Below are 144179 nucleotides of genomic sequence, written 5' to 3' on the forward strand. Positions count from 1 at the left end.
TTTCACAAATTCTTCTCAAATAGCATCCAGCTAGAAGCGATTTTATACTATTTGATCAGAAACGTTAACTCGAAATTATTTCTTCCAGGACTTAAAAACCCTAAAAAACCTGAACCCTAAACCCTAAAAGCCAAAAAAACCTAACGTGAGAAAAACGGCAAAATTGCGTCCCCCGGAACGTGCTACGTGGCATGAAACGTGAACGCGATTTGACGAAAAATGGACCATTCCGGTAAATAATTAAATAATGTGCCCATTTCGGTAATTTTTCAAAAAAATGTCTTTTTGTGTAAATTGCCCAATAATAATAATATAATATAATAAATGAATAACCCGCCGTAAGCCTCAACTTTTCGTTGTTTAAAAGACGGAGCTGTGAAAAGCCCCTCACTCACTTAGATCTCGCGAGACTCCCCACCAACCATTTCCTCCCCGATGGCGGCTTTTTCGTTTTTGCCCTCCGCCCATATTGCGCCTAAACCCACGCTTCATTTCGTCAAAGCCTCCACTTCCGATCTCCCCAAAACCTCTCCATCACCACCGTCGACGAAGCCTCAACTCCCATCCCACAGGCCCCATCACAACATCCGCGAAGAAGCTCGTCTCCACAACGCCGCCACCGTCACCACCAACCACCCTCGCTTCTCCGCTAAATACGTCCCGTTCACGTCCATCACCGATCCTTCCTCCTCCGATGAATCCTACTCTCTCGACGAGATCGTTTACCGATCTCAATCTGGCTCCCTCCTTGACGTCCAGCACGACATGTCCGCCCTCAAACACTTCGACGGCGCTTACTGGCGAAACCTCTTCGACTCACGTGTCGGAAAGACTACTTGGCCGTTCGGTTCCGGTGTCTGGTCGAAAAAAGAATGGGTATTACCTGAAATCGACGATGATGATATCATCTCTGCTTTTGAAGGTAACTCTAACCTCTTCTGGGCTGAAAGGTATGGCAAAGACTTCTTAGGAATGAATGATTTATGGGTGAAACATTGTGGGATTAGCCATACGGGTAGCTTTAAAGATTTGGGCATGACTGTTTTAGTTAGTCAAGTTAATAGGTTGAGGAAAATGAATAAACCAGTAGTTGGAGTTGGCTGTGCTTCTACAGGGGATACATCAGCAGCATTATCTGCTTATTGTGCTGCTGCTGGGATTCCTTCTCTTGTATTTTTACCTGCTAATAGGATTTCCATGGCTCAGCTTGTTCAACCCATTGCAAATGGTGCATTTGTTTTGAGTATCGATACTGATTTCGATGGATGTATGCAGTTGATTAGGGAAGTAACGGCTGAATTGCCGATTTATTTGGCGAACTCCCTGAATAGTTTGCGGCTTGAAGGACAAAAAACGGCTGCTATTGAGATTTTACAGCAATTTGATTGGGAAGTTCCAGATTGGGTCATTGTTCCCGGTGGAAATCTTGGGAATATTTATGCTTTTTACAAAGGATTTTCAATGTGCAAAGAGTTGGGACTTGTTGATAAGATTCCAAGGTTGGTCTGCGCCCAAGCTGCGAATGCGAATCCGTTGTATTTGTATTTCAAGTCTGGTTGGAAAGACTTTCAGCCTGTGAAAGCGAAAACAACATTTGCCTCTGCCATCCAGATTGGTGATCCAGTTTCCATTGATAGAGCAGTATATGCCTTGAAGAATTCAAATGGGATTGTTGAGGAAGCGAAAGAGGAAGAGTTAATGGATGCCATGGCACAAGCTGATTCCACTGGGATGTTTACTTGCCCACATACAGGGGTGGCATTGACTGCACTGAATAAGCTTAGGAGAAGTGGGGTTATTGGTCCTACTGATAGGACAGTGGTGGTGAGTACAGCCCATGGGTTGAAATTTACACACAGTAAGATTGATTATCACTCTAAGAAAATCAAGGACATGGCTTGCAGATTGGCAAACCCTCCTGTGCAAGTCACTGCAGATTTCGGGTCGGTAATGGATGTTTTGAAGAAGTATTTATTAAGTAAATCTCATTAACTTGATTGGCAAACCCGAATTTCGGGTCGGTAATGGATGTTTTGAACAAGTATTTATCAAGTAAAGCTCATTAAGCCGATTAATATGAGCATGATTAGACTTGCTCATGTTGTGCCTTTATATTGCTGTGTTTAGGCTTTATTGTTGTTGTTATTTCAATGTATTTTTGTTTTCATTAGGATTGTAGCTTTGAGGAGAGAAAACAATAACATCTTAGCAAAGCTTACCAATTTTGAAGGGATCTCTACCATTTGAATTTAATGGCATTTTAAATCTTTATATTGCTTGGTTTAGGCATTTTGATTTGTTTTTTTCCGTGGCCTATTAACACGGTCCGTTGATTCCTCAATTATTGTTCTTCAGCAAAAGTTCAAACGACATCCAAAATCCAAACAAAGAAAAGACATTATATGATTGATTGCCTTTTATTTCACACCAAAAAGAATCCCAAATTTACAATAATATCTAATACATGAAACAACAAAAAATCACCTACAACAATTTGAATAAATACATACATTGTAATCGTACTTAATGAAAAAATGACAAAAAAGAAAAAGAATCCTGTGATTTAGCTTCTTCTGTGTATGTAAGGGTGAGAATGAATAACTCAAATCAACAAATTTTCAGGAAAAAAATACTAAATGACTCATAGGGTTCTGCTTCTTACACAGAGCTTGGGCCTGGATCAAGGCCGAGATTAGACCTCCCTTTGACAGAGTTTATCTTCTCCAGCTTCAAACCAGCCCTGAACCTTGCAATGAAATGATCAGCTTTGGTATTCACATCTGGGCTTGGACAAAACAATGGGCCTGCCATCGATTCTCCGCCGTCGACACGTCCGGTTTTATTTCCATCCGCAGGGCTCGATTCACCGCTTAATGGATCATCCAAATCCGGTGACCCACTCCTTGAACTGTTGATGCTTTTTAATCTGACGAAATCACCATGTACTTCGAACTTCCACGCCGGCATTTTAAACGGTGGAGGGGGTGGCGGCGGAGGGATTGTATTGAACGGCGATTCGTTACCACTTTCGACGTTCTCTTCGACATTGTTGACGTTTCTTATCTTGACTGGCAAAGGAGATTTCTGGATCGTCGTTACAGGTGGTTTATTGGGTTCTCTTTTCGATGCACGCGCTTCCATTGACGGTGGCAGCGTTGGAGGTGGAGAGGTTGAATGATGCTTTCTGGCTTTGTTTTTCTTGGAAGAGAAGATGTTATAGAACGACGGTAGTGGTGGAGGTGGCGGCGGCGGCGGCGGCGATGGGGGTGGATATAAAGGAAGTGTTGCAAGGTTGAAGAATTCATCAAGGTTTTCCACGCTTCTTTGCCTTTGCTTCTTCTTTTTTCTTCTTAACGAAGTTAAGAATTCTTTAGTCACTCCACCTCTCTTTTTCTCACTCTTCTTACTTCTCTTTTCCGACCCAGATATTGGCGGCGGCGGCGGAGGTGGAGGCGGTGGATGAGGTGGAGGTGGAGGTGGTGAAGCTGGTGGCTTAGTTGGCGGCGGTGATGATGGTGATGGAAGAGAATACTTGTTTGTTACCTCACTGTACGCGTCTTCCTTACGTTCACTTCTCTCCCTAAGTCGAACATCTTCATAAGCCCGCTTAGGTTTCCTTCTAACAGCCTTAGGAGGCTGCGGTGGAGGCGACTGAGGCGGCGTTGGAGGCGATGCTGCGGCTGCTGCAGGTGGTGGAACTGACACTAGCTGCGGAGACGTACGATGAACAGTATCGACAGCTATATCCTTTAAGTTATTTAAGTAAACTTGTTCTTCATCATGCTCCCGCCTCGACCTACTCCGGTAATTATACAACCCAGTATCATCATAAAACCTCCACCGATCATCGCCGTTCATTGTCCAAGTAGATTCCTGACGTAGATCTGGATATGAACTGCTGCTTCTCATCCTCCGCAGCGAGTTATACGCCGTCCGATCTGATGACAATGCGTGATCGTAACTCCATTGACCTGGAGTTGAGCTTCGAACATGATGGTCAACATGTCTCGGTGTCGAAGAAAACTTGTAATCTTGGTAAGAAGAAGTTGGGGTCTCATTGGCATCATTGTCGCCGTTGCTTTTGCTAAGAAAAGCACAGATAATGGCGAAAAGTACGAGGACTAGGTTGAGGGAATCCCATGATTTTTTAACGAGTTGTGGCTTGAATATTTTGGAAGTGAAAGACAAGAAGGAAGGGATGATGATGAAGATAAAAGCGAATGCGACGGCTAATAAGAGGATAATAATAATACCGGTATTGAACAAGAGATGGCGGCGGCGGAGGCGGCGGTTGTCGGTGGTTCGGAGCCAAAATGGGGTCATGTCTTCATCGAATTCCTCCATTTTTTTTTTTGGTGAGATAAGGGAAGTTTTGGCTAAACTTTTTTAAGCTTTTTGCTTTATCGTTGCTTGCTTTGCTCGATTTGCCTTTTGGGTTTGGTTTTGGGTAATGCCTTTTGTTTTTCGAGTATGCTTTGCTTTCTTGCTTATATAAACCAATGATTAAGTGTAGTAGAGAAGACATGTAAATTAATTATTTTTATTATTTTTATTTTATGTTGAAAAAATTGAAAGTCTTATTATTTTTATATTGGAACATGAGAGAGAGTCTTATTTTAATGTAATAATGTTGGCTATTTTGAAATTAAAAAATTACTTCAAAGGAGAAGAAGAGAAATTAATAAAATAAATATTATTACAATATCTAGTCTAGGATAGAGAGAGATGATGGCTTCACATGAAACACTGGCCTGTCCTTGTAAGAATGACACCCCAAAAGCAAAGAATAAAGTGTATTCCCCCTTGCAATAACAAAAGATACGTAACTAGGTAAATTATCTTATTTATTAAAAAAATTAATTTATACACGGAGTGAAATGTTTATTTTGTTAAAATTCTTTCATTTTATTTTTAAAATTGGTTATTATATGTTAATATAAAATGCACGTAACACATCAAATATAATTATTCGATTATTCTATCTGTTACATTCTAATTTTAATAATAAAATGAATGAAATTTTAATAAATAAGACTAATTTGATATTTTTAAACAAATGAGATAAAATGCTTTGTAACTCTTAATATATAGGTCTTCATGATACTTTTACAATCTTTTTGACACTTGTTCTTTTAGTAAAAATTTCGAGTTTACAATTTTGATTTGATTTATAATTTTTTAAAAATTATTTTATTAATTAAATGAGATTTACATATCATTTTATAAATTAATAGCGAAATTTTGTGTATATATACGTATTCTCATTGTCTTAAATATAGTTAATGCAACAAATTTATACTTGCATGTAGCAAAATGATTTTAGTTTAGAGATGCAACCCACTATCATTTAAATAAATAAAAAAGATGGTCCAAGGTTACTACTCCCATGTAATCCAATTTGTCATAAGAAAGTAGAGATGTGGATGATTATAAAAGTTTCACGTTTTAAATTTAGTGGGAAAAAAATGAAAATGTGAAATAGAGTGAAAAGTCATAAAATCCGCGTATGACAACTAAGGTTTACTAAAGGGAAATTAATTAATAAATGAAGATTTGGAGTGACGTGTTAGCATAAGCATTTTGCAAGGAAAAAGACAATGGACAAACAGCAAGGAAAGCAGCCAGCCGCTTGTATCAATCTAAACAAAAGCGCGTTCTCTATTTTTTCTCTTTTGGGCCAAGTCTTTTTACTTTCTTTTCTCTGTGTTTGTTTCTTTTATCTCGCAAGTAGAAAGGCCACAGATGAGCAACACAATCCTCCAACGCTGGGTAAGTTGCCAACCAAAATAGGTAAAACCATATGCACAGAAATTGGGGTAGAAAATATAGCTGGATACACTCCGACTACAACGCATGAGCCATCAGCCAAACATTAGAAACTAACAACATGAGCAAGGGTGGGAAGCTTACAGGAGAAGATGAAAGAAAGAGAGGATTGATTATGAGAGGCTTCAATTAAAAAAAAATAGTAATGCTATAAGAAGGTTCACCATAACCTCATTACATCAATTTAATTTCATCAAATTTTTTAACTTTCCAAGCACATTAATCTCGAAAATGTCACATTGAGATACATTTAGGCCATACATTAATCTGAATCTAAGTTAAGACTCTACTAAAAAGATCATCATTTTACGAGAGACCCACTCAAAAACTCTTTTATTTTTCTATAAATATACTCTCTTCCAAGATCAACTATTAATTATCACTCTACTAAAACATTATCCAAAATATTTAATGTCTTTTCACATCACTTATAGTGTGAACTGATACAACAAACTACATTAACATTTTGTCTAACTTATTATAACAATTAATAATACATCAAAATTTATATAAAATGAAATATTTTAGAAATAATTAAAATGTGATATAATATAGAAACACAATATAAATATATAATTTTCCAAATTTTACAAAAGTAATATTATTTTTTCCTTTGACATGTATGTAATTTAGACGGCTGTTTGTTGCTTTTTCTGCAAGAAATTACAGCTTCAAAGTTATGGCAGCATGCAAGTTTTGTTTGGGGTTGGGAATTCTTAAGGCATAAATGATGGGCGGGCATTGGATTTATGTGCAATTTTTGCTAAAAAGTTGTGAATGTTTCTGGGAAATGATATTCCGTTGTACTTGACTTGGCAAATTGGTTTGAATTTTTGCAATTTGCTGCCAAAAGTTATTGGTCTATTTCTTATACCAAAACCTAAATGAATGCTGGTTGCGACACAGCTTATTCTTATTATTATTGTTTTAGAGTGGATCGATTCAAAGAATGGATTTTCAATTAAATTACACAATTTATCTTATTTAGCTTAATTTATTATTTAATTTTAAATATTTCTATATACATACACGAAACACACTTGAATAGCGTAGTTGAAAATTTTTAGTCCACATATTAACGTAGGGACAAATCAAGTTTCTAGATTTTAGATAACGTATGTGTCAGAATTAATAGAATAGAGATAGCTAAGATTCAGAATGTTTGTGTGTACGTGTTCCTTTAACGTTAATACATTATTTTAATATTTATGTATTCAAATAAAGAAGATGAGTTCGATTGATATTGTTCTTCTCACGAAAATCACAGTAGGATAAATCAGCATAGTGTTTAAGAAAATTAGAAAGGAAAAGGAAGAATGAGTTTTTCAAAGAGTATTGTGTTTTCTTTCGGCGTGAAAAATGAGAAAATCAACTCTCTGTTCATACTAAAAATAGAAGGGCAAAACGGTAAAAAGTGTAGGAACGGTTTTATTTCCACCCAAGCCAAATTTTAGATTTTCAAAAATAATAAAACTATCTTTTGAAAAATAAATATTTTAACACTGATCAGAACGGGCGAGTGACGACAATGAATGCATGTGATAAACCTATGGCCCAATTACTTAAAAAAATAAGAAGTAAAATTATATAAAAACTCTCTTAATAGCTTGTTTTTAACCAATGTAGGATATACCTACTAACACCAACTATTTGCATTACAAACAATTAACACCTTCTCAAGTTTCACTTACAATTTCAATGGGGGAGTGATTTATAAATATCAATTTAAATCTTATATAAAACTAATGGTAGGCAAGAAGAAGCATGTAGTGACTTAGCTCCCAAAAATGATAAATTTAAACCCTTCAATTTTTATAAAATTACAAATTGATATAACAATCACTTGTTATTCATTTTTAGCCTTTGAAGTAAATTTCTAACTTCTTTCATCTAATATTTTCTTGACAAAAAAAGTATTGATTAGAAATGTGGAAAAATAAAAATGGAGGAGATCAAAAGGTGGATTCTGTAAATATTTGCCATTAAAATTAGTAAAGGGGGAAAGCACAAAGTGAAGGGTAAATTTCCTAAAAATGTGGCTTTTTAGAAAAATTATTGGATTAGGTTGGTTTTTTAAAAATTTATGGGATCAAGCTAAATAAATGAAAACACGTCCAAGTAGATTGGCAGGAAAATGCTTCTAGCTAGAAGCATTTCCCTTCTGCTAGGGTTATTTTATTTTAGGGTTAGGATTTAGATTTTTGTTAAGGTGGAGTTAGAGTTAAGGTTTTATAGGTTTTAGTGTTTAGGGTTTATCGGTTTACGATTTTTTATACTTTTAATTTTTTTATATATTCTTTAGACTTTTTTTTATAATTTTTTGAGTTATAAAGTTAAAAATTATTTTTAAAATTTTAAAATTATTTAAAGTCCAATTTGGTGTAATTTTAAAAAATGACAAGTACCATAAAGGTATTTACAATAATCATATTTACACCAATCCAATATTTGAATTGTAAAATTTATTTCGATTCAAAATCGAAATTTAAACTACTCGATTCGATTTAGTTTGTATTTTTTTCTGAATGGAACTGAGTTTGGATCACCTGTAGTTTATGGCAGGTTGAGGTTGATGATCATAAGGCGACCCCCTTAAATGGACAAGATTTCGTGATTTATCGGGCATTAGGCTCAATGATCATAAGGATGTACACTCGAGTGAGTTCTTCTCTTTCAACTTCACTCGATTCTGCATTGAGCCCACCAAAATTTCTTTTGAACCAATTAATATCTATTTGGACTCCATAAATCGTGTCTGAAACCCTCCCTAAAAGTTGCTTGCTTACATCTCTTCAATTGACTGTGACAATTGATCCAGTCACTACCGTGCCATCCACAGGTAACCCAAGCTGTAACTGCACGTCCTCGAGTGTGATAGTATACTCACCTCATAAAAGATAGAATGTGTGTGTCTCGAGTCCCCACATTTCCACCAATGCGCTTACAAGTGTGGGGTCCAATTTACACTTCTACCCATATGGGCCACGTGCAAAAATTCAACATCTATCAAGTATGGTTCGATTAAAGACAATGGAGGAGTGAGTATATTAGAAAGATACGTCTCCAAAATCCGATCTTCCAACTATATATAAAAAATATATAAAATATTAAATTTCAATATAACAAGAAAATATTTAAATTAAATTAGATTAAATATAAAAAAATCTTACTATTTCCAATTGATCGATCAAAACGTGCTTGTCATCCGAATGAATTAGAGATTTTTCCATCACTAATTTCAATAAATACAAAATAAATTGTAATACAAAAATTAATTTTAAAAAAACCTTAATACAATTTTAACAAAGAAAGTTGAGGAATAAAAATTGAGTGAGAAATTTTATAATGTGAGAGAGAGATGAGTTGAGATTGAATTGAAAATGAATAGAATTAGGGGTTTAAATAGGAAAAAAAAAGTATTCGATGGGTGTGGGGGGTTGAACTGCTATTGAAATAGTCGCCGGGGTGGGAGAGCTATTAGGGTGGAGTAGTCGTTGTGAAAAATGCTCCTAACTAGAAGCGTTTTCAGTGGATGTGGCAGAAAGTATGTTTAGTTGGAAGCATTTTCTTGTCAATCAGATAACTGAACGCATTTTCGTTTTTTGGTCTAATCCCATAAATTTTTTAAAAATCGGCCTAATCTGATTTTTTATTATAAAAACGACATGTTTAGATAATTTATCCCAAAGTGAAAGGTTAAAAGAGAAGTTAAAAGAAAAGTGGGTGGGGGAATATATGCCCGAGGGGCAACCTAAATCTATTGAGCTATGGGGTTTGGTAAGACTTTTTAGTGCTCTCATCGGTGGTTAAATTAATAGTTAAAATATTTCCATGCCCCTTTACTTTTTTAAGTTTAGAATTTAATCTTTCTAATTTAATTACTTTTTTATTCGAATTTAAAAATGTAAATTAATTTTAATATTATTAGAATTATTTTATTAAGTTTAAATTTATCAAAATAAAAAATTTAATTTCTAAAAATTAAAATAAAACGTTTAAATTCCAAATATCGGGTAAGTATAGTCTCTTCTCACTTTACTCCTCTACTATAAAATACAAGCTTTATATTTTAATTTTAGCCTTAGGTCATGCCTCTTTATTGACTCGAAATACGTTGAATTCAAACCAGAGGCGGTCCCCAAACTTTAATAAAATATTAGTAAATTGCTAAATTGACCCTCCGAAAATAATAGAATTTTAATTTAGTATTTTAAAAATTATAAAATATAAGTTAATACAAAGTTGAAATTAATTTTAGTCATCATAAAAAGCATAACTTAATTCCAAATCCCCAATCTTATTTTGCCCTAATTCCGTTTTTACTTTTAAAGTTAAATATTATTCAAATTAGATTTGGTTGCTCGGTAATTTTCAACTGATTCTCATATTAACTTCAAGTCGAATCATGTTTACTAGTGTTCAAAGTTGACTAATATTAATATTAATTTGTGAGATTTAAATAACAATTTTACTAAATTTTACTAGTGCAATTTAAATTATTATTATTTTCATTTAATAAAATATCTTAATTAAAATTTATTATTTGAATTTAAGTGATAGATAAAATGATATTATAAAAGTAAAAATAAAACATTAAAAATCAAAATTATAATGAGAGTGGTGCAATGCTAATAGAACTTTTAAACTCCATAAGAAAATCGCTAAATTAACAATTGTTCTATAAAAGTCTAGTAAATATTAGAAAATAAATATCTTGTAAAATAAAAATATATAAATATTAATCTTTACTGTACTGGAATACTATTGTAGTGTATAGAGGGTGAATTTTACAGAGAGAATCGATACTTAAATCATTTGAAAACGTGAACCGATCAAAATTGACCTAATTCGAATAAGTTAGGCTTACGGTTGTGTCATTTACATCGACACTTGTATATAAATATAAGCTCAAAATATTCCTTTCACTGATTTGGTGGGAAAATGGTAATGAATGGGAATATTTGGGGAAATGCGAATGTGCTAAAAAGAATCCCCAAAAATATCAAGCTTACCCACATTCTCAATCATCATTACAATTAATAACATCAACACTATGTCTATGGCCTTTTTCCCACTATCATAATCCACCGAACAATGGCCCCAAAAAACACCCACAATAATGGAGTATTAATGAGCTTTTCCAAAACACCATCATTTTTCTTATCCCAAACACTACTTAAACCAACTTTCTGATTGATAAATGCAGATAGAATTTCATTGTGATTGTAACTACTTCACCATTGATATTATAACACAGTTCCTTTCATGAAAGTTGCAATATAGACTTCCTGTTTCTTTACAAGCCTAAACCGAGCTACAACGCAGACAACTGAAACTTTATATGATTCTTGAGGTTCCTAATATGTTCTTTGTTTCTTACCTCCTTTTTTTGGCCCCATAACAGGTTTAGTACTCTTGTCTCACCATATGTTTGAGGAAGCACTATATGCAGTGGTAAATATACAGACTGCAGTGGCAAGAACTAGAAGATAAGAACTACTATTGTGATTATTACAGCAATTGTACATATCATTGCCTGCAAAAAATAATGATGTGGAATTAAATATCAAAGATAAATGGCCTATAAAGGGGACGCATATTCTTCGTTACCTTATATCATTGCAAGTTCAACTAAATAATATTTTGCAGTTTCTTCAATTACTTTCAGATTTGGTCCTTTCACCCAAGTTTCAGAAGTTGACAATAATAAGGGTCCTATATAGTTTTAGAAGAGTATCTTGCACACCAAACGCAATTCAACAGCGGGGAACATAAGGAAATTTGTAATTGTGATAATCACTTCTACCAGATTACATTAATGTGTTTTAGTCAAAGTAAACGCGCACTAGAAAACTGTTAAGGACCTTGTATGCAACTAAAATAACCACAAAACTAAAGAAAACACCAATCTCTAAATTAGCACTTACAGCTATTGCAGAGGCAGCAAGTCCAGCTCTCTCCCTAGGATCTCTGTGGTAGTAGCTTCTAAAGTAGAGAATGGTAGCATAATACCACATGAAAGGGAAAACAAATCCTAAGAGAAGTCTGTAAAAGAAAAGCAGACATGCTCAGGAGTCCAAAACAAGAAGATGAGTTGAAGGAGGATGGTGGGGAGCAAGGGAACTCACGAAAACCATCCTATTCCACAGCCAAAGCAAGGAAGAGGTTTATCGTACATTCCCAGGAGCGGGTCTTCTGCATCTCTTATAAGTGTATATTCATCGTTTCTGCCTTCTACTGGTTCTGTTGAGTGCTCTGTATTCACCAAAATTCTTACCACATCAATGAAAGTAATCAAAATGAACATATTACACATAAATTTTACTCAAAGAGGCTCAATTGAACACATTCATTGGTGTATTGGAGATGTTACCATGAAACATAGCAGATATCATGGTTTAAATTTCAGGTTCGAGTGAAATGTTGAACTGAAACAATTTTGAACCAGAACAGGCATCCAAAACTCCAAATTTTAACGAAACCTCCAACAATGGCTAGTCATAAGAGCTCCTACCATCCATTCATATGCATGCAATTAACAGGTTCATAATATTGCATGAGCAGGACAGTAACTTTTATGATGCATGACCAGTGATTCAATTCTTTAATCTTAAGAAATCATGACATATTTGTGCTCCTTTGACAATCGAGAACCAAAAAATACTTTAGTTGAAGTGAACTGATTATATTCATGCAGTGGGTTTCATATTGGTTGAATTTGACAATTTGCTGATACAAGAGCAGCTACTGCCGGTATATTCATCGGACAGAGAACTCCCAGCAAGTAAAATCAAATCTCATTAAAGCCCATATAGGCACTTTTAATCGCATGTTCTAGTAGTTATCATAGATTTGTCAATGTAATGACTTCATGGATTGCTCAAGGCTTTCCTTAAACTGTCGATGATAACAGTTATTAGCACAAATAAAGGAGACTATTGACATTTTTAACCTCAAGTAGCACATTAAATACGCTTCTGATTTAAAAACTCAAAGAAGATCCGCAGCACTTAACTTAAATGGTCCTAACTAGTAAATACTATAGCTGATTAATCTGTAAATGACCACGTATATAACTGAATACAGGAGACAAAATTCCATAAAGCTTTGTGAACAATATAATTTCACAGCCAATAAGCAATTTTTGAGCAAGCAGTGAACTATTATACGCAGAACTAAAAGATGTAGAAGGAAGAAGATCAGTACTCCAATCCATGTATTTGGAATATCCAAGTCTAACACTTAGTCGATGGGCTCAGCTCTTCACGCTGCCCTTTAAGGACCTGCTTAAAATATTCAGAAGTATATATAATAGAAGTAAAAAACTTGATTAGGCTCATAAATCAACTTTCTGAATAATAAATGGAGCCACAATGATTTTGAAAGCAGGAACCAATAGTTCATATTCCTCAAGGATTTAAAGTTTATTAAGTTATATATCAATATTTTCATTGTGATTGTTACTAGTTGATGTGTCCTTTGAAGGACCAGCTCTGTCGTGAACAGGGAAGAATGCCATATTAGCAGCTACAATAGCCATTAGAAAGGTTTCATTAAAAGATAAAGAAAATGCTAATATCCCGATACTGGATACTGATTTTGACCTATGAAACTGCTATCTGGTCCTATCCCCCCAAAAGAAGAACATTACAAAACCAAATTTCAAGAAAACCAACCAACCATCACCCATTTAAATAGCTGCAACATATTAGGACCATTTAAGAATCATTTTAATTATGCTTAAAAGCAAGAGGTAGCAAAAAGTTTTACTCGAAGAGGCTAAATTTAACACATTCAATGGCCTAATGGAGATGTCAGTCAGAAACATAGCAGAGTTTCATGGTTTAAACTTCTGAGTGAAATGCAGAACTGAAACTATTTGGAACCAGAACAGACATTAATGAAATGCCAGTATTGGTTACCCATTAATGTTCCTAAATTGGTTAACCCCTCATATGCATGCAAAAGAAATTAACAGATTCATCATATTGCATGAGCAAGACAGTAACTGTTTGATCTCTAGAAATCATGATATGACAATTATTTTTAGTCCTTTAACAATTGGGAACCAAAAAGGCTTGACTACAAGTAAGCTGCTTATTCATGCAGTAGATTTCATATTTAGTTCAATTTAACAAATTACAGACACCTCAAGGCTTTCCTTCAACAGTCACTAATGACAGTTATTAGTACGAATAAAGGAGACTACTGAGATTTTTATCCTTCAAGTAACAAAGTAAATATGCTTCTGATTTAATCACCCAATGAAGAGACAAAGTACTTAGGATATGATCCTAATTAGCAAATATTATAGCTGACTAATTTGTAAATGAACATGAATAACATCAAAATACAGAAAAGATAGCATTCCAGAAAGCTTTGTGAACCATACGATATCACAGCTAATAAGCGATTTGTGTGAAGCACTGAACTGTTATATGCAGAAAAAAGGAAAAGATGTTGAAGGAATGCGATCAGTACTCTAATCCATGTATTCGGAATATGAATATCCAGGTCTAAAAGTCAGTTGGTGGTCTCGGAACCTCTCTCTGCCTTTGGAGGACCTACTCTGTCAAGAACAACGGAAGAATGTACCACCATATTAGCAGCTACACAATAGCCATTAGAAAGGTTTCTTAAAAAAAAGCAAATATCTCAATGCTGAGTACAGATTTTAACCTATGGAACAGGAAATACATGGTTCTATCCCCTAAAAGAAGAGTATTACAAAAACCAATTTTCAAGAAAAACTCGACCAACCCATCACCCTTCACTTGAAGGATTGCCGGAACAACTAAGAATTAATTTAATTATGCATAAAGACAAATCAACAAAGCTCTCCTTGCTTAAAAGCAAAGAAATAAAGAGGAAGCAATTCTGTTAAAATCAATTTTATTTAATCAACACTGACCAAAGAAAAGAACCTTGAAATCCATCAAAATAACGCCCCATAATAACCAATTATCCCACTAAAACTCAGACCTTGATTTCTAGAGAAACTAATTCCAAAACCCTAAAAAAACCCAAACAAGATACAAAGCACAACAATCACTCTACAATATCAAAAATAGTAATTTAGCAATTAAAAAAAAACAGAGCAATTGATTATGAAACAGTAAAATGTAGCAGCAAAAAGAAAGGAAGGGGTGAAAGTTGCTTGCCTGTCTGTCAAAGTGAGAGAGTGAAGGAAAAGAAAAGGAATTTGACAGAAGAGAAAAGCAGAGCAAATCAAATTTTAGTTGAGAAGCGATTTTCTTTCTTTGCTTTTTCATTTAGTGGGTTTTTATTGATGTCAGCGTTACCTTATTCATCTTCCCCATTAAATAATCAAACCAAAAAGACATTGGTTTATGGGGAAAAGAGGGAAAAAAAACTTAAAAAGACACTTTTTATGTACTGGTTTTGATGTGTTTGGACTTTGGATCGATCAAATACCCATTTTGTATGGGTGTGCATCCATATATCAGATATAAACCTTAAATCAAACATGGAATATAAAAAAAAAAAAATTTTATTCAATTTTTATTTTTTCTAAACTAAACTAAAATATAATCATTTAATTAAATTAGCTAATTATTTTATATTTGCATATAAATATATATTTTGAGAGACTTAAGGTGTCATAAGGCAAAAACAAATAAAATTTAAATAACCAAGCATATATATTAGATCGATTTATCGACAAAAATATTAGACTTGAAAAATAGGTTTGGTCAAAACAAATTAACTTAGTTTTAAATATGGGTCGGGCTCGGGCTTAAACATTCAATGTCTGAACTTGGCTCGGCCCAACCCACTTTTTAAATTCGTAATGATTTATATTATGTAATTTATAATACATAAAAATTAAATTTATAGTAATATATGATACTACTATAATGTAAACACACAAAAAAAGATGATTATATAAAAAATATAAAATTATTAAATATTAAAAATAAAATAATTACAAATATAAATGTATATATTTTTAAAAATTAAAAAAATATCTAGCTTATGAACACCTTTAAGATACACCAAAGCATTTATCTCTCTCAAAAACCAATTCCACCCCAAGGAAATTTCTATAAAAATTCATAACTTGTCTGGTTGTTGTGGCTTCAACTTCGAAATTAAGTCATCTACCATATTAACTTCACAAAATACATATTTCACCATAACATACTAGTTTTGATAAGGTAATGGATAGGATTGATTTAAGTAGTAATATGAAAACAAGATAAATCCAAAGATTAATGATAATATGGAGATAGCTACACTAATTAAAACAAAAGAGATATAGATAAGAGAGAGAACTAAATAAAAAAGATGTGAAACATTGTTCCTCTTTGAAATCAGATGTTTCCCAAAAGACAATCAAGTTTAGTTGGTTAGGTTACAAATGATAAGGTATTAGTCTAGTTTAGTAAAGGTGTGAATATGTTGGAATGTGGCGTTTAACTTAATTTATGTGAATTAGATGTTTGATTTGGTAAGTTACTTAGAAATGTATGATTTGGTAAATGACTTAGAATTGTATGATTTGGTATTTGCAATGCCTGATTGAATGGTATTTTGAAGTATCTTTGAATGGCTGAAATGGTAATGTTGGAATAAGTTCTAAAAATGTGTAATTTACCAAAATAGAAATCTATTGGATTGTCCTCGGTATCGCGATACCAATCTTGATCTATTTTTTTAAAATTTTACAATTTGATCCTCAGGTTGGGAAACTTGGCTACTATCTTCGATATCTCGATACCAAACTTGAGATATTGCAATACCCACCTAATGAGAATTGAAGTATGGCTACTGCCTTTAGTATTGCGATACCCAATTGTTATATTTGGAAAAATTTTCAATTTAGTCTTAATTTGATCTCGGGTTATTATTAAGCTTTCATAAACTCGTATAACACCCAAAAATGATTGAGTATAGTGTTGAATGTGTGTTTTGTTTGAATAAATACAATAAATTGTATAAATTAACTATAACTGATCGTAATTGCTCTGACAACGAATGTGACACGCTATAACTCGGATCCGACAATCAGGTCGGATTAAGGGTGTTACACAAGTAGTCCACTTCCACTGCAACTTGTTTGTATCCTTTGTTCCAAGCATTCTCAGTCCCATCTGCAATAGCCCGTAACTCAGTATGAACTATGAAGCATATTAGACACACCAACATTTCGATAAAAACCAAGGCAACAGTTCCTCTTATTGTCTCGAAGCACACCTCCTGCTGAACTCGTGTTTCTGTTAGTGTTAACTACCCCGCCTATGTTAAGTTAACCCAACCAACATCAAGTGCTTCCCACTTGATTAGGCTCACTGTACCATTCACTTGTCTATGAAGCTCAAACTGGTTGCCGCAATGCCCAAGCCATTTGACTAATAACCATGTCCTTATTTTTATACTTAGCATAAAAAACTAAGCAGTTACGATTCCTCCAAGCATATTAACAGACCATGGAAAAAAAACACATCCTAGGTGGTTCGGTCATAACTACAACCATGCTTCTTTTGGAGATTGCTATAAATCCACTAAGTAAAATTGCAGTTGAAAAACCAATGCTTTAAGCTAGCAGGAACCAACTGCTCCCAAATGCTTCTAATAGCAGAACACTCACGTAAGACATGACTAGCCAATTCACGTGTACACCCACAAATTGAACATGAAAGGCCTGTCTTTGATTGATGACGACATCTCTCGGCATTAGTAAAGATCCTCTTCCGCAAAGCAAGCCACGAGATTACTTAATATGTTCCGGCACCACTGCTTCCCATATCATATTACAAGCATTATCCCTCGGTTCCCAAGCATTTTCCATCAAGTTTCTATAAGCATCTCAAACTGTGAAACTATGCGAGCACCCTCATCTCCAAATGCACCAATAACACCATCATCCTTGTTTGGAGGCAACACATTAGCAATATAAGCCAATATATTTTATGGAAGCCAAGCAAACAAAATGTTCCATTCCCATTGTCCATCAAAATTGACCATATCCTTCAAACGGTCCTACCCCGATATAATGATTATGAAGAGGGCCAAGATCTGCAATCCAAATATCAGTCTAGAAACGGAAACGGACTGATTCTGCACCACCCAACGAACATACAGTCAGTTCTCGAAACTTGCCCTATTCTCTTTTCATAAAGCTGATCTATTATTCGGATTGATTACCTTCGGACAAACACATACCATCCTATATTTCCGATAAATTTGTTAAATTATGATCAAATTGATAGAATGTATAACTGTTGCAGGCTAAATTTGTTAAATAAAAAATAAATTGACAGAATATGTAAAATTTGAGAGAAAAATTTATTATTATACAAATAAAAATTATATGCAATTGCAAAAAATATTAATATTATGATTAATTGTCCTTAGTTGCTTACTTTAGAGATGAATTGATTTTTCAATATCCAATTTGAGAGGAATTAGATAGAAATTTTTTTTACCAAGATTATCCTTTAAACAAAATTGTTAGGCAAGACTGGTAATTTCCGAACTTTCTTCTTAACGTTAGGCTAAATAATATTGTTAAGTGCATGTCATCACATTAAACAATGCAAAATTAAAGAGAAACAAATAGGTGTTTTAGTCATGTGATTAGCTTTTGAGTATTATTTTTATTCATACAAATTTTAAATATATTTTATTAATTAAAATTCAAATCAGACATAAATTATTTTGTGAGTCTTTCTTTTTATATTAAATTTATAATACATCGATATCGTGAAAAGAATTACATAGTAAATATATTTATTAAAATTAATTGATGTTTTGACTACATCTCTAAAATTAATTATTTATCATTTTTAGATTTAAATATCATTATGATTAATTTTGTATTGACTTATTATATAAAATACAAAACACCCTCATAAAAATATAGTTTAACGGAACATATTTTAATAATTTCAATTTCAAATCTCTTGATAAATTTTTTATTGACTTATTATATAAAAAGACAAAAACACTTAAATAATTTCACTCTTTTTTAAAAGGTCGATAGCTATTGGTCCCTATAATAATTAGGATGCAGTCTGAAGAGTGAGAGGAAACCTAAAAAGGGCAGAGCGATAGTCGATTACCAAAAGTTGGAGCAACTAGTAATCAAGAAGGTGAAGCAGATGTGATCATGGAAGTTGTTTCAGTCCCAAACAGGCCTCGGTCTTGGAAATATCGTCTCATGGGTACAGGTCTGCGAATCGACGATAAAACAGAAGCATCAACTAAAGAAGAAGACGACGATGACTTAGATTTACTTGATGAAGATATTGTGAGATCTTCGGTAAACGACATATCGGCAATCAACTTCTCTAATCGAGTTAATCAATTGCTCATAAAAGATGTGGAACATACGGTGGTAATTAAACTATTAGGAAGGAACATTGGATACAAAACTCTACAAAACAAGATTCGTTCTTTATGGCGTCCGAGTCAACCGTTCTGATTAATGGATATCAAAAACGGTTACTACCTAGCCAAGTTCCAAAACCTAGGAGATTTTGAAAGGGTGTTAAGTCAGGGGCCCTGGATAGTCTATCGTCAGTACTTAACTGTTCAACCCTGGAGCATTGAATCCAACCCTTCGCATCCCTACCCGAATATGGTCATGGCTTGGATACGGTTACCAGGATTGCCTAGACACATGTACAAAAGAAAAATAATCTGGGAAATAGGGGGAATGATAGAAAGGGTTTCAAAATTGGATTTTAATACCGATAATGGAGTTCGGGGAAGATTTGCAAGAATGGCGGTTTATGTCAATCTTGGAAAGGCCCTGTTACGGAACGAAATTAAGAGTAAAGGAAGAAGAAAAAGAATTTGAAGAAGAGAGGAGAATTTAGGAGAATTTAGAGATTAGGAAAAATTATCATGTATATTCAGCATAACCGTATAAACATGCAATGCATTCAATATAAAGAAAAACAAACAAACAGAATGACGTGGACCATTCTGTTAAAAACAAAACGCCAAAACGCCCCGTTTCACTTAATCTTCGCAAATGTCTCCTGCTAACTTTTCTGCTCATAACAATATTCCTTTCCCAGAAAACAGCCTTGTCCTTAAGGCTGAAAATGAGGAAATTTGGCTTGGAATGTATGTTTCTGCCATGGTAGCCGGCCTCGATGTAAAAAATATGAACGTTTAAGCAAGTCAAGATCATCTATTCTGCTAGCAGTTCTTCCCAAATGTGCATGGACATTTGCATATCGAACAGTTCCTCTAAACATATCAGGTCGTTGATCATAATCAACATGCAGTCCACTGCTGCTATCTTTCCATTTTGTTGCTAATCCAAGGTCAACAAGAAACAACTTCTTCTCTTTTGGTGTGGATGGTTGACCAAGTAAAAAGTTCTCAGGTTTAACATCCTCATGCACATAACCTTTGGAGTGCATCTTCTCTAGTATAGATAGGGACTCAACAGCTATACAAGCTACCATTTCTGCAGACATCGTTTGCCCTGAAGAATTCCAAACATCCCATAAACTGGGCCCTAATATGTCCATAACCATCACATAATAGTCTCCTTGCTTTCCTTTGTAGTGCACTTTTGGAACTCCGTGACTACCACCTAGAACATTGTAAACTTGTCATTCGTAAGGAGGACCATAACTACAACATTTGCTGTTTCTATGCTCAAATTTTAGAGCTACCTCCATGGCTGCAGAACCAGTTGCACGTTCATTTCCACCACTAACACGTCTTCCAACAAAGACCTGACCAAGTCCACCTTTACCAAGCTTTCTTTCTATCTTGTACATAGGAGATCCCCCAACTTAGACCCTCTCCGAAAAATGTGCAGTATTTCCCAACGGGGCACCGAATGTTGCGCCCTTCTGGTACATGAACTGCCCTGTATCTAAACACCCCGTTCCACTTGAAACTATCGCTGTTGCACCAATGCTCGTGTTCAAGGCGCGTGCGCCCTTCTGGTACATGAACTGCCCTTCCAGGTTCAGCATTACCAGTCGGATCTTGTTAGCATCTAGAGTACCATCGGCCTCAAAGAACTGTTCCAATTTGGTCCACCATCTCTTGAAATCAGTGCCATCAAACCTAGGGCATTCCAGTCTGTTACCTTTCCCCGAAGCTCCCAAAGCAATTGGTTACTCTCTCAAATGCACACTGCCTCCTGCAGTAATGGACGCATCTGTCTGCATTTGATGTGGATCAGAATCTTTTGGTAGGAACCCAGGAGGAACCCCCAAAACCCTCTTATCCTTATCAGCTGCAGCAGTTACCGGTAAACCAGTTGGCGGTGGCCCGAAATACTGAACGAACAATGACTGTAAATCACCTCGTAACTCCGTTCGAAGCTCCTTTAGTCGGGATTCCATCTTGACCTCCAGATGCACGAGTTTCTCTTAGAATTTGGAGATTTCCTGCTGCATATTGCTCACCTCTTTTTGCAACCTCGTCGATACGTCTCCGCCAGCCATCGAAAGGGATCGTCATAGCTTTGATACCTTTGTTACGGAACGAAATTAAGAGTAAATGAAGAAGAAAAAAATTTTAAAAAGTGAGGAGAATTTAGGAGAATTCAGAGATTAGGAAAAATTATCATGTATATTCAGCATAACCGTATAAACATGCAATGCATTCAATATAAAGAAAAACAAACAAATAGAATGACGTAGACCATTCTGTTAAAAACAAAACGCCAAAACGCCAAAACGCCCCGTTTCACTTAATCTTCGCAAATGTCTCCTGCTAACTTTTCTGCTCATAACAGGCCCTTACATCTCAAGTTCTAATCAATAGAGTACTGCAAAGAATCGAATATGAGTACCTTCCACCGGTATACTTTTCTCGCGGTCATTATGGACACACACAGGATATCTACCCAAAATCGATGACTGAACAACAAATGATGGAAAAAAGTAGTACTAAACGAGAAAGAATTCAGGAAACCATACCTGAACTAGGGAAAAACAAATTCACAACTAGGTCCGGCGCCTATGAACCATGGATGATTGTTGAAAAACGAAATCGGTGATGGTCAAAAGAGAAGAAGACCATCAACGGCGTAGCCAGAGAAAAGATGCAAGAAAATATTCGGTTACAGTTGCTAGAAACCTTAAATGATAAAATGGTATCGCATGAAAATAGGCTCACTAAAGAATTCAACATGACACAAAAGGAGTTAGGGTCTGCCGAGGAATCTATAGCTGCACAAACAAGAACCCCCCACTGGTAAGGAGATTATAACTACTCCAGGCTTAAACAAACAGAATTAGATCAGGAAAAAAAGGTCTAACGCACCCTCTAAAGGAGACCAGAATGGGCTCTCAACCTAGAGAAACAAAGCCAACAAGGCCTAATGCAATTTGAACTTAGAATAAGAAAAGAAAAAGAAACAGATGTTGGCGCTTGGGAAGAAACACAAACCGCGATCACCTTGCAGACTCGACCTTCAAAAGAAAAATCAGGGATGAGTGCGACGGAGGTCAAAACAAACGGTGCGATGGAAGGGAGACAGATCATAGGGGAAACCCATGGTACACAACCAGCAGCAATTTTGGACTCACACCCTCGCCATCGCTTCAATGCCGAAAGTCTATTGGAAGTTGCGGTAACCTCGTCTAATGGAGTATTAGACTCAATTAAACAATCAATGGTGATCGTAAAGCCCAATTTATGCCCGGGCCCGTACCAAAAGAACCAAATAATTTACAAAAAAAAAATTTAACCCAGGCAAACCAAAACACCAGCCCAATTTCCCACGGCCCAAATGGCCCAAAACAAAAAAAAAATCTGGAAACCCTAGCCCTAAGTGCGCCGTACCTAGGGTCTTCTGACTGCCTAGCACCGCACGTCCCATCACCCATCACCATGCCCACTTGCCACCACCAAGTACCTGCAAAGTAGACCTGTCCATGGGCCGGGCGACCCGGCCCGGCCCGACGGCCCGCCCGAAATATGGGAGGGTTCCGGTAAAAATATAGGCTCGAAATATGGGCTTGGGCAAAAAAAACGAGGCTCGGGCACCACTTTTTTGGCCCGAGCCGGCCCGAATATAATAAATATATTTTTTAATTTTTATTTTTTAATTTTTAATTTTAAAATACTTTTAAAATATTTTTTTTATTTTTAAAATAATTTTTAATGTTTATTAAAATGGGTCGGTAGTAGACTCAAGCTTATGATATTTTTCTGGTCGGGGCCTGGTAAAATTTCAGCCCATATTTCGGTCGGTGGGCCCGCCTAGGAGGCGGCCAAAAAAATTTTGCCCTACCCGCCATGGACACGCTCATCGCAAAGCAACCAAAGTAATGACAGAAATAGTAGAAAGAAATAAAAAAAATGAATACTTTTTGTATTTTAGGGGGGAATCGGTTTAAAAACCGATCTTTACATCTGTAAAATGGGGGGACGGACATTAGAAAAAAAAGAAAAAGAGATCTAAAAGTTTATTTTTTTCGATTTCATTTTGAGAACTATCTCACTTTGTTATTTATCTTTTTCATTTTTCTTTTAAATCTGTTTTAAAAACACCTAATAACAATAAGTAAAAGAGAAGGTTTTACCTGAATCTGTTTGCACCGTCAGAGACCTCTCGTCGGCGTCGGATCCGGGTTCAGATGAAGATTCGAGGCGCCCCCTTCTTGCGGCCTCTTAGCTTAAAAAGGCTCCGCCTTTATACGTACCGAAAGCCAGGGTTTAAAAAACCCATCTCGCGCAACTTTGGCCACTGGCCACAGAGGCGGCGCGACGGAGGCCTGAAAGCCCGACGGTCGGAAAAGGGGAGGGGTTTTTGAGAAGAAAAAACTCATTTTTTTCTGAAAGGCTAAGAAATGAATTTTTTTTTTAAAAAAATGATTTATATATGCCTACTAAATGGCGTTTTTTAGGGCTGGCCACGATAGCCCTAAAACGACGTCGTTTTGTCCATAACCCGCATGAGCGATCCGATCCGCCAAAGGATCCGCGTGTTTTTGTTTGTGGGGATATTTGCGCAATTGGTCCCTCCGCTTTTGCAGTAAAATGCAATCGGGTCTTCCTGTTTTTTTTATATTTTGACCCCGAAAATTTTGTACTTGTTTCAATTCGATCCCGCGAAACGCTGTGCACAAGGGGTCTAGAACATTTGCTCGTTCGCCCCCTAATGTTTCCAGCGCATTACAAATTGGTCCTTTATCCCATATTTTTATTTTTCGAATGCTTACCTTGAAATTTTATTTAGTTTCCAATTTAATACATATATCCCCTATGTTTCATAATCCATATATATATATATATATATATATATATATTATATTTTATAATTTTAAAATATAAAAATACATGCATACATTTTATAATATGTGTATATACTGAACTTTTTTTATTGTCATAAATACATATATATAAACATATTTTTATATTTTTTATATTTCATAATTTTATATACATCTATATACATATATACATATTTTAATTTACATACACATATATGTATATATACATACTTACATATATTTTTATATTGCATAATTTTAAAATATATATACATACATATATTCTCCATATTTTTATAATTTTATGTATATATACATACACATATACATATATATTATATTTTATAATTTTATTTATTGCCTTTATTGTTTCGTTGTTGCGCGTGATGTTTACTTTTTACTTATGTGCCCGTTTTATTTAAAAAAAAAACATTTTGATTCAACTCGTTTATTTGCTTATTATCATACATAGTTGATTCGCCTCTTTATTTATCTTTTATTTACTGTAGCTCGTGTTATTCATGTTTGCATCATCATATTTATCATTGTTTTGCCATGCATACCAACGATATAATCTATTTCGCATTTTTTACGACTTCGTGCTTTATTTCACTCGATATATCAAATATTTGTTTTAAATAAATAGCATTTTGTATTTTGAGATTTGCAAAAAGTCGTATCCTAACTTACGGGGTTTCGATTTTCACAATAAATCTAAATACACGAATCTTTTCAAACTCAAGTTTTAAACGATCTCGGGAATTAAGAAAATATCGTGTCCTAACTTACTGGGCATGATCCATTTTTTAAATCTGAGATAGCTAAATATCTTTTAAATAAGTAAATTTTTGGCATTCATTCGCGCATCGGGAATTCAAGACATTGTGTCCTAACTTACTGGATATAATTCTCTTTCTCGATTAAAATGAAATATGCCCTTTTTCCGAAAATTTTCAACATTTCAATAAAGGATCGTTTTTTAAATATCTTTAAAGTTTTCAATCTTCGGCACTAAGACATTAATTAATAAACTAGGTACCAATTTTGGGCGTTACGAGGGTGCTAATCCTTCCTCGTACGTAACTGATTCTCGAACCCGTTTTTCTGAATTTCGTGGATCAAAATCATTGTTTTAATAAAATCAAATCGTTTATTAAAAACAACCACTTTTCGAGGTGATTCGACATCAAAAAGGATTGGTGGCGACTCCCGTTTTCGTTTTCGTTTTCAAAATTCAAGTTGATCCCGTTTTCACAAAAAAAATGGTGTCAACAGTGATGTTTAAAGAATCTGGTACCCTCGGCGAAAAATATGATGAGCGTTTAACACATAAAAACACTATGAGGCGACGGAAGAATACCCTTACAGTGTGTACTAGTAGGGGGAAAATGAATGGAAACTCAAAGGGCCAAAAACTCAAGAGAATTATTCGAGAAAAAGGAAGCCCATTCAAAGTCACATCTCCCAAAGTCCCATTGGCAGAGTTGATCACAAACATGGTGGAACTGTTACAGGAACAAGTCAAGCAATGATTTTTCAACAAAGTAAATTAGGAAGGAATCAGATATGAAAACAGCAAAAGCGTCACACGGTAGCAAAACTAGTTTGGGTATGATCTTTCTAAATTGTTTATGATGAATTCTAATTTTAATTTATCACTTTTCGTTTGGAATTGTCAAGGATGCTCAAGTGCTAAATTTCCACGCATTTTTAGAGAGTATAATATGGATTTTAGACCATACATTGTAGGCCTTTTAGAACCAAATGTGAGTGGTAGCAAGGCGGACGACATAATTGCTAAATTAGACTTTCACCACTCTCATCGAATTGAAGCAATAGGCTTTTCCGGTGGAATTTGGGTTGGTTGGAGGGATACAATCCAACTTGAAATAATCCAAAATCACCCCCAATTTATCCTTGTAAAAATTCATAATGGGGGAATAATACAACCCATCCTAACTGCTGTTGTTTACGAAATCCCCAACCCCATTAAGAGGAATAGTTTATGGGAAGCTTTAAAAGCAACCATACCATATGATAATGCCCCTTGGATTGCTTTAGGGGATTTTAACGCGATACTCTCCGAAGAAGATAAAAAAAGTGGCAATACTATAGGGAAAAGGTGCCCACACTTCGGAGAATTCATTGAATCTAAGAACCTCTAAGACCTGGGTTTTCAAGGACCCTCATTTACTTGGCAACGAGGAGGAGTCTTCGAAAGATTGGATCAAGCGATAGGTAATGAAGCTTGGTGTTAACCGTTTCCTCAGTGCTTAATAACACATTTCACTGGAATTAAATCTGATCATAGGTTGTTGTTTGTTAACATTAACCCGAACTTTAAACTCCCTAGAGGAAGGCCTTTTAGGTTTCTCGTTGGATAGGCACAACACTAAGACTTCCCAAACATAGTTAAAAATGCATGGAACTATATTGAAGACATGTACAGTTCCTTAAATTAGCTCACTGCAAGTCTTAAAGTCTGGAACAAAAATGTATACGGGTACATTGAATTTCACAAACAGAAATTAATGAAATCTTCAAGTTCGATACAAATGAAACCTTAAAGATCATATTCGTACTCGCTAGCTCAGAAAGAAATGAACATTAGAGAATGACTCGAGAATATTATTAGTCATGAGAAATTATTGTGGAAGCAAAAGTCTAGGTGCGACTGGCTCAAGTTAGGGGATAGAAATACAAAATTCTTCCATAGCCGTACAATGCAGAAAAGGAAAATTAATCGCACTAATGCACTCCATAACATAAACGGAGACTGGCTGTATGACCCAGAGGACATAGAAGAAGAAGCAGTTAATTATTTTTAAAAATTATAAGGTGAGAAACTGAGCAGATTGAGAGAGCTACCCAGCATCACTTTTTGATATGGCTCCCCTAAAAGCTCATGGAAGTGATGGATACCATGTTTTTTTCTTTCAAAACCAATGGGATAACATAGGAGGAGCAGTATGTGCTTGGGTCAAAGAAGTATTCAATGGACGACACATAGATCCAGAACTTAACAACACATTAATCGTTCTTATCCTAAAGATTGCTGAACCCGAAGAAATATCTCAATTTAGACCAATAAGCCTTTGTAACGTCCTTTACAAACTAGTCATGAAAATAATAGCCAATAGATTCAAAATTATTTTCTCTAAAATTATCTTACAAGATCAAGCTGGATTCATCGCCGGGAGGAACATCACTGAAAATATTATCATAGCGCAAGAGATCATCGACTTGGAAAAAGCTTACGACAAAGTCCGATAAGGCTTCATTGATAAATCTATCCAAGTTGTCGGAATTCTAGACTATCTACGGAAAGTTATTATGTCAACCATCACAACGGCTACTATGCAGGTCTTATGGAATGGGGTATCCACTGAAAAATTTAAACCTGCAAGAGGAGTAAGATAAGGTTGCCCTTTATTCCCTTATTTATTCGTTGTATGCATGGAATGGCTAGGGCACAGCTTTCAATTATCCAGAACTAGACCCAACTTGTCGTATTTATTCTTCGCGGATGATTTGGTAATTTTCTCAAAAGCAGTTATAAAACATGGCATACTACTAAAGAATATTATTTATCAATTCTGTAGTTTTTCAGGAAACTGTGTCAACACAAGGAAAACTAACATATTTTTTTCAAAAGGAGTAGCAGAAGACTTAAGCGAAAGACTTAGTGGGATTTTGGGATACCAAAAAGTACAAGAATTAGGAAAATATTTAGGTATCCCTTTATTCCACAAAAGAATCACTAAATCTACAATACAATTTGTGGTCGAAAAGGTCCGGTCAAAATTATGCAATTGGGATGCAAAACAACTATCCATGGCAAGACGCTTTACCCTTGTGCAATTGGCCCTTTTAACTATTCCTAATTATTTCATGCAATCCATGAAAATTCTAAAAGGGGTGTGCAATGAAATTGAACGTCTAGCAAGACAATTCATTTGGGAAGTCAACACGGGAGGTAGGAAGCTAGCACTTGTTGATTGGGGGACAATATGCTAACCTCTTACATGTGGTGGTTTAGGCCTAAGACGTTTACAAGAGCAAAATAATTCATTTTTGTTAAAATTAGGAATTAATCTCATCTCCAATCAAAATGCCTTATGGACAAGTGTATTACGTTCAAAACATAGAATGAAATAGGTAATTCCAGAGAATATAGGAAAAATGAATAGTTTTGCACTATGGAAATCAATTGAGAAGGTTTGGCCTATATTTAAAGAAAATCTATGCTGGTTGATTGAAGCAGGAACGAAAATTCGCTATTGGAAAGATCACTGGATTCCTACAGTTGGGCCACTGATCAACCATGTTCAAAATTCAAATAGACCAATAAATGACTGTTTACTCAAAGACATGATAACAACAGAAGAGGTCTGGAACCTAGAAGTATTCAAAGAAAATTTAGCAGATGAAATAGTACAAAAAATTATAGACATACCTCCCCCACACCATTTAGCAGGGCACGATGAGATTAAATGGACGCTTGCCTCCACTGGAAAATTTTTTATCAAAAATGCATACCAAATGATAACAAAAAATTCATGGCATACTCGAGATACCAGGTGGAAGGAAATATGGAAATATCCAGATCCCCAACGTATCCGATTCTTCCTATGGTTAGCTTGCAAACAACGGTTGCTCACCAATTTACAAAAGAGCACGAATAGGGCTCAACCACAACACCTCTTGCCTGATATGTCAACTTAACACAGAAGACGTTCTACACATTCTCAGAGATTTCCCGACAACTAAAGAAGTTTGGTTAAACATTGTCCCTCTAAACTGGCAAACCCAATTATTTTCAAGTAATATTTTTGAATGGGTGGAGGAAAATTTAAGGCATCATGAGTGGCTGACATGGGCCAAAACTTCTTGGCCCACCTTTGGACTAGTTGCATGGCGTATATGGAAAAATAGGAACCTATTTGTTTTCCAAGGTTTAACATGGAGTCTAGTAGAGACCATCAAGATTTCTGTTTGTTGGGCAAGATTCAAATAAAGAAATAGAGTAGAACTTAGGAACAGTTGTCGAATGAAGACGTAGATTTAGGCTTTGTTTTTCTTGAATTTAGTTTGTTTTTACACCAAAAAAAAAAAGAAGTAGACAAAAACACTTTCATAAAAATATAAGTTAACTTGTATATGAGAAGATATTTAATAATTTCAAAATTAAATTGATGTCCGATTAATTTATAATATCAATTGAATGAAACACTTAAAATAAGTATAAATTATTTATACTTATTTTTACCTATTAGTGGAGTTGTCCATGAGTCGGGCTTAGACAAAATAGTAGGCATGATTGATAGGTCTGACCCAAAAAGTGGGTTTAAAATTTTGCCAAAACTTGGCACAAATTATATATGCTAAACTCGGGCTTAGCTCGACCCGACCCATATTAAGGTCTATAGTATCGATACAATAGGGAATGTATTGATACTTGCTATGAGGTATCAATACTTTAGGGAGGGTATCGGTACTTAAGTAAATTTTCTTTAAATTTTAAAATATTGAACTTTAAAATGATATGAATACTAGGCAGGGTATCAATACTTTGTTAAGGATATTGATACTTTCGGGTCGAATCGGGCCAAGCCGAATCCGAATTAAAAAACTCTTATCCGAAGCTCAACCCTTGCAAAAAATGAATCTAATTTTTTATCCATATCAATTTTTAAACTTATATTTTTATCCAAATACTCCATCTTTCGGACCACGGAGAACTCTACCTATAACCATGCTTGAACTGCAACACAATAAGGCTAGATCTATCCTTACGAAACCATTTTTAAAAAGGTAGCTGAACCGGGTAGCCGGTCCAACCGACCAATATAAAGAATCAAGCACATGACCTACGTAGAGAATCATCGTTCTGTTACAACCTCGAAAGTTCCTCTCCGTTCTCTCCCATAAAACCAAACCCTAGCTCGAATTCAGAGCCACCAAACTCACCTTAACAATGGCTCATCATGGCGGCTCCGACCCAGAATCCGAACCGAACACCCGACTTTACAATCCATACCAAGACCTTAACCTCCAGGTTCCCATCAACAACCTTTACAAGCTCCCTACCTCCCCGGAGTTCCTCTTCGCTGAGGAATCCCTCCACCAGCGCCGTTCCTGGGGCGAAAACCTAACGTTTTATACCGGTTCCGCTTATTTAGGCGGCTCTGTATCGGGCGCAGCCGTCGGGTTCTTCTCCGCTCTCAGGAATTTCGAGCAAGGCGATACTTTGAAACTCAAAATTAATCGGATCTTGAATAGTTCGGGTCACACGGGTCGATCATGGGGGAACAGGATCGGTGTGGTGGGCTTGATTTATGCGGGGATGGAGAGCGGGGTCGTGGCTGTAACTGACCGTGATGATGTCTGGAGTAGCGTGGCGGCGGGTCTTGCGACCGGAGCTCTTTGTCGGGCCGCGAGAGGGGTAAGGTCTGCTGCAGTTGCTGGTGCGCTTGGTGGGTTGGCAGCTGGAACCGTGGTTGCTGGGAAGCAAGTCTTGAAGAGATACGTGCCAATTTAAAGCTGGAATTTTCAGTGAGTTGATATTTCGTTGAATCGAAAATTTTGATGGTGCTAGGTCGAATCTTTGGGGGAAAAATTGATAATAGGTTTCTAAGAAATTTAATTCATGTAATATGTGAAGGTAATGTGATGAATAATCGTGTGCCTAACGATTAATGATTTTCGAAGTTTCTTTGTTCTATATTAATGATCGGTATTCGATCAACCATGCTTTTCTCTTTGTTTATTATCTACTTAATTGTGATAAATGGTAATTAGAAATTTCTTTATTGTTAGTTAATTTTATGCTTTGTTACTGCACTCTTCATTTTTTGAAGTACTATTTGGGAATCATCTCCAAACATATGAAAAAACTTAGATTTGAGACATATACTAGTATTTGACATTCATCCCCTACTCGGGGTAATTTTATATTGTTAGTAATTCGTTTGTTATGGCTGGGAAAAAAGATGCATGTTATTTGCTTCTGTTTGATGTCTTTGTATGCATGGAAACCCTGTTTAGACATATTTCAAGGTAGTAACTTTGTAGAAATTAAGTTGTCTTGTTTTGTGAAAGAAAGAGCTGAAATGTGAGTGGAACAAGTTGAAGAATACCGAGTTGTTGTTTGATATTCAGCAATCAGCTGAACTGAGTTTGAGATTCTTATTGCATATTTCTATATTGTAACTTCATAGCCAGGTATGTGATGTTGTAGTGTTTGTATTACAATTGTCCTATTATTTGCCGGTATGTAATGGTCAAAAGTGATGATCCCATGCTTGGTGTCAGGTGTCCTGTAGGCGTTGGGCTTAGGTTCAGATAATAATAAGTTTCCTAAACCTCATCTGGCCATGCGCATTTGATCATGCATACACTTTGTGCCCCTAGTATAAAAAGCTTGCTCAATTGAAATCTTTATTTTATTTTCTTATAAGTTTCTTCATTAGATGTACTGTTACCAGTGAGAAAGGGGATAACATCAAAGTCTCTACTTTGAGTATTCGACAACATACATGGACTATAAGGAAAGCATACACGGCCAATAGAATTGAAATAAGTTTGCATTTTTTGTTGAAACCCTGGACCAATCCTTAGAGTTCATTATCGTAATTATATATCTTAAGCTTATTACATGAATTTATAGATGTGCATGCAAAATATACACATATTCATCGGGTGTCTTGGATACTGCTAAGGTTAGGTACTGAGGTACCAGCATTTCCAAGTTTGTGGAACTGAGATTACCCAGGAACTGCCCAAGTTTAGCCTGTTTTAGGTTTTAAAGTCATGGTAATTAGAAATATATATGATTTGGAATGAAACTCCCTTAAGTTATTTTAATGGTTATATTTGTATGTGCTTTGATGATACATTCTCCTTAAGTGTTTCATTATTTGCAGCAAACGCAAGCAACAAATTTAGGACCTAAGGGTTATGTTACCCGGATTCATGGTGTGTTGAAAATGAGTTTACGTCAAACTTTGTTTTCTCTGCTACAAGTATGGTAAAGCAACAAATTATTGTGAATCTATGGATTCTTCTTGAGCCTTGAATTCTTAGAACGTGGGAAAAATCCGAATTACTTAAAGCAATTTTTGTTTTTTCTCATTAATGACATGATTCTCTTGTTGTTTTCCTTTTATGTTTTGGAGAAAAATAATGTTATTAATGGAATTCCATAAAAATTTCCCACCTAATGCAATTATTTTGGTAATCTTTTCATCTTTTATTCATACCCTCCTTAAAATACGAGAGTAAATATAGAAAGTAGTTATATATTTATGCTCAACATGATGGAAATTAGTTGTATTTGTTTATAAGAATATTTAATTTTTATGTTTTCTTAGTAATGTAATGCTATTGACTGTCCTCGTATACAAATTTTATTGATTGAAACTAATCATTAATGCAAAACTGAAATAACTTAGGTCATAGTAATTTTGAAAGGATTTAAATTAGAATAAATTTAAACATAATTAATAACGTAGGTAATCTTGTTATAGAAAAAATGTTAGGTGTGACATTCAAGGTAATCTCGCTATAGAGAAAATGCTTGCGTACATAAATTATATTGGACTGTACTTTGCAATGTACCCCCAAAAATTACTTTGCAATTCTTGTTATGTCTAAGTCATGGGATCTTTTTAATCAAGTTGTGGTATTTAAAGCCCACTCGAAGTGTTTATTGTCATTTGTAAACTCCACCATATTTTATTTTGATTAAAGTTGTTTATGTATAATAATATTATATCACTTGCATTAAAGAAAACACAAAGTATAACTATTATAGCTAAGCAATATAAATATAAATGTAAATATATATATATATATTATTTGATCAAGTAAAAGCTGTCAAAATTACTCATTGAATGTAGTAGACAAAAGGTGAACATCCCAAACTTAGTAAGGAGTACACTCAAAACCCAAATTAAAAGTGTTTAATTCTGCCTAACAAATACTCAACATTAGTAAGGATACTCTTCCGCAACGCAAGCCACAGGATTACTTAATATGTTCTGGCACCATTGCTTTCCATATCATATTCCCAGCATTATCCCTCGGTTCTCAAGCATTTTCCACCAAGTTTCTATAAGCATCTCAAACTCTGTACCTATGCAAGCTCTCCACATCTAAATGCACCAACACCACCATCATTGTAACACTCTTAACCCGTATCCGTCACCGGAATAAGGTTACGGAAATGTTCCAGCAAGTTAACAAAAAAATAAACAAGTAAATCATAATCAGTTCATATATAATTTTGCAAATATCACAAAGTAATTGTATTACAATAATATCTTATATCTACGAGGCTTAAATTGAACTTTAGGGACTAAACAATTAGTCTTAAAACCCTCAGGGACTATTTTGAAACAAATCAGAACATTTCAAAAAAATATGAAATTTTTCAAAAGAACAGGTGACACACGCCTGTGTGGTCAAGCCGTGTAACTTTCGAAATTAGGATATACAGTCGTGTCCCAACCCGTATAACTCATTAAGTTGGGCCACATGCCCATGTTGTAGGTCATGTGCTAGACTGTGTAACTCTCTGACTTGTGACACATGGTCGTGTCGTAGGCCGTGTAACACACTGATTTAATACACACGTTTGAGTCGCAGTGTGTCCTAGACCGTGTGCACCTAAATGAACCTTAAATGTCAAGTTTACCATTTCAAGATTTCTTGGACATTAAGTAGCCAATTTACCAACCATTAGACCTATCAAAATGACATTAAGCAAACTTAAATCATGTCATTTCAACCATCTTAAGTGCCTAACCAATGTACCCTCATTGGTACGACAAGTATACACACTTATACAATATTATAAATCATCAACCAAAACATGTCAATTCACACAACTTAAATTCTAACCAATATGCCTATCATAGGTACCTCAAATCACAACAATTCAAATAGACCTTTTAGTCACACATATACTACAAGTTTATATATAAAAAAAACATCTTCCATCATTCATAATCCATAACAAGTCATTATCTAAACATTTGCCAAATAAACTTCAAGATCATGTAGTGATGCTCAAGTTACTAACTTGCATTTAGGCTCACTCTTTACATATATACATACCAAAACAAAAGTAATGACAAAGCAAACCTATTACATGCCATATAATCTAAAGAAAACGTTCATGATCTACTAAAATTAGATGAATAATGTGACTTGAGTGCTAATCCGATCGTCCAACCTTTAAAAGTATCTACAAGAAACATAAATTTACATAAGTAAGCTCATTAAAGCTTAGTAAGTATGACGTACAAAAATAATAAATCTTACCAAAGTAAATATAACAATTCAATAAAAAACAATTCAACAAAAAGTGTTTCCTGTCATCCATAATATTAAACCAGTGAATTGCATAATTCAATTCAAAGCTCAAATAAGAATCTCCGGGAAAACATTTATGTCCACAATGGGTTAATTCATGATGTCAAATACATGTCATGTCTTTCAAAATCATTAAATAAGTTATAATACAACAATTTACGACCTGATGAACGACTTACAGATACGAGTACACAAGTAATCCAACTGAAACACGACAATTGCTCATAAGAGCTACTCCATCCGATAACATGCTAATTGCTCATAAGAGCTAATCCAACCGATAACACACCACGACACTAAGTGCCTAGCCCACAGGCTATACATCCACCCCCATAACACGCCAGATTAGGATAATATAACACGAAGGTTCATAACAAATGCTGAACCTCAGTATACTTAGCAAAATATATATCACACCGCATTAATTTCCACTCCAACCCCACGTAATACACCATCATTCAATTGTACTCTATCTCGCATTCATCTAGCCCAAGTACCGAAATCCAATAACATTTTCCCCAACAACATTATAACATCAATTAAACAATTAAAATCAACTACTTCAGATTATATCATCGTACAATTCATATAAATATCAAATTATAAATCGAACGAACTTACCTGGACTTGATTGTAATAGTTGCAGAAGTTCAGGGACTATTTATCATTTTTTCCTTTTTCACGTAAATCAATAGGGTCTTGATCTAAAATGTAAAATTTTTCCAATATTAACTTTCATTTCATAATCCAATTTATTCTACATTTTATACCCTTTTTATTTTTGAAATTATACAATTGTCCTAAACTTTTACAATTTATGCAATTTATTCTTTTAACCCGAAAATCATCAAATTGACCATTTTCTATAGATTAGATTACAACCGAATATTCTAGGCCCTTAAAAAGTTCACAAAACACCTCTTATTCACCAATAAACCATGTAATTACAACATTTTAACAATTTAATCATTTAATAAAAAACTAACTAAAATCACTTTACAAAACAACCAAAAATCACAATTAAAACTTCAAACACATAATTATCATCACAAACAACCAAGATTAATCAATCGTAATTTCCAAAATATTTAACATATTCAAAAACGAAGGTACGAGTTAGCTGAACCTACTTGCAATGATCTTAATAACATAAAAATTACAAGAAAGAGGTGAGAATTGAGCTCACATGCACAAGGAAAATGAAACCGAAACTTGGAGCCCCCTTCAATGGTGTTTCGGCATCAATTTAAAGAAATGAAGAAGAAAATACTATCCTTCCTAATTATTTTGTTTTAATTTTAACGTTAATTACTATTATGCCATTAAAATACATGTTATATTTTCATTCATATTGCCGTCCAACAATAATAATAAGGGTCTAATTGCTACATAGGTCCTTCCTCATTTAATAATTAAGCTATTTGATAATCTAAATGTAATAATTAACAAGTTTTTCACTTTTTACAATTTAGTTCTTTTATCTTAATTAGTTATCTAAACGTTAAAATTTCTTAAAATTTAGCACAACTCAAATGACTCCGTAAATATTCTATAAATAATATTTACGAGTTGACACAACGAAAATTTATGATTCCGAAACCACTATTCCATCATTATTGAAAAATAAGCTGTTATAATCATCATTGTTTGAACACAGCACATTAATAATATAAGCCAATATATTAGATGGAAGCCAAGTACACAAAATGCTCCAATTCCACTTTCCATCAAAATTTACCATATCTTTCAAATGGACCCACCCCTGTACAATGAATATGAAGAGGGCCAATATCTGCAATCCAAATATCAGTCCAGAAACGGACTGATTCTCCATCACCAAACGACCATACAATCAGTTCTCCAAACTTCCCCAAACTCTCTCCATAAAGCTCAACTATTATTCCAACCGATTTTCTTTGGACAAACAAATATTATCTTATATAAATTTGTCAAATCATGGCCAATTAATAGAATATGTAAATATTGTAAACTAAATTTATTAGATCAATAACAAAATGATAAAATGTAAAATTTGACAGCTAAATTTAGTATTATACCAATAAAATTATTTGTAATTGAAAAAATATTAATGTTGTCATTAGTTGCTCAAATTCAAAATCGACAAAAATTAAATTATTCTAATTTTAAAAGATGGACTAATTTATTCAATATCAAAATTAAGAGAGATTAGATAATTTTTTTTACCAAGATTGTCCCTTAGACAGAATGACTAGGCAAGACTAATAATTTCTGAACTTTCATCTTAATGTTAGGCTCAATAATCTTGTTAAGTACATGTCATGTCATTAAACTATGCAAAATTAAAGAGAAACAAATAGGTTTTTAGTCACGTGATTAACTTATTTTAGTATTATTTTTACTTAATACAAAATTTAAATATTTTTTATTAATTAAAAACTCAAATTACACTGAAATTATTTTGTGGGTTTTTCTTATAATCTTTTATATTAAATTTATAATCGGGAGAAAATTATGTAACAAATATATTTATTAAAAATTAATTAATTTTTAATTACAATGATAAATTTAATTATTTATCATTCATGGTGTTTTGTGTTCAAATATCAAAATGATCATTTTTATTGACTTATTATATAAAAGATAAAAACATTCTCATAAAAACATAACTTAATTTATATATGAGAATGTATTTTAATAATTTCAATTTCAAATCTCTTCAAATAAATTTTTTTATTGATTTCTTATATAAAAGGATAAAAACACCCTCATAAAAATATAATTTAATTTATATATGAAAAATATTTTAATAATTCTAAAATTGAATTAATGTTCGATTAATCTTTGATATTAACTCAATAAAATACTTAAAATAAATATAAATAAATAATACTTACTTCTACCTATAAACTAGATCTATCCAAGGACTGGTCTATTCAATCAAGCTCGAAGGCTCACCAAAAAATGAGAAAGTTTGAACAAAAACATAGACCCGCAAAATGGGCTTTAGAAAAAGGCCCCTTTTCTCTTTAATTTAAACCGGCCCGAATAACATGCCTGTAGTATAGGCCGTATGCTTCCTTTTTTTCTCTCTGTCCAATCTGTCGTTCCTTCTTGAAAACCAAAAACCAAGTTCTAAATCCCTAATTTCTAACAGCCCTCTGTTCCTCCATTTGCCTTCGCCACTCCAATCTCCACCTACACCCACCGGCCGACCACCACCATCATCGTTCACCAGTCACCACCACTGACCTCACGGTTCACACCCACTGTCGCTTCCCTCAGGCCTCAACGCACATTGCCTCCATCGAGTTATTTTTAAAGGTATGAACATTAGAGTTTTGTTTTAAAGCTGTGAGCATTTTTTTATCCTGATTTTGTTGAAAAACACAAATAAGAAATACTATCCCTAACTTCTAATTGCAGTTGTATTGGTTATGCTTTTACTTTTACTTCTTTTATTTTATTTTTTTGGGGGGGTGATAGATAATTTAGATAATTTGTTATTTCATGAATTATTATTGTTTACCATGTCCGTCTTGTGTCTGCATATGTTAGTTTTGTGTGCTTTATTTTTGTTGCGGTGAGTTCTCTGTTACTTTGGTTATCTTTGGTCCTTAACAAGACTTTTATGTTGTGGTGTTAGATATCTATGCATATGCATGTATGCATGTGTGTCTGTGTATATATAATATGCATATATTTTGTAAACTACATAACTTCTGTCTTGCGTTTGGCTTTGAAACCTTTTAACGTGCATGTATGGATACACACTCACATACACAAACCTGAGCATGTTTCTGATCTGAACATTTGGACCAACTGTTTGTCAACTGCTTTAGTTATTCAAATTTTTTGTTCAGCAATCAAAATTTTGTAAAAGTAGCCAAACTGGAAGCGAACTATGTCTGGATCAGTGTGCTTTTTTAAAACTGAATGCATATGTTTTTCTAGTGTACAACTTCTTCCAGGTTAACTAATGAATTGGACCAATCTGTGATAATCTGTTGGATGACTAATTATGCTGAGTATTGTATGGCATGCATAAGATTTTGAATTGTATTTAATGATAAGGTTGGATATTAGCTAAATTACTCTTCTTATTGGTTGGGGATATAAGGACATGAGATATCTCAACTGCAGAAATTGAGTCAGCATGTGATTGGATTGGAAGCTAAACACATTGATGTTTGTGCCATCACACAATAAGGAGTTGAACTGAAAACTGAATGGTAATAAAGGGCATAATTTGGACTGATAACTTGAATGGTCCTGCTAGTAGTCCCTGTTGAATAAACATTTGCCTGGAGGCTTGAGTTTAAATTCCCTTTGTTTTGGGAATTATTTTCTTTTGCTGTGCACCTTTGGAAGGAAACAAAAGCATGGATAATAACCTTTAGAAAAGAAAAGATAAATTACTTGGAAAGTATATTTTTTAGATGTAAGGTTTTTATTTTAATTTATTTATAATATATCATTTTCATTTTCATTTTAATTTCAATGGTTTTGCGCCAACAAGGAGTGGAAAAAATGTTGACACGTAGTTACTAAGTAGACATGTGGAAAGCTGACATGGATAAATAAAGACGTGGATGTTTCCATTAGGCCAATTTTTTTTTACCGTTAAACATTCGAGATAAAATTTACAATATAAGAATTATTTTTGAAGTAAACAATATATTATATTTTTAAAATTTGTTTTATATAATAAAATATTTTAAAAAAAAATTAATACAGACCGGGCTTGACCTACCAATTGGACCTAAATTTTATTATGGCCCGACCCAAACCTGGCCCATGGAGTGATCTACTATAAACCTTAATCCTTAAATTGGTAGAAAATAACCTTAAGCATATTTTTTAACTGTATGGGATCTGGGTTTAATCTGTTTTCTTTTTATGTTTCTGGGTTTCTGGTTTTGAGATTTATCAGTTCATTTAGTTTTTTTAATCTTTTGAGATTTGAGATGTTAATAAGTTTGTAGCTCAGCTAGACTAGCCTTGCTATACGTGTTTATCAAAAGTTAAAAAAATTTGTTGGATTTTGAATAGCGATAGAAGAAATAAAAGGGGTTGTATTTTATTAGGTTCCAAATGGTAGGAGTTTGGAAAGTTTATAGTAACCTGAGCTTCTGTTATTTAAGAAAAAAAAGTATGACTTGTTTTTCTTTTCCTTTTTAGTTGGGAATAGATCATAACTGTTATATTAGGAATTTCCAGCTTTGGGGTTGAAATCACTATAAAATTAATGCAATTTGGTAAAGGAAAAAACATTCTTGGTGGAAGTGTTTGATTATGGTTTAGTTTAGGGCTGAGACTTAGCAAGTATGATATTTTGTTGGAGCTGAAATCTGGATTTATTGCCACTGTTTTGAGTTTATTACAGTAAGTTGCCTGGGATCAAGATTATTAACATCAGAATGGATGTATAATTAACTGATGAGTACTGATTATGTGTTCCCTAGAATTTTCTTCAGTTCAGCATGTATCATGTGCTGTAATGTTTAAAGATTTGGTGATAAGAGTTTGTTAAACGGTTTTTTTTTAAGTGCCTGGCCCCGAGTGGAATATTGGAGTAGTGGGCAATGTGGTGTCTGATGGAGGATTGCGATCCAAATATCAAATAGCCATCTGCCTCTTTGTATCTTCTCCAGATATTAAATCAGAAGTTAATGCTTGCGCTCTGCTTCACATGGAGTGCAAGTTTGGCTCTTCTTTTACATTTTTGTTAATATTGAAAGGCATCGACCTTAATTGCGATTAAAAAGTTTTAACTTTTGGTGTTTATATGGTTGGCAGCATCTTGATCTATTTATCAGTATCCTGTTATATTCTTAAACTGAAAGGCTGTAATTTCCTTTTTGGTTGCGAATAGATCATAACTGTTATATTAGAATTTTCCTGCTTTGGGGTTGAAATCACTAGAAAAGTAACTAGACTTAGAGAGAAAAAATGCATTGTGTGATTTTTTTTGTGTTGTCATTTGATTCACTAAAGCATATTAAATTATAAACTTATCTACATGAAATTTTAACTCATAAAAAAAAAATTCTCTCATTTGAATTAAAATGAGTTAATACTTTTTGAGATGTTTAAAAAATGTATATTTTACGCTCGTTATAACATCAACAATCATTGAATTTAATAGGGAAGTATTGAAAAATTAAGTGTTGAATTTAACTTATATCATTTGTTCAATATATTATTTGTTTCCTTTATTTATTTTATTTGTTTTTGTGATTTTTGGCACAGTGTTCGAGCGACTTCCGTTGACTATGAGCAGCGGTACCAGAGCCAGGAACTTCCGTCGCCGTGGTGATGATGTTGACGACGATGACAACGGCAACGATAATAAAAACAACCCCACCTCTGCCACTGCCACCACAAACCCGTCATCTTCAAAACCCGCCACGAAGAAAATTCCGAAACTCCTCAGTTTCGCTGACGATGAAAATGAAGAAGAAACAACCAAATCATCCTCAAATAGAAACAGAGATAGAGAAAGAGAAAAACCCCTTTCCTCTCGGTTTCCCAAACCCTCATCTGCCCACAAGATTACCTCCATGAAAGACCGCAAAAGCTCTTCTTCTTTACCTTCCAATGTACAACCCCAAGCTGGTACTTATACAAAAGAAGCATTACTTGAGCTCCAAAAGAACACACGCACCCTCGCTGCCCCTTCTTCACGGGCTTCCTCCATGTCATCTGAGCCTAAGATTGTTCTCAAAGGCCTTCTCAAACCCCAATCCCAAAATTTGAACACCCAGCAAGAGAATGTCCCACAACATAAACTTGATAAAGACGAAGTAGAGTCTAGGTTGACAACGATGGCGATTGGTAAAGAAGTAGATATGGATTCTTCGGCCTTTCCTGACCAAGCAACTATTGAGGCTATCAAGGCAAAGAAGGACCGGGCTCGTAAGTCTTTTGCAAGGCCTGCTCCTGATTATATATCACTGGATAGTGGGAGTAATCGTGGTGGTATAGAGGAAGAGTTGAGTGATGAGGAGGAAGCAGAGTTCCGAGGGCGGTTGTTGGGTGAAAGTGGGAAAAAGGGTGTGTTTGAGGTTGTTGAGGAGAGAGCAATTGGTGTAGTTTCGAGGAAAGATGAGATTCATGATGAGGATAATGATGATGAGGAGGAGAAGTTGTGGGAAGAAGAGCAGTTCCGGAAAGGACTGGGGAAGAGGTTGGATGACACTTCTAATGGAGTTGTAATTAGTAATAATACCACTGCTGGAGTTGCTATGGTTCATAATATGCCTCAGCAACACCAGAAAATGTTTGGGTATTCGACAATGGCTTCATATGGTTCGATGATGTCAAGTGTGCCACCTGCTCCATCTTCAAGCATTGTTGGAGCAGCTGGGGCTTCTCAAGGTTTAGATGTTGCGTCGATATCTCAACAAGCTGAGATTGCTAAAAAGGCTTTACAAGAGAATTTGAGGAGGCTTAAGGTATCCCTATGTTCTCTACATGTCTTTAAAGAGTATGAAATAGAAACCAAAGTGATTTAACTTTGATTACCTGGTAGTGGGTATGAGTTGATAGGTTTTAGTTTTGTTGTTGCCAATAGTTTGTATGAGAAGTATGCTTTAAATTGAATCCAAAGGGTAACCTAACATGAAACTGGAAGAACATTATAACTGTAGTCACACTTGTAAGGAGTCAATTCTAGGCATACCATTTTACATAAATACAGTATCATTTTTTTTATAAAACAGACCAATTGTTTTGATATTTTTCAAGCTTTCTAAAGTGGAAGGATGCTAGAAACTATTACTTCTGTGGTTTTGGTTTGTTTTCCAATTTTTAGTCATTTATAGGCTTCGGTGGTGGGGCATTGCAATGAAATGGCTGCACTGTGATGTAGGCTTCCTTGATAGATTTGCATCAAAAGTTCTGCTAGATGTCTAATATTATCTCTGAAGCTCTTGCCATAGAGTTTTTTCGAGGATTTAAATGACTTTTGATAACTGATTGATTGCAGGAATTGTTTGACTAATTGATGATGTTGCGTTTCTTAGTGATGCATTGAGTAAATGTGTTTTTGATAACTTCCAATTCAAATGAGATTGCAAGATTAGATAGTAGTACTTGAGTTCCAAACAAGTTGCCTAAGTAGTGTTGTTGTGGTGTTTACGTGGAGCCTTCCATTGCTTATGACTGATAGCTTCTTTTTAGTAGATTTATTGTTTTCCATGAAACAATGTGGGATTTGGTCGATATTAAGATGTGTAGAACTTGTCAATAGCTCTTTGATACCCAAATGAGATTTGAATGGAAGGGCTCCATGGGTCAACTATTGTATCAACTTCTTGATGGATTTTCTAAAATCACATAATTACTTAACGGGTTAATCATACCTATTAAAGCTCAGGTTTTAACTTCGAATCTGCAACGCATGTAATGAGTGTGACATGACCATTGTGCTACTAAGTACAGGAGGGATGTCCAATATGCAGGAAAGTCCATTGTTGCAATCAGTCCTTTTGGTGCTTATTTGTGTCATTGTCCAAGCTTTATTAATTCGTTTCGTTAAGAGATATGCTACAAATTTTTTATAAATATGCTACAAATTTTTTGCATAGGTACTCTTCACTTCCAAATGTTCTTTACCTGAGTTTTGATGTGCATTAAGAGATGTTTGAATTATTTGGTACCTAATCAGTTTTTATGTCCTTACCAGGAATCTCATGCCAGAACCATTTCATCATTGAGTAAGGCTGATGAGAATTTGTCAGCCTCTCTTTTCAATATCACAGCTCTTGAGAAGTCTCTATCTGCTGCTGGTGAGAAGTTCATCTTTATGCAAAAGCTTCGTGATTATGTTTCTGTTATATGTGAATTTTTGCAGGTATGGCTTTATCTGATTCTATATCCTGTTTTCCTGTGTGCCCGTTTCCTCCTTAATTAGATGTCTGTTTTGATCTCTCTCTGTCTCTTTTGGAGAGTACATATCTTAAATTTTAGAACTTTTTACTTTTAAAAATTATAAGTGATTTAAGTATTGAATAATAAATCTGATCAGCAAAAAATATTTAATAATAACAAAAGTAGGAAATACATATACTGGATGAAATATAATAAATGGTAATTTCATTTTAATTGAATTCAATTCATATCAATCTCAATTACTATCTGGATATTAATTCTTTGCATCATTTTTTATTAAGGATAATTTAAATATGTAAAAGCAAAAGTTAGTGTCCTTTTACATCCAAAAATGTTTGAAGCACACTTTTACTCATGGGCATGCAAACACACTTTTACACAGGATTTGTTCATGTAGTACCAGTGATCTCAAAAATAAATACTGAATAAGTAATTTGAAATTTCATTTGTGAAAAGCGTATTTCTAACATAAAATTTGAGTCACAAATATCAAGTTCTGAATCATTGATAGCTATGAGAAACTGAATTTGCAAAAAGTACTTGTAAGCTATGAATGCACAATCCGAAAATAAGCTAAATGCTTGAAATTACATTAGCACGTACAAGCATAATATATTATTAAAAAGCCCTTTGGATGGCATTTAGATGGTATGTTTAATACCACTTGATTTTTGTATGTAAACATGGTCTTAAGAAATTTATTTGTTTGGAGTGACTTCTTGTTAGATATTCAGTTTTCTTGAGGCTTCTTTTTCATGCATGCATTTAACTAGACCTGCTTGTATACTGATGCTTATCTTTTTTACTATGACTTTCTACTCAGCATAAAGCTCCCCTTATAGAGGAACTTGAAGAGCACATGCAGAAACTTAATGAAGAACGGGCATTAGCTGTCTTGGAAAGAAGATCTGAAAACAATGATGATGAAATGCTGGAGGTTGAAGCAGCTGTGAAAGCAGCAATGTTGGTTTTCAGTGAACGTGGAAGCAGTGCCGCAATGATTGAAGTTGCTACAAATGCAGCCCAGGCTGCATCCGTTGCCATTAGAGAACAAGTAAATTTACCGGTTAAGTTAGATGAATTTGGTAGAGATGTGAACCGGCAGAAACGTTTGGATATGGAACGAAGGGCCGAGGCTCGTCAACGCAGGAAAGCTCGATTTGATTCTAAGAGATTATCATCCATGGAGACAGACCGTTCCTACCAGAAAATAGAAGGAGAATCAAGCACTGATGAGAGTGATAGTGAGAGTACAGCATATCGGTCAAACCGTGACATGTTGCTTCAAACAGCAAATGAAATTTTCAGTGATGCATCCGAGGAATATTCCCAACTTTCTGCTGTTAAACAGAAGTTTGAAAAATTGAAGAAAGATTATTCTTCAAGCTATCGGGATGCTTACATGTCATTAAGTATTCCTTCTATCTTCTCTCCATATGTAAGACTTGAGCTGCTTAGGTGGGACCCACTCCATGGTGATGAAGACTTTTCTGATATGAAATGGTAATGGTGCTTTACTAAAGAACTTCAGTTATATTGCTAATTGAACTTAAATAGCCTGTTTTGAATCTTTTGATATGGGCTTGCTGGCTTTGTTATCTTAGTTTATGGTGATTGGTGCTAACAGAGGTGCATGCTTCAATGAACAAACACATTATAAAGGTTTATAGTTGTATCTGTTTCAATTAGAATTTATGCTAAGAAGTGCCCTGTTTTGAATATTTTGATATGGGCTTGATTATCTCGGGTTGATTGGTAGAAATGAAGTTGCATGCTTGAATGAACAGACACATGTTAAAGGTTTATATTTGCATCTGTTTCAATTATTATTTGTACTAAGAATATCTTTCACCTTTGCAGGCATAATTTGCTATTCAATTATGGTTTTTGTGAAGATGGAAGTTCTGCACTTGATGATTCTGATGCTAACCTCGTTCCTGCACTAGTGGAAAAGATTGCGCTTCCAGTATTGCATCATGAAATTTCCCATTGTTGGGACATGCTTAGCACACAAGAAACAAAGAATGTCGTTTCTGCAACAAGTTTGATTATAGATTATGTTCCTCCTTCTAGTGAGGTGTTAGCAGAATTATTAGTTACTATCCGCTCTCGTCTAAGGGATGCCGTTACTGATATTGTGGTATTTACTTTCTCTCTCTTCCTCTGTATATATATATTTATATCTCAATCTATCTTTCTTTATCTCTGTGTGTGCACATCTGCAGAATGGCATCTGTGCTTCTATGTGTCTTTTCTTTGACCATGGACATGTTAACTCATAACTGTTCTTATTATTGTGATTCTTTGATATTTTTACTTCGCAGGTCCCAACATGGACCCCACTTGTGATGAAGGCTGTGCCAAATGCTGCACGAGTTGCTGCATATCGGTTTGGGATGTCTGTTCGTTTGATGAGAAATATCTGCTTGTGGAAGGATATCCTGGCATTGCCAGTTTTAGAGAGGCTTGCTCTAGATGACCTTTTGTGTGGGAAAATTTTACCTCATATTCGGTGCATTGCTTCAGATGTTCATGATGCTGTCACAAGAACAGAACGTATTGTAGCTTCTTTATCTGGGGTGTGGGCAGGCACAAGTGTCTCACGAGATTCCAGGTACTAATAGTCTGTTTATACCATATAGAAAAAGGTTAATAAGGTGCATTAAATTTCCATAATTGCTCTCCACCTGCTGTGATCAAATTGGTCATCTGTGTGCCTATTGAACCGAGTAATTTTGCGCAACCATGGTTCAATTATGCTTGAACTGTTATATAATCTACAAATTTGAATAAATATCCAACATCCTGCTCCTGTCATTTCTGGCCTCTTCCCCCGTGGATTATTGCTTGTTTCATCTGCATTTTTTCTGCTTTCCCTGTGTAATCATTGTTTTACTGTTTACTTTTCAAATTTATCTTTCCCTCTCGAAATTCCCACCAATACGTTACACTCATAATAGAAGTTATATGTACATAATTATAACATAAAAGGCTCACCTTTTAAACGACGAATGTTGCAAGGGTACTGGTTTGGTATTTTCCGACTTAATTACATGATTGCTTCTCGTTCGGAAGCTTCCTGGCTTCTGCATCTCATGATTTTTCTTTTTTACTCTTTAAATGTGCAGTAGCAAGTTGCAACCGCTGGTGGATTGTGTGTTGTCGTTAGGAAAAACATTGGAGAGAAGGCATGCGTCAGGTGTAAGTGAAAGTGAGGCTGGTGGACTAGCTCGTCGGTTGAAGAAAATGTTGGTTGAGCTAAATGAATATGACAATGCTAGGGATATAGCGAGGAGGTTTCATCTAAAGGAAGCATTGTGAACCATGCCTTGTTAAGGATAAGATTTGATTAACCTCGCTGAGTGAGAGTAGTAAAGTTGTCCAATGAACCGACAGTAGGTGTTAGATATACATGAATAATATGGGAAGAGATCACCATTGAGACTTTTGTGGAATATGATTCTTTTTTTCTTTTAGCAAATTCTCTCTGATGTTTCTTTTCCGCCCCTTAATAGCTCTTACAAATTTATTTGGTATATATGAAGCCCCAACAGTCTCAAAATAAGTTTATTTAGAGGGGCATTTGAAGGACAGAATTCTCTTCTTTTTTGATAATATTGGAAAGGAGGAATTTCATTTCAATTAAGAAATTTATTTATTATGATAAAATTAGAGAGTATTGGAATTTTTCTTAAAATTTACAATAGAACAAGGTGGGTTGCGTTTTACGAAATTCTAGGGAAAGTTCACACTACGGTTAGTTCATAAATTGGGTCAGGTCTTAATACAAATTTAAGCTCAATTGCTATTGCTAGGGTTTGGTTCGAAAAATTGGTTTAAATTTTTGCTCAAGCTCGGCTTAGATTATAAATGTTAAACTCGGGTCTAGGTCGACCCATCCCATATTAAAGCTTATAGTATCGATATTATAGGAAATGTATCGATACTCAAAAAAAAATAATTTAATTTTCAAAACATCGAACCTTAAAAGAGTATCAATACTAGGCAGGATATTAATACTTTTGTGAAATATATCGATACTTTGTTAAGGGTATCGGTACTATTGATATTTCAGACATATATTTGGGTTGGGCCTGGGCCAGAATAAAAAAATGCTTACTCAAAGCTTGACTCATCTATAAAACGAGTATTATTTTTTGACTAAACTCATATTTCAAATCTATATTTTTTGTCTAAACTCTTTCATATTATGGACGGGTTACCTTGTAATTGCAAAAGGGTTAACTAATAAATAGGTAAAATTTTTGAAAAATGTAAATGAGCTACTTGATAAACAGAAAAAAAAAATCGGAAAACGATTTCTTTCATAATATTTGATCATAATTATTGGTAGTCTTTCATGATTTTCAGTATTGTCTTATAATTTTAGTATGACGTCAAAATTTCTTATTTGTTTTCAAAATAAAGGTTTGGCTTGAGAAATCAATTTTAAAAGAAAGACATTAGTAAAAGGAAAAACATGAGGGAATATTAAACCATATGAGGGATATTAAGTTTGGTTTGTCTTACTAAATTTGTTTTATTTATTTAATTCTTCATTTTATAAAAAATTATCATAAAATATAATTTTTTCCTGACAAAATTTATCATAAAATAAAAGTTATGAAATTTTTTCCATTAAAATTTTGTAATATTTAAAATAATTATTTTTACTCCAAAATTATATTTCAGTATCAAATCATCATTTTGAAACCATACAAAAAAGTTAATAATATTAAAAATATGAGGAAGTACAAAAATTTTGAGAAAATACTAACAATTTTAAGAGAATCCAAAAAATTATAAGAAAGCACCAAAAAACCATGAAGAACCAAAACAAATTATGAGGGAATACCAAAATAAATCTAAAGACCAACAAAAATCATGAGGGAGAAAATACAAAAGTACCAAAAAATTACGAAGGAATTTCAAAAAAAAAAAAAAAAAACAAGAGGAACCACAAAGAAAACATGAGGAAGTGCCAAAAAGGATAAGGAAGTACAAATTTTTTTTGAAAAAGTACAAAAAAATACGATGGAACACCGAAAAACACGAGGAATTACCAAAAATTTTTGAGGAAATACAAAAAATAAGGAAGTATAAAAATGTATGAAGAAGTATAAAAATTATGAATTAACACCAAAAAGAATGAAGAAGTACAAAAAACTATAAGAGAAGTCCAAATAACACGAGGAGATACCACAAATAACACGAGGAGATACCAAAATTGTGAGGGATATAAATTTTGGTTTGTGTATGGAAAATTTTCATTTATTTAATTTTTCGTATTCTTTAAAATTATCATGAATTATAACTTTTCAGCATCAATTTTTCCATTACAAAATCTCATTGAAATTTCTTAAAATTTAAAAATAATATTTTTATTTACTCTAAAATTATATCTTATGCCAAACATTCTTTTCAAATAATACCAAAATTACGATAGTATACCAAGAGTTATGAGAAAGCACCAAAACTTATGATGATGTATAAAAATTATGAGGAAGTATAAAAAATATGAGGAATTACCAAAATTATGAGGAGTGCCAAAACTTAGATGTATCAAAATCACGAGGAATACCAAAAAATATGAGGAAGTACAAAAATTATGAGGGATACCAAAAATACGAGGATGCACAAAAATTATGAAGATGTATAAAACATTATGAGAGAATACAAAAACGAGGGAATACTAAAAAATTGAGAAGTAAAAAAATTATGAGAGAATACTATAAAATCTGAGAAAGTATAAAAAAATGAAGATGTACTAAAAATTAGAAGGATATATCAAAACATACGAGGAAGTATCAAAAGATTATGAGAGAATACCAAAAACAAAGAGAGTATAAAAAAATATGAGGATGTAAAATATGATGATGTATTAAAATTATGAGAAAATACCAAAATTACGAGGAATATTAAAAAATAAGAGAAAGTACAAAAATTATAAGAGAATACTATAAAATATGAGGAAGTACTAAAAAACGAGAAAGTACCAAAATTATGAAGGAATACAAAAAATATGAGGAAGTACCAAAATTGTAAGGGATACCAATTTTGGTATCGCCTCAATAATTTTTTTTCTTTTATTTAAATTTTCATACTTTTAAATTATCATAAAATATAATTTATCCATACCAATTTTAGCATTAAAATTGTAATTTAATAGTTACAATATTTTTCCTTACAAAATCAATTTCTTAATATTTAAAAATGTAACATTCTAAAACTTTAGGGTCAAATTCTTTTAGATATCATTATGAATTTAATCTTAGCACTAGTGGGTAAGAGCTTAGTACAACTCTTAGGAAACTAAGACTCAAACCCCACTGTTTTGTTTGCATATTCCTCTTTATTTTTCAGCAACTAAGGATGAAGGAATAAATGTGTTATAATTAAGAAATGGGCAATAGTTTAATGGCTAAGTATCACACCTTTTAACTTTTTGTTCTTAGGTTCTATCCACATTGTTAACTTCATTTTTCCTTCACGAAATTTGGTCATTTACCAAACAGCCCTTGAATTTTTCCTTAACTCAACCATTAAGTCCCTTTCCAAGCCACATGAGGAGTTCTAATTCAAATCTAACTCAAATTGAAATCTCATTCTCCTTATTTATTCTTAATTTTCTCTTCAAATCCTCTTTTACAAAATTCTCTCAAAGTTCTTGTTGGAAGTTTAATTCTTGAAACTCAACTTTGTAATCAAGTCCAACCAAATCATTTATCAATCGATCGTAGAATTTCGTGCCATTAATCCCTAAGTTTCTATCAAGATCAACCTGTGTAGGTAATCTAGACCATATTCGGACGGGAGGACTATTGAACGAGACCCAAGAAGACAGGTGTGTGTTCTTTTACAAAAAATTGAGTCAAAATTTGAAACTATAGAACCGCACACGACCTACCACATGGGCGTGTTGCCAGCCAGTGTGGATCACATGGCTTCTCACACGGCCATGTCCCTTGGTATTCCCTTGTATCTTCCTTCACACATGGCATGGGGCATCGCACATGGTTTGGTCACATAGCTATGTGGCCCTTGCACCTCACCTATCCACTTCGCACACGATCTGGTTACACGGTCGTGTGGCCCCTGAAACTCAAAATTTACAGTTTTATCTCAACTTTAGTTATTTTATTCAAATCAATCCCTGATTAGGTTTTTAATAGCATTTAAAGAACTAGATTATCAATTAGGTCCTGGAGTAGGAATAAAACAAAGAAATATATGGATTATTGAATTACTCTTTATTGATTGCTTGAATAGTGAATAATGTTACATGTATGTTACGGATACTCGATTGAATGATCCGAATGCCCTAATTATGCCCTAATTGTTTGCAAAATTGTATGTCTAATTTATTCATGAATTTCATTGATTAGTTATGAGATTAAAGGTATACAATATATAGGTTGAATGACTTGGAATGTATTTATATTGCTTTTGCAAGGGTTGGGTGATATGATCGGAGGAAGAGCTGACAACTTATCTGCATTTAATTGTTTGTTGTTACTCACAGTTACAGCAGATTCTAATTGCGACGGTTTCGCTATGTACCCACAGTTACAGTAGATCCTAACTGCGACATTTTCACTGTGCTCTCACGGTCCCTCTGACAGCTCTAATCTGCGAGATGGTTGTGTTTCCGTAGTTACCGATAAATTTTATCTACAATTACCCGAACCCGAATGTGGTATTAAGTCTACAAGTTGGAGTGATGGTGGAGGGAGTTCAGGACAACTCCCGATCTTGGAGCGTTAGTGGTTGGGGGTAGGACAACCGATTTTCAAATAGATTTTTGTATGACATATGTGACAATTCATGCACACATGACTGAATTTACTTAATGAAACAATTAAATTGATTTATGTTCTTATATTTTTTGTGAACAATATGAATAACTCTGAAATTGATTCGATCGATTGTCTATGGTTGAGTATATTATTACTATTGCTTACTAAGGTTGCAACACCGATTTACCATGTTTGAAATTGACAAATATTTATAATCGATTGCTATTCCTGATAATGATGTATTATGTGTATTTATTGTTTAAAAATATAGCTGTGTGATTTGGTTTATTGTAAAGGAACTCACATTGAGCTTCCAAAGCTCACTCCCCCAAGGTTCAATCTTTACAAATAATCCTTCAGACTAGGACGCAGACACGACACTCGGAGGGTCTCGGCTTGTGTTCCATTTTCCTTTCCGTTAATGTTATTGTTTTTAATTCCTTAAGAGGTTAAGTTATTTCCGTTTTCTTTATTATAAACTGTGGTTTGGGATTTGGTTTTAATTTAGTTGTTTGGTACATCTCATTCAGTATTGGTTATAAAGTTAGGTTATTATTTGTTAATATTTGATTAAATGAGATTGTTTTATTAAATCGGCTTATGTTTTATTTCTACTGCTATTCCTAATAAGTTAAACTAGAATATATAAATAACATGTATGAACTTGAGTTTTAAAAGGAAAATTGATTTGGATAAAGATCAAGCCACTTTGGTGGTTAATGTAATATTCCGATTTTCAGTTTACCGTCTAAGCCGAGTTGGGGAGGTTACAAAAAGTATGTTTTTGTTTACTCCAAAATTATATCTCGTGCCAAACCTTCTTTTCGAAATGATACCAAAAAATATGAGTAAGTACAAAAAATCTAAGGGAATACCAAAAATTATGAACATATACCAATTATTATGAGAAAATATAAAAAATTACGAAACTATACCAATTATTAACTTGTAACTTGTTCAATAGGTAAAAGCTTATTATAAGCTTTTTTAAGAAGCTCACAACAAAACCTCTCCTATTATTTGCTTGATCCTAATTAAATAAAACAAGGTGAGTGGAATTTTTTTAAATTTTTTATGTTCTCAATAAAAATAAAACAATAAATTTTTTTTATTTTAATGACATTTAATTATTTCTTAGATACAATTATGCTAAAACATATATTAATATAAATTTTATTATCATATATTTTAAACTAATATTATATATAAAGTATAATTTTGTGGGGTAGGATTTTTTTCTATAGCCGACCCCAACCCAACCTTAGAATTAGGCTCGTCATAGAACTCATTTTCAAAAAAAAAAGAAGAAAACCTAACAATATAGGATTAGGTTGGTCAGTACCCATCGGATTTGAGTTTTTTTGTCATCCTTAATTGTAATGTACATTATCGTTTGGAACGTTTAGTTAACAAAAATCTAAGATTATCAAGGTAGCCATACATTTTGGAATCACATTTTTATGTTTGGATGAAGAAAATTATCAAAAGTGTCAAGATTCAATAATACAGAGGATAGTCTCAATATAACCTCTTAGAATCTTAAGTGCCCTTGATAATGTGACATTTTCTATAATTGTATTTTCATTTTTAATGAATGTGACTCATTTCAAACTAATAATAAAAATTAATAATCAAATTCTTTAATTTTCGATATAATCTTCAAGTAATATTTCAAATATACGTAATTATCTTCTAAGCCGAGGAAAATTAAAATTTAGTCTATTATATTTCATTTTCTTAACAAATTTATTGGTAATTTCGTCAAAATTTCCCAACAATAAAAACATATAACATGTTTTAATAATAAAAGAATATTTGATACACTATCGATGAAGATTTTAAATTCCACAAGGTGGTTTAGAGCGTGACATATCTTTAGAATTTAGTAAAAGTAAAAATAAAATAATTAAAAAAGGGACATTGAAAATATTTGAACCTTGCTTGTGAAATTAAAAAAATTCATTTGTAGTGTATCAAATATTGACCCATAAAATAAGGGTTTCTCTTCTTTCTTTTTCTTGTCATTTTGATTAAAAAGAAGTTCTAGGTGCTTATCGTTTCTCCTATTTATTTGAGAAAAGAGAAATTAAATTACTAGAGAAATGCATTCATTTTTTAGTAAAATAAAATACTATTTGATTCAAACCTTGATCTACCACAATTCGTGATGGCAAATTAAAGTCTTTTCGACACTTAATAAGTTTGTTTTCATGCCATTTTATATTATTTCGTTACAAATTCTATTTTCAATAGCTTAAATTTAATTTTAGTAAAATAAACGTTTTTACTCATATTTTGGTAATATAATGATCTATTAGGCCAATACGAGCCTAGGTAAGGACTGAAGAGCCAATTTAGTGTGCAGGACACCAATTTCAGGCCAAGGAACACAAGGAATGACTTCAGTGTTGCGACACTAGCATGTAGTATCGTGACACCCAACTTCGAAGCCACAGAAGTCCCATTCGATGTCTAATGTTGCGACACCAGTTTGATGGAAGCTCAAAATACTACAAGGGTGTTTTAGTCCACACAACCTTAATTAACTTGTTATTCAACCCTTACTTGACCTAATTAGGTTATAATACATGAATTCTACATATAGTCGCTTAAGATAATGGATTCTGGGGGATCTCCATACAATCTTTCATACTTTTAATTTAGGTTTTCTGTTTAGTTTAAGTTTATTATGTTTGCTTAATCAAAAGATCCTATTTCGAAGTTAGATAACTACGAAGGATGTTCCAGATATGCGCTTTCATCGCCATATATATGAGCATTCTCTTCTTTTATTCTATTATTTATATTGTGTTCGTTAATTTTATTAATTGAATATGTGTATAAATATTGGAATTTATTTTGTGCTTTATATTTATCTTGCATGAGTTAGTTGTTTGTTGATTAATTGATTAAGTAAATAATAACCTAAAATTGAGTATTTATTTGAGAGTACTTAGTATACTACGAAGTGACACCCCTAGTAGAAGATCTAAACAGGTGAAACTGAGAGGGTATCCTGTTGAGTAGAATTCGTACCAAGCGGTGAGACCGAGAGGGTATCTTAGGTGGTAGTCCTTAATGAAGATTAGACCGAGAGGGTATTCCTATCTAAGGGTGGTAAATACTTAATTGAACGTAATTATTGACTTAATTAACGATTAGGGTTACAATTGATTCTAGGCTAAATGGGGCTCGCGTAGTCAAAACTAGGAATAGGAGAAACTGATAGTTAACTTAGGGTTAGCTTTAGTTTAAGTTAAATTAATTAATTAGTTTTATTATTGTTTTGGATTTACACTACTAATCCAGAACTTGACTAGATTAGTACTTAGTTTTTGTAATTAATTTAATAGTGATTTTCTCCGATCAACAATCCCTTGGGTACGATCTTTGGAATGCTTACCAAATGTTTCGTTGTAAACAAACTATATTACAGATTGATCCGTATACTTGCGGACACCGCTGCTTAATTTTATATGTTTTTGTTGTAGTATTTCCAATCTAAACGTTCGCGCGTCTAGTAGCGGTCAAGTTGTTGGTGCAGTTGTCAGGGATTGTGTCGGTGATAATTGTTTTTGAATTAATTACTTTGTAAAATAATATCGATCGAAAGACGAATAAGCTAGATAGCGTGTTAATTTTTATTTTATTTTATTTTATTGTTCATTATTTTTTCTTATTTTTATTTTGTTAGTTACCTTGTTGATTTTTAAAAAAATCTAATCATGGGTGAATTTTATGGCGCCCCAAACCTGGCCGGAACGGAACGGAACAGACCGACCCGAATCCGGAACGTCACATTGCCACTTATGTGACTCTCCTCACTAGTCATCCAAACACACCATAAAATCAACCATCACACCATCAAACCATGCTTAATCAAGTATTTCTAGCCCTGCAAGCCAAAATCATGCTTCAATTAACACAAATTAGCAATTTAAGAACATGGGTAAAATCGTCATTTTGCATAACGTTGGCGAAAAACATGTAAATCATAAAATTAATCCAGCAAGTGTCTTGGGCTTTTTATTTTAAACCATTTGTGAAAATTTTAGCTTAAAACGACATTTAAAGCTCATTAAAATTCAAAACCAAATTTAAGGACTAAAATGTAAATTTTACAAAATATATAAATAAACCATTTTAAGAAATTGAAGTTAAAATATTGAAATTCAATGTTTAAATCCATCTCATGTAATTTTTCAAAGAATTTCATGGTGTTTAAGGTCTCCAATTGTATTGTGTAAAAATTATGACTTATTTACAATAGTATCAAAATAATCCTAGAACACTCTGAAAACCTTGTCACGACCATGTGATTATCACATCGCGACAACGATCCCTTGTCGCGACATCCTACAGATCTTGTCATGACATCGACTGGAAAAAATTGTAGAAAAAGTTCAACACTTACATATAACACTTTGACACTCAAATGCACATACCAATTCATGGTTTCATGCCATTTTCCCTATTCTAACATGTCATATAGCATACTTAAATCATACTAATCATGTTTAAACACACAAGGTCATATATTAATAAGCTTTGGCATCCAAATCAATCACCTAAGCTAACATACTTTTCTAAAGTTTCAAACCAATTTACTCAACATAGCAAATTTGCATAAAAAACAATTTAAAGTCCAATAAAGGTACATACCTTGCCGTTTTGTTATTATGCATCTGCCAAACCCTCAACATATCATTTAAGCCATTTTAACCATAATTTAACTAAGCATTTATCTAACATACTTCATGCAATAATCCAAGCAATTAAAACATCCACAAAGCAGTTATAAAAATCCTTAAATAGTTCATGGAAAACCCATTTTCAAACCAAAACAAATCCAAACTCTAATCGCTCAATATAAACCCACATTGCCATCCCTTATTAACCAAATCCATCTCATATGTATAACCAAGATGCCTTTGCCTTTGGATCTTAAGCTTGCCTACTTCATCTCTCCAGACAAGCTATTTCTCTGCAAAAATAAACATAAAAAAGTGTGAGCTTAACTAAGCTCAATGAGTACTCAAGATGCTACAATAAATCACAAACACAAGAGTTAAAACAAGCATGCTAAATACACTTATCACATGGCATCATCAAACATCATATCATATTGATATATTGGCAACTTGTGAATATGAAAATACATAACAATGGTTCTCATTGGATACACAGATCTCCATCACACCATGACTCCAAAGAGTCTACATGTCCCAAGTAAGTGTAGCATAAAGCTAACATTCTCCAACACACAAACATGTCCTATGAATGGAGCAATGCTCTACATTCTCTTATCCCTTCACATGTTCCAACTATATCTAATGTTTTCAAAGGTTTACAAGGCCAATATATCCATTTCACACATTTATTTTTTGGTTTATGCACACTACACATATCATGCTTTACCATGGCCAAACAATTACACTTGTTCACATATTGCACTACAAGTGCACTTTGCTCATTGAGCCAAATTTACTCTCATACCAGAGATGTGTGCATAATACCAGCCATCCACAAAGCATATTCAGCCATATATCCAATATATATATGCATATCACGCACTTTAGCATATTATAACACAAGTAAGCTTGTTTATAGAATAATAAATATTAAGTAGGAAAACTTACTTCAAGGACTTAGAATAGATGATTTGATCACTTAATCCCTCTTTAATTCACTGTTTTGTGCATTATCCTTGCTTGTAGAGGCTCCCAAATGAGTTGACACTTTACATACATATAAAAAACATTCCAAAGGTATTACAAACATCAACAAAATCTTTCAAAATTAATTAAATATTTGTTAAATTAGAATTAAAACCTTTTAATAGGATCAAAATAAGTTTAAAATAGCTTTGAAACGGTACTTTAACTTAATAAAATTAGATTCACCATTTTCAAGCTTGAAATCAACTTAAAATTAAAGGATCTATTGAAATCGTGAATTAATTTATTAAAACTCAATTTTGAAACCTAACACACTTAGTTTAATAATGAAAAGTCAGATTGTTACCTCAATTTGGAAAAATCGATGAGTTACGAAGCTAATTCGAGTTTGAACATGTGAAGAACTATAGAGAAATTAAGGATGAAATCATAAGTATTCTTTGAAATTGAGAGGAGATTTTGTGTTTGGCAAAATTTTTGAAGAGATGAAGAATGGAGGGAAGAAGACTGTGGGGGTTTAAATAACGAATCAATTTTTAAAAATTGGGCAACTACCCTTTTAACCACCTCAAGTTTTCTTCCTTTTCTAAATTGGTCATTGGTTTTCAATTAAAGCCAATTTCAAAATTATTTTCAAATCAAGTCTTGTTTTTAGAATTCGTTTTAACCAAATTAATTCCTGAACACTTAATCTTAATTTCTTAACCTAAAATTTTTAATTATACTTATATTAATATTTTATTTATTTAATTTCTAATTATTTAATTATCCAACCTAATTACGGTGTTCAGTTAACTAACCCCCGATTTACTAACTCAATTCTATTAACTCGATTTTTGGGATGTGACAAATTTGATGATGATGATGATTATAGGTGGTACGATGAATGGTTCGTTAATGGAGTATTAAGTTGGGTGAACGGAGCTTCGAAAAACTAGTGGAGTTATGATGAAGATGACAAAATGTGAATATTCAGCCAAACCTCATGGTGATTCGTATGAGATGTCTTCGTGGTGCAATGAAGGGTATATGTAACAGCCCGATTTTCAGTGATGTCAAAAATAGTGGTTTGAGACCACCAAATCCAACAAGTGAGCTTGTATATTTTATTATTTAGTGTTTATGAGCCAAATGTGATTTTAGGAAGACATTTGAATTAGTGAATTGTGTTTTAGAAGACTTTATTAAGTTAAGTGGTTTCAGAAACGAGGTATCGAGACCTCGATTTCATAAACCGAGTTGTAAATATTTTTATAAATATTTTTAGAGTATCATTAAGTTAGTATTAAAGTTTCGTTAGAAAATTTTAACGTTTTGATAGTTAATTAATTAAAAAGGACTAAATTGAAAAAGGTGCAAAACTTGTTAATTAAAGAAATAATGATTAAATAGCGCAAGTTAAGGGAGGAATAAATGGGAAAAATAGCCCAAAGATGATGGCTGAGGCGGAATTAGCAGGAAAAATTAGGAAATTAGGTGAAACAAGGGTAAAATTGGAAATTTTGTAAAAAAATTAAACAGATAAACAAGTAATTAAAAGAGTTTCTAGAAATTTCTTCATAATTCTCAGCCAAAAACACCATAGGAGAGTCTCCAAAGGCTGGTTTTTCATATTTTTACATAATGTGAGTTCAATTCCTTCTCTTTTCTTGAAATTTTTATGTTTTTAAGACTTTTACAATTAGGTCCAACTATCTATGTCATTAGTTTTTGATTTTATGAATAATTTTGAAAGTTACCATTGATGAGTGCTGGATGTTTGTGATGAATTAACATGGATTTAGAGCTTTAATTTTATTATATGATGATTTTAGCAAGTGGTTTCCATAGAAATTTATTTTAGGACCAAATTGTGAAAAGATTAAATATTAGGGTTTGTCATTAAATTCTGTTTATCAAGGGCTTCATAATAGTATAGAATATTTATATGAATTTTAATTGAGAAAATTAGCTCATTTGATGGATTAATTCTTGAGGACTAAATTGTAAAAATTTTAAAGTTATGGTAATTGTGTAATTTCAAAAATTGAAGGGTATTAATTATGAAGTGATTTGGAACTGAAAGTATGCTAATGAATTAATAATTTTATATTTTAGATCGAGAGCCCGTATACCAACGAGAAAAGGATAATTAGCAGAATAGTCCCTGAACTACTACAAAATTTACAAATTTACCCCAGGTAAGTTCGTATGGTTAAATTTTAATAATTATATTAAATTGATGAATGATGTTATGTATTTAATATGTTGTTGAAAAATGGAATGTTGTTAAATTTATTATGTATTTTGTATATTATTGAATAAAAAATGAAATATTATGATTTGAAATGAGCATCCGGCTAAAGTGAGACGCAGGATTGAATACGATCGTTCTGTGGCAAAGGAAGAATTGATAGCAATTTACTCAAGTAAATCGAGGTTTAGCATTTGTTGCGAACTTTCATGTTTACTTTCTATTTAGCTTTCATGAGCTTCAGTTAACTCATATGAGTTTCCGTTTAACCCTAATGGGTTTCAGTTCAGCTCCTTTGAGCTTCAGTTTAACTCCTATGGGTTTTCGTTTAGCTCATATGAGCTTCCGTTCAACCCTTATAGGTTTCCATTTAGCATTTGTGTGCTTTTGTGTAGCCTTCGACTTCTAAATACGATGTACTCACATCCGTAAGTCGTTCTTCGATTTGGTAAGGGATGGTAAGTGAGATATGAAATTAATATAAGAAGATTTAAAGTTATTGATAGAATTGATGTGAAATAAGTGAATTCATAAATTGAAGTTGTGATTTGCAGGAAATGTAATTTGAATGATTTACTTACTTGATTTGATTATAGTATGATCAATGTTCGGTAAGATTTATGTTTAAAACCATCAAACTTACTAAGTTTCATTAAGCTTACTTGTTTTATTTAATGTCTTTGTAGATTATTGTGAGGTCGGGAAAAATTGGATCAATGCGTGAAGCCACACTATCTAACTCACTCCGGTAGCTTTTGTACACATATTATAAACTAGGTTTTGTTTATATTTCAAATAAACTTATATGAGTATAAAATAATTATATATGAGGCATGCTAGAAATATTTAGATAATGGTTAATTGATAGGTATATTGAAGTATGGTTTGAATTAGTAAATTTAGTAAAGTATGCATAAAAGTGTATGTGGTTAATTTGGTAGGTTAGGTTATTTGAATATATGTGATGATTTGTTAGATATAAAACTTGGTTTGGCTTGAATTGAAGGTGTTGTTATGGTTTGTGAATGTGCAAATGGTTGTGTCTAGGTTTATACCAAATTTTAGGTGAGAAAAGTGGCCATAAAATGGCCTATTTTCGTCCACACGGGCAGCGACACAGGCGTGTGTCTTAGCCGTGTGTGACACACGGCCAAGCGCACGGGTGTGTGGTTTAGTCGTGTGTCCTTTGCACCTAATTTTTGAAAAATAAATTGTTCACACGGCCTAGCACACGGGCGTGTGGCTGGTCGTGTGACTCAAGTCAGAGAGTTATACAGGTATGGACACGGGCTGGGACATTGTCGTGTCTCTCACATCAAATGCCCATGTAGCCTAAAACACGGGCGTGTCAATGGCTGTGTGAGCCACACGGCCTGGCCACACGGGTGCATGTCCCCTGTACCTAGGAAAATTTTTGAAAATTCGCGAAAAATTCACCGAGTTTCCAATTTAGTCCCGATTTGTTTCTAACACATAAATTGGGCCTCGAGGGTCCATTTAAGGAAAAATTTGATTGAGTATGATTGGTTTCAGATATAAATAATAAATGTCATAAATTAACTGTATTTGTTTCGTAAATTTTGGTAATGCTCCGTAAGCCTGTTCAGCGACAAATATGGGTTAGGAGTGTTACAGTATATTAACAAATAACCAAGTTGGGTAGGCTTCAATGAATTAGTGGATTCACAATTAAAAAAATATGATATGCCCGAATATTCATCCCAACAAGAATTAGACTTAATCATGGATGATGATGTATATAGGTATTTGAATGAGCAACATAGGAACAAACAAAGATCAAGTCAGTTGAATGGGGCTTCAACCAGTTGAGTTATAACCGAGAATATGAGCAACGAAATACTTTAATCATTGGTGAGGTCGATGATGATCTGATTGATGGAAAAACTGGTTCATTAAAGGCAAATCATGTTGGAGCCTCAATGAATGGAGTGATGATAGCGGGTATTCATACAAACCTCTGTATAAGTCAGAGAAATATGGAGCTTTTTGCCTCGGTCTAGAATCCCAATTTAACTAAAGCAAATCCAAAAATGGGTGGACTAGTTAAAGGAACTTTTCTAAAATCAAGCAGAAATAAAGACTCTAATAGAAGAGGTTGGGTGTGATGTTCCCAACTCTAATCATGAGGACCATCGTATCATCGTCAACCACATTGAATTAAATGATAATATTCAGCAAGGGTATGGAATTGAAAACCATGAGAATGAATTAAATATGGTCGAAGGTGTCTCTAATCCAATTAACATGGCAGTAGATGTAGACGTAGAGGTAGAGATAGCATTGCCAACTGACATAGAGTTTAATCCGATTTTGAGTGAAAGTGTAGACGTGTCAATACACTCTCTGGCCATAGTTGAGGAGATGCCAACTGAAGAAGTCGAGGAGTTCATATCGTTCTCATTTGATGATAGAGGTAAAGCTCAAACTAACAGAGCCTTATGCGAGCTTGAGGTGAGGAAGTTCGAGGTAATAATACCCCAAAACACATTTTAGGGTTGGCTCGCATTGTGAATGTCGCGCTGGTCGAAAATAAGGCAACATCAGTGGAATCGACCGAAGGTGCTAGTTTACATCTCTTGGTGGAGGAACAAATGATGAATCAAAGTGTCGAGAACCAACTGGATCTTCTTTGGTGGTGATACGGATTGTCCCATTTTTTTTAAAGGACTTCTATTTTCTATTTTAATTTTTGCTTGTTTGTCTATGTTTATTTTTAGTATTAATCATAGTTGTTTGCAGTTGTGTCCACAACAGGTGTTATATCATGAAGTGATAGAATCAAAAAATTGAAGAAGTTTGAAACTGGACTCGAACTCGCGACATTGCGCCCCGATGCCATGAAACCTAAGTCGGAAAGCCACATATATTGAAAAGCCAAGTTTTGTCTGAAATTCTTTATGTTTACAGGTTGTTATCCACTGTACACATTTATTTTTTATTTTATAGTATTCTATTTCGCATTTATAGTCATAGAGTTTTCTGTAGGCATTTTTTTGTGTAGGAACCTCGCATGAGGAGGCACTACAATATCAAACTAAACGCGCAAAAGGAGAACAACCCAACTAACCTTGTGACACTCTCGCAAAAAATCGAGTAGTCTCTTCTCTTATCTTTTGGGTGCACATTAGGGACAATGTGCCAACTAAAATGTGTGAGGGCAACATAGAACTTGTTATGTCAGGTTACCTGTCCGGGCTAAACCTTTAAAATGACATCAGGTAACCAGTCTAGGCTAAACTTGTGACATATTTATCTTTGAGTTCGCATCAAATGCTGGATCCTGGAAATCATATGAAACCAATCGGTAAAAGTGTGCACAAGACCCTATTGACATGTCAATCGTATCCTAACCTTTACTAAGTTCACCCGAGAATCTTTATCATATATACATTTCTTTACAATTTAGTTCAACTCTCACCTTTATACCAATTTATCATAATCAATTCACAATCAAGCATAAATACACAAATCAAATGCATAACAATTTTAAAAAAATTATACTATATGAACTTACTTGGTCAAAACAGTAAACAAGTTGAATTTGCGTTGACTAATTGACAATTTTTGCTTTTTCGCGATTATTTTGGTTTGATTCAATTCTCAATCTAAACAATTATTTTAGACAATTAATCAATGCCAAATATTTTCATGTTATTCCATGATATTTATGAACCTATATAATTTCATTTTATGATAGCCCTATATTTTTACATTTTATTCATTTTAGTCCGTAAAATTGAAATAACTATGTCTCTCAATTTTGAGCCTTGATTTACAATCTGATTTCAATTACATCTGTTAGAGACCCTATACTATCTATTTCTATCAAGATTTCATAACACATTTACAATTTATTCACTTTAGGCCTTATGTACAAAAACTAATAATTAAACTTTACAATCTAGTCCTTTTTCACATCCAAGCTTAAAATCTATCAATTAACTCCAATTTATTCAAGAAATCATCAATGGAAACTTTAAAAAACTTTAATATTTTTTCAAATTGGTACATGGACTAGCTAAATTAAGCTCCCACGATCTCAAAAACATAAAAATTACAAGAAAATGGCTTGAAATCTTTTACCAACCAAGGGTCGAATGTTAAAAGCCAAGCTTGGTTTTTATCTTTTCTTTTCTTTGTAGATTTGGTGTTGGAAGAATGAAGAAGATTAATCTTCTTTTTCATTCCACTCATTTTGTTGTTTTTATACATGTTTTATACATTAATTAATTTATTAATCATTTAATTAACTTAATAAACCTTAATCAATTAAATATAATCTCATTTAACTAAAATTAGTGGATGTTAACATCATCCTCCACTAATTGATGAAACAAAGTGGTTTATTTACCATTTTGAACCCTTAGCTAATTAAAATCTACAATGATAAGACTTTTACAATGTAATCCCTATACCTTAATATTAACTATCAATTCGAAAAAATTTCTAAACTAAACTTTAACACATCTTTAAAATAAACTCATAAATATTAAATATTAATATTTACAGACTCAGATTACGAAAATGGGATTCCAAAATTTCCTTTTCCAGTACCCCAAAAAATCAGGTTGTTACATTTGGGGTACTCTGCTACAAAGTTGCAACAATGCCTTTCACAACATCGTGACATTATGATTTAAAGAGTGTCGTCATGACATTTTCTTTTGCAATGTTGCAACATTTACTTACAAAGTTGTAAAATCCTAAAACCCCATTGTTTGTAAATAATGTTATTTTAGGAATATACATGTTATATTTTTAGAATAAATAAAATGTGATTTATTAGTGCTAGTAAGGAAGGTAGCTAGATACTGGTAGGAGTTGAAAAGACTTATATATTGAGAGATATTAATCCAGGGTATAGATTAAATTGTAATGTTGTGAAAAATTTTGGGGTCAAAGTGTGAAATTGAAAATATAAAAAGATTAAATTTAATTAGATGGAAAGAGTGGAAGTAATAGAAGTGCAATTTTACCAAAAGTGAGTAGTCTCAATTGAGGAATTTTTAAGATTTTCAAGGGTGAAAAATGAATTTCTTAAATATAGTTATGTAGAAAAATCTTATACATGTTGTCAACATCCCCACCCTTGGATCAAATTGAAAAGGGAGATGAAATCTCAACCATTTGACGAAAATTATGATTCCAATATTTTTATATTATAATATTTTATTAATTAAATTAATTAGATATTTTTATTACAATTACGTAGAGATTTCATCCATTCTTCATGCTTCACACGCCACCACCCTTGCTCATGAAAGAAACTTTTCATTTTATTATAATTTAGTCTCTTAACCATTAAGCTTTGGCTAGAAGCCATCAATTTTCCATTAAAATTTTAAAAATCAAGCCGGTTTGTGATATTTATAGCAATAAACTTGTTCTCAAAATCATATATGTGTTTTGGGCTAGACGGATCCTAGACATTCTCGACTTTCAACTGATCGGCCTTCTCTGCTATTCTCATACCATGAACTACTTTGAATGTGGGCTCGAATAATTTCGAATCAAACACAAAACCATAAAATTTTTCTATACTTTTAGTGGGAAAGTAAATCTCTCTCTCAATAGAAACTGATAGAAATGTTATTCCCAGAAAATATAATTTATTCTAAAAATAAATTTCCACTACTTTTTACTATAATAGCAATGTAGAAAACTTATGTGAAACTTGTGTTTCTCTTCTTGTGTTGATCTATTTTAAATCCCTACTAGTGCTATCAATTTATAGAGAGAATTGGAAAAATCCTGGTTGAACTAGTAGAACACAAATAATATTTATATAATAGAAAAATCTAGTATTATTAGGGAGAGGGGGTGGAACCCCAGCTAAATTTTACCAGGGCTTTGTCGTCCCCTTGTATTCAATATGAGGGGATTGAGGGGATTGAGGTTCTCCTATATTGGGTTTAATTATATGTACTTCTTAGAATTTTAACCCAACACATTATAATTTAATCTAACAAATACATGTTTTTCTATTTCCTTAAATAAATAATATTTATTAAATTAATTTAAATAAAATTTTCAATTAAATAAAATTTTCAACCCAATTCTATCAACTATCAATATGTACTTTTTTATGGTACATGTACTTTTATAAAATGTTCAATACAGTACTTGTACTTTGAAAATGTATAATATAGTACCGAATTATCAATGTGTTTTATTATAGTACCTTATTATAGTACCTAGTGTTAACACGTTAATGAATTGCTAAATCAACTAATGAAAAGCGACATGTAGAATTCTTTCCTCAAATCATGACGTTCACATAGATAATATAACATTATATGAAAAACTAAATGAAATTAAATTAAAAATAAATAATTAAGCATATGGTTAGTAAAAAAAGTAAATACTAAATTTACATAAACAAAATGTAATCTTTTCCATGTAAGTAAATGATGATATTTTCTGAAGAGTTTTCATTTGAAATAATAATTTTAATTAATTTTAAATAATATTTTATTATTATCCATGAAACTACATATATTTTCATGTAAGTTTAATATATAGTTTTTTATTAACATATGTTTAGTTATTTATTTTTAATTTAATTTAATTTATTTAGTTTTTCACATAATGTTATATTATTCACGTGGATATGATGATTGGAAAAAAAATTACTTGTCGAATTTTCATTGGTTGGTTTAACAATTCACTTATGTTGTGAACAACAAGTGCCATAATAAAACACATATCGATAGTTCAGGTAGTACATTGAAAATTTTTAGTACAAGTTCCACATTGGACATTTTATAAAAATACATGTACCATAATAAAACACATTTTGATAGTTCAGGTACCACATTGGATAATCTCAAAGTACAAGTATCACATATTGATATTTTTTTTTGAAATTTTTGCCTTGAACATATACTTATTTTTATATCCAATTCCAACTACTAGAGGTGAGATCAGTTTAGCTTGGTCGAGTTTTTTTTCGAACCGTCTATCATAACTTGCGGTTTAGTTTTCGATTTTTCATATCAATTTTCTTTAGATTTATTTTAACAAAATAAACTTGTTTATGACTTTTAGATATCACCTAATAAAGTTTCAAACTAGTTATTATTATTATTATTATTATTATTATTATAAATATTCCTAAAAGATAAATTTTCAAGTAAATAAAAACAATCAATAACTTTTATATGGTTTTAAAAAAATATTTTTATATAAAACTTTTACGTTTTTTCACTATTTTAAAAATAAAATATTTTTGCAAAGAAAAATCATTATATCAATAAAATTTGAAATTTGATAACCCCTAAACTCTCTCTGTTCCCAAGAGTACTTTGCTTAGAAACCCTAGAGATAGCAGTAACTGCTGCGGCTTGGGATGAAAGCAAGTGGTGGCGACGACCGAGAGGGGAGGGATGAGATGTCTCTTCTCGCTGAAGAACTAGTTCAATTATCAGTCAAAGGCTCGAAGGTGGTACCCAGATCCAAACCTACACTAATATGTACGGTTTGGACAGAAAAGATTTATAACCCTGATAGCTTTAAGGCTTATATGAAAGGTATATGGAAGACAAGGAAGAAGTTTGAGATACAGGTGGCGGGAAAAAAATTAGTTGGAAGAAGATTTGGAATCGATTTTGGAGGGGAGGCCTTGGCTTTTTCGGAAAAGTTTAATTTTGTTTGATAGACTTAGTCAAGCGATGGAAAGGGATCAGATCAAGCTTACTTCATCACCATTTTGGATAAAAATTGAATCGTGTTCTCCAGAATTCGATAAAAAGATTTATTACATGCTATTGGTGGAACGTTTGGTGGGGTTCTCAGATTTGAAGTTAGTGAAGAAATTTGTCGACTCAGAATTAATTTAGACGCTCAGAAACCACTTAGAAGAGGTATTTTTGTCTCTACTGATTATGTTAGTAAAGTTTGGATCTCTTTTAAGTATGAAAATTTGCCATTGTTCTGTTTTGGATGTGGAAGAATGGGGCATGGGTTGAGCAACTGCACTCAGATACCACCTGAAAAAAAAAGTAAAGTTAGTGATAATCCCTCTTACTCGGTAGCATTAAAAGCAGAATCAAAATTAATTGGAAAAGAAAGTATGAAATTTAATAGCTTGATGAAGCAAACAGGGCTGCAAAGTTCATACATTGGAGGGGAAAAGAAGACACCCAATAGTATAAAACATGCTGAGGACGGATACATTGAGATGAGGGCTTCACAGGAAAATTTAAGTCCAAAGGAAGAGGGGGAGATAATGAGAAGCGTATAAACTGGCAAAACAACAACAAAAGCTGAAAGTTATGTGAGGAAGAGGAAGTCCTTAGATGCAGATTTGACAAGCTTTTTTCAAGAAAATAACAAAGATGGAATTAAGAGGCTGAAACGAAAGACTCAAGTGGATTATGACACTGGTCCTTCAGTGATGATGACAGATAATGTTGAGCAAAGCGAAGTACAAGACTTAATGAGATCGGCGGCTGCCAATAGGCAAGCTGACCGGACGCAATGAAAATTGTAAGTTGGAATGTTCGTGGATTGAGGAGTCCACGAGCTGGTAGAAGGCTGCGTTTTTTCCTAAAGCAGCATAATCCCCAAGTGGTCTTCTTGATGGAGACTAAAGTTGATAAACAGAAGATGGAAAAGGTTAGACGGAGTTGCGGTTATATGCATGGAATTGATGTCGAGGCTAAAGGCTCAAAAGGAGGTTTATGTTTTGCTAGGAAAGGAGATTTGATAATTAGTCTACGGAGTTTTTCTAAAAACCATATTGATGTTTTGGTTAAAGAGGAGCAGGTTAAAGAAGAGTGGAGATTTACAGGGTTTTATGGTTCTCCATATGTTCAGAATAAGAACGTTTCATGGAATTTGTTGATAACTTTGGGGCTTGATAAGAATTATCATGGCTGGTTAGTGGTGATTTTAATGAGATCTTATACTCTTATGAGAAGTGTGGGGGCATCCAAAGAGACGAGAGCAGAATGCATGCATTCTGAGAAGCCCTTGAACAATGTCATTTAGAAGATCTGGGATATTCAGGAGTATGGTTTACATGGGAAAGGGGAAATTTACCTGAGACAAATATTAGAGAAAGACTTGATAGGGGGTGATAAACGATAAATGGAGGCTCCTCTTTCCGGTAGGTAGGGTTAACCATCTCTCTTACACAATGTCTGATCATTGCCCACTTCTAATTAGTACGGACGGTGATAGAAATCATAAGGGTAATTCAAAGTTTAAATTTGAGGCGTGGTGGCTGATGGAAGAAACGTGCGAAAGAGCTATTAGAGATTCTTGGGAATCAGGAACAGGTGCTTTTGACGAGAAAATTGGAAAACTGCAGGCTGATTTATTAATTTGGGCGAGAATAATCAAGAAAGGAAGAGAAGGATTAAAGAAGAAGTTAATAAAGCAGCTTGATAAGTTACTGGCAGAGGATAGGAATGATAACACATTGATAGAAATCATTGACACCAAGATTCACCTGAATATGAAAATTGATAAAGATGAAATTTACTGGGAACAGAGGGCAAGGGCGAACTGGTTTCAAGCAGGGGATAAGAACTCAGCCTTTTTTCATAGATTTGCTACATATCGTAGACGTATAAATACAATTTCCAGGTTGGAGAAAGCTGAAGGAGGAGAAGCTATTGAGGAGAGTGAGATTAATGAAGTAGCGTCCTCATATTTTCAAGAGCTCTTTACGACAAAAAGAGTGGAGGAATGTTCACATCTGTTATCAGGAATAAAAGAAAATATTTCCACTGATACTAATGGAGAGCTATTGGCAGCGTTTACAGCAGACGAATTATATGCAGCATTAATGGGAATGAGACCTACAAAAGCCCCAGGACATGACGGTTTTCCAGCTATTTTCTTTCAGAAATTCTGGCATATTGTGGGTAAGGAAACAACAAAGTTATGTTTGGATATCTTAAATAACGGTGCCAGTTTTGGTTCTTTTAATCGTACAGATATTGTACTGATTCCAAAAATCCCAAATCCCACAAGTATTGTTAATTTCAGGCCCATTAGCTTATGTTCGGTAATTTACAAAATGGTCGCAAAAACAATTGCTAATCGACTTCAAGGAGTTATTGGAAGATGTATTGATGAATCCCAAAGTGCATTTGTTCCGGGAAGGCTAATAACTGAAAATGTGCTACTAGCTTATGAAATCTTGCACACTTTTCGGCGGAAGCGTACAGGAAAAAAAGGATATATGGCAGTAAAAATTGATATAAGCAAAGCATATGATAGGGTTGAGTGGGGATTTTTGAAGGACGTAATGTTACGAATGGGTTTTGCAGCAGAGTGGGTTAGGCTGATTATGAATTGTGTTTCCACGACATCTTATGCAGTTAATATCAATGGAGGAAGTGGTAGAATCTTTTCACCAACTAGAGGATTACGCCAAGGGGATCCTTTGAGCCCTTTTCTTTTTTTGATATGTAGTGAAGGATTATCATCATTGATAAGGTTGGCTTCAAAGGCGAGAATGCTAAAAGGTGCAAAAGCGAGCAGAAGTGGACCAAAAATTACACATTTACTTTTTGCAGATGACTGTATTTTGTTCGGGGAAGCTTCAAATAGGGGTGCTAGTAGTCTAAAAAATATTTTGAAGGAATATGGTTAGTGTTCTGGGTAATGTGTTAACTTCAATAAGCCTTCAATTTTCTTTAGTATGAATACATCTGAGGAGAAGAAGGAAGAAGCATCGACAAAGCTGGGGGTGCGGATTTCTACAAACTTAGAACGTTACTTGGGGCTTCCGAACATGGTTGGTCGAAGGAAGAAGGAATCCTTCCAACAATTAAAAGAGAAGATTTTTACTAGGATTGAGGGGTGAAGTACTAGATGGTTATCACAAGGTGGTAAAGAAATTTTTATTAAATCAGTGTTACAGACTATCCCTACCTATGCTATGTCGTGTTTCTTATTACCAAAGACTCTCTGTGGAGATTTTGAAAACATATTTGCTAAGTTCTGGTGGCTGAAAGCGCATAAAAGAAGAGGTATTCATTGGTGTCAATGGAAGTATTTATGTCGTCCTAAAGATGATGGTGGAATGGGATTCAGGAATATGGCTCAGTTTAATATTTCCCTTCTTGCTAAACAGGGGTGGCGTATCTTGAACAACCCAAATTCTTTAGTAACAAAAGTATTAAAAGTGAAGTATTTTCCAAAAGTTGATTTTTTAAATTCAAGTTTGGGAAATAATGCTTCGTATACATGGAAGAGTATTTGGGCTACTAAGGGTGTCTTAGCTGAGGGATTATGCTGGAGGGTGGGTAAAGGCACAAATATTTCGATCAGCCGTGATAATTGGATTCCAGTTTTACCGCGTGTTATACTACCAGTTATGAATTCAAATTTGAATGACAGCAAGGTTGCGGAATTAATTGATTCAAACAGTAGAACATGGAAAAAGGAGTTGATAGAGCATACCTTCTCGGAGGATGTAGCAGAGATGATTCTCAGTATCCCGCTGGCTGAAAAACCACACGAAGACTTTCAAGTTTGGAGTGCCGAAGCATCGGGGGAGTTCACAGTACGCAGCTCCTATAAACTATTACAAAATATTGCATATAATCCTAGAGCTTATGCTTTACAAATTAACTACAAGGACTTCTATAGGAAACTATGGCTTCTCGATATACCCTCAAAAATCAAAATTATAGTTTGGAAGATCTCGTGGAACTTCCTAGCTACTCGCGCTAATATGTTACTTAGACGGCTAACGAGTACTTCAGTGTTTCCTCGGTGTGGTTTTGGGTCTGAATCCATGGAACATCTTTTTCGAGAGTGCCCTGTTACAATATCAGTGTGGAGAGAGTTATCATTCCTTAGATATGTGCAGGATAACCAGATAGGGTTTCAACAGTGGTTAACCTGGGTCTTTTCTCAGTGTTCAGCATCCCACCGTCGGATTTTCTGTGTTGCAGTATGGGCCATTTGAGGTGATAGGAACAACAGATTACATAACAAAAGAAGTAAATCTACAAAAGAAATGGGGAGTTTTGTTAATAGTTACATTCTTGAGTTAGACTCAGTTGCTAAAACTAGTCGACAATCTTCCATAACTGTGGAAAAATGGATAAGACCAACAGACAGTTTTGTCAAAATCAATTTTGATGCAGCTTATGTAAGAGGACAAAATAAAGCGGCTATTGGAGTTGTAGCCAGAGACGAAGAGGGTTAGTTCTCTTATCTTGTTCGGAGGTTCTTCAATGGGTTCCATCAGCTTTTGGAGCGGAAGCAATTGCATGCAGGAAAGCCCTCCAGATCGGCGTTCACATGCAGTGGGACAGAGTTATTATTGAAGGAGATTCGTTATCAATAATAAAGAAGTGTAAAACAAAAAATCCAGATAAATCACTAGTCAGTGCGTTTATTCATGATATCCATCAGCTTTCGCTATACTTTAAAGATTGTAAGTTCGAATATACCCCAAGATCTACAAATAACCTTGCGCATATTCTAGCATCTGAAGCGATTAAGAGTAATAGAGGAGATTACCTGGTCGGAAGAGTCCCTGGAGTCGCAGAGATTCAAGCTGAAATCGACAGGGTGAGAGAACCAGATTGAAGCAGGATAAGGGAGAAATGGAGAGATGGTTTCGGAGTAAAGCAGATTTCAGAGTTACTATACTAAGCTTTTGATTTTCAAAACGTCTTGAAAGGTGATTTGAAATTGAAGGGACAAGACGCGTTATGACTGTTGAGGCTGATTGGGCAGAGGGAACGGCTAATTAATGTGCTGCTGAGTTGTTTCCTTTTTTCATTTCCTAGGTGATTAGGTTTCCTTTTTATTAATGTTTTTGTTTTTCATTTTGTTGGGCCTAGTCTAATTACTGGGTTTCTATTTTTTCAATGTTTTTGAACTCTTATGTAAATTCCTAAGTTTTATTTAGCCCAATCTGAGATTTATTTCAAAATTTTTTTTTACATCATAAAAATATAATTAATTATAAATTAAAAAAGGAGCGAATATTTTTAACTTGTGTTTTATTAATTCTCCAACATTTTATATTAGGTTGTCTTTCAATTTTCTTACTCACCCATACTTATTATCATCCAAACTCCTTTTAAATCCTTAATTTGTAAAATAATATTTATTTAAACACATTTGAATCCACGCAATTTTAATTGTTACAATTACAACAACTTCAACCAAACTAAAATTTAATCAACCACATACGTTTTTTAGGAAACCACGTACACTTGAATATTCTAAAACAACTTAATAATTAATTTTGTTTTAGTCCATTCTATCAAATGGAATGTTAAATAAGATAATTTGTAATCCGGATTAATTTGACAATATTTAAATAATAAATTTAATATTTTTAATTACATAAAGTAAAATTTGATATATTGTTATTTATTTACGAGTAATAAGTAGAATTTCGAGTTTATTGGAGTAAATCTAAATCAAAATTTGGACATAGAGTTATAAAAACATAGAGACCAAGCCAATCCAATCAACTAAGGACATAAACAGAATAATGGAAAACAAGGAAGGGCAAAAAGGGAAAGAGGGGAAAAAAGAAAAGGGTTTTTGATGTGAAGTAGGAGTTGGCCAGGGTTATTCAAAAAAAAAGTTGAAAGGGTTATATAAAAACCTAAAAGAGGAACAATTCCAAGCACTTAAGATTTGTTGTATTGTTATTTTGCCTTTTCGCTATCGTCTTTGCCTATCAACTCCACGGCGCAGATCCGAGGAGTCTCTATTTCTCAATCCAAACAACCGCTCTAAACACTCTCTTCTTTTATTGCTCCTACTCTTCCAGGTTGCTCCTTTTTCCCTCTTTTCTTCTCTTTTTTGTTTTGTTTTGTTTGGGTGTTTGTGTTTGATTGGTTTCTTGTTGAATCTATGTTTTTCTTTTGTTGGGTTTTATTTGATGTTTATTGGATTCGTTTTACTGTATGGGATCTGGGTTTGATCTGTTTTCTTTTTATCTTTCTGGGTTTCTGGTTTTGAGATTTATCAGTTCACGTAGTTTTTCTTTAAATATTTTGAGATTTGAGATTTTAATAAGTTTGTAGCTCAGCTAGACTAGCCTTGCTATACGTGTTTATCAAAAGTTTAAAAAAAATTGTTGGATTTTGAATAGGAATAGAAGGAATAAAAAGGGGTTGTATTTTATTAGGTTCCAAATGGTAGGAATTTGGAAAGTTTATAGTAACCTGAGCTTCTGTTATTTAAGAAAAAAAAAGTATGACTTGTTTTCTTTTCCTTTTTGGTTGGGAATAGATCATAACTGTTATGTTTGATATTGCCAGCTTTGGGGTTGAAATCACTATAAAATTAATGCAATTTGTTAAAGGAAAAAAAATACTTGTGGAAGTGTTTTATAATGGTTTAGTTTACGGCTGAGATTTAGCAAGTATCATATTTTGTTGGAGCTGAAATCTGGATTTGGGTTTATTACAGTAAGTTGCCTGGGATTAGGATTATTAACATCAGAATGGATGTATAATTAACTGATGAGTAATGATTATGTGTTCCCTAGAAGTGTCTTCAGTTCAGCATGTGACTTGTGCTGTAATGTTTAAAGATTTGGTGATAAGAGTTTGTTAAACAGTTTTCTTTTTAAGTGCCTGGCTCCCAGTGAAATATTGGAGAAGTGGACAATGTGGTGTCTGATGGAGGATTGCGATCCAATTATCAGATAGCCATCTGCCTCTTTGTATCTTCTCCAGATATTAAATCAGAAGTTAATGCTTGCTCTCTGCTTCACATGGAGTGCAAGTTTGGCTCTTCTTTTACATTTTGTCAATATTGAAAGGCATTGACCTTAATTGCGAATAAATTTTTATAAATTTTGGTGTTTATATGGTTGGTGGCATCTTGATTTATTTATCAGTATCCTGTTATATTCTTAAACTGAAAGGCTGTAATTTGTGGGCTGAACTACGCTTAATAGCTTCATTTTTTTTCTTCCTTCTGCAGTCATGGCAGGTTTGGCACCAGAAGGATCCCAATTTGATGCTCGTCAATATGACCAGAAAATGACTGAGCTGTAAGTTTCTTGTTTGTAGTTGACATATGCTTTTCTCTCTTTGCCTGTTTTTCTATTTATGATTTATACATATAAAATGATATTTGTTTTACCATTTGGTGATGTTTATGTGGTCAAAACTCACAGGCTCCAGACCGATGGAGATGACTTTTTCACAAGTTATGATGAAGTTTATGACAGTTTTGATGCAATGGGACTTCAAGAGAACCTTCTGAGGGGTATCTATGCATATGGTATGTAATACACTGGAAAAAAAATCATAAAGTTTGTAATTTGCTTTCATAAATTCTTCACATATCATAGTCTGCCATTTGTTCGAACTAAAATAATATTTCTATGTTTTCATTTTTGCTAATTTATGCTAAATCCCCATTTAAGGTTTTGAGAAGCCTTCTGCTATTCAGCAAAGAGGAATTGTACCATTTTGCAAGGGTCTTGATGTGATTCAACAGGCACAATCCGGAACTGGGAAAACAGCGACTTTCTGCTCTGGAATTCTACAGCAACTTGACTATGCTGTAGTCCAATGCCAGGCTCTGGTTTTGGCACCCACGAGGGAGTTGGCACAACAGATTGAGAAGGTCATGCGAGCACTTGGTGATTACCTTGGTGTTAAGGTCCATGCTTGTGTTGGTGGGACAAGTGTTCGTGAGGATCAGCGCATTCTTCAAAGTGGTGTTCATGTTGTTGTTGGTACTCCTGGTCGTGTCTTTGACATGTTGAGAAGGCAGTCACTTCGTCCAGATTATATCAAGATGTTTGTCTTGGATGAGGCTGATGAGATGCTTTCCCGTGGTTTTAAGGATCAGGTTTGTTATTTCATCATGTTATCTTCCCATTCAAATGAACTTTGAAATCTTAGGTTTTGATATTTTTCTGCTCTAATAACGTTGTTATATCTTTCAGATCTATGATATCTTCCAGCTGCTTCCAGCCAAGATTCAGGTTGGAGTGTTTTCTGCCACAATGCCGCCGGAGGCCCTCGAGATTACTAGGAAATTTATGAATAAGCCTGTGAGAATTTTGGTAAAGCGTGATGAGCTAACCCTGGAGGGTATCAAGCAGTTTTATGTGAATGTTGAAAAGGAAGAGTGGAAGCTTGAAACTCTGTGTGATCTTTACGAGACCCTAGCCATTACCCAGAGTGTCATTTTTGTGAATACCAGGCGTAAGGTCGACTGGTTAACTGACAAGATGCGAAGCCGTGACCACACAGTGTCTGCCACCCATGGAGACATGGACCAGAACACTCGCGACGTTATCATGCGTGAATTCCGCTCTGGTTCATCTCGGGTTCTCATCACCACTGATCTCCTTGCTCGAGGTATTGACGTGCAGCAAGTCTCTCTAGTCATAAACTATGATCTGCCTACTCAACCAGAAAACTACCTCCACCGTATCGGTCGAAGTGGAAGGTTTGGGAGAAAAGGTGTGGCCATCAACTTTGTGACTACAGATGATGAGAGGATGCTTTTTGACATCCAAAAGTTCTATAATGTGGTCATTGAGGAGCTGCCATCAAACGTTGCTGATCTCCTTTGATGAGATTAGACACCCTTTTTGAAGATTGTTGAGGCAAGGTGTTTTGTTGTTTTGGCAAGTTTCTTATTTTTCTCCCTATCTAGCGTCTTAAGTTAAATGTTCTTAAACATATCTGACCATTGAATCCAGTTTTGCCCACTCCTTTGTGGTGGGTTTAATATGTTATTTCAAGTTTTTATGCAGCAGTAGGGTTTTTGAGTTGTATGTCATCATTTACTAGTTATAATATAAAATCATGGAAGGCATTTCATACATTTGGAGAAGGGGTTTTCTTAACTATTTCCAATGGGCTCAAATACAAATACAATGCAGCTATATACACAAGGGGGGAACTTGCATTTTGATAAAACCTTATTGGTGCACATGGTTGTCCATTACTTAAATAACAACGGGTCTAGTTCATGATCTTTCTGCATTTCGCTCTGCGCCTACGGTCTTAGGGCAGCTTTTCCCTTTCACAAAGAATATCAATATTCTCTGCAAATTTTTAACATGGCAGGCATGTGAGCAGCTCTTAGCAAATAATAGTGAAATATTTCCTCGAGGGATCAATCCATCTTCGAAAGCGAAAGGTTGGACACATAAAGGAAAAGTTTTGAGTTCTGAATTCTCTATCAAATAATTCATACACTGTGGCACTATTGTCTTTTGCACCTCGTTTCACTATACAATGACAACATAATTTACTGTTACCCATGCTATTTCTTGGTAGTATTCGTGAATAAAGTAAAGAATTAATGTATGCTAAAAAAGTTAGACTTGATAGGCTTAAATATTTTTAATTTATTTAATTCATTTAATTATTTATTTAAAATTTGAATGTAACTATCTAATTCTATCCAAGTGTTTTTATAATTAAAAAAATTAATTGTATCATAAAGAATCAATGTATGTAGTATTTGATATCTTGAATTAATCACAATTAATTTACCAAGAGATAAAAGGGAGAAGTTTTAAAATTATATCTTTTGTGATTATTCCTAGTTAAAATCAACGTAGAACCTTTGAGAAGAAAAGAAAAAACGAGAGTTGTCAATGAGTGATGCGAGACCACGCTTTGTACATTTACGATATAAACTCGCTTTAATTGATTGCATCTTCACATTAACTGCATTTAGAAATATCAAGTTGAGTACCTAGTGATAATAAAAGCCATTGAATTAAGCTTGATTGTGAATTGTCGAAATGAGAGACTGAATTGAATAAGTTGTAAAATATTATGAATTACTCAGAATATGATAAGTGCTATGAGATTGGAAGAAAATGTATTGAATGGCATGAAACTTATGTGATATGTTAATTGATTTGGTTGTGATTCTGAATATAATTGATAAATGGAAATCGTATTAAATTGTAAATGAATTGAATATTTGTACCCTATTACTGTTCGGGATGTGTCAGATATAGTTGACATGTCATAGGATTGAGTTGTGTACGGGATTACACGCTTATGCGCCAGGATGCACTTTGTGTGCCAGATACGCGCTCCGTGTGCCAAGATGATCTTTGTCTGCTAGTATGCACTTTGTGCGCCAAGATGCGTTTTGTACGCCAGTATGCATGTTAAGTTCTAGTTACCCTACTTTGGTTTATTTGATGATGCACTTTGGTGCTAGTTAGGTGTGTCGATTGGACGATCTGAGTATCTGTTCGAGTCCGAGTTAGGTTAATAAGGGTTGTAAATTATAAGTTTGGTAAATGATGTGAATATGGTAATATATGATGCCTTTTGGACCAATTGTGTATACATGTGAATTGGGATGCATGGAAACATGTTGACAATCATGTAAATTAGTTAAAAACGAGCCATGAGGACCGAGATGAATGCAAATGAGTCGATAAACGCCAGAAATGAGTTGAATAAGATGACAACAAAGGAAATGAATTGTGTATCATAATACATGAGTAATGTAATGTTGATGATATGTTATAAAGAATGTTTGATTCATGGTTAATATTGAACTGGTATGTAAGGAGTGGTTGGCTATTGATAGGTAGGTTGGAATTGGTCATACTCGTGGTAAATTGGATATATATGTTATTTTGGCATTGATACAATAATGGCTATGTTCTTTGTTTGATATTGGGCAGGTTGACAGTTAGTTTATGTATTGGCTAGATGTTATGTGCAAATTACAAATTTTAGCTTAAAGTTTAATGCTAATGCTTATGTTTTATATACCTTAGATTATAAATTTACCACTGAGCCTTATTGTTCAACGTATGATTTTTTTCACTGTACGTAGGTATAGGCGATCATCAGGAATTTGAGAAGTTGTTCCAACATCCAAAAATCGATTCTTCAACTTTATAACGATTCAAAAGTCAATAGTGTCAGATAATGTAATTTCAGGCCCCGTTTCTGTAAACCGAGCTTGTAAATATTATTAAATATGTACAAATTTATTATACAAGTGAATTGAATTTTGGATAGGTAATTTTTTCCGAATTAGTGATTAATTAGGGCCTAGAGACTAAATTGTAAAAGTTTTAACGCTATAGATTTTTAAATAGGAAATGAATTGATGACTTAAATTGCAATTAACCTGAGGTTTAAAATAACAAATAGACCATGTTAAAGCATAGAATAGTGGAGGGTAATGTTCATGTCTCTTCATTGATGGAAATTAAAATTAGTTAAAGTTAAATAACTTAAAATTTAAATGCTTAAAATATAAGATAATAGAGGAAGAAAAACATTTCACCATCTTCTTTCTCCTTAGGCTGAAACTAAAAAAAGAAAGAAAACCTAAGCAATAGTTGAAGTTTTGGCCTTGATTGGTATGTTCAAATTAGTTTATTTTCTTGTAATTTTTATGTTTTTGAGGTTCTAAGAGCTTGATTTAGCTAAACCTTGTACCAATTTGTAAACTAATAAAGTTTTCAAACGTTTCCATTGTTGATTTCTTGAAATTTTTTTTGTTAAATTGTTAGATTTTAAGCTTGGATGTGAAAAAAAAACTAGTTTGTAAAGTTTGATTGTTAGTTTTTACACATAATGACTAAAGTGAATAAAGTGTAAAATTGTTAGGAAGTATGAATAGAAATATGCATTAGAGGGTTTATTATGGATGAAAGTGAAGTCAGTTTGTAAATTGAATCTTAGATTTGAAAGTTATGCTCATTTCGATTTTAGGGACTAAATTGAATAAAATAAAAAGTTCGTATAAAATGACAATTGAGTGTGAATTTGGTTGAATATTAATGATATTCTGTGTTTATGTTAATCCGTAGCTAACGTTGATTCAGGTTTCTCTAGAGGGAAAGGAAAAGTTAAAGCCGACGACGAATAGCTCGAAATTCCTGGTATGTATTTCTATAATTCAAAACTTGTTCAATTACTGCAAATTTCAAGTTAATTTATATCATACACTATTGAGATATATCATTGACAATAATTTCAATTTACTTATTGAAATCAAGATTGTAATTGGGATAAAGACTAAATCGAATAGAGCATAAATTCCAAATTTAATTGGTAATAGACAGTTAATACGAATCGAATCAAATAGAATTATGTTATGATAGATGATAATTGGATGTAGTTAAAATATTATGGGATCTAACTACCGTGGTAAACCATCATTATCGTGTAATTTGAGATGGTAAGTCATCGTTGTCGGACAATTCGGGGTGGTAAACCATCGTTGTTGGGCAATTCGGGGTGGTAAACCATCATTGTTAGGCAATCTGAAGTGGTGAGTCATCATTTTCGGGCAACCCAAGATGAAAAAATTGATGGATTATAGAAACCATTGTTGTCGGACAATACGAGGTGGTAAACTATCATTTCTGGACAATCCGAGGTGTTAAGTCATCGTTGCCGAGTAACTCGGGATGACATAATTGGTAAGTTATAGAAACCATCGTTACCGGATAATTCGGGGTGGTAAGTCATCATTACTAGGTAGCCCAGGATGACAGATTGAATTGAGTTGATGATGAACTAATGAGTACTTGAATATAAATGAGCTCATAGATTGGAATCAATTGAAATGGTAATACTGAATCATGCTTAAACATATACAAACATGGTTTTATACAAGTAGCATATATGTAAAGACTAAGCCTAGTTTAATGAATAAATGTTTAGCATGAGTAATTGATAAGTGTATGGTCACATGAAATTCATGTCTATTTATGTAATGGCTTGAAAATTTATAAGAGTTAATTATATTCATGTGTATAAGATTACTTGTTGTGCCTTATATCATAGTAATACTACTAAGTACTTTTACTTAGCATACAGTCTTGTTTTCTCATGCGTAGGTACAAGTAGATTTTTAATAAGTAGAATGTTATTACAGCATCCAGCAAATGACTCCCGACTTAGCAAGTTTTTCATTGTCTTATTTTTTATTTTGAGGGTAAGTGCCTTGATTGAGTAATTTTGGTATAAATTGTAACACCTTCACCTGTCCCGATCACTAAATCCAGGTATGGAGTGTCAAAAATGGACCCGATTTGAACCGAGGACCAATTCTAAGCTTAATGAATTTAAGATGAACTTATTTAAATAATGTATGTATATCTTACAACAAAACCACTAAATTAAAGTAAAAGTTTCCTATCTCCAATTCTGAACTTTACGGTAACTACTTCATTACAATGCAATCAACCCCGAGGCAAAGCCTTTGAAGGTACCGTTTTTTTATGTGCATGACACCCTACTAATGATGATCTTGAATCTAACATGGTCTGGCTTCGTCCCTTATCAAGTTCCTAATCTTACGAATCCCACAACCACAGGTCAAAACCCCTAGTAAGTTCGAATGAACTTAGTGAGTTTCTTTACCATATTACACAAAAAATAAACCCCATCTAACAAAGTTTAAATAGAAAAGAACCCAACACACATTACTCCCTGTTTCGTGTAGATGATCCCGTTTTGTCTGGAGTGTCAGACTCCTGTTAGCCTTTCACCTTTCCTTAATGGCGGAATGATCGCTGAGCGATCGTTACTTGATTTGCTTATGACCATTCAACCAATTCTGGTGAATTCTCACTTGTCCTTATGACCGCCTCCGGACATACTAACGTCTAGAGTGTGAATACTGCAATAAAATAGAGAGTTATGAGGCAATATCCTCAAGTATACGAGTCGAGTTGTAATATAGATTTTATAATGAAGTAGGTGAGTACTCCGAGGATCGTACCCAAGGGGGCGAGTACTAAATCAATCTTACCTAAACAATTAAATATCTAATTAATACTTTATGTAACAGCCTAATTTTTAGTAGTGTCAGAACAATGATTTGAGATCACTAAATTCGATGAAAAAGTTAGAAAAATTTATTAATTAATAATTATAAGTTAAGCGTGATTTTAGAAATATTTTTGAATTAGTGAATTTTGTGATTTAAAAGAAATTATTAGGTAAATTGGGTCGAAAATGAGGTATCGAGACCTCGATATTATAAACTGAGCCGTAAATATTTTTATAAATATTTACGGAGTGTCATTAAGGTAGTATTAAAGTTTCGTTAAGAAATTTTAACGTTTCGATGGTTAATTGACTAAAAAGGATAAAATTGAAAAAAAATATTCCCGGGACTCCATTTCAGTAAATTGGACTCGTAAATATATTTACGAAGTTAGTTGTGTAGTTAATTAGGTTTTAATTAAGTGAATTTGTCTAAATTGAGGTTACTTATGAAAAGGATTAAATTGCAATAAAGATAAAAGTTTAATTATAGATTAAAGAATGTTAAAAGGACCAAATAGGCAATTATGCCATCAGCCTAAATTGAGGCGGCATAAGAAAAGAAATATCTAAGATATTTTTAATTTAAAATATATATTATATATTATGTTTACTTAAATAATAAGTATATTGTTATATTATATTATTATAATAATAATAAACCAAGAAATAAAAGAGAAAGAAACAGAATTGAAAAACGAAACAGAGAAGGAGAAAGGAGAAAGAAAAGAAAAAAAAGAGAATTGGGGTTTTGAAGTTCCAAGCTCAATTGGTAAGTTAATTGAGCTCCTTTTCTTGTAATTTTGATATTTTAGAATCCTAGAACAAAATACTACTTGATTTAAGTTGAAAATTTGAAAGTTAGTAAATTTTTATATGTTGTTCATGTTGAATTAATTGATGAATTAGGGATTAAATTGATTGAATTTCAAGTTAAAAGTTAGTAAAAGGTTAATTTGTAAAATAAAACATAAGTTTTGAATTAATAGGGATTAAATTGAATGAATTTTGAAATTACGGATTTATGGTGAAAATGAAGAGTTAAAATGAGTTTATAGTAAGAATTAAGAGAGCATACGGAGTTAGATTGGGAAAGTAAAATTAGTATTGATAAGGGATTAAATTAGAATTTAGGTAAAGTTTAGGTATAAATGGAAATATTTTAATGAAATTGTGTATTAATGATTTTCAATTGTTTAATTACGTAGCTAATGTCGTGCAAGAGTCATTGTCCGAGAAAGGAAAGGAGAAGGCGAACAAGGAGTGACTCGAGAGAAATTTCAGTTAGCATTACTATAATTCGAATTTAATTATTAATTGTTAAATTTTAAATTAATATACATGATAAGCAAATTGAGGTAAGTATCACGATTGAATTGAATGATAAATACGTATTGGTATTGAATTTATTAATAGTAATTGTTGAATTTTGAATAATATGTTTAGTAAATAAAAATAAGGTGAATACCGATATTGAATTAAATGATATTGAATTGTATATGAATTGAAAAAAGTGAATTAAATTATGAATATGTGTGAATATGTGAATTGTGTATTGATTGAAAAGTGGTTTGAATTGAACCGAAGTATGATTATATGTGAATATCTGAAATATGTATTGGTATTGAATTGTATATTGATTAGAAAGTGGGAAGTAAATCTAAATTGAATTGTGATTGAATCGAAAGTGAATTTGAAATAAAAAATGATTTGAATACCCTATTAACTAGTTTAGTTGAGTCGGATATAGTTGGCATGCCATAGGATTGGAAGTGTTCAGGGATACTTCGACCTTGAGTCGATGAGACACTGGGTGTCATACTGTTACTTCGGATAGATTCGATGAGGTACTGGGTACTAACTTTCTTCAGCTCTGCCGATGAGACACTGGGTGTCACTTTATTGCTTCGAACTATCCAATGAGGCACTGGGTGCCATTCGGGTGTGTTTGGTTGGATCTGTGTATCCGCCAATGTCCGAGTCTTGTTAATAGGGGTAAATAATTGAAATGAGAAAATTTGAATAAGTGTGATTGATTGAGCTATGGAAAGAAATGAGAAAGTGAAATTGTGAGTTGATATGTGAATTGAAAATCGAGATATGAGATTTGAAGCTATGAACCCAAAGTTTATGATGTGATTAAGAATAAATTTTTGTTATATGATATTAATGAGTACAAATTACAATAGAATTGATATTGAATATAGTGATAAATTGAATGAATTGTATATGAATTGAAATGAACTATTGGAATGAGATGTGAAAAATCCAATGGTATTGAGATAGTGAAATAAGGTATGAGTACAATTAAATACAAGATTTGAAATATTGCTTATTGTTATTAATTATCAAGTTGATTTAAAGTATGAGATAATTAATGAATAATTGTAGACATAAATTAAATGTATATAATTTATCGATTAATGTTATTAATTTGAATTATGGTAATACCACTGAGTATACCTATACTCAGCGTACGGTTGTTTCCGTGCATAGGTTAGTAGAAAGCCAGTGTCCGGTCCAGCATCCAGAGCAATCTCGACTTCAGAGAAATTTTAGTGATGTACCTTTGTTTTGATAATGTGGCATGTTCCTAGGTGATGTATAGGTTAAGTATAAGAGTTTTGTTATTACGGTTGTAGAATGATGTTTAAATTGGTTATACGTATGAAATGGAACTAAAATGACATAATTTATACAAATATGAAATGAAAATGATTAAAGTATGCTATGTCTGTTATTTATTTGTGAATTAGTTATAAGTTATCCGATATGTCTAGTAATGCTCTATAACCCTGTTTCGGTGACGATTTAGGGTTAGAGGGTGTTACACTTTAAGTTATAGTACGAGAGTAAAATAAGAAATATGTTTAGGGTTTGTAAAATAATAAAATAACATAAAAAGAAATTAAAGTTGCTAGAGATAGAGATAAATAAAGTGAATCAAATCTGATGATGGATGATCAGCTCGCTTCAGCAATCCCAATTAACTGTCGTCTCAGGTTCCTCGTCAACCAACTAGTCGCTACCCTAGTAGGATCTTCCGATCTTCCACTAACACAATGAGTCAACAAGATTTATTTATCTTCCGACCTCACAGTCCAGATTAGCTTGGGTAAAGGTGTTCACGAATGGGTAATACCAATTTTGGGTTAATTCCTACTTTGATGACTTCCCAAGGGTGTCAAGCCTAGGGTTTGTTTCACATTCTTCTTTTTTCAAACAATTGATCCAGTGAGTAACCTTACAAAATAGTTAAAAAATCATGCCCCCACTCGCTAATCCCCCTTAGAAGGATTAGTTCCTTATGGCTTTAATAAACAACATGGAAAGAATGGAAGAATTGATCATGAAGAATGAAACGGAATAGAGAGTTTAAGAAAGCCTTATTGATATTGAATAATACAAATCCACAAAAGTTGATCTTACTTTACAATCAGATCTCTTGAAGAAATAAATAAGCTAAACTATGAAAACCTAAGAGAAACAATAAAACAAATCTAAAACATAAGAAAAGAACCTGAGCTAATAGAATGGTGTCTATAATGTATGCCACAGAGGTTTATTTATAGCCTTCAGGTAGTCGTCATCCTTAACCCTAGGTTAGCTGACGTTCTCAAGCTTTAAGTTTGATTGTGCAGATCAAAACACCCTTACTTCATATTTTATTCTCGTCACAGAGTCGATGTTGTGACACACCAAGACCTGTGTCCCGACATAGCAACCAATATGCTCCTCTGCAGCCATCTTCAATGGTATGTCGCGACATTGAAGACTGTCTTTCACTTTCTCTATTTTTCTCCCTATGTTGCGACATTAGATCTCCCATGTTGCGACATGGCGTTCAGTATTGGCTTGAAATGCTTTCTAATGGTGTCCTGCACACTCGCGAAGTACATTAGTTCTCCTTTAAGCCTCATTCGACCTTTAAGGTCAATAAAAGACTTGATTTGCATATTTTATTGAATGTTCGTAAAACTAAATAAAATTAATTAAACATAACAAAAATACTTGTATGCAAGCTCCTTAAATGTGAAAACTAGTTTAATCTGCTACACCTAATTACGGTAGCTCACCATACACATATCGCCCGTTCTCCACCCTAAGTCTGGTGGATAAACTGACATTCTACTCTTCATTTGGGTTGGAATGTTGTTTGAGATTACTTCTACATAATTTGCCCTTTTTGTGATACCTTGATTTTAAAACATAATATGCTCGTCTGCATTGAACCGATTGAGTTATTTTTGGAAAAAATACGCTTTGAAAACAGTTTTCTTACACAGCAGAAAATTAAAATTTTGAAAATCGACTCGGTTTGTGATATTTATAGCAAGAAACCTTAATTGAATACATACTTGTATTTTTGGATATGCGAATCCTTGATGTTTTTCAACTTTCAACCAAACGATCTTCTTCGCTATTCTCGTACCATGAACTACTTCGAGTGTGGGGTCGAACCAATTGAACCAAAACAAAGAACTAGAAAAAGTTTTCCTTTTGGGGTGAAAACGAAAATTCTCTCTTCTTTAATAGAAACCAGTAAAATTATTATTCTAGAAAAATATAGGCATAATTGCAAAAAAAAAAAAACCCTCAACGTTTGGGCCCTTTTAGTTTTGTGCCATTGATCTTTTTTCTATTGACACGCTCAACGCTATGATTTTTTTTTGAAATCAGTCCAATTTTAACGGTAAACGTGAGTTGACCGTCAGTCAAATGACAGGTCAACGAGATAACCTATGTGGCGTGACACATAATCACAACGACATCATCGGTGACATCATCAAAATAACTTTTTTTTTATTTTTTTCATCTTCTTTCTTCTTCTCTCTTCCCCTCTAACTGGTTTCCCAGATTTTCTCTCTTTCCAAACACCCATTTTCGCTTCACTCCCCTCATTTCATTCCCAGTCTCTATTGGCAACCCACACAATATCCTTGGTTAGAACATTCTTCATCTGAAAATCTGAGAAAGAGAGAAAATCTGAGATTTCCTAAGATCAAAAGTTCATTTTCTCACTAAACCAATAATGTATGGAAACTATATGTTAAGGCATTTAAGTTTTCTTAAAGGGAAAGGAAAGTTATGATTCTAAATAAATCAAAAAATTAATTACTCAAATTTCATCATTGACTGCTAAAATTTTCCTAAACCCTTCAATCTAAAGACTACCATTTTTAATCATAGTTATTTGAGTTTCACAACTTGCTTTGTTCATTAAGAGAACAAAAGAATCAAGATTTCGATAGAAAGATCATAGCCTATTATGGAAATATAATTGACAAGTTAAATCTCTGGCAAAAAAAAAAATCTATTAACATGAACGTAGGAAAAACGAATCAAAAGGCCATAAAAGGAAGAGCTTTCGCATAACTAAAGAAAGCCCATTTTACCAACTTCATTCAAGAATCAAAATATCATTTCTTTAAAAAAACCCAAATATTCAAACTTTCCAGACATTTCAAAATAGGAAAAGAGGACTCACCCGACAACTTGGCGATAGCCAAGGTAATAGTATCGCTGCAAATTTCTTCCCGTATGAGAAACCAGGCAAACCATTGTCAAACAAAATGGAAGAAACAATTGAAAAATTGAACAGAGAACAGTTCAAAACCCAAAAATATTTTAGAGCCAAATATATTCAGTTAAAAAGCAATCAACAAATTTATTGAGTTGAAATGGGTATTTGAGAGAGTGAAATACAGGTGTAGGCATGAAAATGGTAGTGGGGTGTGTCTGTGTTTTTTTACTGTAACAGCAAAGAAGAGAGAAAGAGTGAAGAAGAAAGAATGAAACAAAATGAAAAAAAAATTGTTAAACAATTTTTTAGATGACGTCATTGTGCTTATGTGGCACGCCACATAGGCTTATTTTGTTGATCGGAGCTTGACTAACGGTCAACTCACATTTACCATTAAAATTGGGTTGATTTCTGAAAAAATCATAACATTGAGGATGTCAATAAAAAAAGATCAATGGCACAAAACCAAAAACCCCCAAACATTGGGGTTTTTTTTGCAAGTATGCCAAAAATATATTTAAAAGTTGAAAATAAATTCTCGCTATATTTTGGTAGAGTAACAATCTCTCAAAAGTTGTGTAAATAGCTCTACCAGTGCCATCTATTTATAAGAAGAGAAGGTAAAACCCTTATAGAGTTGTAGAAGTTTATTTTCACTAGAAGAACAATATCCTAGCCTATCTAGGATATAAGGGGTAGCAACCCTAGTTAATGATCCAACCCAGATCAATTTTTCTATTTCCCAAAATAAATTTTAATAGCTACATATTAAATAATTTTATCATCTCAATTTTACCTCGGTAAAATTTTGACAATTTTACTCCAGTAAAATTTAGAGAAAATTTGTTCAATATGTCACAACTCAACATGTTCACTATATCCGAATTATTTATTTTTATTTTCGGGCTTCAAAATGGTCCAAAAATATAAACTCATTCTTCCATAATTTTTTAAGTAACCCTATATAGGATTGCAAATTTTCATTTTCATTTTTAGAAACGTACATTCATTTTTAAATGATTCCATTTCAGGCAAAACCATAATCATTCCTGAAACAACTATTTCTCTTTTTCTATTCATTCAATTCATTTCTATTCAAACACGCAATTTATTTATGGTTTCAACGAGCTAGCGGATAGACCGATTGGACATATGTAGTTGAGGCTCAAATGATTTATAATTAAGTTTCGGCTTTTCACCTATTGATTATAAATTCATTTAGTCACGAAGTCATTCCACTATAGTTTCGACTTTTCACCTATTGATTATAAATTCATTACAAAAGCAATTATTTAGTGCTTATCTAATGACCTTATCATAAATGTTTTACTCTCATAGGATATCATTGATCTCTTTGGGATAATATCCGATCTTCTAATATGATCCTATTTATCTCATGGTAACCATTACATCTTCCTTAATGAAAAGTCAATTACTATAAAATACATCTTCCTTAATGAAAAGTCAATTACTATAAAATAGTAATCAAGTCATCCATCACAAAGACAAATGTCCCCTAGCCATGTTTACTTTTCATCAACCATATAATGCCAATGAGAGGATATTATTTACCCATGTTTTGGGCTATGAATTCTATTGTTGTGAATGACACTACATACTAAAGAAGTCACACACCTAACGCACCAGCTTTCGATTCCTTATCTATTTGAACTCAGGCTTTTACTTACATCAAAGTGTACATGTCACGCATGCATAGTCCACAATCCACTCAAGATTTAGGTACATTACACTATGAACTTCACAAGTGAATAAATCCATAAACATATTTAGTATCTATTCTGCTTGGGTCTTGTCCGATGCATTGTCAGTCCAGTCAGTCACATCTAGTTTTTTATCTTCTGGGAGTCATTTGCTTCGATACCCAAGACAAGACATCTCCTCATTTGAACTTGATAGACGACATATTAGTCTTTCAATCGGTTTGCTCACTTCCGATTAGACTAAGGATATGTTTAGGTTCATCTACTGATACAATCTATCTTTTCGTATTACGATCCGACTACATAATACTGCTTAGTATTAGTTAAATATTAGATAACCAATGAGCAATATTTACTTTCATTTTACTTTCCTTGCAAAAACCATTTGAAGACAATAATACAAAGTATATTAATTGTAATTAATGAATTTGTTTTATTAACCAATCTGTTCAAAAAATTACAAGTGTACATTGACGAAAGTAATACACTTAGGGTACTAGATCCAACACTTATAGTTTCCAGCAGATTGTTATCTAATTTACCATTCTAGTTATCGATCTCCTTTTATGACGGTTCCCCATGGAACTACTCATTGGCGGATATACTCGTAATAGATTTTCCTCAAAGAGAAATAGTTTTGACTGACATATTTGTCTATTGTACCGTCTTTACTAGTACCTCTTTAGTACCGTCCTTGGCAGATATACTTGCAAAAACTCTTTCTGATACTTTCGAGTGTTGCAATAGTTGTTGAGACAGATTCAAAAGAGTGCAATAATGATGATAAATAGAGTTGTCCATGGGTCGAGTTAGACCGAATAAAAAATTTAGGCCTATTTTTTAGGCTCGGGCTCTGCCCAAAAAACGGGCTTAAAATTTTGCCCAAGTCCTACCTAGATAAAAATACTAAAACCTGAGCCCGACCCGACCTACATTAATATTTTTTATATTATTTTTATATAAAAATAAATTTAAAAAACATAATACATCAAATACACTAAAAACATTAAAATAAATGTTTTTCAGCAAATGGAAAAAAAATTTAAAAAAATTATACTTAAATAACAATAAGATAAGTGTAACTTAACAAGCAAACACCTTTAAAATAGTAACAAATTAATAATAAAATAAGAGTTATACAATATTCAAACAATAACAACAAAATAGTAGCAATATAATAACGAAATGATAGCAAAACAATAAAAAAATAAGAACATTTTTTTTGCAAATTCTGGTGGGCTGGGCTAGACTGAAAAAGCTTACCCGAAACCCGACCTGTTCAAAAAATGAACATTATTTTTTTTTTCCAAACTCATTTTTCGGACCTATATTTTTGTCCAAAACCTCCCACTTTTTAGGCGGGTCTTCGAACCGGGCATGGACAAGTCTAGTGATAATGGTGGTTATAATGATGTTGTTGATATGATAAAAAAAGTTGTTGGAAAATTGTAACCTAATGTGTAAAATAATAAGATCCTCAAATTGATAGTTTCACTCTAAAGAAAGACAATTAGAGATTAAATGAAAAAATAAATAAAGATGTATTTCTTATTGATCGAGAGTTTGAACCAAAAGAGGTGCAAAAAGTGTTAGCTGCTACTCAGGAGATTCTTAAGAAGTTGAGCTTCAGAAGTGAAAATTTTGATGAAATACTAGTTGTTGGAAGAACTAAAACATGTCACAGAGGCCTAGGTTACATTGGTAATGACGAGGAAGCTTGTTCTCCGTCTATTTTTGTTTAAGCTAAAGATCATATTGTTCCTCCTCCATAAATAGGTGAAAGGAGATTAAAAAGGCCTACACGTTACTACCATGAAAATATTGGCCACATTAGACTATAATGATACAAGATGCAGGACGATCTAAGACGAATATAAAGTTTTGAAGATAAACAACATATTAACGCCCGAGTTGAATATAAAGTTAGTACTCATGTTGATCAAATTGAGGATATATTGATTGTCATGGATACTCGATCAATGATTTGTGGAAAAAGTCCTTATTACCCCACGAGTTACAATTCTTATTTTACAGGACTGTTGATGTAGCACCTCATCTCATCTCTTTTAACAAACCTAATGCAAACTTAACCGGGGAGAGTAAGAAGGAACATTAGAATAGAGAATAGAGTAAGGGAGAGTAATGGTGGTATTATAATGTCACTGATTTTTTGGTTAATTTATTGAACTGAACTAATCAAGGTATATGAAATGTCACAGTGTCATACATACACTGTCATCCTTGCAAATAATTGATGAATTCTTAGCAGATTGGACCCGCAACAGCTCTGCTGTCAACAGCGAGAACAATACAATCATTAAACAATTCCACAAAAATTCATAAAATCAAATGCTGTGATATTTTTCTTTTTGGTTCATAAAATGCTGTAAAGTTTAGACAAATGGCTTTCGATTCCTTCACCCATTCAAACATTAACCATTCCACGTGGCAAATACCCATCAATGAACATTCAAAGTTAGCTTTAGGGTAATCCATAATGTGCAACTCAACTGTCTTATAATATAGTGTGTCATTCCAAAGTAGAAAATGTCACATCTCACTCATTCATCTCTTCACTAACTCCCACCCAAAGAATCTTCCTCGAACAATCCTTGCCTAGAATTTTGTCCATTGATGGAGCAGTTTAGATCCAATTCATACAAGGATGGTGGAGAAATGCAGATGAAGAGTTACTATGGAGGAGGGCCAAGTAACATGCAAGGCATGAGGTGTTACAGTGAAAATTCCGTTCAACAAAACCAGCTTGGCAAGGAGATTAAGATGAAGAAAAGCAAAAGCTCTCGAGGGTCTGCTTCAAAGAGCTGGAGTTTTACTGATCCTGAGCTGCAGAGGAAGAAAAGGGTTGCCAGCTACAAGGTTTATGCTGTTGAAGGCAAGATGAAAGGGTCTTTCAGGAAAAGTTTCAGGTGGATCAAGGACACTGCAACCCAAGTTGTCTATGGCTGGAGGTGATCCATCATCAATGCCCATGGCTCATCTCTTTGTTTTGTTTGAGGTTTGTGCTTTTACTATGTTGGTGAATGATGGATGAAAAACTTGAGATTAGGGGCGAAGTTCCCCTTTTATTTAAGAATCTTGAATCTGAAATCTTCATAAACTATGGAATGTGAAAATTGATGTTTCTTGGATGAGTTTCTACATTAAGCTCAATAAACTTTTTTCTTAATGAAAATGCTATTGATTTCTCTGATTGTGTTAATTTAGCTTAGTTCATGGTTTATGGGGCTATGTTGCAACATTAACAGTATCTGTGTTGCAATTGATATTGCAACGGAACTTGGTAAACTAGAAATAGATTTAACTTTCCTTGACAATGTATTATCCTCTTTTTGTTACCATAATAGTAAACATTACATAAATGTGACATTTTTGTACCAACACACTGTTGAATTCCCTTGCAACCGAGTCCGAGTCATGTGTAGATCTCCTTTGAGATACAGTAATAATTTTTACACCAGGAAAAGTAAGCATTTATGGGCAATCCCTCCAATGCAATCCTTTTTTCTCACCTAAGCGGCTGGCCATTGATGTTGAGTTTGACTGACATTTGAGCCCACAGAGTAAAAGCTGCTGATTCATAGCCCAACATGACACCAACCATATTATTTACTATAAAACTTTAGTCATGGGAGATGAAACCAAGAAAATTAAATGGTGGTTTATAGCTTTTGAATTGCAACCAACTAAAATAACTCAAAAATAATAATATAGTCAATGAACAATAGAGAACAAAACATGAAAGAAGTGTTGTAATAATAGTTCTAAAGAAGCAAAGATTGGCCTTGTGTCAAATCCTACCTTTTTTTCCCTTTACATATACAGTTTCAACATTCTACATTATACAAGAGTAACATCAACAAGCCAAGATATGGCAAGTTTCTAAACAATGATGAACATATTCTTCTACTATTTTCACAGGCCACCGCTCTTACATTTGTCAACTAGTGTACATGCAATAACCCCCCCTAAAGACATCAACAAGCTAATAATAACTAATGATAAAAACAAAGGCCTCAAAAGTGACACTGCAAATGGCCAGAAAAGAAAGAACCCTAAACATCTTCAAAAATACCTAAGATTGACTGAATGTTGTTATGATGAACGGGCTGGACTATGAATCTCTGAAGACGGTTGTTTTCTTTGCAACTTCCCTTTTAACTGCCTGATCTTTGCATCTACCCGTGCTGAGAACCCGATCATGGTCCTTTCTCTGGCTCTCGATCGCTCCCTAGTCCACATGCGTTGATCCTCGACGTCTTTCTTGTAGTACTTGATCTCTTGGATGATATGATGATCCAATGGGTGGAAACATCTTTGGTAAGATATATGGGCCAAATATGGGAGATTACAAGCGATGGTTACTAAAAGGGTGGCCAACCAATAGATCGGTGCTGGAGCGAGAGCTTCTACTAGAATTTGGAAGGCATTACCTGAAATGCTGGGAGATAGCCTGCCATAAACAAAGAGAAACAAATACCAAGTGGCAATGCTTCCCCATATAAAGAGGTGCTGGATCCATGTGAAGTGGCTCATTGTGAAGGCAATCTGGCAATTGAGCGCCCAAATGATGCACGTGAACATTGTTGTTCCCAAAGCAGGCATACTAGCAGTCTGTCCTTCCTCACGGAAAGCTTGATCATAGAAGATGATGATATTGAGGAAGAAAATAATGAGAGAGGAATAAAGGCCATTGCCCATCCAACCAAGTATCTTATACCAGTCGAAAAACAAATTTTTAGGTCCTTGCTGATATACTGCAGGAAACTGCAACACAAATAGGCATACAAAATCTTATAATAAAGTCGCTCGTGGCAAGGATGAATTTTGTTAATAAGAAAATTATTTACAGAGCACAGATTAACCTGCAAGCAGACCTCAGAAGAAACATCTTGCTCGAAAACTCCTAGTGAGATTACAGGCAATGATGTAAGAAGAACATTGAACAGTAACATGTACCAGTCATCATAAATTGATTGTCCAGAAAACCCAGCAAATGCCTCAAAGTAGAAAAGGGTGAGGCCAAATGCTATATTCTTGTAGAAGAAATAGCAAACCTGAAGGTCGAAGTGGAACAGAATTAGAGGTTGACCAAGCAGAAAGAGTGCAAGAAAATGAAAAATGAAGGCAATCCCTCATTATTACCATCTGTGCAATCCTCTTATAACACCAGTGTCCATGGACAACAAGAAGTCTTTCCAAGAAACGAAACTGGGCAATGGAGAAGTCACTGGCCATTACAGCCTGAAAAAGCGAACAAGGTAGGTAATACACTAACATACAGAAAAAAACTCAATTAACAAGCATCATGTCCAAGACAGAACTGCTAAAGATAGGGAAGGAAATTTTTGTCAGCAATTGAAGAACAAATGCTTACAATTTTAGCAAGTCATGCTCCAAACATTTCTAAGAACAGCCAAAAGAAGCCTAACAATTACTTTATCTCCCAATGAGGATGGCTGTATAAGCTAAGGTTTATATCTGTGTGTGTCTCACAAATTCAAAAAAGGACCAAACTAGCAAATTCCCATCTAAAGCCCAGTTCTAATGAGATGATCTCTTCTCTTCAAATTTCATACTTATATATAAATATCCTTAACATAAAACTATATAAAGGGTTTGTTTGCTACTAGCATTACAGGCAGACATTGCAACTGTACGAAGAGGGAAATACGTTACCAACCTGCATACCTTCTACACCACTGATGCCAACTCCAATATCAGCTTCTTTAATCATTCCAACGTCATTTGCACCATCACCAATAGCTAAGGTGGTTTTCCCAGTTCCTTCTTTTACTAATCTTGTTACCTGGTACCAAAAGGATGTACTAAATAAATAGAATATGCAATAAGATCTCACCATGAGGAGTCTCACCTGATTTGATCCTTTAAAAACTTAGAACAAGCGGGGAGGAAGAGAAAGGAAAAAGATATCTTACTAGTGCCTTCTGCTTGGGAGACACACGACAGCATATGACAGGTGCACACTGAACTGCTAACACTAGGAATTGCTGTTTCACATCATCCTCCAAGGCATATGCAAGAGTCTTTCCATCAATGATCAATGCGAATGCGGCATGTGGATCTCTTTCGAGTTTGATCATTTGTGAAGCATTGGTAATTTGCAACAATATATTCTCCTTAACTACCTAATCATTAACGAAGAGAAAATAAGTCAGACGTCAATGAAATCAATTTCCTGAAGAAAAATTCCTGTCCTTTCACACACAAACGCATGCGCGTACAGACACAATAAAAACCATACCTCTTTGGCATCTGAACTAATTTCTGTAATGCAGATCTGCTTCATGCCTTGTCTTAGCAGACTGCAAGCATATCTACATCACAAAATGAAAATTTTCACTAAATTGCTTTCATGGAGCATCTTTCCATCAGAAATCCAATTTCAGGTTCTGATTAGATGAGGTAAAAGAAAGCTTAATATTGAATGGCATGAGACAGACCCTATATTTATAGCAGTTTCCACCTTGTCCCCTGTCAAAACCCAAATCTTCAGGCCAGCTTGTGCAAGTTTATCTATACATTGGGGTACCTGAAATGAAGAAAGTTAAAACAGGTTGATGTAAGCCAGAAAAAAATAAAAACGGAAAAAAGGAATTAGAAAAAGAAAACTAAGTTTCTTGGAGAAAGCAAACTGTGATATAACATACCCCCTTTTGCAATTTGTCTTCCACAGCAGTAGCACCAACGAGAATCAAATCCTTCTCCATCATCTCTGCAATGTTTTCAAGCATCAAATCTCTATCAGCCCCAATAGTAGTTTTTGCTTCTTGAAATTCATTGTTCCAAGCAGAGTACTCAAACTCGCCGAGCCTTTTATAAGCCAGTGCCAGCGTTCGCAATCCAGCTTCTCCATACTCATTCAAATGCCTAGTGGTATCTTCCTCGTACAATCTTCCATTCTTTGATAGCCTATCAAAAATAATGCTGACCAAACAAAGTAACAATAAATCAGTCACACACAATCATCAGGTCATTAAAGGCATATAGTGGTGAAGGGTATATTTTGCATCTATTAATACCTTGAAGAGGTCAAAAGGGCAATAGAGAGACTAACCTGTCAGCACCTTTACACAGAACAAGAATCTGCCCATCTTCATCCCTTACAATTACTGTCATTCGCTTTCTTTTGCTAGTAAATTCCAACATATTTAGAAGTTTGAACTCCCTACAAGATGCCCAGAGGACTTTTAAGAAGCTAAAACAAAAGGAATCCAGGAGAGATTAGCAAAGAGCACAAACATTGTGCATTGGTATCCCCACCTGTCAATTGTTTTCCCTGAAGCTGAATACCTTTCACGGACAAACACACTTGATTGAGTTCTTTTACAAAACTCAAAACCAAATTCTCTGGCTGCAACGAGAAAGGCTGCTTCATCAGGTGATTCTGATTCATATTTATAATTGCCTGTCTCTTCGTTCAGCTCAGGGACAGCAGTGTGACAAATTGCTAATATTCGAAAAAATAACATAATGACATCTGCATTAGGCTCATTCAACCAGTTCCCTTCCATGACGCGACTGTCCTCAAAGCTAAAACCTTTTATGGGAGATTTATGAACCATTTCATCTTTGGGAATAACAACAGTTTCAAGTTCAATTTCTTGTTGTTTGCCTTTTTGCCTGAAATCAGTTGATCTTTCTACATCCTGATCCTCAAGGTCACTAGCCATCTGCTGTGCAGCAGCAAGTTCTACTTCACTAGAGCTCATGCCATATGCAGTACCGGCAATGGAACATTTGAGAAAATCCATCTGATTGCAGGTCAAAGTGCCTGTTTTATCTGAAAGGATTGTATCTACCTGGCCCAACTCCTCATTTAAATTTGATGTCCGTGCTTGAGCAGGATTCCCAGTTTCTTCATCATACATTTGTATGTCTTGATTAATAAAAGTTGCTTGCAAAACCTTGACCACCTCAATTGAAACATAAAGCGAAATTGGTATTAAATACCCATAAAGCATGAGGGCAGTGATCAGATGGGTGACCCCAGATAATACAGGCTTTCTAGGATCATAATAATCATCTGTATTCTGAGGTTGCAGATACCACCAGTCTGGCATGTCGAACTTTGTTTTCACTGCAAAACCGATAGAGCTTACCAATGAGATCACCAAAAGGAGGCTAAAAAGAACATATATTATATAATCCATTTTCCTTTCTATTCTGCTTCTCTTCGAAGGGGACTTCGTGGCATTCTGCATGACTTTGCTATCATGGCCGGTGAAAATCACGACCCCATAGACAAAAGCTGTATTACGCAGCTTTGAATCTCTAAGGAGAATCTGGCTAGGGTCGAGGGCATAAACTTCATGATCGTATTCAAAGTTACCAATAAAGGTGTAAAGACTAGGGTTGGGATCTTCACATTTAATTTTTCCTGTGAAGTTCTTGAAAGACGCATCCTCATCCAAAGGCAATGTAACCTCCAAAGCTCTCTTTACCTTCAAGTTTGTCTCGCCATCTAAATTCATAGTCTCAACATAGCAAATTCCGTCTTCGTAACTTGATGACAGAAGTAGCAAATCCGCTGGGAAAAACTGATCCTTCTCCACTTTCACCACATCTCCAACCTGAAGCTTCTTCCATGACTTATAATCAAAAACACCTTCCCCCTTATGAAATTTTACCTTCCGACTATTAACTTTTATATCTTGCATAAACCTTCGCCAATCCTCTAAAGCTTCCTTTGCCATGCTAAGCCCTACAACAAAGACCAAGGGAGCAATCATGCTCACAGCAGAAAATGGCGAAAGGGGTGTAACTGAAACAATTGCAGCTGCAAGGAAATACAAATTGGCAACTCTGTGGAATTGTTCATACAAAGCTTTTGGTAAGAAAGTGAAAAAATTATACTTGGTCGTGGATATGTAATTTGATCGGTACTTAAAAGGTTTTTTCTTGTGCATAAGAGGTTGATTGCAATGCACAAGTCTTGAGTATCCAGGCCCTTCAATAGAATGAGGCCCCTCTTCAGTAGCTTCTGGCCTAGTACATGCGAATGTATAGAGATGACTCAGCCGGAGCCTTGCTCGAATCCTACCCCGTGTCATCTCTGAGAATCAACCTTTAAGAAAAATTAGTAGACAACTGCCAAACAAAGAATCCCCAAACCTAGCCTTCACTGGTGGATATTAATGCAGCCAGTCATTCATGGTCCCTCGCTTTAAGTCCTGGTTTCACAAACATAAAGGGAAATTCAACATTAGCATATAACTTACATTTACAAAATGAAGCTTGCAACAATTAAAGCTCCACACAAAATGCCAAACTTCAAAAGCATAAGCATTCAGAAAATTATGTCATTTAAATTACATCCTATATACATTCTAGCATAACCCAGATTTGAAAGTCTTATAGCTATAAAAATCTAAGAATAAAAGATAAATTAAGACAAATATGAGAACAAATCTACATCGCTGAAAGCTACAAGATTGAACACCCCCGAAAAAAAAAGATCCTAGGAATCTATTAAACAGAAAAAAAAAACCCAGAGTTTAACATTAAATGAAAAAGAATTGATAGCTGGGAAAAAAAATCCCATACCCAATTTCCCTTTTCATCTCAAATATCAAAATAAATAGCTCAATTTAAACAAAGATGAAATTGAAAAGGACAAATGAGACAATGGCGCAGCTAAAACTTCTAAATTTTCAACGAACAAAGAAACAGATCACTGATACTTGACACAAAATAAAAAGAAACCACAGACACAAAACTTTTAGAAAACTTAACCCAAAACAAGAATTTTAAAAGAAAATAGAAGAAAAAAAGTACCTTGAATCTGTAAGCTGATTCATCTTCAATAAATAAATTAACAAACCAACCCATTTGCAAAAAAATCATTAAAAAAGAGTAGACAATAAATTTTGCAGATCAAGGAACGACGGTAAAGAGTTTATTTTTTTATTAATTGATTTAATTTAATTATATTAAAATTGATTAATGGAGTAAATCTAGAGAGTGGCCAGGGTTTTAGGCTCAAAAGAGAGAGAGAGAAATTTTCGATCTTTGAGCCAATGACAGTAATTCCCGGTTTCCCATTGCTTTCTACAAATATTTTCTGTAATATATATATTTTTATCAATTTCCTTTTTCAGATTTTCACTACTTTGATTTTTCTTCTATGAGTTTCTTCATCTTCATCTTTTTTCTTTTTCACAAAATTGAACAGAGATCAATCTGTTCACATGGGTTCTCGTTTTCAAAAGAATGACGTGGCAATAATCTTTCTTTTTTTCTCTAAAAATGGAACAACGTTCAATGTTCGTGGACCCTTTTATCCTACGTGTCAGATCCGCACCTTAGTCTTTGATAAATAATTTTAATTTAGAGAGATGAAAGTTGTGATTAGTTAAGACTAAAGGGGCAAGGTCCTGTCTTTCCCTCTTACTACTCACTTCTTCATGTTATAATAATTTTATTTAGTTATTTTAATAAATTCACCGTTATATATTTTCACTTCAAATTTATTTTAGAGTTTTTGTTTGTGATTCAAGTGATATAAATTCAAAATTTTCATTCCTTCAATCAAAATAAATTAAATACAAATTACTCAAAAAAATTTAAGAAATTTAAAATTATAATTATTCATGCTTCATACTCGATTAATTATTTGTTTCTATTAAATTCTAAAATAAAAATTGAAAGTTGAAATATACTTTTAAATCACTGTACACTTTGTATATTTGAGTTTTAATCGTTTTACTTTTATTTTCGTGAATTTAATTTAATTTTTATATTTAAAAATTCAACTATAGTTGTTATCTTGTTAAAAAATTAATATTGAGAATGTTGATGTGGATTTTACCCATTTGAATTCATTATGATAAAATATATATTTTTTTTATTGAAGTAGTGCTCTCAAGAAAAAATAACATTCCTATTCTAATTGTAATATTAACTATTTAGAACTAACTAATGACATTTTAAAAATAAAGAACTAAATTATGTCAAAATTAAAGTGTATGTATTATACTCTAGTTTTAGCCGAAACTGAAATTTGAACAAGAAAATAGCCAAAATATGTGTCACTTTTTAAGACACTTTCTTATATTATGAAGGATAAATAATCGTACACCTTCAAAATTAAATGAGTACACGTGTTGCATGGCAAATGCCATGATCACTCTTCTGATATCATATATTATATAAAACAAGGTATGGCAACAGGCATCATATCTGATAATTTTGAATTTTGGGTACTTATTTGAGTTTCAGGATATTTGGTTTTTAGTTATATTTAAAGTTAGCCCTCTTTCTTAAATTAAGTTTTAAATATATTTTTTCCTTCCTAATAATAATAACTTTTAAATAATAAGTAACTTTAAACATCATGCATTAAATTAGAATTAAAATTTAAAATTAAAATCTCAACACAAATTATAAAATAATATAATTACATGCAACTGTCATATATCTCATATATTATATAAAAGAAGGTACACAAACATACATTAAAACATTGAATTCTGGGATAGTTGTTTGCATTCCAAAATATTTCTTTAATTATTATCATATAATTATAGGATTCATTACTAACTTAATTTAATTACATTATATAACACTCTAATTTAATTTAATTATGTTATATAGAGGCGATTTTAAGGAGGCTGACATGGGCCTAGCACTCCCTAAAATGAAAAATTATTATTTAGGCCCTCTAAATGTTTTAAAATTTTAAATTAGTAAAGGTAAAATTACACTTTGGTCCCCTCTAAAATTATAAAAATTCAATTTAATACTTTAAAATTATAAAGATATAGACTATAAAAATTAAAATTTCATTCAGCCCCCTAAAAAATTGTTCTAGCTTTGCCTGATGTTATATAATAATTAACTTAATTTAATTACCATATTATATACCTTACTATTAATCATATTATATAATAATTTAATTTAAATTGATTTAGGAATCAAATATAAATATAACATTTGTCTTTTATCGAAATCATCGAGCAAAAACTGAGTAAAAATAAGTAATCTTATTTTATTTTATTGTTTATTATATATAGGATAGCATACATACATACATACACATGCACATATCATATTATATATATATCACATATATATACATATAATAAAATAGAATTTTGGAATAATTTTAATAATAATTAGTTCTAAACTAGTTTTAAGACATTTGTCACTTACTATATATTGACACATTAATATGATTTAATTTTACAATATATAAAAATATATATATTAATAATGTTTATTTGTCTGTTTTGAAAGTTAACCGAATTAACCAAAATTTAAAAAAAAACTATTAACCGACCTCTGACCGAACTAAATTTGACCAACGACTGATTAACTGAATTAGATCGATTCGGTCAGTTAATTCAATTTTAACTAAAGTTTGAACACCTTGATTGTCCTTAAAACCTAAGCATTGCAAGGTAAGATTGAAATCTTTGAACCAGAAAGAAGTATTTTTTCTGGTTTACTTTCAGTGGTGAGGATGAAAGGAAACGGACCTTGGCCAATCATACAAACACCTGCGTCTGAAGAACTACCTAGAAGGTGTCGTCTTAGAAGTGCTTGACTTTGGTAAGTCGGAGTTATGGGTTCAGGTTGCGAACCTGCCCCCCCTTCATTTACTATCAAGAGAAAATGCCTTTAGGATTGTTTCCAGAATATGTTTAGGTTATAGGATTATTCATATAAGGGTTGAAGTAAAAGTTGATGAAGCAATATTGCTGGTTGCGTTTAAATTTAAATGCCATGAAAATGTTGTGGTTTAGGCTATAACATCCTCAAAATTTTGATGACGATACTGTAAGGGGTATAAACAAAAAAATTCCTATTTTCGTACCTCAAGGATGGTGTATGTTGACACCATTTTTTGGATGAAAACGGGGTCGACTTGGGTTTTGGAAAATGAAAACGAAAATGGGAGTCGCCACCGATCCTTTTTGATGAGGTGTGATCGGATCACCTCGAAAAGTGGTTGTTTTTAATAAATGATTTGATTTTATTAAAACAACAAGTTTGGTCTACAAAATTCAGAAAACGGGTTCGGGAGTCGGTTACGTACGAGGAAGGATTAGCACCCTCATAACGCCTGAAATTGGTACCTTGTTGATTACTTAATGTCTTGATGTCGAAAATTGAGAATTTAAAAATACGATCCTTATATTAAAACGAAAATTTTTGGAAAAAGAAGCATATTTCACGTTAATCGAGAAAGAGAATCATATCCAGTAAGTTAGAACACAATATCTCAAATTTCCGATACGCGAATGAATGCCGAAATTTTACTTATTTAAAAGATATTTTATTATCTCGAGTTTAAAAAAATGAATCATGCCCAGTAAGTTAGGACACGATCCTTTATAAATCCCGAGATCATTTAAAACTTGAGTTTGGAAAGATTCGTGTTTTTAGATATATCGTGGAAATCGAAAAGATTCGTGTATTTAGATATATCGTGGAAATCGAAACCCAGTAAGTTAGGGTACGATTTTCTCAAATCTAAACACGAAATATTATTTATTCAAAACAAATTTGTTATATTGAATAAAATGAAATACGAAAATCGTAGTAAAATGCGAAAGCCAATTACATTGTTGTTATACATGGTAAAATCATAATGCACGCGAAAGTAATAAAAATGATACGAGCAATAACAACAATATAAAATAAATGAAAGTCATACTTACAATCATATAAAATAACAATATATAAACAAATAAATTAAAACATTCATTCAAAATAATAAAGAAAATGAAATAAATAAGTAATAAACACAATTAAATGTAAAGAGATATACATGTGGATTATAAAATAACATAAAATAATATATAATATATATATTTTAATATATAAATATATATATATATATATATAGACACGTATATAAAATTGAGTATTTGTATATATTAAATAAGTTAGAAAATATATATACATATATGTATAAAAGAAACAATTATATAATAATAATAATATAATAAAACACATATCCAAAATTTACATAAGTAAATATAAATAAAAACTTAACAATAATAACAAAAATATTAACGAATATAAAAATAATAATAGTAAAGACAATAATAATAATAATAATAATAATAATAATAAAATTGCCCAGATGTGGACTAAATCGAAATAAAAACGAAAGTATTGGGCGAAATCAAAATAAAAAAACGAAAAGGATTAAATCGTGACGCGCGCCGAAAGAGGGGGGACCGAAACCGCAAATACCCCAAAGCCCCAAAACGCGCGCTTTGATGGGGACTAAAATGAAACAAAAGAGAAATTTATGGTTGAAATCGCAAGTATGCGGAAAACTGCCCTGAAAGCGCTACAAAATCAAAAGGACCAATGGCGCAAATAATCCAAGAGCCAAAAACACGCGGATCCTCCCCCAGGGTCGGGTCACACGGGTCAGGGCCAAAACGGCGTCGTTTTGGCCACTGACCTAAATGGTAAAACGACGCCGTTTGGTTTGGGTATTTAAACCCATTTTTTTTCAAAAATTCATTCCAGCCACCGAAAGAGAAAAAAAACAAAAAAAAGGGTCCTCCCTCTTCCTCTCAAGCGCCTGGCCTTTGGGTTCTAAGGCCCCCGTTGCGCCGCCGCTCGGCTCGCCGCACCGCCATCGCCCCGGTGAGTTTTTTCCTCTTTTTCTTTATGTATTAAATATATGTATATAAATGCACAACAAAAACGAAAATAAAAAAAGAATTACAACAACTAAATCAAAAACACTAGAAATCACCTTTGATTTTTATATTTCTTGTTTTGTGGAAACGTTACAAAAGAAAGAAAAAGAGAATCAAAACCCCCCAACCCCTTGACAGTGGGGTGTTTGGCTTTATAGCCGCTTACTTCGCTTTTTTTTCTTGATTGCTACTGTTTCTTGCGTGTTTTTGCAGGTGACGGCGCAAGTGGAGTGGCCGACGTGATCGCGGGCGGCGCGGATGGGACGTCTGGCGGCGTCGGAAGGCCAAGGGTCAAAGACCCTAGAGGCGGCGCCTAGGGTTTCAGTTTCTGAAACCCTAGGCAGATTTTTTTAGCTGGGATTGGGCCTCAGTCATTGAGGCTCGGGTTTGGGCTTCGGGTTAGGCTAGTTGGGCTGAGGTTAATTGTTTTGGGTGTATTGGGTTAAAATTTTGGTAATGGGCCCGGGCAAAATGGGCTTGTACAGTTGCCCCTCTTTGCTCGTTGTCGTGTAACGAGAACAGAGCAAAGACTAAAAAAAACCAATTTTGCCCGGTCTCGCCGAGTCTTGACTTCTTTGATGCTTCTCCTCTTCAAGTAGCTTTATTCAGTCTACTGTGTCTTGTCGCTTCAATCCATTCCACTGCACTTCAACAAGATCCGACTTGTAGCTTCAATCTTTTTTTGCAGCAACTTTTGGGGTATAGGCATTGGCACTTCGACCCACTCCGCAACGTCGGGGAGATAGAATTACTGGCTTCAATCTGCTCTGCTGTAATCTCAGAGAGATAAGATCTAAAATTCTTCGGTCTGTTCCACTGTAACCTCAGGGAAATATGACCTGACGCGATCTACTCTGCTGTAACTTCAGAGAGATAAGATCCTTCAATCCGCTCCACTGTAATCTCAGGGAAATAGGATTACTATCTTTGATCTACTCCGCTGTAATCTCAGGGAGATAAGATCTGCACTTCTTCGGTCTGCTCCACTGTAATCTCAGGGAAATAAGATCCTTTAATCCACTCCACTGTAATCTCAGGAAGATAGGATTACTATCTTTGGTCTGCTCCGCTGTAATCTCAGGGAGATAAGACTTGACACGATCTACTCTGCTGTAACTTCAGAGAGATAAGATCCTTTAATCCGCTCCACTGTAACTTCAGGGAGATAGGATAGTGTCTTCGATCTGCTCCGCTGTAATCTCAGGGAGATAAGATCTCTGGCTTCAATCTGCTCCACTGTAACCTCAGGGAGATAAGATCTGAAATTCTTCGGTCTACTCCACTGTAACCTCAAGGAGATAAGATCTGAAATTCTTCGGTCTACTCCACTGTAACCTTAGGGAGATAAGACCTGATGCGATATACTCTACTGTAACTTCAGAGAGATAAGATCCTTTATTTTAATCCGCTCCACTGTAATCTCAGGGAGATAGGATTACTATCTTTGATCTGCTCCGCTGTAATCTCAGGGAGATAAGATCTGCACTTTTTTGGTCTGCTCCACTGTAATCTCAGGGAGATAAGACCTGTATAATGAACCTAATTATGCCTAATGATTAGGATGACATGATCAAAATGACACAAATGCTCCTATCTAGACATATGTGAATGGTGTTTGCATGAATGCAGAATTTTATTTTTCGTGAATGATCTCGCTTAGGTTATCATTACTTGAAGTTTATCAAGGTTTTGTGACTGATGTGTTACAGCACCTTCTTGCTCGACTGGCGCTTTCTGAAGAAACATTTAGCCAGGCTATCCCCACCGTAAACCTCAAAGTTATATCCATTGGGACGCCAAAATTTGTACCATCATTCTCTCACAGTAATCTAAGGGTAGAAATATGTGGCTTTTCCTCCGACCTCTTTTATCATAATTCGAGGATATAGGATCTGAACCATTCTAGTCTCCTACACCATTCTCAGGGTATCATGTCAAAAACTTATACGCAAATGAAGGCTCTCTTCTCCGAGGTAACCTCTTTCTTACCACTTGGTGGTTATTGCTTGCTTGTTCATTGAAGCCTTGTCACCTAACACGACCTTTGTCGTTTTGTTTTATCCACGTTTGGACAACAAGGCTTAAAAGGATAGTCCTGATTTAGACTTTTTCCTTTTAGACACTTCAAATCTGATGTGTTCTAAACAACAGTCCTGTTTCAGGTTCCCTCATTATTTAGAAATTTCTAGAGTAATATGCAAAGCTCATTTTGCTTGAACATTCAGTCCATTAATCGTTATTCCAAATGTTTTTGAAAAAAGATTATCACAATGAACAAACAAAATGCTATTGAGAACAAATCTCGAAATGAATAAGTTAACAAATTTTTCTAAGATAAGATGAAAAATAAACAAAATGAAATTTTATTGGGGAACAAAGCTTGAAATGAATACATCAATCAAGACAACAAATTTTGCCAAGATTCAAAATATAAGATACCAACAGGTGCCCCAGATATCGCAGCATGAGCTTCCCTTTATAAGTTTTTTTTTTTACCATTTAATATGTGTTTAGGGAATCTACAGTATTTTGTCGATACCCCAAGATGTCGCCTACCCTTTCTTGTGATTCAGGTATAGTGAGACCACCACATGCCCCAGATTTTTGATAAAAATTTAAGTTATTCCGTTCACCTCATGCCTCATCAAAATTTGAGCCGCCTTTTTTAGGTTTTCAACTCAAATCCCCTTTGGTCTCAAGGCGCCTTTTTACGGGTTTTCACCTTGGCCTCTCCCCTTTTTTTTGACCCCTTTTTTCAAGTGAAATATTTCTTGACTGAGTCTGAGTTTACAGGATTTGGCAGGCTTTTACCATCCATCTCACTCAAGATTAAAGCTCCTCCTGAAAATGCCTTTTTTACCACATATGGACCTTCCCAATTTGGCATCCATTTTCCTCTAAAATCCTTTTGTAGATGAAGAATCTTTTTCAACACCAAGTCCCTCTCGTAAAATTCTCTGGGACGAACTTTTTTGTTATAGGCTCGCATCATTCGTTTCTGATCCATCTGACCATGACGAATAGCTTTTAATCTTTTTTCTTCTACCAAGTTCAGCTGGTCATATCGAGATTGAATCCACTCAGCCTCATCCAACTTTAGTTCAGCTAATACTCGGAGAGAAGGAATTTCAACTTCTAGAGGTAAGACTGCCTCCATCCCATAGACTAAAGAAAACGACGTTGCCCCCGTAGAAGTCCTAACAGAGGTACGATATGCCAGAAGGGCAAAAGGTAATTTCTCGTGCCAGTCTTTGTAGGTTTCAGTCATTTTCCCTACAATTTTCTTAATATTTTTGTTAGCTGCTTCCACGGCACTATGCATTTTTGGACGGTACGGTGACGAATTGTGGTGTCTGATCTTGAACTGACTACAAATTTTCGCTATTGAGTTGTTGTTCAAGTTTAGTGCATTATCGGATATGATCCTTTCAGGCATCCCGTATCGATATATGATCTCTTTTTTCAAAAATTTGCTAACTGCTGACTTCGTGACATTTGCATATGAAGCAGCCTCCACCCATTTAGTGAAGTAATCAATAACCACAAAGATAAAATGATGCCCATTAGAAGCCTTCGGAGATATTGGCCCGATAACATCTATTCCCCACATGGAGAAAGGCCATGGAGAAACCATAACATGAAGAGGTGACGGTGGTGCGTGCATTTTGTCACCATAGATTTGACATTTATGGCACTTTTGGCATAATTAATGCAATCCCTTTCTATGGTGGACCAATAGTACCCAAACCTCATAATTTGTCTGGCCATCGTGAAGCCATTGGCATGCGTTCCACAGATACCTTCATGCACTTCTTCCAAAATTTCCTTAGCTTCGACAGCGTCCACACATCTTAACAATACTTGATCTTTTCCTCTTTTATACAAGATATCCCCATCTAGGACATAATCAATGGCTAATCTCCTCAATGTCTTCTTATCATTTTCTGTCGCATGGTCAGGGTATTCACGACTCTTCACATATCGCAATATGTCATGGTACCAGGGGTGATCATCCTTTTCTCCTTCATTGTCAATGTTGCAACAATGGGCTGGAGCCTCATAAATGCTGATCTGGATAGGCTTCATATCCTCTAGCCTGTTCACTTTGAACATAGAAGCTAGGGTAGCCAAAGCATCTGTCATCTGATTCTCATCTCGTGGGTGACACTATCAAATTCCTCAATCAATTCCATAACCAATTTTCGATAGCGGACTAACTTGGGGTCTCTTGTTTCCCATTCCCCTTTGAGCTGGTAAATTACTAATGCAGAGTCCCCGTAAATCTCTAGCACCTTAATTTTCCGCTCTATAGCTGCTCGGATGCCCATAATGCAAGCTTCATACTCAGCCATGTTATTCGTACAATCAAAATCCAATTTGCTAGTTAAAGGGTAATGATCTCCGCTAGGGGACACGAGTACTGCCCCGATTCCGTTGCCTATAGCGTTTGAAGCTCCATCAAAATTTAGCTTCCAAGGACCGCCTTCTTGGAAATCTTTTTCTGTAGTTGCAACATACATCAAATCTTCATTTGGGAAATCAAAGTTCAAGGGTTCATAATCCTCCAGCGCTCTACTTGCCAGGAAGTCCGCTATCGCACTCCCTTTTACAGCCTTCTGGTTCACACAGACTATGTCAAATTCAGATAGGAAAATTTGCCATCGGGCTATTCTTCCATTCAACGCGGTTGATTCTATCAAGTATTTTAGAGGGTCTAATTTAGAAATTAACCAGGTTGTATGGTACAACATGTACTGTCTCAGTCTCTGAGTTGTCCAGATCAGGGCACAACATAACTTCTCGATTGGCGAATATCTTGTTTCGCATTCGGTGAACTTCTTACTGAGATAGTAGATTGCTCTTTCTTTTCGTCCTGTTTCATCATGTTGACCAAGCACGCATCCCATAGAATTTTCAAATACTGCCAAATACAGTATGAGCGGTTTGTCTGGGCGAGGTGGTATCAACACTTGGGCGTTGGACAAGTAATGTTTAACTTTTTCAAAAGTTTTTTGGCACTCATCATCCCATACACCTGGATTATGTTTCTTAAGGAGGCGGAATATGGGGTCACATTTCTCGGTTAATTGTGAAATAAACCGAGCGATGTAGTTCAGTCTTCCTAGAAAACCTCGAACCTCTTTTTGAGTACGCGGCAGAGGTAATTCTTGTATTGCTCTTACTTTGTCGGGATCAATCTCAATTCCTCTCTCACTGACTATGAATCCCAGCAATTTTCCTGATCTGACCCCAAATGTGCATTTTGCTAGATTTAGTTTTAGCTAAAACTTTCTCAACCTCACAAATAATTTTTTAAGGACCTGCACATGTTCCTTTTTCGTTTTAGATTTCGCAATCATGTCATCAACATAGACTTCTAACTCCTTATGCATCATATCATGAAACAGTGTTACCATGGCCCTCTGATACGTTGCCCCTGCATTTTTCAGCCCAAATGGCATCACTTTATAGCAAAAGGTTCCCCATAGGGTTATGAATGTAGTTTTCTTCATATCCTCAGGATGCATCTTAATTTGGTTATATCCAGAGAAACCATCCACGAAAGAAAACAGTGAATGCCCCGCTGTATTGTCTACCAATGTGTCGATGTGCGGCAAGGGAAAGTTATCTTTTGGACTAGCCTTATTTAAATCTCTATAATCTACACACATTCGTACCTTCCCATCTTTTTTAGGGACAGGAAAAATATTGGTCACCCACTCAGAATATTTGACCACTTGTAGGAATCCAGCGTCGAATTGCTTTTGCACTTCCTCTTTTATTTTTAATACAACATCTGGCCTCATTCTTCGGAGTTTTTGCTGAACTGGTTTGCAATCTTCCTTTATAGGAAGTCGGTGAACTACAATGTCAGTACTTAGCCCCGACATATCTTGATATGACCATGCGAAGACATCCTTGAATTCTCGAAGCAACTCAATGAGGTCTTGTTTTACTTCTTCAGCTATGCATATGCCAATTTTCACCATCTTTCCCTCTTCCAGGGTCACCGTCTCTACTGTCTCCTTGTGAGGTATGATTTGTTTCTCTTCCTGCTCTACCATCCTCAACAAGTCCGGAGATAGGTTGCAATCTATGTTATCTTCAAAATCTTGAGATTCCTCTAAACACACATATTGATCAAAAGGATTTCCTAAGTCCATAATAGAGTCACTCATGTCATTGATATCTTGGGTTCTGTTATAAGTACCGAAAAATGTACAGGGAATGTATGAAAATATGGTCATGAATGAATGAAGAAATGATCTGGAATGAAGGCATCCAAGATGACTATTCATGTGAAAGAATGAAAAGAATTTTAAAAGAATATATACTCAAAATGCGAAAATATATTTCATTGAAATCACAATGTTCAAATATAAGCCCCTTTCATTTCACAAAAAGTTTCACTTTCTCTAGGCTTAGAACAATTAGCATGTTTTGAATATTACTCTGAAAAAGCTCTAAAAACTTCAGGCATTCTTCTGCAGTCTAATTGTTTAAAACACTCCCAGGTTCAACGGGATAGATGCCTGATATACCTCCTTCTTCAGATTTTTCTTCAGATATGGCATTGATGTTCAAGTTTCCTAGCATTTCCTCTGTGATCTCCCTTCTTGGAGTCCTCAGTCCAGAATACATGGTTCCTCCCGATACAAAGATCTTTGATATGTGGGGGAAAGCCATCGGTTCCCAATTAACTTCTTTTCCGTTCACACGCGCCTTCCTCCTCTCTTGTCTTTTCTCCAACTCTTTTCTTCTTTGCTTAGCATTTGGTTTAAATCCTAAACCAAAACGGTCTTGCTTGTCCTTCAGCACTGGTGCCTCTATCCTTCCTTGAAGGCATCTTCCTAGTCCTCTTCCGAGCATAGCTCCTTTCCTAACTGTCATTTGTAGTCCCATCCTCGTGGCTCTAGATATGCTGGGCATCGGGATCTTCTTTCCCTCAATGACAGAGGTCGCATTTACGACCTCTAAGGATCGAAAGGAACATTCAACCGCCTCATCATCTGTTCCCAAATATGGCGCGTCACTGGTTACCGATGCAATGATGTCTTCCTCAGTGTCAATCGTAATTAACCAGCCTTCTGTTACCAATTTCAACTTCTGGTGTAATGATGAAGGCACCGCTCCTGCTGAATGAATCCAGGGTCTTCCCAACAAGCAGTTATACGAAGGCTTGATATCCATCACTAAGAAATCCACCTCGTATGTATTTGGGCCAATCAAGAGGGGTATTTCTATTCTTCCCATCACCTTCCTTTCAGTACCATCAAATGCTCTCACTATATTCTGGCACGATTTCATGTGAGAGCTATCCACCGGTAACCTTTTCAAGGTGGCCAGGGGTAAAACATTTAAGGCTGATCCATTATCAATTAGCACTCCCACTAACGTACACTCCCCGCAGCGAGCAGTGATATGTAATGCTTTGGTGGCTCCTCTTCCCCCCGGCGGTATTTCATCATCATTAAAGAAAATGAAATTGTCGGTACTGATATTGTTAACCAAGCGGTCCAACTTATTCACTGAGATATCGTGAGCGACATAAGTTTCATTTAGCACATTAATCAACGCATTACGATGTATCTCTGAACTTATAAGTAATTCAAGCACCAAAATACGAGCCGGTTGTTTATGCAATTGTTCTACCATGCTGTACTCGCTATGTTTCAAGAATTTTAGAAATTCTCTAGCCTCATTTTCATTTACCGGCTGATTGACACGCGGTTCAATTTTGTCTGTTTTCGCTTTTCCTAACTCAACTGCTAAGGCTTTTTCTTTTCCAGATTCCACTCTCGCGTTTGCTGGATCATAGCGTTTTCCACTTCGTGTATAGAATCCTTCGTCCTCTCCTGAAGCGTTTACCAAGCTCTCTTTCCCTGGAATTGTCACATTACAGTCGTAATTCCAAGGAACCTTTTTGCTATCCTCGTAAGGAAAGGATACAGGTTTTTGGATTATGACCTTTGGCGCTATTTGAATTCCAGATTCTCTGCTCATTGGTTTTGAAATAATTACCACTGGGTGACTAGCCTTTTGGGCTTTCCCCGTGGATCCTTCTTCTGCAGCATAAACTTCTCCTTCTTCTAGTCCATTAATCTCTTCATAAAATTCCAACTCTTTGTTATCCATTAAGTTTTGTACCATGGTTCTGAATTCGGTACATTTTTGGATGTCGTGGCCTTCTTCTGCATGGAACTCATAAAACTTACTTGCTCCTTCAGGCCTTTCTATTGAATCTTGCTTGATGCGACCTCCTTTTACCATTTGTTTCCAAACCCATTCAAGGGGGGTCCTTATCTTAGCTACATTGGCTTTGACTCTCCTTCCTCCATTCTCAATTATCGCGTTCACCCCTTCATCATGATTGGGCAACGGACTTTCCGTGTTGGGTGAGTCACCAAATTTGACAACGCCCAATTTGATAAGTCCTTCCACTACCTTCTTGAAAGCAGTACAATTTTCTATCGAGTGTCCAAAAATTTCGGCATGATAGTCACACTGAGCGTTTGTGTCATACCATTTTGGATATGGGGGTTGTAGAGGACTTAAATAACGAGGAGCAACAACATGCGCATTAAATAAATTCTGGTACAGCTCCTTATATGTCATTGGAATGGGAGTGAACTGGGGCTTCTCAGTATTTTGCCTCATTCTCAACTCTTGTTTCGATGAGCCCTGTGGATTAATGACCGCTTTCCTCGGTTGACTCACAGTAATTGATTTACCGTAGGCATTCACATTATTCACTTCATTTTCTCTTTTCCTCGGGGCTGTCTTTTTATTGTTCTCCCCTTCGTCTATTCTTCCACTTTTAATAGCATGCTCGATCATTTCGCCGTTCATAATTATATCCGAGAAATTCTTTGAAGCGCTTCCCAACATGTGAGTGATGAATGGGGCTTTTAATGTATTAATAAAAAGCATCGTCATTTCTTTTTCCAAAAGAGGTGGTTGCACCTGCACTGCCACTTCTCTCCACCTCTGTGCATATTGTCTAAAGCTTTCGTTCGATTTCTTCTCCAAATTCTGCAGAGTTATCCTGTCAGGCATCATTTCTGAGACATGATTGTATTGTCTCATGAATGCCTGTGCCAAATCTCTCCAAGTAGCAATTTTGGTTCGGCTTAGCTGATTGTACCATTTTAACGCCGCACCTGTAAGACTATCCTGGAAGCAGTGTATTAATAATTGATCATTATTAATATACCCTGTCATTCTCCTGCAGAACATAGTGATATGGGCTTCTGGGCAACCAGTCCCATTATATTTCTCAAATTCCGGCATCTTAAATTTGTAAGGAAGCACCAGATCCGGAACTAAGCTCAGATCTTTCGTATCTATTCCATGATAGCTGTCGATACTTTCTATTGCCCTAAACTTCTCTTCAATCCATTTCCACTTCTCCTCAAACTGCTTTGGTAACTCTTCATTTACCTTGTCTTTCTCAGCTACTTCATCGAAATCCGGGACAACAAAATTAATCAGATTATCGCCAGGACTAGAACCGGATCCGACCTGAAGGTTCTTCGGTATTAAAGCATTACCTTGAAGATGCTGAGGCCTAATCGAAACAGAAGGTTTTCGTGGATGTGGTTCAGTCTGAACTTGTGCATGCGGAGGTGTGAATCCTGGAGGAAAAAGTGGTTCATCATTGTTTTCTCCTTCATCGCAAATCACAGGACCTTTCCCTTTATCCGCTCCCTTATTTATTAGTTGCGTCAATTTAGTCATTAGGTCATCCTGAGACTCCTTCATCTTTTGTACCATGTCTTTTTGGATCTTTTCCACATGTTCTTTCATTTGCACCTGCCACTGGTTTTGCATTTCCTTTTGAAGCCGTTCTAGTTTTTCCAACCTTTGTTCCATAGTTTTTGACTTAGCCCGAGTGCCGTAATAGTGTCGATTTTCCAGGTTAGCTGAAATAATTTTATTCAATTAGGGTCCTTTAATGGTTGTTAATGCATATAATGCAATGCATGAAATGAATGCAAAAATGGGCATTGATTCTAATTCAATTTCATTCTAAAAACTTTACTAGAAAACAAACTTCTTTACATAATGTGGATTACAGATACGACTTAGCTCTAATACTCAAAACTCTAATTTTCTTAAGTAACGAGGCTAACTCTTGTCCTTGACTTGACTCTAATTCGTATTTCACGCTCAATTGTACTGCTAACGTCTGCAAATGGTCAGCCACCTCTCGGATTTGAAGTACGGCTTCTCCCATAATGTGATCCCTATCTCTTACTTGGTTCTGAAAGTAGTGCAACTGCTCGGCTTGACGATCTTCATTAGATTCCAAGTACTCAATCCGAATCTCACAATTTCGCAATGCTGCTTCTAACTCTTCAATTCTTTCTTTCATTTCTTCAATTCTATTTAAGCTTGCCCTTAATTCCATCACAGAATTCCGATTTCGATACCGACGGAGAGATTCTTCTAATTCAGACATTCTACTCTCTAATTCTCCTTTTTCTTTTTGATTCTCTGACAGATTCCTTTTTAGAGTCTCGTTCTGTGCTTGAACCTCTTGGAACCTCCTTTCCCATTCATCAGCCTTATTTTTTTCTTCTTGAATCTCCTTGCGCCACTGATCAGAAGTCTTTCCCAACTCGGCAGTCCTTATTGACAATCGCAGCTTCTTATAATCTGTTTTTAAACTATCAAGATCTTCTTCAGCCCTAGCTTTCCCTTTTCTTAGTCGTTCTGCCTCAAGCTTCTGAACATCTGCATCCAGTCTTAAATTCATTTTTTTCTTCCTCTATTCGCTCTATCTGCTTTTCCAACTCTGCATTTCTTCTTTCAAAATCCTGTTTTAAAATTTCTAGTTCAAAAGGGACGACCCTTAAATGCTCTTCCAATGACCGACTGCCTTCATGACTCGATTTGGGAATATTGTCATTGATTCTTCTGGCCCTCCATTTGTCGTACTCAGGAGTCGTCATTGGTCCTACAGCCAATCTCTTCATTCGTCGAGTTTGGTTCCACGCACTGGATATCTCTCGAATCTTCTTTTTGTAACCATCACTCCCGTATGCGAATTCACACCCGGCTAGTCCCTGGGTTGCGGGTATAAACTGTCTTGACCTGTATTGTCTGAGCACTAATAACGGGGCATATCCAATAGCTCCCCAGATTCCAAGTAGAGGGACCCAATCAAAATCACCACACCGATACAAAATTTCGTCTAGAAGTAACCACGGAGCTCTCCATTCAATGTCCTCTTCTTGAAGGCTCTGAAGAATTGTCATCCATTTTTCCATCGAAATGTCACCTCTTCTCGGTGTACCTACTATCTCCTTTAGTGGCGAATAGTTTTCAGAGAAGACCCAATATGACACCTTATCCACTTTCCAAAAATGACTGTGGAACCACGCAAGTAATAACTGAACACATCCAACGAATCTGCATTCACCCGCTCGTCGACAGGCATTCAATGATCTGAATGTTTCCGCTAAAGTTGCTGGAACCGGAGTAACTCCCTTGTCGAGACGGTCGAATAGATCAGTGACTGCCTCATCAATATGCCCCAAAGCTCTGGGAAAGATAACTAAGCCGTATAGGCACAAAGCGAAGACATCTACCCTCTTTTTACATCTGGATGCACTAGGACCACATCTTTCAAATTCCTCCAAGAAATGCACTTGTTATCCCCTTTTTGTTTGATTCAGGCTGTGACTCACTGCTCACTCATACCTGTTATGTTCATCAATCTTCTTAAAAAGGGTGCATTTGCAGCTCTTGAGTAGATTCTATCGACTTGACTCTTCGAACACCGAAGTAAAGCCGTATATTCTTCTATCGTAGGTACCAAGTCGATTTTTCTGAATGTAAAACAACTGTAGGCGGGGTTCCAAAATTGTGCGAGAGCCCGAAACAGGTGCTTGTCTACCTTTATATCTAGCAGGTACGACAAATCCCCATAATCGGAATAGAACAATTGTCTGTCCTCCTCGTTCAACTGGCTCCAAATTTCTTTCAATTCTTGCAAATTGTTCTGGGTTACGCTAATACGGGTGAAGTCCCATAACTCAGATTCATATCCTTCAGCCAAACTATCCCCTTTCTCTCGTTGTGTCGTTTCTGACCAAATTCGGACCGCCGCATTATCTTCCACCTTATCAAGAAATCCCCTTTCCATGGGAAGCTTTCTTTCTAGAAACCGAATATGAACCAACGTCTTTTATAATGAAATGCCATGCAGTTGAAATGTCATGCATCCAAAGTAAAACAGCAAAGGTTAGTATCAGGTATAAACATACAATCCAAGACAATTCAGAAAGAATAAAAGCATATATCAGGGTATCTACTAGGGTTTGGAGTAGTTCTACCTAGGGTAAGTTCCTAAGGTTCACTACATGAGGTTCGGCTCTAAAGATAAGGTACCCAAACCAGCAGATTCCTCGATCTTCACCCATTATAGGCTCATACAGACCGAGTTCGGTTCAGGGGAATACATTTCCCTATGGCTGCACGGAGATGAAAATCTCACGAAGACATAGAATACGGATGTATCCCGGCGATCCACTATCCTGCACGGAGGTGAAAACCTCACGAAGGAGTAGCTTCTCACTCCCACTTAAAAGGGTGTGACCAAAGGTCATGCAATGCAATGCAAAAGATACCAGAATTTAAACAGACTGAGCAATTATAAACCATAATGATGAAAGTTATAATGAAGAATGAAATGCCATGAAAGGATCGTAAATTTAAAACTAAATTTTTAATTTTCGACAAAAAGACAAAAAGTAATCAACTCGTGGCTCGACTCACTTATTTTGAAAAGTCCCCAATGGAGTCGCCAAGCTATTGACACCATTTTTTGGATGAAAACGGGGTCGACTTGGGTTTTGGAAAATGAAAACGAAAATGGGAGTTGCCACCGATCCTTTTTGATGAGGTGTGATCGGATCACCTCGAAAAGTGGTTGTTTTTAATAAATGATTTGATTTTATTAAAACAACAAGTTTGGTCTACAAAATTCAGAAAACGGGTTCGGGAGTCGGTTACGTACGAGGAAGGATTAGCACCCTCATAACGCCCGAAATTGGTACCTTGTTGATTACTTAATGTCTTGATGTCGAAAATTGAGAATTTAAAAATACGATCCTTATATTAAAACGAAAATTTTTGGAAAAAGAAGCATATTTCACGTTAATCGAGAAAGAGAATCATATCTAGTAGGTTAGAACACAATATCTCAAATTCCCGATAGGCGAATGAATGCCAAAATTTTACTTATTTAAAAGATATTTTATTATCTCGAGTTTAAAAAAATGAATCATGCCCAGTAAGTTAGGACACGATCCTTTATAAATCCCGAGATCATTTAAAACTTGAGTTTGGAAAGATTCGTGTTTTTAGATATATCGTGGAAATCGAAACCCAGTAAGTTAGGGTACGATTTTCTCAAATCTAAACACGAAATATTATTTATTCAAAACAAATTTGTTATATTGAATAAAATGAAATACGAAAATCGTAGTAAAATCGAAAGCCAATTACATTGTTGTTATACATGGTAAAATCATAATGCACGAAAGTAATAAAATGATACGAGCAATAACAACAATATAAAATAAATGAAAGTCATACTTACAATCATGTAAAATAACAATATATAAACAAATAAATTAAAACATTCAATCAAAATAATAAAGAAATTGAAATAAATAAGTAATAAACACAATTAAATGTAAAGAGATATACATGTGGATTATAAAATAACATAAAATAATATATAATATATATTTTAATATATAAATATATATATATATAGACACGTATATAAAATTGAGTATTTGTATATATTAAATAAGTTAGAAATATATATATACATATATGTATAAAAGAAACAATTATATAATAATAATAATATAATAAAACACATATCCAAAATTTACATAAGTAAATATAAATAAAAACTTAACAATAATAACAAAAATATTAACGAATATAAAAATAATAATAGCAAAGACAATAATAATAATAATAATAATAATAATAATAATAATAATAATAATAATAATAAAATTGCCCAGATGTGGACTAAATCGAAATAAAAACGAAAGTATTGGGCGAAATCAAAATAAAAAAACGAAAAGGATTAAATCGTGACGCGCGCCGAAAGAGGGGGACCGAAATCGCAGATACCCCAAAGCCCCAAAACGCGCGCTTTGATGGGGACTAAAATGAAACAAAAGAGAAATTTATGGTCGAAATCGCAAGTATGCGGAAAACTGCCCTGAAAGCGCTACAAAATCAAAAGGACCAATGGCGCAAATAATCCAAGAGCCAAAAACACGCGGATCCTCCCCGTGGTCGGGTCATCACATGGTCGAGAACCAAAAGCGGCGTCGTTTGGCAATCGACCTAAATGGTAAAATGGCGCCGTTTGGTTTGGGTATTTAAACCCATTTTTTTTCAAAAATTCATTCCAGCCACCGAAAGAGGAAAAAAAAACAAAAAAAGGGTCCTCCCTCTTCCTCTCAAGCGCCTTGCCTTTGGGTTCTAAGGCCCCAGATTCTTGCCGCCATTTCATTTCATGCCCATACCGCCCGCCGGCCGATGAAACTCAGATCGGTAGAGAAACTCCGTCCCGGTGAGTTTTTTCCTCTTTTTCTTTATGTATTAAATATATGTATATAAATGCACAACAAAAACGAAAATAAAAAAAGAATTACAACAACTAAATCAAAAACATTAGAAATCACCTTTGATTTTTATATTTCTTGTTTTGTGGAAACGTTACAAAAGAAAGAAAAAGAGAATCAAAACCCCCCAACCCCTTGACAATGGGGGTGTTTGGCTTTTATAGCCCGTTTACACTGTCTTTTTTTCTTGATTGCTACTGTTTCTTGCGTGTTTTTGTAGGTGACGGCGCAAGTGGAGTGGCCGACGTGACCGCGGGCGGCGCGGATGGGACGTCTGGCGGCGTCGGAAGGCCAAGGGTCAAAGACCCTAGAGGCGGCTCCTAGGGTTTCAGTTTCTGAAACCCTAGGCAGATTTTTTTAGCTGGGATTGGACCTCAGTCGTTGAGGCTCGGGTTTCGGCTTCAGGTTAGGCTAGTTGGGCTGAGGTTAATTGTTTTGGGTATATTGGGTTAAAATTTTGGTAATGGGCCCGGGCAAAATGGGCTTGTACAGTGTATATCGTATATTATTAAAGGTATTAAGTTAAGACTTAGGATAGATCATTAAACTAGACAAAAATATGAATTGAGATTGGACTAAAGTAGGAGGATTAAGCCTTTATGTTAAGAGAAGGGTTAGAGAACTTAAGAGGAAATTAAACCACAACTTATTTGAAATGACTTGTATTTTCCTTAGTTAAGTGATGAATTGAGTTAGGTAAGAGGTAAAGTGGACTTTCCATGGGTAGATAAATATTGAATTTTTGAATTATAGAAAAATGACTATTGACTAGTTTGAAATTTAGGTGAAGATTCGAGGACTTGGAAGATGGCTTTACCATATTGTTCTCTTCCTTGCATAGTGATGAGTGAATATTTGTTATATATTACATTTCTTTTTGCTTTTTTATTTAATAAATTTTTGTAGGAAAAATGGGGTTGAAGTCAGTAGAGTGAGGAAAAAGTTAGAAAATGGAAGAAGTAGAGATTATCTTTCGAAGCCATGGCTTGAACTATTGGTTCCACGACTTTGGCTTAAAATTCTGCACATGTTTTCTATTTCATTTTGAATCGGGCTAATTGGTCTTTTCACCTTAGCTCATGAATTTGCTGTAGAAAAATGTTGTATAAAACAATTCTGTAGTTCTTCTTTGAAAGAGGAGGCCATTTTAGAATACAACAACTTCAAAACTTTTAAATATTCAAATCTGGCTTAATGACTCGTTAGATATTTATTTAATATTAAAGATTAGTAGGTTAATGAATTAAAATCTGATTTAGAAAAATTTGTTATGATTTAATTTTGTGGAAAAATGAGTTGAAAGCTACCCACCCACTGCACTAGCAGTCCACTCAAACATTACCCAAGATTGGTTCCTGATTAAAAAAACTATCAACTTATAACAATTAATAACTATGTACAAAGTCGGCAACTATAGTATACCACTTAGAGGCGATGGAAAAGGTGCGACAGTGACATTTGTGCATTTTAATACTTAGTCTAGATGTGAATGTGCATCCATGTTGTTAATTCTATATTAGAATTAATTCCAAATAGGTTATTAATTGAGGTTGAATGATTAAAAAGTATTTTTATTGTTTTATTTTACTTGATGCATTTATTTTACGCATTCTTTATATTTACTTGTTTGATTATCTTTTGACTTATATTATTAAATTAGTTAGTTGGTGAGTAGAGGTGCTCATGGGACGGCCCGCCCGAAATATGGGAGGGTTTGGGTAAAAATATAGGCCCGAAATATGGGCTTGGGCAAAAAAAAGAGGCCCGATTAAAAAAGGGCCGGGCCTCGGGCACAACTTTTTTGGCCCGGGCCCGGCCCGGCCCGGACCGAATATAATAAATATTTTTATTATTTTTTATTTTTTTAATTTTAAAATGCTTTTAAAATACTTTTATTAAATTTTTTAAATTTAAAAATTTTTTTAAAATACTTTTTAAATTTTTTTTAATTTTAAAATTTTTTTAAAATACTTTTTTAAATTTTTATTTTAATTTTAAAATAATTTTTGGTATTTATTTAAAAAGGGCGGGCCGGGCCAGGCTTATAAAATTTTCGGGCGGGCTGGGCAAAATTCTAGGCCCATATTTCGGGCCGGGCCCGGGCCTAGGACCCGGGCCAAAATTTTTTCTGGGCCCGGCCCGGCCCATGAGCACCTCTATTGGTGAGTCGAGTTAATTAGTTAAAGTTATTCACATATTTTCCCATGGGTCCAATCTTCAGAATACTTACTAACAAATTATTCTATTATAATTATTACTTAGTAACGATACAACGCATTTGCAATTATTGGGTGAATAATGAACATTGTTTTTTATGCTTTAATTGTATAATTATTTTTTAACTGAATTTTTTAATGTAATTCGCCATCGATCAGGTTTTGGTGTTGTTTCTAGAGGAAGTGTTGTGGTAATCAAGCTAGTTTCTCGTTGTAACATTTTATAGTAAAAGTTAATTTATTTGTATTTAAGGTTTGTAATTATTGCTTCTTATTGTGTGACACAAGCCAAGAAATGAGACCTGGTATATCAACAAACAATGCCACTACTTACGGAGTCAAACCACTCGGGCTACGCTTTCAAAGCAGAACCTCCAAAAGTTATTTAGAGACCACATATTGTTAAACTTCAATGGCTCAAATCTTAAGCACCAGAATTGGTACTAAAAAAGGTCTCTATCAAGTGAAGGAGCCAAAGAAGCCTTGTAGACAAAGGGGTGGTTCATTTGAGAGGGAAAGGAAAGTCCGACTTATTTACTACAAGAATGTATTTATGGGGACAAAAGGAAAGATTTTTCGAAAACTTGTTTTGTACACAAAAATTTTGTGTCAAATATTAACTTGAAAATTTGGAGTCAAATTTTATTTATGAACTTTGGAAAGAAGTTACAATCTTCGGATATTTTTTAATTACAAATAAAAACTCATTTGATTCTTCTCTTTGATGGAGCTTCGATCCAAGAGTCGTCTAGAATTGATCTTAGAAGGATGCAATTTGTTTAAAGGGTTGTTGAGGCTTGATCTTAAAGTTGAGTTTGGCGAGATGTTTGCTAGAGAATTTAATTTGGATTTGGATTTGGATTCAATGGTCATTGAGACTAAATGTTGAATCAATGATGTTCGCTTCAAGGGTTATCAAAACTTGATCTTGAAAACAGGTTTAAACCTTATTTCTTCAATTGAACCAGATTGAAAGGCATCTTTCTTCAAAAATGACTTTTGACCCCCTTTCCATAGTTGAACTGGATTGGAAGACGACTTTCTTCAAAAATGATATGCCATTTTCAGAATTTCTTCAAGCTCTTTAGTTTCTTCAAAGATTTTTATGGAGAATTTCTAGAGTTCTTAAACTTGTGAATGTGACGAATGGCTTGGAGGTGACTTCCTTTTATAAGAACTCCCCCCTCAAAAAAAAAAACAATGAAAGAAAAAAAATGCAGAGAAGAAGAAGAAGAAAATAAGGTTTCTGAAGTTGCAAAGGAGTCCTATTTATTAGTACCTAGGCAGGAAACTAAAGCAACATTCCAAAAGAAACAATGGTAATAAAGTAACAACGTATGTTTGAAAAAAAAATCCAATCAAAGATAAAACACATGTTTAGGAGCAATTAACGTAGAAGCATAATGATTAGAGTAATAATCATGATGCTCTCAAATCTATTCAAGCATTGTTAGAACTTCCACGAGCCTCACTAAAGATTTTACTCTACCCTAGTCACTTATAACATACCTTTTGTCTAAGGAATAATTGTTATTGCAATTCTCAAAAGATGGGGAAGAGTTGTTTTCAACATCCATCATTAAATCACTCCTCTAAGTTTGACGTTGCTTTGACGAGTCTCTTCACATCGGCTCAAACAGTATTCACAACTAACAATTAGCCTCTCTATCGCTTGCACATATGAAGTAGAGCATTCGGTGGTTGAACCTGTGCCAAGTTAACCTCTTTTTATAAATATTATTCTTTCAATATAAAGAAGGAAAAAGAGAGATCTATCATATAATCCTCACTCTACTCAAATACCATATTTGGATTTCCATTCTTAGTGGCTCTCCATACCACTACAATATGAACCACCATCATATGAACTCCAACACGTAAGTTTATGTCTTAATCACTTAATTTCAAAAAGTTACAAAATGATCATTGAACTATTTGAAAACTTTTATTTAAGTTATTGGGCTGCTAAGTGTTTTTTTAGAGTCTGGCTAGCAAGCTCTAATTGATAATTCGACGATTGGTACAATGGGTCGGTACTCAACGACGAGTAGAAAAACATACCTAAGATATAAACCGATTTGACGGTTAGTGTTAGAGATCGAAGAAGAAAACTAATTGGATTTTAGTTCACAGATTCGTGACGCTCAAAGTTATTTCATGAAAAAAATTGAATTGTAGAAGAGAAGAAAAAAACGCTTTCGATTGGTATAGGTGATGCAAACAGAGAAGGCCATACAACAACAATTTTAATAATCTAGTGACCAAAATGAAATTTTCGAATAGTTCAATGGACATTTTGTAACTTTTTGAAGTTGAATGACCAAAATGTAAACTTATTAATAGTAGAATGAATTTTGATGTAATTTAACTAAATTGTTATAACATATATAATAACATCTTTTCCTAATACCAATGATAAAAATGACTACAACGCGCAAGATTAGAATTTTTATTCATAAATGGTGCAAAATCTTTTATATGATTTTATAGTATTTTCTTTTCATAAGAAATGTTGATTATAATAATATTTAAAAGAAGAATTTGCAAATGGGCTACAATTAAAAGTATTAATAAAGAAGTTAGTGGTTTATGGGCTCCATGAGTATCGAATATTATAGCCAATGTTGAATCCTCACACAAAAAAGTTGTTACTTTTTGGGTATATAGGCTTATTAAAAGCTCAATTATTGAAGATGAAGAATATTATTGATTTGAAGAGTTTTTGTTTGAAGATTTGCTATTATGAATGAATCCACTTCCTGTAATGTTTTTCTATTATTGGTAAAACTAATCAAATCGTTAATTTTATTTTGAAATTTCATGAAAAAATTAATAGACACATATAAATAATAATAATAATACTAATATAGATATACACATTCATTTTATAAATTATAGTTTTAACTCAATTCGATTGATATACGACAAAATTTTTATCAATTCAAAAAAATTAAACTTTTTATTCTAATTGGACCATTGGTTTTAATTTAATCAATTCAGGACATTAATTTTGATTAAAATGATTTAATCGCATCAATCTTATCTTGGTTTTGCAAGGAAGAAATTTTGAGAGTGCTATCAATTGTGATGCACAAATGATTGTTAGATTCGTCCAAATACTTAAGGTTGCATATCAAAGTATCTTTCAAAAGATTATTTCAATTTTAAAAATAATGTAAATTGTGATATAAAATATATATAAGTTTAACCTACATGATTGTTTCGAAAAGTAACTTACCTGATTGCTTGTAAAATTCGCAAAATGCTTAATTATTGAGGATTTTAATATGTTTATTATAAGTATATTTATTTTGAAAATCATATTACGTAAAAGACCAAAATAATATTTTAACTTTGAATTTTAATATTCACTTTGTTGTTGGTCCAATGGAGTGTGGCATCATCCTCATTCACTTTACTTTTACTATTTCCTAAAGTTAATGGTTTTGGATCTGCCATAGATTTCATGGAAATTGATGTCAATGGATCACACCACTATGATTATAGCTTAGACTTTTGTATAGAGTGTTTCACAATTTTAAAATAAGAAAAATTAATTCGTATGTTGCAACTTAATTCATAAAGTTGCATAATTTATCTTATTTGTTGGTATATTTGATCAGGTCAAACAAGATTTCTTTTCAAGGATCCTAATGTAATATACTTATGTTACATACTAAAATATGTTATCCAATAAGGTATGGGCTAATTTAATTAAGATTTATCTCAATCATTTGTATCTTTATATTAAGGGTATTTGATTTGATGAGATTTGGATTGATTAAGATGAACTAAAGGTTACTTTGTGAAGCTGGATTCATGCTCTCAATATAAAAGCCTTATTTAATCTTGAAAGAGGTAATTGTTGAGGCAATCATGTGAGAATTACTTCACGAAGTGCCACAAGCAGTGCATGTTGCTCTTGGCACTCGGCACTGCACAAGTCACAAAACTTGCCTTATTTCTAGTTGGCAATCTTTTCAACAAAATTAGTTGGGCAATCACCTAGATAATTTTTTGGACGTGTGTTGGCCTATACTTGAAGATCCATTTGGTGGAGCAACAAATCTTCAAAGATTGAATCAATCTGAATCAAGCCAATCAGATCCATCGTTTCGAAGAGATTGGCTTGACTGATCTAAAGACTTATCTTAGAGATCTTTAATTTATTTTTAAATTTATGAGGATATTTGTAAAGCCTTTTATGAAGCGATTTTAGTGAGATATTGATTGTAATTGCTCTGTATCTTAACAAGTCTTAAACTCTTATATTTTATAGGCTTGTGTAAGTTGGAAGGGTGGAGAGTTGAGCTTCTAATGTATTCATTAGGAAGTAAGTAAACAAGTGAATCACTTGATTTACAAACTAAGTTTTCAGGGATAAAACTTAGTGTAGAGAGATCCAGATCTTAGGTACAAAAGTAAGGTTGCTATACTGGTGTGTGATAGGACTTAACTATTTGTACAAGGTTTAAGATAGTGGATTATCTCTCTGGGTAAGGCCCCGTAGATGTAGGAAATTGAACTGTGTAAACAACTTGATTGTGTTCATCTTTGTTTTCGTCGCAGTTGGACTCTTAATGGGCACTACTTGTACTACTGCATAAAGCACTGCTCCCCTGTTTTACTAGAACTACATCGTCCCTTTTATCTTTGAGAGTGGATATATCCCTAGAGCAACTCTTGTTCCTACTCTTCACCAACTTGAAGAATAGTTTGCATCTATCTTTGGTGTCATCCTCTACCTCTAACTTGGTTGTGAATGGATTTGGGGATATCAATTTCCCTTGTCAACATTGATTATTAATCTTAAAATCCATGTTCATAATCTAGAAAAAAATAATTGGTAATCAGTTACAAAGTCTCAAGTGAGCTTTCTTTAGAGTTTTCAAAGATAATCGCATTTCTAGCTTTCCATATACCCCCAATGTGTGTAAGTAAAGTTTGTATAAAACTCTCCACTTGGATCGATGTCTTTTGAAGCTCATCCTTCGTAAGGAATTAGTTATTATAAATCTTCCACAAAAATAAAATGAGTTTAAAAGGTAACTTAAGCTTCCATGTCGATAATTATAATTATAAGGATAATCTTGAGATAAACAATTACTTTTGTATTTAACTATTTAGAAAATCCTCTTGAAGGATAAGTGTTGCTATTGATAATTTTATCATATTAGGATTTTAATTTGTATTATATTTATTATATTACGAGAAAATTTGAATAGAACTCCTCTTTGTAAAAAAAATTTGGCATCTCTCAAAGGAAGACTTTTGAATACTTTTCATCAATCTAATATTATTTTCGCTATTGATGAAATTATGAATAATTAATTTTCATACTTTCTAACTAAGGCTAGATAGAGGTTTTGGTTTCATAGTATTGTGAGATTCAAATGTTCTTTTTATATTTTTTTATTTAATTGGTCTTTACTCATTCTCTGTTTTAGGGGTTAGGTCTTTACCGTCCCTTATAATTAATCTTAGTATTGTTTCAAGTTGGGTCTTTTGTTTGGTAATCAGGATTGTAAATTTGTGGGGTGTGCCTCGCATTTATCAAACAGATTGCAGGCACTGAGAGGAATGAGGCGGAAGCGGGTCGAATTCAAGTTGTTCGACTCAAGAATAAAAGATTTAGAAGTGACTTGAAAGGAAGAAAATAAATAAATTTAGAAAATAACAAAGGAAATAAGAAAAAAATAAAAAATAAAAAATAAAAAAAAGGATAAAGGATAAATATTCAAAATAATAACTAAATAGCAAAAAGATGGATTAAAGCAAAGTGGAAGATGGCACGATAAATCGATAACTATAATGGATAGAAGGATAAATGTCTAATTGAACCCTTTAATATATAAATCCCAATAAACTCAATTAATAGCTCTAATCAACCCTTCAAGAAATAATCTTTGGCAAATTGAAAGGTGAAGAATTAATTTCCACAACTCATTGAAGAAAATCGAGAAGAAAACTACTTCTAAAAATCACAAGAAAGAAATCTTGCGCAATAAATAAACTCCCAGAGTTGAAAACTTTATTAATGAAAATAATTGTCTGATTTGTGTACAATGCAAAGACCTATATATAGGATAACTAAATAAATCTAAATAAAAATCTTAAGTATACTAGAGCTCTAATTAATCTAAACAAGATGTAGTTTTAAACTAAACTTTTCGGTTGACATAAAACACCTAAATAACTTAAACTACTTAATAATTATTAAGAATTCGGAATAATAAAATAATAAAATGATAAGAGCTGATAAAAACAATATTGGACTCGTATATAATAAAAATTAAGCCCAAAACCTGAACCCAATATGCTTTAAACTCGAGTTAAAAGCCCAAAACTCGTAATTCCCGTCATAATCCTGTCCAGAAATTCTGCTTGTGCAGTCTTCACTAAAACATTCATAACTTGAGTTCCCAAACTTGAAATTGAGTGATTAAAAGTGCATTTTGAATTTAAGATATAGATATTTGAATGCCATGAAGTCATCTCAATCAAAAAATACCTGGATCCCATCTAAAAAGTCATCTCAAGTCTGTTGATTTCCCAAACTTGAAAATTGGCAGTTTCGGTGAATGGAATTTAATAAATTTTACCCCATCCGTGCATGTATCATTCCTCCTTTCCTAGAAAATATTCGTCCTTGAATCTTGTATTTGATCAAATCTTGGTTTGATTTGCTTGGCCTTTGACATTATTGTTGGGCCTTGAGGTAGTGTGATCCCATCACATTCATGGGTTTGAAATTGGGCCTTGAGACTCGCATCAGGCACCTTAGACAAGAATCAATGAGCAATTGAAGAAGTGCCAAAACAGGCTCGATGTTAGGATGATGTGATGGTTTTTGGTAATGGACGTGGTAATAACATCATGACGAGGAAAGTCGACACGTCACGACGATTCCTGATGTTATGCAACCACATTTTGTACAGCTTAACAAGACTTCTTCTCCCAATTGGACTATAATTACTTCAAGGTTATTTTAGTCATTTTAGCCCATAGTATTGAGCTTATTTAAAGGATCTTTGTAACCCTAATTTAAACACATCAATCAGAAAGGGTTTTTCTTTAAGGGCAAAAAGACGTAGTCGTATATGGAGTTTTGGTGAGAGTTTGAAAGAATTTTGTGAAACCTTTTTTATGAGAGCTTTGGGTGTGAGCTTTGTATTCTCATTGTACTCTCGTTTTGTTTACTCCATTAATGTTAAGTCGATGCCTCCTTTTCTCGTGGTTTTCACGTAAAACTTGTATTAGTTATTCTCTACCTTTTCTATTTCGTTGTTTATAAGGTTTGATCTCTAAAAAGTTTGTATCAGAGCTTAGTTTAACTTTCGTAGATCGACTCATTCAGTGACACAACAATGAATTTGGACATCGAGAAGTTCGACGAGACCACAAATTTTAATTTTTACAATTTCAAATAATTACGGAGGTAGCTAGTATGGCTGAGAAAGAGAGTGATGATTCGATGTTCTCCATATATAATGCAATTAAGGTGGAGTTGTGTTAGATGTCAATCATGTGTCTGATTTAGAGAAGAATCTTATCCTTTTTTAGTCTTTAGGACTTGAATGGTTCGTAGAGTGTTTGATGCAAGGTTGGTCGCAGATTATTACAATCAAGTGGAGAAAGTTGATGGTTTCTCTCCTATTCGGGTATAACTGGCCCTTATTGCATTATAAAATATTGATTTAAATATTATGAGTCTTTCAATTTCCAGGTTGGAGCACGGTTTAGACTTGGTTAACATTCTGTAAAATTTAAGTTAGACTTGTGATGGGGCATGAAAAAGAAGGCGTGATAGATAGGAGTCAAGGTTGAGATTTATGGGGTGTGCCTCATATTTATCGGACACGTTGCAATTACCTTAGACGAGAATTGACGAAAAAGTGAAGAAGGGATAAATAGGCCCGATGTTGGGACGACTCGATGGTTTTTGGAAATGGACATAGCGACGAAGTTGTGACGAGGAAAGTCAGCATGTCACGACATCACACTAATTCTTGATGTTATGCAGACACATTTTGTATATCTTAAAAAGACTTTTTCTCCCAATTTAAGTTGGATTGCTTTAGGGTTATTTTAGTCGTTTTAACCCTTAGTATTAAGCCTATTTAAAGGACCTTTGCCCTAATTTGGACACGCCAATCAGTAAGGGATTTTCTTTAAGGGCGACAAAATGTAGTCGCATATAGAGTTTTTGTGAGAGTTTGAGATAATTTTGTGAAACCCTTTTTGTGTGAGTTTTGGATGTGAGCTTTGTATTCGGGGTTTGAGCTTTGTATTCTAATTGTACTCTCATTTTGGTTACTCTATTAATGTTCAGTCGATGCCTCATTCACTCTTGGTTTTTATCCTCTTTAAAGGAGTTTTCCACATAAAATTTGTGTTCGTTCTTCTTTAATTTTTCTATTTCGTTGTTTATACGGGTCAATCTCCAAAAAATTGGTATCAAAACTTGGTTCAACTTTCGCAGATTGACTCGTTCGGTGGCACAATAGTGAATTTAAATATCGAAAAGTTTGACACAAATTTAAGTTTCTAATAGTTTCAGATAATTACAGAGGTAGCTGATGTGGCCAAGAACAAGGGTGATAATTCATTGTTTTCCATATATAATTCAGTTGAAAATGGAGTCGTGTTAGATGTTAGGTATGTGCCTGATTTATCGAAGAATCTCATCCATTTTTGGTCTTTAGAACTCGAATGGTTCGTAAAGTATTTGAGGCAAGGTTGGTCGCAGAGGGTTACAGCCAGGTGGAGAGAGTTTATCGTTTCTCTCCTGTTTAGGTATTACTAGCCATTGTTGCATTATACAACTTTGATTTGAAGACTATGAGTCTTTCAGTTTCCAAGTTCTAGCACTGTTTAGATTTGATTAACAATCTACAAAATTCGAATTAGACTCTTGACAGGGCATGAAAAAATAGGCGTGATAAATATGAGTAAAGGTGGAGATTTATAGGGTGTACCTCGCATTTATAGGACACATTGCAATCACCTTACGAGAATCAACGAAAAACTAAAAAAGGGCTAAAACAGGCCTAAGGTCGGGACGACTCAATGGTTTTTGGAAATGGACATGGCAACGAAGTCGTGACGAGGAAAGTCGGCACATCACGACGTCATGCTGATTCCTGATGTTATGCAGGCACATTTTGTATATCTCAACAAGACTTCCTCTCTCAGTTTGAGTTGGATTACTTTAGGGTTATTTTAGTTATTTTAACCCTTAGTATTGGGATTATTTAAAGGACTTTCGTAACCCTGATTTGGACACACCAACCAGTAAGGGATTTTTTTTAGGGCAACAAAATGTAGTCGCATATTGAGTTTTGGTGAGAGTTTGAGAGAATTTTGTAAAACCTCTTTTGTGCGAGTTTTGGATGTGAGCTTTGTATTCAGGGTTTGAGCTTTGTACTCTCATTGTACTCTCGTTTTGTTTACTCCATTAATGTTAAGTCAATGTCTCATTTGCTCGTGGTTTTTATCCTCTTTAGAGGAGTTTTCCACATAAAATTTGTGCTCGTTCTTCTCTACCTTTTATATTTTATTGTTTATATAGGTTGATCCTCAACAAATTTGGTATCATAGCTTGGTTCAACTTTTTTAGATCAACTCATTTGGTGGCACAACAATGAATTTAAATATCGAAAAGTTCGACAAGATCACAAATTTAAGCTTATGATAGTTTCAGATAATTACGGAGGTAGCTGATGTGGCCGAGAATGAGGGTGACGATTCATTATTTTCCACATATAATTCGATTGAAGGTGGAGTCGTGTTAGATGTTAGGTATGTGTCTAATTTAGCGAAGAATCTCATCCCATTTTAGTCTTTAGAACTCGAATAGTTCGTAGAGGGTTACAGTCAGGTGGAGAAAGTTGATGGTTTTTCTCCTGTTTAGGTATTGCTGGCCCTTGTTGCATTATACAACTTTAATTTGAAGGCTAGGATTCTTTTAGTTTCCAAGTTTTAGCATGGTTTAGACTTGGTTAACATTCTGCAAAATTTGAGTTAGGCTCGTGACGGGGCATGAAAAAAGAGGCGTGATAAATACGAGTCAATATGGAGATTTGTAGGGTGTGCCTCACGTTTGTTGGACACGTTGCAAACACCTTAGACGAGAGCTGATGAGCAATAAAAAAGGCCAAAATAGGTCCGGCGTCAGGATGATGAGGTGCTTGACATTAAAACGACGTGAGGGTTTTTGATAATGGACATGGATATGATGTCGTGACGAGAAAATCTGGTACGTCACGACGTCAGGACGATTCTTGATGTTATGCAACCACATTTTGTACAACTCAGTAGGACTTCTTTTCCCAATTAGACTCTGATTACTTCAGGGTTATTTTAGTCATTTTAGCCCTTAGTATTGAGCCTATTTAAAAGGCCTTTGTAACCCTATTTTAGACACGCCAATCAGCAAAGACTTTTCTTTGAGGGCAACACAATGTATTCGTATATGGAGTTTTGGTGAGAGTTTGAGAGAATTTTGTGAAACCCTTTATGTGAGAGCTTTAGGTGTGAGCTTTGTATTCTCATTGTACTCTTGTTTTGTTTACTCATTAATGTTAAGTCGAGAATGTCTCCTTTGCCCGTGGTTTTTATCCTCTTCAGAGGAGTTTTTAATGTAAAATTTGTGTTCATTCTTCTCTACCTTTTCTATTTTTTTGTTTATACGAGTCGATCCCAACAAAATCATTAGTTAAAATCATTAGATCTGTAATTATCTTTTTATTCTAACAAATAGTAACAAGTTAACATAACTTGATTGAAATAAGGTCGTAGAGTTGTTCTATGTGAATGGGTAAAGAATTTTGAGTTCGGTTTAGTATTTTGGGTTTTATTTTATCAACTCGGTTTATTTTTTGGATAATATATATAATATAAATTTAATATATATTCAAAGTTAGTTAATTCATTTTTTAGTTTTTTTAAAATTGAAACCGATTTAACTTATCCATTTTATAATTGAATAGACTAAAACCTACTTGGACAAATTAAAACCGTTCAATTTGATTGATTTGACTCGACTTTTGTACACTCCCACATATGAAATATATGTGATTTCAAATTAATTTTAATTAGGTATTATTTATTATTAATTTTATAAAAAAAAATAGTAACACGGAAATGATATCAAAGCACAATACAATGAAAAACCAGACTTTACCTTTTTTTTTTAATAATTCACTTAAAAAATTAGAAGAAAAGACGCTATTTTTTAATTCGGTGGATGGATGCTGCAACTTCAATCCTCAATAGACAAGACAAGAAGCTACTTCAATAATATGTTAAAAAACAAAGTGTTGTTAGTTGTTTATATATGTTAATGGGACCTGCAACTTGCTAAACTTGTCCTAACTTTATGTCCAATTCTCGAGGGATAATGAGAAAAATGAAGAGACTTGGGATGGTGTGACATAGCCGCCATATCGATTGAGTTGGTAAGCTTGGCAAGCGCATAGTCCAAACCTGGTTAGGCCCAACTGATAAACCTTTATAGTCCTCCAACTTTTTTTTTATATAATTAATTTATATGTTCTAATTTTAACTATTTTTAAATATATTTAGGTTACATAGTTTTAATATTTACAAGATTTCATAATATTTATTTTATTTAATTATTTAAAATTAATATAATATAAAAATAATTTAATATTTTCTTCTTCTTTTTGGAATCGATTTTGTGCATAGCAATTAGTGGATATTTTTTTTATCGAAATCAAGTTTGGATATTACAATTTTAAATAAAAATTGAATTTAGAATAGTATAAAAAATAGGTTGAGATTGAGGTGAGCAAAAAGTTACCTCACCCTATTACCATCCATATAAATAATTTCCTTCAAAACATTTAGTCAGAAGGTTTTAGACAATTCCTCCATCATTATTCTATCTTGTCTTTTGTTTTGATGCAAATGTAAGTATTGGATGTGTAAATCCGATACATATATGTTCGAAGTCTGCTTATGTATCTCTAAAATCATTGTAGATATTCATTGGAGTGCTACGAATACTTCTCAGAAACAGAAACAAAAACATAAAAAAGCCTGAAATCAGAGAATATGGTGCACTCTGAACATTCAACAGCTTGTAATATAAAAGCTTTAAAGCAAGTCATGGGCTATAAAACGTAGGACCACACTTGCATTTCCAACTCTCAGGCTCATAATTTGCGGACTGCAGGCTCACATGGCTGTGGTTGCCTGGAGTCGTAGGCACTTGAATGGCTTCACATGGAGTGCAACCATAGCATTTGTGTTCACAGCTCGGACGGCCTGAGCCTGTGCCCAGTCTGCTGGTCTCCGCTTCAACATAAGTTTCTCCATTTATGTTACCCTTTCCTTGCTTGCTTTTGTAACTCTGTGAAGAGACTTCTTTTGAGCTTGAACTTGGCCACAAGGGAACTTGCAAAGACTCTGGATTCTGGCCTGTGATTAGTAAGGTAAAACTTAATACACATAATTATTGAAAGATAAAAGAGTGGACCCCTTTTTCTGGTATGGATGTTGACTGAGAGTAACCATGATGGTCAATATTGGAGAGATGAAGGGAGCTAGAGGCCATGCACGACTGTTGGAACATATAAAGTGGTGATAAAAAGCCTGGCAAACAAAAAATCTCATTTCCCAAAGTAAAAGAAGCCAAAGGTAAAAAATCTCTGGTATTTTTCTTGGTCATTGGCAATGGAGGTTTTGCTTCGCTTTTACTGTGTCATACATGATGGGTTTAAAACTTGGCCGCAATTCCACTACACTGTCCTTTCTGATTGACTGTTTCAATCCCCTTTGACCTTTCTAGCCTCTTGACCTCCTGTTACAGTCTTGCCCAAGCTTCCCTTCAAATCAATCCAATAATATGGTACTCTTTCAGGCCTAGGACTAGAAGATATGGTTGATATTTATGATTTGATAGCATTCATTATATTCAAAATCATGATATTGGAATCCATGTTGCATAGACTGCAGTGTCTTTTAAACTCTGATGGTTTCACTCCTGTTAAGGGTATAGGAAAACTCAGCAGCAGAGTGCTATTTATGTAAGAAAAGCATCACTGTCTGAGGCACTCAGGGCTGCACCAATTTTTGAATTAAGAGTTGGTTAAGAAATTATAACTTGGGGGCGGGGGAATCACCATCTGATTCCAAGCTTTTCTAAATTCATCTAATGGTGAACATGCAAAGCCATGATATTTCATTCAATGACATATCTGTATATTATTAGACTTTGAGGTGATAGTTATGAAACTGAGCCAGCGAATCAAAGCTAGAAACAAGGAAATCTCGATTGCACCACTCACTGCACCATTCTAGCTGATGTAGGCTCTGCTGCTGGCTAATCTTTTCTATGAGCTTCTGTATAAAATTTTCCCAAGTGATAGGCTAGGGACCAGGGACTTAACTCAAATTATCATCCATAAAAAGTGTTTTTTTCAACAATATAAAAATTGCAGATCTTTAATACTGAATAGAAGTCCTCATGTGAATGTAGATGCAACAATAAGCAAACAAAGGATTGGCCGAAAGACCAAATATCACTGGTATTTTATTTCCAATCTTCCATATGCGAGTAACATATGCATTTTATTAAAAACTCTAGCACAAGGATAGCCACACTTATGATTCATGAGTTTATCGCAGGTAAAATCAGCTCTTATGCGACTTTTACAAGTTCATATGCTGTTTAGGTTTGGGAGTTGGAGAAACTTGTTAAGGTTTCAACTAAATATGCAGTCTTTTACTTAGATAATAGACGCTTTGTATTCAATGGACTCTGTAAAAGAACAATCAAGCAACATTAAGATAAAGAATTCCAAACATAAAGCAGAGGGACAGATGTAAAGAAAATCAGACAAAGACAAGCTACTTGTCAAACACAAGAATCAAATTCTAGAATGCTTTCATAGTTGAATGAGCAAATTAAACATCATACTGAGATTATAAACCTAAATTATTCGATATGATCCTCGAATCAGAATTCTAAACCCACCTTGCATCGATGAAGGTGACTCACGGTCCTTTAGATTCTTTCTTGGGATGAATTGCTCCAACAATGGCCTCCACTTCTTCTTTCACTCTTTCAAACACGTTAGGGCCTCTAACATCATCAACAGCGGTGTCCTCGTCGATATCATCGCTCCTTCCATGTGTTTCTTTGTGATGGTGTGGTTTTTTATCATGGTGGAATAGTGCCTCAATTTCTTCCTTACCTCTCTCAATTATGTTAGGTGCTTTAACATCTTTCTCTTCCATATCAAAGTATAACATTAAAAAGAAAAAACCAGTAAAATTGTCAGTTAAATCACCCACAAAGCTAGAATGAACAAACCCAAAATCATAAAAGAAACTAATTGAGACTCCATTTACTCTATTGGGAATTGGTACCAACAAAGAGTTCATTTCTTAATAATATCAATACATCCCAGGAAAGAATTTATAGCTACACAGATTATTAGAAGAACCTAGAAAGCTACGATTTCCCAACCCCCCCCCCAAAAAAAAAAACCAATTTTTATACAAAAAGGGTGAACCTTTACAGATAAAGAAAAAGTAAAAATTTACACAAAATCTTAGCAAAGTCCAACAATCAGGCATAACAAATTCAATTAAAAGAAGAAATTAAGAGCAGATCATATAGTACCTGAGGGAGTATGTGTTGGATGATGTTTAGGTTCAGACATTTTGATATTGACAATATTTGAAACAGGAAATGTCAACTTCGAGTTTAGCAACTTTATGTTTATCAACTTATGCAAATGCGTCCTTGACTGTTGCTAATGATGACGAGGAAGGATCAGATTAACAATTGAAACACTGAACTGGGTCATTTTAACTGCGCTACATGCCCTTAATGGCCGCTTGAAATTAAGCTTCACTAATAATAAAAGCCCAATATTTCCATTCTACCCATATTAACACCTATCACACAATCTGATTCAAACAAAAAATGGCTTCACAGTTAGACCCAAAATTGAATATGTGTCCAGCATAGTGATCTCAATGGACCTTTAAGGGTCCATATGCCATTGTAGTTCCCTTTGGAAGCCACCACCTCACAACCATGTTCTTATTCACTACTTTGTATACATTTTGTAATTGCGAAAACAAATACAATAAACAAATTTCTAAATTGATTTTTTAGTAACGAATTCAATATTTGACTATAAAAGTTATTTTGGGGTTCTCTGATAAAATTTTTAAAAATTTATCAATTCTACAATAACATTCAAAGAAGACAATACTTTTAACGTTATCAATAGCAATAGAAACAAGTTTAAGTAAGTAGCATCTTATCAATAGTTTAAAGTTTGGGATTATGGGGAAACAGAAGCCATCAATGTGGGATTTGTGTCATTGCATGCGGAAACCAAACACTTTAAGTTAGCTCCCAAAAGCAATCAGCTCGGAGAAATGTTGGAAAGTTCTAACAAACCTGAAAAGCTAAAAGAGTTTGATTTCATTTCTCATGTATTATGCCTCTCCTTTTTGAAATCATTTTCCGATGAACACAAAATTGATTTAGGGTGTAATCAAATTAAACTAAAGAAAAAGCAAACCTTTATTTTTGTAATCAGAAAAAAAATAATAGTTCCCTGATAGAGAATAAGCAGAAAAGACGGTGATCATGGTGAATATAAATGTGGAAACCATGGTCCCGTTAGTCACGCTTATTTAGAAAAGGACCACGCACATCATCGCCATCTCTTCCTTTTCCCTCATTTAGTTACCATGAATTGCCTACTCCATTTTCTAAGCAATATCATTATAAACTATTTTTAGAAATTCATTCGCCGATTTAACATATTTCAGTCAACAATCGTGTTCTCTATAATGAAAGATGGCAATCTATAAATTTAAAGCTTGATTACCAATATATATATATTTCTCTATACTCAAATTATCATTTCCTACACGGGTTAACCTAGTTTGATTACCAATTGTCATGTTTTATATAATTACAACAACAACAATAATAATATCGATTTTTGTATTTTATACCTACATTATTTATTTACTTAAATGCCAAGTTGATATATAAAAATTCTCAATGTGATGGCAGTACAATCTTAGATGGGATTTGAGTTGATTCAAACTTTTGAATTGTTGTTGTTTATTCTTAAATTAGAATATCAAAATAATTTAAATTGTGACTTAATCTTCCAACAAATAAAAGGGAAAAGACTAAGAAAAGAAGTGATTTTGAAATAATTTTAAATCGCCACCAAATACATAGAAAAATCAAAAGAAAAAGCAATGGGAAATTAGCTTTCTTAATTTTGAGGAAACAAGTGAAGTTTCTTTCATGGGGGGATTGCCATGAAGAGAAGGAAAGCAGTGTGGGGACTAGTAGGGTTTTAATAGGCTTCCTACTTTCTTGCAGAATTGGGTTACATTTGCATAATTTGTTTTCACTACTTTTCTGGGTCCACAATTTTCTAATACATATCTTATTCACTCCATCTATTTTGTATAAAGTGGAATGCTATGTCATAAATTTCACTATTGGGTTATCTGTTTAAGGTTTAAATTTGGTTTGATATTGGAAAATCATTGTGTTTTAAAATATGGATTAAATTTGGACTCCAACATTCTAGGCCTAAGCTCGATTATTATTTTTAATTATATATTTTTATATAGTATGTAATTTATTCACATAAAAATTAAATTTATAATAATATATAATAATACTATAATGATAAATGTAATTATAAAATAAATTAAATTGTCTAATTTAAAACTTTAATAAAAGAGAAAACATATTAAATTAAAAAAGCAATTTTCATTAAAAATTTAAAATGGGTGAACCTAAAATAGATCCTTAAGTTAATCATTTACAAATATGGATGGGTTTGGACTAAATTTTAGATTTATATTTAGTCGATTTGATCTTAAGTAAGTATGATGTGTGTTTCCAACTCAAAAAAAATTAAATTTAATAATTCATATATTTATATAAATGTAGCACACAGTAGTAATTTGTTTTATATAAATATAATCTGTTAACGTATTCATATTAAGATTTTTTACAATGCATGAATGAAATGAAGGTTGAATAAATTAAAAAAAATTTAGTTACCCAAATAAAAAAAGAATATAGACATATATATACTACTTGGTGTGGGCCAAATTTATTGATTTGCCTAGTTTTGATGTATTAAATATCATATTCTTAGCTTTTAGATAGTGTAAAGGAGATTCCTTTTAATGATAAAGGAAAAATCTTTTGACATTTGAAAACTCTCATCTTTTCTAACTTTTATATAATACTAATCAAGTTGTTATTTATGAAGAAATTAAGAGGGAAAATCCTTTTCATTTTATTTCATTTAGAATCTTCTTCTACCTATTTATAGAGTAATCTTAGTCCATTTGAAGATCATTTAATTTTATGAGTGAATAGAACAAAGAGGAAGAGTTAAATTTAGTTGAGAAGTTTATAATTTACTGTAAAATCTACAGTCCTTTTCTCATAGCTTTGGGGCATTTTAGCATGGAAAAGGATATTACATAGTAATGCCTCTCTAAAACTCCCATTTTTTTTTTCTAAATTAAGTGTCATTAAAATATTGCTAGTAGGAGTATTAGTTAATGAAAAAAAATTTAATTATAAGAGAGAGAGAGAGAGAGGAATGAAAAAGACCCATACCAAAATCAATTCACTTGAAAGAAAGGACAAAGAATTAGAGAGTCATAGTTTGAAGTGTACTTTGGTTATTTGATGGGTTGCCTCTGATGGCTCAACAAATAAAGCAAATGAGGCTAAGGGTATTAATTGTTGCATGTGCATCAATAAAAACCAAAGAATCTTGTTTGGTCCTATTTCTTCCATCACAAGCATTCCATTCTTAATTCCTTTTTTATCTTTTTCTTTCATAAGCAAACCCTAAACTGTATTTCTTTTCTATGCTATTTGATATTCAACACTCCCATGGCTATAATACTTATACCATTTGGATATATTGGTACCAATAGAATATTGTCTCCCAATAAAGCATTTGCTTTCACCCCTTTTACCCTTTCAATCTTCTATATTTGTGATTGCAATGAGATATTGTCATTTTTTCTTACTTTTTAACTAATTTCTATGGGTTGGGATTTTTGTGTGTGTTTGAGAATGTAAATTTGTAAAGAGAAAATGATTTTAGAATAATAGGAGAAAGAGAACTGATAACAAAATTTACCCTTTTTTTTTCTATTTTATTAGTGTAAAATTAAATCTATCATGACAATGCAAAATTGCATTATTATATCCAATGGCTAAGCCATCTTGTTTGTCAAATTTTCAATATAATCCTTAAAATTTTAAGGATCAGTCCATATTATATATTCATCTTAAATAAAGGTAATGTATTATTGGGTAAAAGCAATATGATGGTTGTTGTACCAATAGTCGATTGTATTTATTTCCTCTACTAAAAAATAGATAAATTAATTCATGTATATTAGATTAAAGAACAAATTGTCCCATTCTGTTAAAATTTCATCCACTTGTATTATTAAAAACTAGTATGGTTGACGAAATAACCAGATAGCGACATGTGATGTGCCACATGTACCTCATACTATAGTACATGGAACAATTTTAAAATTTTTAACAGAATAACTAATTTACCATTTTCTTAGTAGAGGGGATAAAATGCAACCTAACTCTTAGGGATCTCTATGACACTTTTACCTGTATTGTTGGGTTTATATATATTCATATTTACAGTTCTTTGATTGGTAAGAGAGAAAATAAGAAGAAAAGAGGATGGAAGGTGAATTTATTTCTTTCAACACTTTCCCTTGTTTGGCAAAAAAGAAAATAGGAGAGAAAAGAAAATAAATAGATTTTGCACCTTCATTTCAAATTCAATCCTTCTAAACATGGGACCAAAACGCTCTCTTTGAACTCATTCTATTTTAAATTAATAATTTTATCTACAATTAGAACCTAAGTTTGGCCGACAAAGTTTTTTTTACTATTTCAATATATTTTTATAATTAAACTTAAATTTATATTAATAATAAAATAATCCAAGCCAAGAAAGATTTGCTCTTTAAACATGTCTATTTACAACTTCATTACAAACATTTTTCTTATCTTCTATACTAAACATATCAAAATAAACACAATTTTGCTTTCCTCAAAATTGACGTTATAATAGAGCAGACACATCTCCGTTATCAAAAAAGTGAAGAATTGGGTGCAACGATAAGAGATTTTATACACTCAAAGAAAAATATTAAGTTCAAATCTTGAAAATAACTACGTACGAGGTTAGTAAACTGTAATGTCCACGAGGTATGAAATTAGATGCAAATTAGGGGGTTATTTTGTATGAATCCATAGTGTTCCATGAACTGCTTTGTCTATTCCTAGTTGTGAAACATGTTTACACTCATCCTAAATGATTAATGTTAGATAAGCCGTTACTTTCAGTAATAAAATCATTAGAATTAAACTCAAATGTTGACATCTCAGCATAAAAAATACTAATAATGAACTAAAAAGAAATCTGTAACTAATTAAGATTATGGCCCTAGTATTTGTACCCAAATTCGTAATAAAGTTGGATTAGGTTAACCATTGAAAGATGGTAACAAATTTAGTATAAATACACCCTCTATCATTATATAGTGGCTGAAATGTTGGTCTAAAGGAGAGCAATTTAGCTTAAAGTTGACATTCAGCTAATTTTGGACGCCATTCATCAAATGGGGCAATAAAATATGACACTATTTTGGATTAATCTATTTTAAGCTAATTAAACAAATCCACATTTTTACCGTGGATATAAATAGACCCCCATCTTTTAGTCTTGCTAAATGTAGTTTAGATTTTATACCACTCCAAGAAATGTGATTAATTTTAAGATGTTAGGGTTTCTCACTTTTTCATAGGATGGAAAGGGCGTATCTACTTTTTCCCATATATGCATGTAATTGTATATATGTGTGTGTATGTACATCACTTGCATTGCAAGCAGGGAGATGGAGAAATATACCAGTTGATGAAAGAAAAGAAAGCTTGGGAGATGTGGTTGGGACTTTCTCCTAAGAGGAATCATAATTATGAATTAATCATTGTATACATTTAACACGTAATTTATTGTTTTCATCTAAGTACATACATATATGTATATGTATATGTCTATTATCCTCGTATGCCAATATTTAATAATATATACATCTATTTTATTTTGAGATTCGAGTGTTTATTTTAACATAAAAATAATAATATAATTTTTTATTTTTTATATTAAGGAAAATATAACAAAATATACTAAAACTCTATCACACATAAGCCACATTTGTGTTTAAAAATAACATTATTATATATATACAATTGATAGAGGTGATAAAATGTATATAATTAAAATAAAACTTTGGTTGGGTAGTAAATTTAAGGTTTTGTTAACTCAATTGGCATGGATTCGAATCCCATCATATACATATTTTATTGGTCTTTTAAAAATAATAATATTATGTGCTTTAAACATAAAGGAACAGTAAAGTAATTTTCTAACTGAACTCGACATGATTGATGAGTGAAACTAACTTAGTAATAATATTTAATACACAACAGTGAATGATTTTATTTTTCTCGTTAACCATAACTCGAGTCCTTACTAATAAAATTTTATGTATATTAGATTATGACATATAACAAATAAATTTATTAAAATTAATAATTTTTAATTAAAATGGAAAAATTAAATGTTTAATCATAGTTATAATTATATTATATATATAAGCCTCTACTTTTTCATATGTTTTTTTTTCCCAAACTTTTTGATATTGGGGGTATTCTTTTCCATGATGAACTTTACTAAGGAGGAAAGACAAGAAAGTTCATCTTTTTAATTGCCTCACCCTCGTTTAGTAGAAAGTATAAGCGTGATAATTAATCTTTAAATAAAAATATATTTTTGAAAAGAAATATATATATATATATATATAACAACTTTATTTTGGCCTGATTGATGTAGATCGGAGAAAAATAAAAGGTTTTGAGGAAAATAAAAATTAATTTTTCAAGATATTTGAGTTGGTTACATTAAAACACATGTGATCTATGTCTAATCAAATAAATAAAGAGTTATAGTGTGTATTTTTATTCCATAAACAACTTTAAAAATTTAATATGTGTCTCTTTAATTAAGTAAAATCTATGCCTAAAATTTGTTAATTTAATTAAAGTAAAATAATGTTTTATTTTTGCTTTTCTAGCTACTTAAAATAATATTTTGAAGATAAAGTAATTGAATATAGATTTTAAATTTTTTATTTATTATTATATAAATTTATTTAGAATTTTTTAACAAAACCAAAATTCTTATTTTATATACCTGAAAAAACTAAAATATTTAAATGAAAAATGTATATTGATGAATAAGAAAAATATCAAAACTTATGCTTATATATATTATAGATGTTTTATTATTATGTTTGTATGTGACTTTAATATCCAAAATATTTATATTATTCAAATTAAAATTTACAAATAATGTATATTAATTGTTTAAAAATATATTTTTCACAACATTTTCAAAAACATTTATTCTAAATGAAACTTTTAAAAATATTTTTAAGCGTAACAATAATGCTAAATTAACCCTGTAACCCGCCAATTATGGACGTAGAATTATCGTAAATCATTTGCTTCCTAAACATCACATTTTGCAATGAATCAATTAGATGAATAATTATCACAACATAAAGCAAGCTCATTTGTTCTTTTTCATTCAAATCAATTATTTACTTTTTGACTATAACAAATAAATAGTCAAGTCTTCTTAAATTATTTTAAAAATTGACACTGCTATTTTATCATTTTGTCCTTCAAACATTAATATATTAAATAGTAAGCTATTCTACTCATTTTCCACAACACAGAAAAACAAGAAAATTCATTCATTTCTCTCTTTTCTCTAAAATTCCGGTGTTTTGCAATATTCTATCTAGGAGTTTGGGTTTTAAGCGGGGCCATCTATGACCCTTCCAATCTTTCTTGAGAGTTGAACTTAGTGTGGTTTACTCGAGTTTCTTTCAGTTTATTTCTCGACTTTTACAAGAAGAGCAATCCTTTTGAGTTCCATCTTCCTCTGAATTTAGAAGTATTAATGTGTTAACCTTGGAGGCGAGGTTCATTTCCGATGACACTGATCAAGGCTAAATCGCTTCTAAAATTATGGCCCTTCCATGGCAGAATGATTGCTTTATTTATTTACACTTAATTTGATTTCCTATCAGTTCTAACAACTTTGTTTACAGTAGTATATTTCCAACATAAAATACTAGAGAGTGAAAGGGTAGGGTTGAAAGAAGACATTCCAATATAAATAAATGATTTAATTCCAACATTTTTATTGAATGTTTGTAAGAAGTTGGATTTTAGTTGGAAAGGGTTACAAGTAATCAATTTTGATGTTGTCAATTTCATTTAGCCTTTTGTTTTATTCACATTAATTACTATTCTCCATCTACATAACACTGCTAACTTCGTAAGATAATCAATAAAGTTTATTATTGATGAAATAAAAATCTAAGATACATTTTATAAGTTTGTAAAAAAAAAACATTTTCAATATATATATATAGTAATAACATAAATGATTTTTTATTTTAATACCACATTTTTAATATATTATTTTTACTTATATTATTTGTAAATCCGTTGCTTTTTTTTAAAATATGACAATTTTGCATTTTTAACGTAACTTTATTCAAATTTATAATTTTATCTATTTACTTTTATAACACAAAAACTAAAATATTCGAAAAACCTATAATATAATGAATGGGAAAGATTGATATAATGATTTCTTCATCCTAGAAAAATATTCGGCTTTTAATGTGGAAATTGGAAAGAACAGCATGCATTTGTACTAGGTGACCCACTTCTATCATATCATACGTGCCTTCTCTTTAATGATATATGATAAGTATTTTAGGTTTTGTCTTGATTTAATCCCTGTCTTAAGGACACACTCTTTCGAAGAAACAAGAAGCTATTTCCTTATAATATCATCCAATCATTCTCGAGTGATATATATATTCTAATTAACCTCTCTTTGGGTATGTATATATGACCCACCAATGAAAATTAATAATTTAGGTAAAAAACAAAAAACAAAAACAGTAAATTTGATTTAAGCATCTACTTTTGAATTTATGTTTACATTTTTCGTGGTAAGGTGGCCAATCTTGTCCGAGATCCAACAGAAGCTAGAGATTTGCATTAATTTTTGAGTTCAATAGTAATAATATAAATAAATAATTTATAAGTTTGTAAATATATTTTTATTTATTTTATTGTTCATATTCGAAACTACAATATGTCGTACAATGAAGTTGTAATCATAATTTATTAATGCATCAAAGATAAATTGATCAAGTTTTGGCTGTCTTCCATTGCTTAGATGCCAATCAACAATTTGGCTTTCATTTCGAGATTCTTTTCACCATTTTTAAACGTGATAAGTAACTGATAAATAGGAGTACTATGTGCTGTCCATGCATCATTAAATAATGACTAAAGAATCGTCTAGACATTGACTGACCAGACTTTTAATTAATTAAAAAAAAAAAAGAATGAAAAGTAGGAGTCCTTTAATGATGATAATTTAGAAAGCAGTGAGATTTTGAAGTTGAAGCAAGCTTAGGTAGGTAGCATGCAGCAACAATGAATTGTTGAATTAAAACATATATTATTAAACTTTGCATGGCTTTGAATGTGGTGGTTGATTACATGCAAAAGTTAAGTCATGTATAGAAGAAAGGAGTAAAATGGTAAATGTGAAATGATACTATCAATTTTTCAAACAGTTAAAATCCATTTTTAGCAGACACTAACAAAGCATCTATGGTGGGACAGTTTTACAAACCTTGCTGTCAATCCATAAAATTTTATTTTTACCTTTATATATGGGGAAGGTGGTTTTCTGTTTACTGTTTCAGTGATCCAATGGTGACCCACAAAAGATCACATCAAGAAAAACATGTTGATACAATCACAACCGTCAGATCAGGTGACCTCATTATTAAAACAAAACTCCCAGTGATGAGAGAGTTGAATATTTTGAAAAACCATAGTATGGGATTGGAAGGTCAGAATGTCAGAATAATTTTCATCAGCCAATGTATATATATTTCAACAAGTTTGATTCTTACATTAAGTCGATAAGTCCAAACATTGGGTCCCATCAAACTGCATGTGTGCCACGCGTACTGGGTACCCCCATGGTAAGGAGGATCCCATTATAAGCCATACAACTCTTACAGGTTCATACTGCAGTTTTTAGCCTTTTGCCCACAAACCCTAACTGGGCCACCATTGGTACAGTCCCTACATTAAATTCACCCCCCCCTCCCTCACTGTACTTTTCTTATCAGTTCCCTTCAAAGTTAATTTTTTTCTCACATTTTCTTGTAATCAAATTTCTAGGGCTTTTGGTCTCTCGTTTTTTTTTTTCACCATATAGAATCTCTCTCTCTCTCTCTGTCTCTTTCTTATATGCTTTTCTATTTTTCACTTTTAAGATAATCAAATTCTCTAGAGAGAAAAGAAAAAAAAAATGGGGCACCAT

At 33.7% G+C, this 144179-nt stretch overlaps 12 protein-coding genes and 2 non-coding genes across 22 annotated transcripts in view; 8 read left to right on the forward strand and 6 right to left on the reverse strand.

Annotated features, from left to right (window-relative positions):
* Window positions 1-367: 367 nt before the first annotated feature.
* LOC105776805 (threonine synthase, chloroplastic) lies at window positions 368-2271 on the forward strand. The gene has a single exon (XM_012599719.2). The coding sequence runs from the start codon at window positions 436-438 to the stop codon at window positions 1990-1992; it is 1557 nt and encodes a 518-aa protein (XP_012455173.1). The 5' UTR covers window positions 368-435; the 3' UTR covers window positions 1993-2271.
* Window positions 2272-2398: 127 nt separating this feature from the next.
* Window positions 2399-4516, reverse strand: LOC105776804 (uncharacterized). The gene has a single exon (XM_012599718.2). It carries the CDS (start codon window positions 4342-4344, stop codon window positions 2659-2661), a length of 1686 nt encoding a protein of 561 aa, XP_012455172.1. The 5' UTR covers window positions 4345-4516; the 3' UTR covers window positions 2399-2658.
* Window positions 4517-11002: 6486 nt separating this feature from the next.
* LOC105777722 (60S ribosomal protein L18a-like protein) lies at window positions 11003-15244 on the reverse strand. Of its 5 annotated transcripts, XM_012601113.2 has the most exons (6): window positions 14988-15244; window positions 14219-14395; window positions 13033-13109; window positions 11955-12081; window positions 11754-11871; window positions 11003-11362 (listed from the first exon to the last, which is right to left on the reverse strand). In XM_012601113.2, exons 3-6 carry the CDS (start codon window positions 13040-13042, stop codon window positions 11309-11311), a joined length of 309 nt encoding a protein of 102 aa, XP_012456567.1. In that variant the 5' UTR covers window positions 13043-13109; window positions 14219-14395; window positions 14988-15244; the 3' UTR covers window positions 11003-11308. The 5 variants fall into 5 exon arrangements, with proteins under 5 accessions (XP_012456567.1, XP_012456568.2, XP_052478806.1 ...); XM_012601114.2 differs by lacking the exons at window positions 11003-11362; window positions 14988-15244 and having other exon boundaries at window positions 11599-11871; window positions 14308-14401; XM_052622846.1 differs by lacking the exons at window positions 11003-11362; window positions 14988-15244 and having other exon boundaries at window positions 11599-11871; window positions 13033-13112; window positions 14308-14401.
* Window positions 15245-18933: 3689 nt separating this feature from the next.
* LOC105795746 (casein kinase 1-like protein HD16) lies at window positions 18934-20591 on the reverse strand. Its single transcript, XM_052622060.1, has 3 exons — window positions 20447-20591; window positions 19970-20401; window positions 18934-19139 (listed from the first exon to the last, which is right to left on the reverse strand). Exons 1-3 carry the CDS (start codon window positions 20589-20591, stop codon window positions 18934-18936), a joined length of 783 nt encoding a protein of 260 aa, XP_052478020.1.
* A 9320-nt stretch (window positions 20592-29911) lies between these two features.
* On the forward strand, window positions 29912-30870 carry LOC105777870 (mitochondrial import inner membrane translocase subunit TIM23-2). The gene has a single exon (XM_012601365.2). It carries the CDS (start codon window positions 30025-30027, stop codon window positions 30586-30588), a length of 564 nt encoding a protein of 187 aa, XP_012456819.1. The 5' UTR covers window positions 29912-30024; the 3' UTR covers window positions 30589-30870.
* Window positions 30871-37463: 6593 nt separating this feature from the next.
* On the forward strand, window positions 37464-46779 carry LOC105776998 (transcriptional repressor ILP1). Its single transcript, XM_012600014.2, has 7 exons — window positions 37464-37727; window positions 40656-41860; window positions 43093-43260; window positions 44122-44801; window positions 45159-45438; window positions 45623-45912; window positions 46427-46779. Exons 2-7 carry the CDS (start codon window positions 40679-40681, stop codon window positions 46617-46619), a joined length of 2793 nt encoding a protein of 930 aa, XP_012455468.1. The 5' UTR covers window positions 37464-37727; window positions 40656-40678; the 3' UTR covers window positions 46620-46779.
* Window positions 40018-40128, forward strand: LOC128034379 (small nucleolar RNA snoR98). The gene has a single exon (XR_008190504.1). It is a non-coding gene; the product is annotated as a small nucleolar RNA snoR98 (small nucleolar RNA).
* A 25810-nt stretch (window positions 46780-72589) lies between the features above and the next one.
* Window positions 72590-75817, forward strand: LOC105777103 (eukaryotic initiation factor 4A-14). The gene is made up of 5 exons (XM_012600168.2): window positions 72590-72788; window positions 73952-74021; window positions 74148-74254; window positions 74400-74830; window positions 74928-75817. Exons 2-5 carry the CDS (start codon window positions 73954-73956, stop codon window positions 75561-75563), a joined length of 1242 nt encoding a protein of 413 aa, XP_012455622.1. The 5' UTR covers window positions 72590-72788; window positions 73952-73953; the 3' UTR covers window positions 75564-75817.
* LOC128034377 (small nucleolar RNA snoR98) lies at window positions 73662-73772 on the forward strand. The gene has a single exon (XR_008190502.1). It is a non-coding gene; the product is annotated as a small nucleolar RNA snoR98 (small nucleolar RNA).
* A 14637-nt stretch (window positions 75818-90454) lies between the features above and the next one.
* Window positions 90455-91217, forward strand: LOC105777216 (uncharacterized). Its single transcript, XM_012600346.2, has one exon. It carries the CDS (start codon window positions 90646-90648, stop codon window positions 90982-90984), a length of 339 nt encoding a protein of 112 aa, XP_012455800.1. The 5' UTR covers window positions 90455-90645; the 3' UTR covers window positions 90985-91217.
* A 591-nt stretch (window positions 91218-91808) lies between these two features.
* LOC105777215 (probable phospholipid-transporting ATPase 4) lies at window positions 91809-98217 on the reverse strand. Of its 5 annotated transcripts, XM_052622313.1 has the most exons (12): window positions 97828-98217; window positions 95314-97223; window positions 95108-95218; window positions 94701-94977; window positions 94494-94582; window positions 94295-94367; window positions 93969-94178; window positions 93713-93838; window positions 93175-93273; window positions 92895-93086; window positions 92463-92796; window positions 91809-92344 (listed from the first exon to the last, which is right to left on the reverse strand). In XM_052622313.1, the coding sequence occupies exons 2-12, from the start codon at window positions 97101-97103 to the stop codon at window positions 92229-92231; spliced, it is 3417 nt and encodes a 1138-aa protein (XP_052478273.1). In that variant the 5' UTR covers window positions 97104-97223; window positions 97828-98217; the 3' UTR covers window positions 91809-92228. The 5 variants fall into 5 exon arrangements, with proteins under 5 accessions (XP_052478273.1, XP_012455798.1, XP_012455796.1 ...); XM_012600344.2 differs by having other exon boundaries at window positions 91809-92796; window positions 92907-93086; window positions 97828-98197; XM_012600342.2 differs by having other exon boundaries at window positions 91809-92796; window positions 97828-98192.
* Window positions 98218-105471: 7254 nt separating this feature from the next.
* LOC105775155 (uncharacterized) lies at window positions 105472-112589 on the reverse strand. The gene is given in 4 exon segments (XM_052622062.1): window positions 105472-106415; window positions 106418-106879; window positions 106882-108870; window positions 109259-112589. Coding segments are annotated over 4 exon segments (6726 nt in total).
* Window positions 112590-133343: 20754 nt separating this feature from the next.
* LOC105777955 (hypothetical protein) lies at window positions 133344-134417 on the reverse strand. Its single transcript, XM_012601490.2, has 2 exons — window positions 134249-134417; window positions 133344-133853 (listed from the first exon to the last, which is right to left on the reverse strand). The coding sequence occupies exons 1-2, from the start codon at window positions 134286-134288 to the stop codon at window positions 133618-133620; spliced, it is 276 nt and encodes a 91-aa protein (XP_012456944.1). The 5' UTR covers window positions 134289-134417; the 3' UTR covers window positions 133344-133617.
* Window positions 134418-144048: 9631 nt separating this feature from the next.
* Window positions 144049-144179, forward strand: part of LOC105777015 (transcription factor MYB26) — a 1778-nt gene continuing 1647 nt past the window's right edge. The window contains exon 1 of the mRNA XM_012600053.2: window positions 144049-144179. This exon is cut by the window's right edge and continues 121 nt beyond it. Within this exon, the coding sequence (XP_012455507.1) occupies window positions 144168-144179 (12 nt within the window). The 5' untranslated portion in view covers window positions 144049-144167.

Source organism: Gossypium raimondii, chromosome 10, assembly GCF_025698545.1.
Source record: "Gossypium raimondii isolate GPD5lz chromosome 10, ASM2569854v1, whole genome shotgun sequence".
In the NCBI taxonomy this organism is placed as follows: Eukaryota; Viridiplantae; Streptophyta; class Magnoliopsida; order Malvales; family Malvaceae; genus Gossypium; species Gossypium raimondii.

Excerpts from the sequence above, each read along its gene's own strand:
- LOC105776998 (XM_012600014.2), top strand. The coding sequence starts at position 40,679 with ATGAGCAGCGGTACCAGAGCCAGGAACTTCCGTCGCCGTGGTGATGAT. Across the intron at positions 44,802-45,158 it reads GACTTTTCTGATATGAAATG|GCATAATTTGCTATTCAATT; the intron begins GTAATGGTGCTT and ends TCACCTTTGCAG. Across the intron at positions 45,439-45,622 it reads ATGCCGTTACTGATATTGTG|GTCCCAACATGGACCCCACT; the intron begins GTATTTACTTTC and ends TTTACTTCGCAG.
- LOC105777722 (XM_012601114.2), bottom strand. Across the intron at positions 11,872-11,954 it reads TGTGGAATAGGATGGTTTTC|ACTTCTCTTAGGATTTGTTT; the intron begins GTGAGTTCCCTT and ends TTTCTTTTACAG.
- LOC105776804 (XM_012599718.2), bottom strand. The coding sequence starts at position 4,344 with ATGGAGGAATTCGATGAAGACATGACCCCATTTTGGCTCCGAACCACC.
- LOC105795746 (XM_052622060.1), bottom strand. The coding sequence starts at position 20,591 with ATGTACAAGATAGAAAGAAAGCTTGGTAAAGGTGGACTTGGTCAGGTC. Across the intron at positions 20,402-20,446 it reads GCATAGAAACAGCAAATGTT|GTGGTAGTCACGGAGTTCCA; the intron begins GTAGTTATGGTC and ends ACAATGTTCTAG. Across the intron at positions 19,140-19,969 it reads TGATCTTGACTTGCTTAAAC|AGAAGTTGATTGCCGATATG; the intron begins GTTCATATTTTT and ends TAACTCGATTAG.
- LOC105776805 (XM_012599719.2), top strand. The coding sequence starts at position 436 with ATGGCGGCTTTTTCGTTTTTGCCCTCCGCCCATATTGCGCCTAAACCC.
- LOC105777955 (XM_012601490.2), bottom strand. The coding sequence starts at position 134,288 with ATGTCTGAACCTAAACATCATCCAACACATACTCCCTCAG. Across the intron at positions 133,854-134,248 it reads TCCAACACATACTCCCTCAG|AGAAAGATGTTAAAGCACCT; the intron begins GTACTATATGAT and ends TTGATATGGAAG.
- LOC105777215 (XM_012600342.2), bottom strand. The coding sequence starts at position 97,103 with ATGACACGGGGTAGGATTCGAGCAAGGCTCCGGCTGAGTCATCTCTAT. Across the intron at positions 94,583-94,700 it reads AAGACAAATTGCAAAAGGGG|GTACCCCAATGTATAGATAA; the intron begins GTATGTTATATC and ends TCTTCATTTCAG. Across the intron at positions 94,368-94,493 it reads GAAACTGCTATAAATATAGG|ATATGCTTGCAGTCTGCTAA; the intron begins GTCTGTCTCATG and ends TTTGTGATGTAG.
- LOC105777870 (XM_012601365.2), top strand. The coding sequence starts at position 30,025 with ATGGCTCATCATGGCGGCTCCGACCCAGAATCCGAACCGAACACCCGA.
- LOC105777103 (XM_012600168.2), top strand. The coding sequence starts at position 73,954 with ATGGCAGGTTTGGCACCAGAAGGATCCCAATTTGATGCTCGTCAATAT. Across the intron at positions 74,022-74,147 it reads GACCAGAAAATGACTGAGCT|GCTCCAGACCGATGGAGATG; the intron begins GTAAGTTTCTTG and ends CAAAACTCACAG. Across the intron at positions 74,255-74,399 it reads GAGGGGTATCTATGCATATG|GTTTTGAGAAGCCTTCTGCT; the intron begins GTATGTAATACA and ends TCCCCATTTAAG.
- LOC105777216 (XM_012600346.2), top strand. The coding sequence starts at position 90,646 with ATGGAGCAGTTTAGATCCAATTCATACAAGGATGGTGGAGAAATGCAG.